The following is a 144,179-nucleotide window of genomic DNA, read 5'->3' on the forward strand; positions in this document are numbered from 1 at the left end:
CTGGCTTCTGTTTTTTTGGCTTGGCCCAGCCCCAGCCATTGCAGTCATTTGGGGAGTGAACAAGCAGATGGAAGATACTCTCTCCCCCTCTCTGTAATTGCCTATCAAGTAAATAAATGAATCATTAAAAAATAAAATAAAAAAAGAATGTACAATCAAGAGAACAAGATTTTTGTCTGTGATTCCAGATGTATCCCCAAAGACCAAAAGCAATGTCTAGCACACAATATGCATTCAATGTACATTGGTTTTACTAATGATATATCTTCTAGTGCTTAGCATTACTGAAAAGAAATAGAATGACAATTTGACTATTATTCTCTCTGTTTTTTTTTTTAATTTTTTATTTTTTGACAGGCAGAGTGGACAGTGAGAGAGAAGACAGAGAGAAAGGTCTTCCTTTGCCGTTGGTTCACCCTCCAATGGCCGCCGCGGCCGGCGCGCTGCAGCCAGCACACCGCGCTAATCCGATGGCAGGAGCCAGGTACTTCTCCTGGTCTCCCATGGGGTGCAGGGCCCAAGCACTTGGGCCATCCTCCACTGCACTCCCTGGCCACAGCAGAGAGCTGGCCTGGAAGAGGGGCAACAGGGACAGAATCCAGCACCCCGACCGGGACTAGAACCTGGTGTGCCAGCGCTGCAAGGTGGAGGATTAGCCTAGTGAGCCGTGGCGCTGGCCACCTTCTGTGCTTTAACTCCAGTCCCTCTTTTTTATTTTTTAAATATTTGTTTATTTATTTGAAAATCATGGTTACGGAGAGAGAGGGAGAGGTAGAGTAATCTCTTTTTTACAACATTTATTTATATGAAAGGCAGAATTATAGAGAAGGAGGAGGAGGAGGAGGAGGAGAGAGAGAGAGAGAGAGAGAGAGAGAGAGAGATATCTTCCATCTGCTGGTTTACTTCACAAATGGTTACAATGACCTGGGATAGGCCAGACCAAAGCCAGGAGTCTGGAACTCCATCTAGGTCTCCCACATGAGTGCAGGGGCCCAAGCCCTTAGGCCATCCTCCACTGCTTTCCCAGGTGCATTAGCAGGGAGCTGGATTGGAAGTGGAGCAGCTGGGACTCAAACTGGCACTCATAAGTGATGCTAGCCTTACAGGCAGCAGGTTAACCTGCTGTGTCACAATGCTAGCATCTGTTCTTTTTCTTTTTTATTTCCTAGAATTTTCTTCTTGCTCTTGTAATTCCAAATTTTCACCAGGATACTTAGACGTGTAAGGGTGTCTTTTTTTCATTTTTCTTAGTAATTGATGGAATTTTCAGTCATCTAAACATTCTTTAGTGCAAGGAAATTTTACTATTTGTTGAATTCTTGCTTTGCTCCATAATCCCCTATGCCTTCTAAAACCGCTTTTTAAAGTAGGTATGAGATTTCTCAGATTTAACTTCTGTGTGTCTTAATTTTCTCTTACATTTTTTGTTATTTTAACCTTTTTACTTTGGGACAGGCGCTGTGGCATAGTGGGTAAAACTGCTGCCTACAGTGCCAGCATCCCTTGTGGGCACTGGTTTGTAACCTAGCTGTTCCACTTCCAATCCAGTTCTCTGCGATGGCCTGGGAAAGCAGAAGATGGCCCAAGTCTTCGGGCCCCTGCACCTGCATGGGAGTCCTGGAAGAAGCGCCTGGCTCCTGGCTTCAGATTGGCACAGCTCCAGCCATTGCAGCCATTTAGGGAGTCAATCAGTGGGTGGAAGACTTCTCTTTCTGCCTCTGCCTCTCTGTAACTCTGCCTTTCAAATCAATAAATAAATCTTTAAAAAAAGGAGAAAAAGTGTATTTCTAAAAAAAAATCCTTTTACTTTATCTTCCAAATAACGAAATTGATTTTCAGTTGTGTCTACATTATCATTTACCAATCCCTTCAATATCTTTGTTTTCAGTTTTCAATAACTCTTTCAGGTTCTCTGATTGCTACTTTCCCCAGCAAACTGTAACTTTCTTAGGATTGTACTAGATTATAAATTCCTCTGATAAGCCTAATTAGCATTTTTTACTGCTATTATTTTAAACATCACCTTTCTTCAGATGGGCATTGTGGTGCAGTGAGTTGAGCTGCCACATATGACACCCCGATACCCTAGCAGAGTGTTGTCTGAAATCCAGGCTGCTCCACACTTCCACTCCAGCCTTCCCTGTGATACACCTAGGAGGCAGCAGATGACGGCTCAAGTACTTGGGTTCCGGCCACTTATGTGGGAGACCCAGACGGAGTTCCTGGCTCCTAACTTTAGTCTGGCATGGTACTGGCTGTTGTGTAAATTCGAGGAGTGAAATAGTAGATAGAAGATCCCTCTCTTTCTCTGTGACTTTGCCTTTCAGGTAAATACTAAATACATCTTTTAAAAAATAACTTCTCTCTCTCTCTCTCTCTTTTTTTTTTTTTTTTTTTTTTTTTTTTTGACAGGCAAAGTGGATAGTGAGAGAGAGAGACAGAGAGAAAGGTCTTCCTTCCATTGGTTCACCCTCCAATGGCCACTGCGGCCGGTGCACCACGCTGATCTGAAGCCAGGAGCCAGGTGCTTCTCCTGGTCTCCCATGGGGTGCAGGGCCCAAGCACTTGGGCCATCCTCCACTGCACTCCTGGGCCACAGCAGAGAGCTGGCCTGGAAGAGGGGCAACTGGGACAGAATCCGGCGCCCCGACCGGGACTAGAACCTGGTGTGCCGGCGCCGCAGGTAGAGGATTAGCCTATTGAGCCACGGCGCTGGCCAAAAAAAATAACTTCTTAATTGGTGTTAGGAATGTGATTGATTTGTGTGTGGTTGATCAGATTTAAAAAAAACTTCTCAGGGGGCCAGCATGATAGCATAGCCAGTAAAGCCACCACCTGCCATGCAGGCACTGGATAAATGTCCTAGCTTCTCCACTTCTGATCCAACTCCCTGCTAATGGCCTGGGGAAAGCAGCAGAATGTGGGCAAGTGTTTGGGTCCTTGCCATCCTTGTGAGAGACCCAGATAGAGAGCTCCAGTACCCTGGATTTGTCTTGACCCAGCCCTGACTGTTGCAGCCATTCGGGTAGTAAACTATCAGATGGAAGATCTCTCTCTCTCTCTCTCTCTCTCCATTTGTTTGTACCTCTGACTTTCAAATAAATAAAAAAATCTTAAAAAAAAAAATCTCAGAACTGGAGTTGTGTCCCAGTGGATTAAACTATAGCTTACAACGCAGGCATCCCATATGAGAGCAAAGGTTTGAGCCTGACTGCTCTGCTTCAGATTCAGCTGCTTGTTAATGTGCCTGAGCAGACTGCAAAAGATGGCCCAAGTACTTCAGATCCTACAACACAGGAGACCCAGAAAGAGTTCCTGGCTCCTTGCTTTGGCCTTATCCAGACCTGGCTGTTGCAACAAATGGAAGATCTTGCTCTCTGCCTTCCACCCTCCCTCCCTATCCCTCTGCTTTTCAAATAAATAATCCTTTAAAAATAAGTATAAAAATTCTCTTCCTCTGTTTGGATAACCTTTTTAAATATGGGGTCAGTTCTATTTGTATAAAGGTTTCACTTTTGTATTTTTTTCACAGGTCTTTTGTTCCTATTGTCCATTCATATGAATGAATTAAGAACTAAACACACTTTGCTTTAGTATAAGTAATGTGTGTGGGTTTTGTCTTCAACTGTTTATGTTTGCTTCTCCAGGAAGCTTTCTCCTTGGCTGGAATGACTGGCAGGATTTCTGTGTTAAGTAGGCGGGACTTGTGCACAGGAAGTCTTCCCTGTAGGATTTCCTGTGGGAAAGGAGTGGGCAAGCAGGCTGGGGAACCCCAAGGGTCCAGGTAGAGGGAGTGGAGATGGAGAGGCATTCTGAATTTTTTTGACTGTTTCCCTGTGAGCTCATTAGAAAGATTCAAGGTTTCTTCAAAATCTCCCCTTAGGCCACCAGCCCCTGTCTAGGAAGACTCTCTTGCTGTCTAAAAGCAGTGCCCTGAGTGGTAGCCGGAGGGCAAATGTCTCATTCTGTTTACACAGGTCACAGGAAGGGGGCCCAGCCTCCCAAGGCACTGAATCCTGATCTTTAATGAGACCACTGGTGATTGCCGGAGAGCCCTTCGTGGCCCTGTTGATGGAGTGTGGGGCTACCCTGGTCAGCGCTGTCTGCAGTACTTCCTCTTCAGGCCCTCCCTCAGCTCTGTGTCCTTCAGAAATGTCTCAAAACAGGTGGTGAGCCCACGGCCCCTTTCGTTTCCTATTGCTGTGCTGATCTCATTCTCCTTAAGGAGTCTTCTCTGTCGCTTTGGAATGTGACAGTAGGAGAGGCCAATGTGCATGCTCACCCATCAGTTTGTGGTCGTACAGTCCTAGGCACAAACACATATTTGAGAAGCAAACATACTAAGGGATCCGGCCCAGCCTTGGGGGAAGGTGGATTTCTATTAATCACCTGGAGATTGTCCGCATTTCTCAGTTGCCTAATTTATGCTTCTTTAAAAGATTAATGCTGAATAATGGTTGGGAGTAACAGTGATAAAGTTTGAGAAAATTTAAAGCGACATTTTTCAAATTGCTCTAGAGGATTATGTGAATCTGAAAAGACAGATTTGCTCACTGCTGCTTGTTGCTTTTCCAGCTCCTCCACCTCAGGATTTGGACTTGAGGACTCCAGTTCCACAGTAGCTGTGAGGGGCCGCTTGCCAAGCTGTTTTCTGTAAGAAGTGTTACACAATGCGTACAGTCTCCAGGCACATAAACGTCACTTCACTTCTACTTCTGATGTCTGTTCCTAGGAATTGCTTCAACAAGTACTCAGCTTAAAGACAAAACCAATGACAAACACTTTGAGTATATCAAACAGAGCCCAAGCTTCGTAATGAACAAAAGCAATGAACAGGGGGGCCAGCTGTGGCATAGTGGGTAAAGCTGCCACCTGCAGTGCCAGCATCCCATATGGGCACCAGTTAGAGTCCTGGCTACTCCACTTCCAATCCAGCTCTCTGTTGTGGCCTGGGAAAGCAGTAGAAGATGGCCCAAGTCCTTGGGTCCTGTACCTGCTTGGGAAACCTGGAGGAAACTCCTGGCTCCTGGCTTTGGATTGGCGCAGCTCTGGAAGACCTCTCTCTTTCTCTTCCTCTCCTTCTCTCTCTGTATAACTCTGACTTTCAAATAAATAAATAAATAAATCTTTAGGAAATAAAGAAAAGCAATGAATGGTGTGCTCTGCAGTTAGTAAACCCCAGGTCATGTCTGGCTGGGCCACTTACTAACCTGGTGGCCTTGGTCAAAACATTTGGATTTTCTAAACTTCTGTGTTCTGAGGCTTAAAATGATCATCATAATAGCGCCTCCCTCATAACGTGGTTTTGAAAATTAAAATAATGAATATGAATCTCCTGGCACAGTTCCTGGAAGACAGTGAGAGCCCAGGTAGCTGTTAGCACTTATTATTTACACTTGGAAATAATTCACATCTATATTACAGAACAGTTCTGGAGTAAACATCCAATTTTAATGCTATCTCACTAAAACATTGACAAAATACAGAGAAATATTCCTTGCTTCCTGGTCACCCCTAAATACTCTTTTTTTTTTTTGGGGGGGGGGGGACAGGCAGAGTTAGACAGTGAGAGAGACAGAGAGAAAGGTCTTCCTTTTCTGTTGGTTCACCCCCCAAATGGCCGCCATGGCCGGCACGCTGCGCCGATCTGAAGCCAGGAGCTGTTGTGGTTTTGTTTTTTAATTGTAGTACAATACACAAAACATAACACTTGCCGTGTTGGCCATTTTTAAGTGTCCAGTTCAGTGACATTAAGTGCATTCACACTGTTGTGCAACCATCACCGCTGTCCATATCCAGGATTCTTTTCCACTTGCAAAACTGCAACTCTGAACAGTGACTGCCCAGTCCCCTCCCCCAGCCTCTGACAACCACCTTCTACTTCCTGGCTCTGTGGATCTGCTGACTCCAGGTAGCTCATAGTGTTAGTCTTGTGACTGGCTTACTCCACCCAGTAGAATGTCTGTGAAGCCCTAGTAGCATGTGTCATCTTTTCATTGCTTTTAAAGACTGAATAATATCCCATTGTATTTATGTACTGGATTTTGCTCATCCTTTCACCTGTCCGTGGACTCTTGGGTTGCTTCCACCTTTGGGCTATTATGAACATGGGTGTGCAGATATCTGTTCGAGTCCCTGTTTTTATTTCTTTTGAGAATCTGCCCAAAAGGGGAATTGCCAGATCATAAGCCACCTGGTCTTAAAATTCTTATTCTTATCATTGGGAGTCCTATGCTAGTTTGCCATGCCTGTTTGAGGGATTTAGAAATCACACACCATATTTGTTTTCTTCTGTTGCACAGATAAATCTGCTGATGCATCTTTTCAAAGAGGGGAGGCAGAGTCCTTTTCCTCAACCTGGAACAGAGCCATCCTTTGCTGTATCCCTGTGATAACCTGGCAAGAGCCACTCTCAGGGTCCCAGGGCTGTTTGGGGACTGTTTATGTAAGATAGGTGCACCGTTTCTATTAGGCACTGGGAAGTTCTTCAAGAACATTCTCTCAACTACTCTACATAAGGAAAAAGGGAGACCTTCACTCTTCCGTGGAAACCCACTTCCGCTCCACAGCTCTGCAAATGCTCTGGAACACCTGAAGCGTGGTGCCAAGGGTGTGGTAGGCACAGGGGCACAAGACTGTGTGAGGTTCGGTCCCCTGGACTGAGGGACTTTGGTTTGGTGGCGCTCATAGGCATCCCCCAACACTTCCTTAAAACGTGGACTAGAATTAGGTCATCTGGCACCAAGATATTTTAGAAGTCATCAGTTTTTTGGTGTTTCGGCAATAGCAGATCTGAGTTTGGTACGATCTGAAGCTGGAAAATTTGTGGGCCACCTAAGAAAAATAATACAAAATTGTGAATTCAAAATTAGGCATAAAGTTTTGAAAGGGATCAGCACAAATGTGTGGAGTAGGAGTGGGGTAGGGGTGTGTGTGTGTTCCTAGAGTAAAATATTCACTTTCTGCATGGTAAATCCACTTTTGATTTGAGGAATAATAAAAAGATCCTTTATCCCGAAGCTCTCCCTGAAAAGCCCTAACATGTGCTTAGCGTTTCTATCATTGTTTTCCTTCCATTGTTACAAGATTAAAAGGCTAGGGGTGGGCATGGTGACACAGCAGGTTGAGCTGCCATTTGTGATGTCCACAACCCATAATGGAGTGCCTGTTCAAGATCTAGTTATTCTATTTCTGATCCAGCTTCATGCTAATGTGCCTTGGAAGGCAGCAGAAGATGGCCCAAGTGCTTGGATTCCTGCCACCCATGTGAGAGACCGGAATAAAGTTCTTGGCTCCTGCCTTCGGCCTGGCCCAGCGCTGGCTGTTGTGGGCAATTGAGACGTGAACCAGTGGATGGAAGAGCTCCCTGTCTGTGTCTCTCCCTCTCTGCCACTCTCCTTTTCAAATAAATAAAATTAACAAATCATTTTGCTAAAAATATACATATATATGTAAAAAGAGGTTAAAAGGCATGGTAATGGAACAATTTGGGTGCCAGATATTACTTAAGCCTATACTATCTTCAATTATCTAGGGACAAAGAACACTTCAATGGCAAAGATAAAGAATGGAGGATGAACAAGGTGTTTTATTTTTTTCCAAAAGTAACCTTTTATTTAAGGAGTACACATTTCATAAGTACAACTTTAGGAATACAGAGATTCTCCCCACCACACCCGCCCTCCCACCCCCACACTCACCACACCTCTTCCTCCCTTTCCTTTTCCCAGTCCCATTCTACATTAAGATTCATTTTAAATTAACTTTACACACAGAAGACCAACTCTATACTAAATAAAGTTTTCAACAATTTGCATGAATACACACACACACACACACATACAAACTGAGAACAAGTATCACAGTTAATTCTCATAATACAACTCATTGAGGACAGAGGTCCTGCATGAGAAGTTAGTGCCCAGTGACTCCTGTTGTCAATTTAACAATTAACACTCTTGTGTATTTGTCAGTGATCACCCAAGGCATTTGACGTGAGCTGTCAAGGATATGTAAGCCTTTTGAATCCACAGTCTCTGTCAGTATTTAGACAAGGCCACAAGCAAAGTATAAATTCTCTTCCCTCTTTGGAGAAAAGTACCTCCTTCTTAGATGGCCACTTCTTTCCACTGGGGTCTCACTTACAGAAATCCTTCCTGTAGGACATTTTTTTGTCACAGTGTCTTGGCTTTTCATGCCTGAAATGCTCTCATGGGCTTTCCAGCCAGACCAGAATGCCTAAAGGCTGATTTTGAGGTCAGAGTGTTACTTAAAGCGATTGTCATTCTATGAGTCTGCTGTGTGGACTGCTTCCCATGTTGGAACATTCTCTCCTTTTAAATTCTACCTATTATTAGAAGGTGTTTTAAGATACCCCTTTTATTGCAGAGAATTTGAAAAAGCACAGAAAGCAAAACAAATTCATTTGCTGATAATTGTTACCAGCATTTGGGCAAAATGTCATCACAATCTGTTTTATATTCCCTGAATTTGTAACTTGCTTGTGTTATGCCTAATAATACTCATGAACATTTCTGGGCCAAGTATTTTGTAAATATATATTAAGCAATTTTAAGGAACTTTTTCTTATGAGAAGGAAAAATAAGACAATAGTATCATTGATCTGATCACAAAGGCTGGATATTACAACAAAATGCAGTTGCTGCCATCTAAAGGAAAAATGTTAAAAACACTGAAATGACATTTTAAGATAAATGATCTATTAAACTGAGATACTAAATCTGTGTTTTTTTTCCTTCCTTTTACCCTGTTGCTTTTGTTCCTTTAAAAAGTTATCATTTCACTGAATAATCCATTCTTAAATGAAAACAATAAAGACACATTTGTTTGCCTGTAACAAGTATAAAAATATTATGAAAAGAGAGTAAAAAGATTCAATTTTGGAAAATTGAATGTGCGCAGGGAACAGCAAGCCTTCTTCAGGGTCACTCCCCACCTGACGACAATACCTCAGCCCTGGGCACCAGGCTGGAATGCTGCAGGCCGTGAGTATTACTCCTGCAGACAAACATGCATGGAAAGACTGTGTGGGTTTGGGAAGGACACCCTGACACTCTTCCCCGCCCCTCCCAGCCTTAAAAAGCGGGGTAGGCTCTAAGACCTACAATCATCTCACTGCAGTGTAGTGCATGCAGTGGGAGGAAAGAAGACAAAGCAAGCTAGGTCTCTAATCACATTTCCCAGGGACCACAGGTCTGGCTGCTCTTCAAACTGAGCTAGAAAGAGGGCAAAATGTTCAAGTTTTCACCCTGTTTCTGGCACACCCCGAGGCAAATGGCCAACCGCTTTCATGGTGATTTCTGTGCAGGCTTTGAATAAGGACTGGAATAAAAAATATCTCCGCCTTCCTTTCAGGGATTGAAGGACACTGTGAGGATGCCAGGGTAACCGCTTTGTTCTAAAGTGTGGTCATTTCTTTCCCCCTTTCTCAGTCTTCTACTTGTGAGTCACTTTCTGCTGCAGTGCTAGGAGAGGCAAATAGCAAAGGATTATTTTTGAAAACTTGAGATTTCAATCTGGGTCTTCGATTTCTGTTCCCTCCTTAGTTTTATTCTTAATTGTGACCTTCATATGATTAAAAGAATGAATCCCATTTTTGTCCTGAGGACGAATATAGCAAGTTGCACCAGGATTTCACAGCCTACTTCTTTCACATAGGGGTCATTTTCATTTGGTTTGTTCTCCGTCACTCTTAGATTTGTTGTCTCCTACTCCTGTCTGCACACAGATCTCTGGAAGTCTCGATCTTTCTTTATAGGTCATCTCCATTTTTGTGTGTTCTATTTTGTTACTTTCATACCTTCCTGTACTCCTCTTTCCATACTCATCCAACACCAGCTCGTTCTCCCGGTTGTTCTACAGTAACTTGCTTCTCCGTCTCAATGTTGGTTTTCTTTTCTGAAGGGAAAAGAGAGGAGCTAGTGATAAGGAAGCAGTGGGCACAGTGAGAAGAGGGAGGAATGGGCAGGCAGAGTTGTGGCTCTAGAGCAGAGATCTTGCACAATCTCTTTCTTTAGCATTTTACCTCTGGGGTAAGTGTTTGACATAGCAGTTAAGCCACCAGCTCCCACATTGGAGTACCTGGGTTCGATACCTGGCTCCAGCACCTTATTTCAGCTTCCTGCTGATGCAGACCCCAGGAGGCAGCAGGTGAAAGCTCAAGTAGTTGGGTCCTTGTTTTTCCTGTGGGAGGCCCGGATGGAGCTCCTGGTTCCTGGCTCCTGGCTTCAGCCTGGCCCAGTCTCAGCCGCTGTAGGCATTTGGGGAATGAGCCAGCAGACAGGAATTGTCTCTCTCTCAAATTAAAAACAATGAAAGGGGCCGGCCACTGCGGCTCAGCAGGTTAAGCCACCGCCTGCGGTGCTGCCATCTCATATGGGCGCTGGTTCAAGTCCCAGCTGCTCCACTTCCGATCCAACTCTCTGCTATGGCCTGGGAAAGCAGTAGAAGATGGCTCACGTCCGCAGGCCCCTGCACCCACATGGGAGACCTGGAAGAAGCTCCTGGCTCCTGGCTTCAGATTGGTGCAATTTTGGCTGTTGTGGCCATCTGGGGAGTGAACCAGCGGATTGAAGACCTCTCTCTCTGCCTCTGCCTCTTTGTATAACTCTGCCTTTCAAACAAAATAAATAGGTCTTTTAAAAAATGAAAAAGTTGATAAAAATATTTGAACCCAGAATCAGAAAGTACATTTATTTTGAGCAAGGGGGGGGGGTACCTGACGTGAACCAGGTCAGAGCAGTGACAGAAGTTAGCATCACCACCTTTCTTGCCTCTCCTTCTTTTTTCTTTGGCTTCCTTGTGACAGCCTTAGCACTAATGTGCTGTTCCTGGTTCACGAAATGTTTACTTGTTCCTGAAAGTTGCTTAAGTGAGAGAGGATTTCAGAATCCGAAAGAACTGGTTTCCAATCTTGGCTTGGCTCTGACCTTGGATAAATTATTCAGCTTCCTTACGCTTTAGCTTTCCCGCAGTGCATGTTTAACTCATGAGAGGTAAATGAGAAAATGGATACGAAAATCTTAGCATAGTGTCTGGCACTTCAAACAGCCTAGATTATCAATTAAGTCACTGAGTGAGTCCTGGCTGAGCATTTACTGAGTGTTGGGTTGTCTGCCAGATGCTAAGAAGGCTGTTGGGATGAACGTCGCCTAGAAGATTCCTGATCTGGTGGGGCTCACATTCTCTGGGGGAAAGACAAAAACAGTAAGCATGTCAACAAAATAAGAAAGTACCTACGCATGGTGAGAGGCCCAGGAAGGAAATGAACAGGGTGCATGGCGGGGCGCAGGGAGGAGGGCCTGTGGGAGCTGGGGGAGTCGCGAAGGCTTCCCCGCAGCCTTGAGGGTGAAAATGAGCCAGCAGCGCCAAGAGCAGTTCAAGGCAGCAAAAATTGGGTCAGTGGCTTAGGAGGAGATTGGGTTTTACTTGCTGTCAGAGGCCAGCAGTACCAGGTTCCACCTTGCCTTCTTAAGACCTGTGTCCTCTCGTAGCCCTAGCCAGCGAGAGCGTGCCCCGACAGTGACCCTGCCATCCGTCCTCATCAATCTCCTTCCCCGACTTACAGTCTCCTCTTGAAAGGACCGCAAGCTCCCTCGTCCAGCCCACAGCACTGACCCAGCCAAACCCCAGCCCCGGGTAAATCCAGCAGCCGCTCTTCTCCATGTCTGAGCCCGGAAGGTGTAGCGGAGGAACAGCCTGCAAGCTCACCGACCATTGCTGCGGTCTGTGTGTTGATGGTCCCCAGGGGGAGCGGCCCTTTAGCCTCTCCAATTCATCCTTAGCATGAAAAGCATGCAGAGGTGGGGGTTTGGGGATGTGATTACGTGACGAGAGACATCCATGAAGGAGAGGCCCTGATGGAAGAGATGGAAGAGGACAGGTTTGTCCCCTTTTTACCATGTGAAGACCAAGTAAGAGGTGCCATCTACAGGGAATGGGTCCTCGCCAGACAGCACGTCTGCTGGTGCCTTGACCTTGGCCTCCCCAGCCTCCAGAGCTGGAAGCAGTAAACTACTGTTGCTTCTCAGTTCCTCAGTGTAAGATCTAAGTCCACAGCAGCCTGAACAAACTAAGACAACTGATCTCGCTGGGCATTCATGGAAGTCCTTATGCGTCCCAGAAAGGAGTCCTCTGGGCCTTCTCCTACTCCAGGTTGGAGAGAGGGGAGACAGCATCATTATGTGGGGACCCTCCTATCAGGTGTATAGGAGAGAGGCAGCCCCATGAATGCAAGCCCACCTAGCCCCGGCTCCCACTCCTGCACACTCTCTACACCCATAGCATGACAGTCCACTCTGGGAAGCACAGCTTCGCTCTCTCAGGAAGTCAAACCCCCGAAACCTGTTCAAGGAATAGAGGGAGCAGTTGACCCTCAGCAGCTGTGAGAACTGTCATGAAGACACACATACTACAAAGTGATTTTTTTACTAGGTGATGGGCAAATCACCACATTTTCCCCTGAGATTTGCTCTGATGAAGATATGGGAGAACATTTTAAAAGTGATAGAAGGGTAAATGTTTAGCTTAGCAATTAAGACACCTGTTAAGCCACCTGCATTGCCTAGTAGCCTGGGTCTGATACCTGGCTACATGGCTACCTGGCTCCTGCTCCTGATTCCAGCTTCCTGCTAATGTAGACCCTGGTGGGCAGTGGTGATGTCTTAAGTAGTTGGGTTCCTGCCATCCATGTGAGAGACCTGGATGGAATTCTGGTTTCCTGCTTTGGCCTAGCCCAGCCTCAGCTGTTGCTGGCAGGTGGGGAGTGAATCAGCAGATGGGCATTCTCTTTGTCTCTCCACCTCTCAAAAAAGAAAAAAGAAAAAAGAAAAAGAAAAGAAAGAAAGAAAGAAAAGTGATGGAGCACTAAACACATCCATAAAGCAGAATTCAATGTATTTAATTCACTAAATTTTGTTAGCATCACAATGATCAATTTTTGCAGAAACTCTACTCCATGTGCCTGATTAGTAATCAGTTACAGGCATCTGGGGAATTATAAACCTTTATCTTTATGATTTCTCTTTCTCAAATACATACTGGTTTTCCATAAAACCATTATTAATGTTTATTTATAATCCGGAGCATCACAAAGCCACACTCAACCCTCCTTATTTGCTAAAGTTCAAAGTTTTGTACATTTGCAAAAAACAAACACTTGGGGTTCAGATGAAAATCCAATTTGTTGTTCTTTCTGTCGCTGTTGCTTCGCTCTGCTGTGTACTTTGTGAGTTTGTTTCATGTGCCTTCCCCTTCCCTCACTCCCACTGGCTGGGGAGAACTCTGGCGGGCTGCCCAGTGGGCTCAGGGTTTGGAAGCCACAGTGGATTCCCAGTTTAAATCTGCCTTTGGACCATGCTGCAACCTGCCCGATCGTTTCCTTTCTTCTCTGGCTCCATCTAGTGGATTAAAGTGGCCAGGGCTCTGCATGACGGCTCGGTGAGCATTCTGCAGATCCCGGATGGGGGGCGGGAGAGGAATCTGATATATCCTCCCTTAACATTGCTGTCTTCAGCTTGCAGGCTGTTAGAGCAAGATACTATAAACTGGGCCACCTATACACAACATTCTGGAGGTTCCGGCCGATTCAGCGCAGGGCGAGGGCACTCGTTCTGGCTTACAGCTGGCTCCTTCTAGCTGTGTCCTCACGTGGTGGAGGGAGCAGAGGAACTCCCTTGAGCCTGTTTTATGAAACAATCCAACTCACAGGTTCCGCCCCCATGACCTAGTCACCCCCAAAGCCCCCCCCCCATACCTTTGTCCAGGGGGTTAGGATTTCGAGATATGAATGGGAGTAGAGGCACAATCACTCAGTTGCTAATGGTCGTACCTATTTTTTTCGCCCCTTTCAAGCTCTCTGTTCTATTGTTGGACACAGCACGTTTAAATCATTTTTTAAAAAGACTTATTTATTTAATTTAAAGAGTGAAAGAGAGAGGGAGAGGCAGAGAAAGAGTGGGAAATTTTGAGATTTTTCCGTCTGTTGACTCACTCCCCAAAATGACGCAACAGCCAAGGCTAGGCCAGGCTGAAGCCAGGAGCCAGGAATTGCATTTGAGCCTTCTATATGGATCCCGAGTAATTAGGCCAGGATGTGCCATCTCCCAGGTGCATTACCAGGAAGCTGCTTGGGCAGAACAGACCTGGGACTGGGTGTATAAGAGGGCCTGGGCATTGTAAATCATTGCCTGATTCACTGCACCACAAGGCCTGCCCTTTAAAAGTTTTTTTTTTTTTTTTTTTTTTAGATTTATTTTTATTTATTTGAAAGTCAGAGCTAAAGAGAGAGATATTCCATCCTCTGGTTCACTCCCCACATGGCTGCAATGGCAAGGGCTGTCCCCAGCCGCAACACCAGTCCTCTGCCCTTGGCAAGATTGTTGATCTTACCTCTGCACACATTCTCTTCCTTGGAGCAAAGTTCCAACGTCCCTAATGGTATTGAACTTTCTTAGGCTGGTGGAGAATTTTGGAAGCTGGAACCTTCCCATTCAATACTCAACAGCAGTCTCTCTGAAAGACTTTGCTTAGATCGTGTTTACCTCTGGGAGCACAGGGACCGACCTGAAAGCGGGGAGCTAAGTGAACACATTTTGCTCCTACAGCTGTAACAATAACACTTACACAAACGTTATTATCATGCACCATATAAATATATAGATACAGTTTCTCTCTGGGACATCCGGCCCACCAGATAATCCACAAATCCCTGACACTTGGAACTGCTTTGCCGACTCTCATTTCACTTCTACTGTCGAGTTTGCGAGTGAGTTTCTTTAGTTCATTAATTCTCTCCTCTGATGTTTCTTGAATGCCGACTGTCTCTGATGTAGGCTTCAGGATAGACTGAAGTTGCCACCCTTCTGGGGCATGCATTCTGGGAGGAAGGGGGGGGAAGGGTTGATATGGGAACAGAAAACACCCAGATGAGTAAGTGCAATGCACGTGAGATGGCTGGTAATAGAGAACAGTGCAGCAAGGGTAGTAGGGAGAAGGGTGAGGGGCTGCTATCTTAGGGTGTGCAAAGGTCTCACCAATAAGTGACATTTGAGAAGGCACCTAAAGAAAGTGCAGGAGGGAAACATGTGACTCTCTGGAGGAAGCGCATTGTAGGCAAAAGGAAGAGCAAGTCAAAGGCCCTGAGGCAGAAGATTTTTAAGACTGGAAAGAAACAGGTGAAAGGTAGGGAATAAGATCAGAGAAGCAGGAAGAAGCAGATTGCATGGGGCTTTGTAAATAACTATAAGGCTTTTCCCTCTGCACTGCAAAGAGGGGATTGTTTATCGATTACTTTGAAGAGAGGAGTTCACTGCCCAGGAGCTGAGAATTCATTTCAGATCTCTGAAGTGATAACAGGGATGCAAATACTTGAGCCATCATCTTTTGCCTCCTAGATTCTCAGGAAGCTGGAATCTGGGACAGGAGTCAGGACATGAATCCAGGCACTCCAATATAGGATATGCATATACCGTGTGGCAGCTTAACCATTGCACCAAATGCCTACCCCAATAGGATTTGTTGATGGATTGGCTGTGGGATAAGAGATAATGAGAGGTTTCAAGTATTATTGCTAGGCTTCAGATCCAAGAAAACCAGAGAGGGGAGTTGCCATTTGTTGAGACAGAGCAGACTCGGGGAGGAGGACCAACTCTGCCCCATCCCCACAGGGATGATACAAAAACAGTATTTCCAGGGCGGACTGTGGCAAAGTGGGTTAAAGCCCTGGGCTGAACCGCCAGCATCCCATATGGGCTCCGGTTCTAGTCCCGGCTGCTCCTCTTCCAACCAGTTCTCTGCTGTGGCCTGGGGAAGCAGTGGAAGATGGCCCAAGTCCTTGGGCCCCTGAACCCACGTGGGAGACCTGGAGGAGGCTCCTGGCTCCTGGCTTTGGATCGGCGCAGCTCCGGCTGTTGCGGCCATCTGGGGAAGACCTCTCTCTCTCTCTGTCTCTCTGTCTCTGCTTCTCCTTTCTCTGTGTAACTCTGACTTTCAAATAAATAAATAAATCTTAAAAAAAAAAAAACAGTAATTCCGTTGTGCACATGTTAACATGAGATGGCTGTTGGACATCCAAGTTCAGACGTTGAGTAGGAAACTGGAAAATGAGATTTGGAATTTGGAGGAGTCCAGAAGTAAAGATACAAATTTGTTTCAGCACCATGTAAGCATACAGACTAATTTTAAAGTCCAGAGCCTGCATGGCAGTGCTCAACAGAAAGAAAGAAAATAATGAAGTTTGAGAAATGATACTTGGAGTATACCAGCATTCAGAGCTGGGGTTGTGAGGGAAAAACCAGCAAAGGAGACCAAGCAGCAGCAGCAGTCACCCTGACAGAGACGGAACCAAGAACTGAGTCCTGCAAGACCATGGCAAGAAAGGCAGGTGCACCCAGCACATGAGCTGAGACAGTCCTATGGTCTAGTTACAGTGACATCATGGTCATCTTATCATTGGAACACAACCTGTTTCTCACATCCTTGTGAAGCTGGTGTAAACAAACCTGCGGCACTGCCAGCTCTATAAAGGTATAGCACAAGCAAGTATGTGCTTGCCTAACACTTGATAATAAGAATAAAAAACCATGTTGCTGGATTATGCATTTGCCGTACTGTTTAGTGTTGGTTAAGAGTGTAGTTCTACTTATAAAAAATAATTCACTGAAAATAGCCTCAGATGGGTTCTTCCAGAAGGATCCAGAAAAAGATGTTGTTTGTTACTAAAGGAGATGGCAGCCCCGTGTGTGCTGGTGCCCGTGCCAGCCTTTCAGTCAGCCAAGATGTGCAGGGGCATACTGATAAGCCTGGCCCTATGTCAGCCTAAGCTAATGTGGGTGTTTGTGCCTTAACATAAAGTTTAAAAAGTAGACAAAATACCAAAAAGTTAAATGGGAAAAAACATAAATAAGGATATGAAAAGGGAAAATATTTTTGTACCATTGTACAGCATTTTTGTGGGTTTTTAAAAAATTTATTTGAACAAGAGAGAAAGAGAGAGAGAGAGAGAGATCTTCCATCTGCTGGTTCAATCCCCAAATGGCCACAATGGCCAGGCCTGGGCCAGGCTGGAGCCAGGGCCAGGAGCTTCAGCTGGGTCTACCATGTGAGTGCAGGGGCCCAAGCACTTGGACCACCTTCAGTTGCTCTCCCAGGTGCGTTAGCAGGGAGCTGGATGAGAAGTGGAACAGCCAGGACTTGAATGGGCACCCATATGGGATGCTAGAACTGCAGATAGTGGCTTAACCCACTATGTCACAGTGCTGGCCTCAGCATATGTGTGTGTTTTAACTGAAGTGTTATTACAAATAAGCCAAAAAGTAAAAAAAAAATTAAGTTTATAAGATCAAAGAGTTAGAGTAAGCTAAGGCTACTGTATTTTTAAAGAAAAAAATGCTTCTTTAAATTCAATGTAGACAAAGTATGCAGTGTTTATAAAGACCACAGTAGTGTGTAGTGGGATCCTAGATCTGCTCACTTACTCAGTGACTCACTGGGGCAACTGCCAGTCTTCAAGCTCCATTCATGGTAAGTGTGCTATACAGGTGAACCAATTTCTACCTTTTATACTGTATTTTTTACTGTACCTTCTCCATATGTAGGAATGTTTAGGTGAACAAATGCTCACCTTTGAGTTACTGCTGCCCACAGCACTCAGTGCAGTAAAATGCTATGTGGGATTGTTGCCTAGAAGCAGTGGCTATATCATGCAGTCTGCATATATAGTAACTATAAAATTGAGGTTTGGGTACATTCACTCTATAAGGTTCTCACACAATGAAATTGCTTAACAACACATTCTTCAGAATGTGTCCCACTGGTAAGTGGTGCCTGATAGTTCTCAGCAACATGGCAAATGCTGCTGGGCATCAAGTGAAACAAGAGCTGAACAGTGACCTTGACATTTAGCTACTTGGCAATCGCTGATGACCTCGACTGGGACAACTTTCGCAAAGAGGTGACATGAAAGTCTGAAGATAATGGTTAAAAGAGAGAATGGGAGGAGATAAGCAGAGGATGGATTATGTGTGACTTTTTAGAATAGAAATAACCATCCAAACTAGAAACAACTCGACTGTTCCATCAATAGGTAAATACATAATCAAATCATATAGGTTCATCCACAAATGAGCAATAAAAAAGAATGAGCTGAGAATAAGTCCCACAAGAACAGCCTAAAAAACCACAGTGCTGAGAAGCCAGATAGAGAATGAAGGGGGTCGGGGAATGCAAGGCAGAGTACATACAATTGTTCTGATTTTTTCTTTTTCTTTTTTTTCCCCAAAGAAACATTTTATTAAGAGAATAAAATTCATAAGTACAACTTTAGGAATATAGTGATTCTTTCCATCATACCCACCCTACCACCCTCAAACCCACCCAATTTCCTCCTCCCTCTCCCATTTCCAGTCCAATTCTCCATTAAGATTCATTTTCTTTTTTTAAAAGATTATTTATTTATATAAAACAGAGTTACAGACAGAGAGAAGGAGAGGCAGATAGAGAGAGAAGGAGAGAGAGGTCTTCCATCTGCTGGTTTTTGCCTCAATTGACCGCAATGGCCAGAGCTGGGCCAATGCAAAGCTGGGACCCAGAAGCTTCTTCTGGGTCTTCCCATGTGGGTACAGGGGCCCAAAGACTTTGACCATCTTGCGTTGCTTTCCCAGACCATAGCAGAGAGTTGGGTCGGAAGTGTAGCAGCCAGGACTGAAACTGGTGCCTATATAGAATGTCAGCACTGCAGGCAGCGGTTTAACCCGCTATGCCACAGTGCCGGCCCCAAGATTCATTTTCAATTGACTTTACACACAGAGACCAACTCTATACTAAGTAAAGATTTCAACAATTTGCACACACATACACATACACACACAAAACTGTTTGAGAACAAGTTTTACAGTTAATTCTCTTAATACAAGTCATTGAAGACAGAAGTCCTGCATGGGAAGTTAGTGCACAGTGACTCCTGTTGTCAATTTAACAATTAACACTCTTATATGATGTCAGTGATGACCCAAGGCTGTTGACATGAGCTGCCAAGGCTATGGAAGACTTTTGAGTCCACAATCTCCATTAGTATTTAGACAGGGTCATAAGCAAAGTATAAATTCTCTTCCCTCTTTGGAGAAAAGTACCTCCTTCTTAGATGGCCACTTCTTTCCACTGGGGTCTCACTTACAGAAATCCTTCCTGTAGGACATTTTTTTGTCACAGTGCCTTGGCTTTCCATGCCTGAAATGCTCTCATGGGCTTCTCAGCCAGACCAGGAAGACTTAAGGGCTGATTGTGAGGTCAGAATGTTATTTAAAGCGATTGTCATTCTATGAGTCTGCTGTGTGGACTGTTTCTCATGTTGGAACATTCTCTCCTTTTTAATTCTATCTATTATTGCTGCCAGTCACTTGATCTTATTTATATGATACCTTTAACACTTAATTCTATCAGTATTTTCATTTTTTTACATTAACATTACTTTAACATTTAATATGATCATTTTATTTTTTAAGATTTTATTTATTTGAGAGGTAGAGTTACAGACAATGAGAGGGAGAGGCAGAGAGAAAGGTCTTCCATCCACTGGTTCACTCCCCAAATAGCCACAACAGCAAGAGCTGTGCCAATCTGAAGCCAGGGGCCAGGAGCTTCTTCCAGGTCTCCCACATGGGTGCAGGAGCCCAAGTACTTGAGCTATCTTCTACTACTTTCCCAGGCCATAGCAGAGAGCTGGATAGGAAGTGGAGCAGCCAGGACTAGAACTGGCACCCATATAGGATGCCAGCACCACACGTGGAGAATTAACCTACTGCATAACAGTGATGGCCCTATATGATCACTTTAACACTTATTATGGCACTTTTACCAAGCAGCTTATTGGGATTTGGGGTACCATGGCAAGTTTTTAAACTGTACCCTTAGAAGTAAGTCTGTAGGAATGTATGCAGAACTATAGAGCTTTATAGTTATAAATTTCCTCCTCCCTCTCTTATTCCACTCTTATTTTTTTACTGAGATCCATTTCAATTGACTTTATACACATATGATTAACTCTATGTTAAGTAAAGAGTTCAATAAATAGTATGAAGAAGAAGAAGAAGAAAAAATAATTGTTCCTTGAAAGTAGAGACAAGGGCTGTTAAAGTCATTGCTTCTCAAAATGTCAATTTCACTTCTACAGATTTCCTTTTATGTGCTCTATTAGTTACCACAGATCAGGGAAAACATATGGTATTTGTCGTTTTGGGACTGGCTTATTTCACTAAATATGATGTTTTCCAGATTCATCCATTTTGTTGCAAATGACCAGATTTCATTTTTTTTTACTGCAGTGTAGTATTCCATACTGTACATATCTCACAATTTCTTTTTCCAGTATTTGGTTGACGGGTATTTAGGTTGATTCCATGTCTTAGCTATTGTGAATTGATCTGCAATAAACATGGGGGTGCAGATAACTCTTTTATTTACTGATTTACTTTCTGTTGGATAAATTCCCAGGAGTGGAATGGCTGGGTCATATAGTAGGTCTCTATTCAGATTCCTGAGGAATCTCCTTACTGACTTCCATAGTGGCTTTACCAGTTTACATTTCTACCAACAATGGATTGGGGTACCCTTTTCCCCACATCCTCTCCAGCATTTGTTGTTTGTTGGTTTTTGTATGAGGGCAATTCTAACTGGGATGAAGTGAAACCTCATTGTGGTTTTGGTTTGCGTTTCCCTGACAGCCAATGATCCTGAACATTTTTTCATGTATCTATTGGCCATTTGGATTTACTCCTTTGAAAAAAATCTGTTTAAGTCCTTTGTCCATTTCTTCACTGGGTTGTTTGTTTTGTGTTGTGGGGTTTCTTGATCTCTTTATATATTTTGGTCATTAATCCTTTATCAGTTGCATAGTTTGCAAATAATTTCTTCCATTCTGTTGGTTGTTCTTCACTTTCCTAAGTGTTTCTTTTGTAGTACAGAAGCTTCTCAACTTGATGTAATCCTATTTGTTAAATTTGACCTTTTTTAAAGATTTATTTATTTGAAAGACAGAGTTTCAAAGAGAGAGATAGAGACAGACAGAGAGAGAGAGAGAGGTCATCTATTTTGGAGTTCACTCCCAAATGACTGTAATGGCCAGAGCTGAGCTGATCCAAACCCAGGAGCCAAGAGCTTCCTCCAGGTGTCCCACATGGGTGCAGGGGCCCAAGGACCTGGGCCATCCTCCACTGCTTTCCCAGGCCATCAGCAGAGAGTTGTATTGGAAGTGGAGCAGCCGGGACTTGAACCAGCACCCATAGGGGATACAGGCACTGAAGGCCAAGACTTTAACCTGCTGCTCCACAGTACTGGCTCCAAATTTGGCTTTGATTGCCTGTGCCTACGTGGTCTTTTCCAAGAACTCTTTGCCTGTGCCAATGTCTTGCAGGGTTTCTTCAATGTTCTCTAATAATTTGATGGTGTCAGGTCATAGATTTAGGTCATTAATTCATTTTGAATGGATTTTTGTGTAAGGTGTAAGGTAGGAGTCCAGCTTCATACTTCTGCCTGTGGAAATCCAGTTTTCCCAGCACCATTTGTTGAAGAGACTGTCCTTGCTGCAGGGATTGGTTTTAGCTCCTTTGTCAAAGATAAGTTTGTTGTAGCTGCTTGGATTGATTTTTGGTGTTTCTATTCTGTTCTATTGGTCTATCAATCTGTTTTTGTACCAGTACCTGGCTGTTTTGATTATGACTGCCCTATAGTATGTCTTGAAATCTGGTATCATGATGCCTCTGGCTTTGTTTTTGTTGTATAAGATTGCTTTAGCTATTTGGGGTCTCTTGTGTTTCCATATGAATTTCAGCATTGTTTTCTCTATATCTGAGAAGAATGTCCTTGGTGTTTTGATTGGTATTGCATTGAATCATTAAACTGCTTTCAAAAGAATGGACATTTCCTTCCTTCCTTCTTTCCTTCCTTCCTTCCTTTTTTTTTTTTTTTTTTTTTTTTTTTTTTTTTTTTTTTGGACAGGATGAGTTAGACAGTGAGAGAGAGAGAGAGAGAGAGAGAGAGAAAGGTCTTCCTTCCATTGGTTTACCCCCCAAATGGCCGCTATGGCTGGTGCTCTGTGGCCGGCGCACCACGCTGATCTGAAGCCAGGAGCCAGGTGCTTCTCCTGGTCTCCCATGCAGGTGCAGGGCCCAAGGATCTGGGCCATCCTCCACTGCCTTCCCGGGCCACAGCAGAGAGCTGGACTGGAAGAGGAGCAACCGGGACAGAATCTGGTGCCCCAACCGGGACTAGAACCCAGAGTGCTGGTGCCGCAGGCAGAGGATTAGCCTAGTAGCTGCAGTGCTGGCCAAGAATGGACATTTTCATGATATTGATTCTTCCAATCCATGAACATGGAAGATTTTTCCATTTTTTTGTATCTTCTTCTATTTCTTTCTTTAATGTTTTGTAATTCTCTCCATGGAGATCTTTGACATCCTTGGTTAAATTTATTTCAAGGTATTTAATTTTTTACAGCTATTATGAATGGGATTGATCCTAGAAGTTTTATCTCAGCCATGTTATTATCTGTGTATATAAAGGCCGTTGATTTTTGTGTATTGATTTTATATCCTGCTACTTGACCAGGCTCTTCTGTGAGTTCCAATAGTCTCTTGGTGGAGTCTTTTGGATCTCCTATATATAGAATCATGTCATCTACAAATTAGGGATAGTTTGACTTCTTCCTTCCCAATTTGTATCCCTTTGATTTCTTTTTCTTGCCTAATGGGTGTGGCTAAAATTTGCAGGAATATATTGAATAGCAATGGTGAGAGTGGTCATCCTTGTTTGGTTTTGGATATCACTGGGAATGCTACCAAGTTTTCCCCATTCAGTAGGATGTGGGTCTTGGGTTTGTCATAAACAGCCTTGATTAGGTTGAGGAATGTTCCTTCTATACCCAATTTGCTTAGAGTTTTCATCATGAAAGGTGTTGTATTTTATCAATTGCTTTCTCGGCATATAATGAGATGAATCATATGGTTTTTGTTCTTCAATTTGTTAATGTGATATATCACATTGATTTGTGAATGCTGAAATCATCCCTGCATACCTGGGATTCAGTTGGTTAGTATTTGTTTGAGGATTTTTGTGCCTATGTTCATCAGGGAAATTGGTCTGCAGTTCTGTTTCTGTATTGTATCTTTTTCAGGTTTAGGAATTAAGGTGATGCTGGCTTCATAGAAGGAGTTTGGGAAGATTCCCTCCTTTTCATTTGTTTTGAATAGCTTGAAAAGAATTGGAATTATTTCTTTTTTAAATGTCTAGTAGAATTCAGCAGTGAAGCTGTCTAGTTCTGGGCTTTTCTTTGTTGGGAGGGTCTTTATTACTGATTCAATTTCCGTCTTGATAACGGGTCTGTTTAGGTTTTTTATGTCTTCATGCATCAATTTAGGTAGGTTGTATATGTCCAAGAATTTATTCGTTTCTTCTAGGTTTCCCAGTGTATTAGTATACAGCTCTTTGTAGTAATTTCTGATAATTCTTTTTATTTCTGCGATGTCTGTTACATTTCCTTTTTCATCTCTAATTTTATTGATTTTGGTCTTCTCTCTCATATATTGGTTAGTTGGGCCAGTGGTGTGTCAATTTTATTTATTTTTTCAAAAAACCACTTCTTCATTTTGTTGATCTTTTGTATTTTTTTGATTCAATTTCGTTGATTTATTCTCTACTTTTTATTATTATTTATTTTATTTGAAAGACAGAGTTTCAGAGAGAGGTAGAGACAGAGAGAGAGGTCTTCCATCTGCTGGTTCATTCCCCAAATGGCTGCAATGACTGGAGCTGAGCCAATCCAGCTTCTGGGTCTCCCATTTGGGTGCAAGGGCCCAAGGACTTGGACCATCTTCCACTGATTTCCCAGGCCATCACAGAGAGCTAGGTAGGAAGTGGAGCAGCTGGGAATCAAACCAGTGCTCATGTGGGATACTGGCACTGCAGGCAGCAGCTTTACCCACCATGCCACAGAGTAGGCCCCTTGACAGCCAGTTCTATATGAGTTAATACAAACGTGCAGTCTTTTCTGTCTGACTTATACTTAGCATAGTGTTGATGCGATTCAGTCCTGTTTCGTGTTTACTAGCAGCTCATGTCTTTCCATTGTTGACTTGTGTACTATTGTATGGATATGCATAATTTGACACATTCACCTCTTGATGGGATATTTGAATTGCTTACATTTTGGACTACAATTAATAAGGCCACTAGGAACAATTGGGAACACATCTTTGTAAGATAGCTTTTAACTTCTCTTGGATGTAGAATTCTGGATTACACAAAAACTATATATATTAAGTTATATTTTGTAAGACACTAGTAAAATATCTTCCCAACTGAACACATTTTACATTCCTGTCAGCGATATTCCGATTCTTTTATATCCCCTCCAGCACTTGAATTTGTTGGTCATTTTCATTTTAGTCATTCAAATAGATATACAGTAGTATATACTCGTGATGTTGAATTCCCTGATGAGTAACAACAGTGAGCATATTTCAGGTGCTTACTAGGGATTCTTATATATTTTTTGAGATGTTTGCCCCCCAATTTTTTTTATCTGTTTTTAAATTGAATTATTTGTCTTTTTTATTATGGAATAGTAAGAGTTCTTTATATTCCACATACCAGCTCTTTGTTAGCTTTTTTTTTTTTAAATACTTATTTTATTTATTTGAAAGACAGAGTTACAGAGAGGCAGAGAGAGAGAAAGAGACAGAGGTCTTCCATCCGCTGGTTCACTCCCCAGATGGTTGCAACGGCTGGAGCTGTGCTGATCTGAAGCCAGGAGCCAGGAGCTTCCTCTGGGTGTCCTACATGGGTGCAGGGGCCCAAGGGCCTGGGCCATCCTCCACTGCTTTCCCAGGCCATAGCAGAGAGCTGGATAGGAAGAGGAGCAACTAGGACTAGAACTGGCACCTGTATAGGATGCCGGTGCCTCAGGCCATGGCTTTAACCCACTGCACCACAGCGCCAGCCCCAGTTTTTTTTTTTTTTTAATATATTTATTTTATTTATTTGAAAGGCAGAGTTACAGAGAGAGGTAGAGACAGAGAGAGAGGTCTTCCATCTACTGGTTGGCTGGAGCTGTGCCGATCCAAAGCCAGGAACCAGGAGCTTCTTCCGGGTCTCCCATGTGGGTGCAGGGGCCCAAGGACTTGGGCCATCTTCTACTGCTTTACCAGACCACAGCAGAGAGCTGAATTGGAACCGGCACACATATGGGATGCTGGCGCTTCAGGCCAGGGCTTTAACCCATTGTGCCACAGTGCCAACCCCTCTTGTTGGATTTATGTCTGGTAAGAATTTTTCCAAGTCTCTGGCTTGCTTTTCTTAGCAGTATCTTTCAATGAGCAGTAGTTTTGATTTTTAGGAAGTCCTATTTAATAATATTTCTTTTATGGCTTCCATTTTGTGCTGTCTAGAATATCTTTGCCTATGTCTTAGTCACAAAGTGTTTTTACTTGTGTTTTCTCATAAAAGGTTTAACATTTATCTTTTCTGTTTAGGTCTGTATCTATTTAAGTCAATCATATGTGCTTTGAAGTAAGATTCAAGGTTAATGTTTCGCCCATGAAAGGATAAACAGTTATTCCAGTCCCATTAACAGAAGAGACTATCATGTCTTGGTTAAATTACTCTGGACACTTTGTCAAAAGTCAATTGATCACACATGTATGGCTCTGTTCTCACCCCTTCCTCTGCCCCTGCCCTCCATCCCTTTCTAGTTTTCTTCCTTCTTTCCTCCCTCCCTTCCTTTCTTCTCTTCCTTTCTTAACCAAAGTCCTTTCCTGTCCAGATTTCCCTAGTTTTTACCTCTTATCCTCTTTCAACCAAAGGATCCCATCCAGGATACAGCATTACGTTTCACAGTTGTGTCTCCTCAGGCTCTTCTCGGCTGTGTTAGTTCTTCAGACTTTGTGTGTTTTAAGGGCTGTGACAACTTTAAAGAATACTACTCAGGTGTTTCGTAGAATGTTCCTTAGTTGGGTATTGTTTGAGGACATTCTCCAAGGGTTCCCGTGCTGGAAGCCTGCCCTTTGGTGTGTTGATACGAGAGTGGTGGTACCTTTGAGAGGTGGAGCCAGGTGAAAGGTATTAGGTCGTTGTGAGTACCACCCTCCAAGGGGATTACTGCTCATCTCTCAGAGTGAGCTGCTTTAAGAGAGGAGGTTGCTGTAAGAAAAGCCCGCGGGGGCTTTCACCATGTGATCTCTTCCCCCTGTGTGTTTGTCTTGGTGACAACGTCCACCATGAGGACCTCACCAGAGATGGAGCAGATGAGGTCACCCAATCTTGGACTTCCAGGCTCCAAAAATGTGAGCTAAATAAACCTCTTTTCATGGTAAGTAACCAGCTCCAGGTCTTTTGTTACAGCAATAGGACACAGACTGATGCAGTTGGTGTGGGGTTATAGGTTTTGGGCAGAAAACACAGAAGCCATGTGCCACTCCCATTATTTCACATCAATGGTACACCTGGCTGAGGTAGTGTTTCTCAAGTCTAAGAAAAAGGTGTTCCTTTTTCCTCCTTTGCACTCTGTACTCTTTGGAGGAAGTCATTATGTAGAATCGTCATGTAGGAGCAGGGCTGAGGGTCTTCACAAAATTATTGGCAAATCTTTTGTTGGGGTGATTTGTCTATTTCCCACTATTTATGCAATCATTTATTTATATCAGCATGGATATTTATTTTACACTTTGGGTTATAATCAATTGTTACTTATTTGCTGCTGAAATTGTTCTATCTCTGATCATTGTGAACTCTGTTATGTGATTCCTATATCCCTTTGATATACTCCCATCATTGTGAGTGTATATGTGAATTTCCTTACTTTCTGGCACTAAGAGATGCTCATTTTGTATATTTTCTGCCCAGTGTTAGAATTTACCATTTGCTCAGGAATTCCTGTTTCTTTTATATATATATATATATATATATATATATATATATATATATATTTTTTTTTTTTTTTTGACAGGCAGAGTGGACTGTGAGAGAGAGAGACAGAGAGAAAGGTCTTCCTTTGCCATCGGTTCACCTTCCAATGGCCGCCGCAGCTGGTGTGCTGCAGCCGGCACACCGCGCTGATCCGATGGCAGGAGCCAGGTATTTATCCTGGTCTCCCAGGGGGTGCAGGGCCCAAGTACTTGGGCCATCCTCCACTGCACTCCTGGGCCACAGCAGAGAGCTGGCCTGGAAGAGGGGCAACCGGGACAGAATCCAGCGCCCTGACCAGGACTAGAGCCCGGTGTGCTGGCGCCACAAGGCAGAGGATTAGCCTAGTGAGCTGCGGCGCCGGCCTTTTTATATAACTTTTTTAAAGATTTATTTATGTATTTGAAAGTCAGAGTTACACAGAGAGGAGAGGGAGAGGGAGAAGAAGAGGGTCTTCCATCCGGTCTTCCATCCGATGGTTTACTCCCCAATTGGCCGCAACACCCAGAGCTGCTCCGATCCAAAGACAGGAGCCAGGAGCTTCCTCCGGGTCTCCCACACAGGTGCAGGGGCCCAAGGACTTGGGCCATCTTCTACTGATTTCCCAGGCCATAGCAGAGAGCCGGATCAAAAATGGAGCAGCCAGGTCTTGAACCAGTGCCCATATGGGATGCCGGCGCTTCAGGCCAGGGCATTAACCCGCTGCACCACAGCACTGGCCCCCTTTTTTTTGTTGTTGTTGTTATTAGAAAATGGTATTAGATGTCAAGGTCTATATAGTTAACTTTTTTTGGTATGAGTCATATTGCCCACATCAGGAATAAAAGAGAGGATATTATTATTGATCCAATAAACACTTAAATGATAATAAGGGAATATTATAAGCAACTGCCTGCCAATAAGTCTGATAACTTAGATAAATTGATTGATTCTCTAAAATAAACAAGTTTCCAAAACTGAGGAACAAACAGAAAATCTGAGTATGTAAACCTACATGCATATATAAATCTATATCTGTCTATATAACTGAATTATCAAAAACCTTCCCACAAAATTCCCGGCCTACATTATTTTACTGGTTAATTCTACCAAACATTTAAAGGAGCTAAAACATCACTATTACCAGCTCTTGGAGCAAATAAAGGAGGGGACCCTTACTAAAACATTTCTTGAGGTCTGCATAAAGTCTGATAACAAAACATGACAATGGAATTATTTATGTGTTGTTCTTATTTGAGAGCTGAGACGGAGAAGGGGAGGGTAGGCGGCAGTCTGTTGGTTCATTTCCTAACTGCCTGGACTAGGCAGAAGCCATGAGCTGGGAACTCAGTAGGGGTCTCCCAAGTGGGTCACACGGAGCTGTCACGTGCTGCCTCCCAGGGTCTGCATTTGTAGTATGATGGAATTGAGAGTCAGAGCTGTGATTCCTGACAAAGAAAATTATAAAGTAAACTCTCCTTAACATATGTATTAAAATATCCTCTTGAATATTGGCAAGTTAAACCCAAAAATACAAAAAAATCATGACCAAATAGGTATGATCATGGGGATACAAAATTCACTTGTATTAAAAACAATCGGTTTGTTCATGTATGATTTGTATGTGATATGGGCTCATCGTATGTGCTCTATTTTCTCTGGGACTACAGCCTTATCTCCTGTTGTTTAACATCTGAAAACAGTTCCCTCACAGAGCTTGTTCAGTTGTGTGGTGCTGGAATGTGAAAGAACTAGTTTGATATCATTTACTCTTTAATAGTCAGAAATGAAACTTAAGAAGATATATTCTTTGAACAAACAATAGGACTGTATGTTTGATGGAATGATTCGGTGCACAGTGAAAAATGGATGGTACTTCAAGTGTTGATTTCTTAACCCAGGCTTTCTGTGGCACCCATTCCCTTATGTGTTCTCTGAGCAATATGCCATTTCGAACTTTAGGCTACTAAGAAGTAGGGCCTTATCCTGTCTACTCTCCAGCCACCATGCTCTAACTTCTGTTGCCAGATTTTTATATTCCTGATTACCCAGTGCCTGTGGGACCCTCCCTCCTCTGGCTATAAGTGCATACTTTGCAGACCCTGCTAAACTAAATAAAGGGAGCAAAACACCCGAGCTGCAAGCAGTTATTTTTTTTGAGTGGGAATAAAACTTTAGAATAGAAAGTATCTTCTGATTTAGGCTCAGAATTCACAACATGAGGATTGAGCCTTTTATTTCTTTCTACTTGTGATTTATTTTCTTAGCCTTGAAATTGACCCATATTGCATCACCTCATGTGCTTCACCTTGCTCCTTTTGTCATCATGGGTGACTCTGGTTGTGGATTCTGCCTCTTTGCCTTAATAGATAATAATCTCTGATCCTATGTCAACCAAAACCTGCTTGGAGCTTTAGAATCTGCCAGAACTGATATCCTAGAATCTAGTTCTTTTCCGTTTAATCTGATAGCGACATGACAGTATAAATCATACTCCAAGGCTATTTCTGAACATTATACTCTGAAGTCAAAATGATTCTTGATGGGGCTGGCCCTGTGGGGTAGCGGGTAAAGCCTCTGCCTGTGATGCTGACACCCCATATGGGCATTGGTTTGAGTCCTGGTTGCTTGACTTATGATCCAGCTCCCTGCTAATGGCTTGGGAAAGCAGTGGAAGATGGCCAATGTGCTGGGCCCTTGCCACTCACATGGGAGACCTGGAAGAAGCTTCTGGCTCCTGGCTTCAGATTGCCATTTTGGGAGTGAACAAGCCAATGGAAGAATTCCATCTGTTTCTCCCTCTCTCTCTGTAACTGTTCTTCAAATAAATAAACAAATCTTAGAAAAAAATGATTCTGGATATCTTGGCTCCAGACTCCCGGTTACACATTCATTGTATATATGTTTATGTACCTTTCTTAATCTTAGGGTCTGAGATGTCACTGCCCAGGGATTGCATTTCTTTTTTATTAAAGACTTATTTTTCATTTATTTGAAAGGCAGAGTTATGGGGGGTGGGGAGAGAGAAAGAGAAAGAAAGAGAGAGATCCATCTTCTACCCATTGGTTTACTCCCCAAGTGTCCTCAATGGCCAGGGCTGGGCTAAGCTGAAGCCAAGAGCCCAGAGCTTCTTCCAGGTCTTCCATGTGGGTGCAGGTACCCAAGTACTTGGGCTATCTTCTGCTGCTTTCCTGTCCATTAGCAGGGAGCTGGATCAGAAGAAGAACAGCTGGGATTGGATGCCAGTGTCACTGGCGTAGTGTTAACCTGGTATGCCACAACATTGGCTCCACTATTCTTGCATCTCAATTGGGGGATGAAAGCCATAGCATTTGCCAGACCAGAAAATGCAACAGGATTTAGTGCGTCTAGGTCAGAGTGGCTTGCTGCTTCTATTGCTGAATACAGACAACTCTGTTATAAGATTTTTTTCATTGTACCTCACCAGGCAACCAAATTGTACCCTGTAATATGAATCATCCCCACCCCCACCTTGTTGTCAATGCTGCAGAAAGAAAGGTTTATAAATATCAGGATACACACATCAGGCAGGGATCAGCAACATAAGAACAAGACAAAAGAGCTCGGAGCATAGAGAGAAGATGAAACCCAATCACTTTTTCTAATAGTCATTTGAGAAGAAGCACAAGAGACATGAATAGTGTTGGCAAAATGAGGGCATTAAAAAGGCAAGACCTTGGAGGACAAAAAAGGAAATTACAGCTATGTGATACGTGTGACTATTATCTACATATAATATGTGAATGTTATGTCTCATAAAAATTATATATAATTACACACATAGAAATATGGTTATGGATATATATTTATTCAGTTAGTATTATCTGGATAAAATTGGTTTTTTTATATGAGGAAATTTTTTCATACTAGCAATTAGATGTCAGTTCAGATGTTAGTATACAGTGTCAGTAAGTGCAAAATAATAAATACTTGCTTATTGTAATCTGTTGGATTATGTGATGACAGCAAAAAGAAAATCTGATTGTATACAGGAGAGATTTTTTTCCTTTTCCTTCATCCAAATGTATCATGCCATTTTCTTTTCTGTATAAAGGCCCAAATTGACTGAATTGCAATCCAAAGTAGAAGAATTACTGCAATGAGTTAGAGGAAAATACACATATTATGTATACTTTTATATATGGAGAGAATATGATTTTTTAATATTCCAATCTTAGATGCATATTTTAATTATTTTTAAATATTTATTTTTATAAGTTCTAATTATAAAATTCCATTTATACAGATGAGAGATGTTAACAAACTTTATATAAAGCCAATTACAAAGAATGAAAGTAACACACAGACGGATACACACATATTGCCACCAACAATTATGAGATCATATGAGTGGAATGAATGGAAATTAAGAAGAAAAGCTATAAAATGGTTTGTAACAATGTTTTCTAAAATTATTTATAGGCTGGGGAATTTTTGTATGTTGTTTTTTTAACTTTTATTTAATGAATATAATTTCCAAAGTACAGCTTATGGATTACAATGGCTTTTCCCCCCCATAACTTCTCTCCCACCCCCCACTCCCTCTCCCCTTCCATTCACATCAAGATTCATTTTCGATTCTCTTTATATACAGAAGATCAGTTTAGTATATAGTAAGTAAAGATTTCAACAGTTTGCACCCACACAGAAACACAAAGTGAACAATACTGTTTGAGTACTAGTTATAGCATTAAATCACAATGTACAGCACATTAAGGACAGAGATCCTACATGAGGAGTAAGTGCACAGTGACTCCTATTGTTGACTTAACAAATCGACACTCTTGTTTATGGCATCAGTAATCACCCTAGGCTCTTGTCATGAGTTGCCAAGGCTATGGAAGCCTTTTGAGTTCACCGACTCTTATCTTATTTAGACAAGGCCATGGTCAAAGTGGAAGTTCTGTCCTCCCTTCAGAGAAAGGTACCTCCTTCTTTGAAGACCTGTTCTTTCCACTGGGATCTCACTCGCAGAGATCTTTCATTTAGGTGGTTGTGTTGTTTGTTTGTGTGTGTGTGTGTTTTTTTTTTTTTTCCAGAGTGTCTTGGCTTTCCATGCCTGAAATACTCTCATGGGCTTTTCAGCCAGATCTGAATGCCTTAAAGGCTGATTCTGAGGCCAGAGTGCTGTTTAAGACATCTGCTAGAGAATATGATTTTTTTATTTGACTTTTTATTTTAATTTCAAAGGTGTTCACACACACATACACACACACATACAGAGAGAGAGAAAGAGAGAGAGAGAGAGAGAAAATGAGATCTTCTGTCTGCTGGTTCTCTACCCGAATGGCTGCAAATACCAGAGCTGGGCCAGGCTGAAGCCAGGAAGCAGAAATTCCAACCTAGTCTCTCATGTGGGTGCCAAGGCCCAAGCACTTGAGCCATTATCTAATGCTTTTCTAGGTGCATTAGCAGGAAACTGAATCAGAAGTGGAGCAGCAGGGACTGGAACCAGTGCTCCAATATGATATGACAGAGTTATAAATGGTGGCTTAACCTGCTGTGCCACAACATCAGCCCCCGTCTCTGTCACTTTGTCTTGCATATGAGATTTTAAAATAAGAAAACATTTTAAAGTTTTATTTATTTGAAAGGAGAGAGACAGAGACAGCCAGACTGAGATCTCTAATCTGCTGGTTTACTCCCCAAATACCTATAACACCCAAGGTTAGGCCAGGCTGAAGCCAGGGGCCAGGAACTCAATCTGGGTTTCCCAAGGAGAGGGTGACAATCTAACTATTTGAGCCACCACCACAGCCTCCCAGAGTGGAATTGGGAGGAAGGAAGCTGGAATTGGGAGTAGAGCCAGAACCTCAATCCAGGCATCACAAGGTTGCAGGCATCATGCAAACAGTGGTTTAACTGCTGACCCCCAGTGCCTGCCCCATAGCTGAGTTCTTGAGTCACTACTTCTACACTGTGTGCCCTTGGGTAAGATATTAAACCATTCCACAAATCTCAGTTTTTCATCTATAAAACAAAAACAATGACAATAATAACACCCAGGGAACACATACTAGCTCCAGGCCAAGTCCTTTATGTGAAATACCTCATTTTGTCCTTACATGAACCCTTTGAGGTAGGTATTGTTCTATGCTCAGTTTATAGATGAGGAAACTAAGGTTTTTTAAAAATAAAATATTTGTTTGTTTGAAAGGTAGAGTAGAGAGGGAGAAAGAGAATCATCCATTGCTGGTTCACTCCCCAAATGTCCACAATGGTTAGGGCTGGGCCAGGCCAAAACCAGGATCCTGGAGCCCAGCACTCCATCTAGGTCTCCCACATGCTGTCTCCCAGGCATATGATCAGGTAGCTGAATCAGAAGTGGAGTAGCTCACATCTAACCTGGCACACTGACATGGGATGGGGGTGTCTGGAGCAGTGGCTTAACCCACTGCACCACAATGCCTGCCCTACCCAGCATCTCACCTACTGAAGACGTTAATGGGTATGATGATATTTCAAAAAGTTCATGGAAAGTTGAATGAAAATGTAACTTTATTTTGTGGCAAAATATTGTGAAATCCATACAGATGTATGATCTTCAAAAAGTTCATGAAGGATATATATTATGGAAAAATGATGTGGATTTTGAATTTTTTACCTAATTAAGCTTATGTTTTAATTCCATTTTCTATGAGCTTTTGAAGTACCCTCATATATGGACTATTTCAAGCTAAAAATATTTGAGGAAGTGCAGCTTTAGAAAGGGTCGTTTGACCTATCTTTTACTACAGGCAGCAAGCTGTCAAGATTCTTTTGGGAGGGATGTCCTTCATATACCAAGGCTGGAAAACAGCCTTGATCAGCAGAGACTGGTGTTTGGGACTACAGGGAACCTGAATAAACAGACTCCTTGGGGTAACCCTTATGGTCCCCCGGCTCTTACTTCCCACCCCAATCTGTCTCTTACAACATCCCCAGAAGTTACCGCTGTAGCCCAGGGATCTGTTTGTCTTGTTATTCCTCCACAGATTTGTTGTTCTTTGTCTAAAGACTATAAAAGCATCATGCTTTCATCATTTCTTCAGACTCCACCCTCTGGTAAAGATCCCCAATGTCCCTGTAAGATGAATAGAACCCTTGTACGTTTCTGTTGTTAATCAGCTCTTGTATTATTTGGGTTCCCAGATCCAGCCAGAGTCTACATCAAAGCTAAAGGGAGTAACAGGGGTCTCTCTCCTCTATATTCCTTATCATAATTACACTGTGATAATCAGAACAGACAATGTATGTGGAAGATGCTTAATGCACTTCCCATGTGTTGAATTATTTAACCTCTTTGGAGGGGCTATCATGAACCAGGAGAAGGGCATGAAGATAGAAAGAAATGAACATTGAGGTCATCAGTCCTGCTATGCAGAAGTGAGCCCAGTAGGACGGTGGTGAAGCATAATGCTTTGGGCCTCAGTTTGCTTAATCTGTAAAAATAATCAGGCATCATTTAGCCCCATATATCTAGAGAACTGTATCCTTTTGTTATTTTCTATTATTGTGATCTGGCTTTCTCTCACATGCTGGCTCTGAGCTTTTTCTTAGGAGACCGTTGCATCTCCCCACCTTATCTTGCCTTGCGGAGGGCCTTGAGTTCATGTAAAAGATGACCAAAAAGCTCAACATACATTTTTTTTTAATTTGAAAGACAGAGTGGCAGAGTGAGAGGGAGAGACAGAGAGAGAGATCTTCCATTTACTGGTTCGCCCTCCAAATGGCCATAACTGCAGGGCTTGGACCAGGCCAAAATCATGAACCTGGAACTTCGTCCATGTCTCCCTTCACGGGTCATCTTTTGCTGCTTTCCCAGCCACATTATCAGGGAGCTGGGTCAGAAGTAGAACAGCCTGGACTTCAATGGCTTAACCCACTATGGCACAGGGCCAGTTCCTATCATACTAAGAATAATCTGTGACAAAGGGAAGGTCTATTATTTTTGTTCTGTTTTGTTTTAAGTGGATAATGCATTTCCATTACCCAAAAAGCAGCTCCCTGTCACAAGTCATACTGAAAGAGCTCTTCCTGCCTGCCCCAGTCTGCTCCCATTTATTTTCTTAGTCACCTTCCAGTGTTCACCTATGCAAGTTTGAGCAATAGGAATATTACTGTTCTTAATTTCTCACCCCTTTTATACAAAAGGTAATCCACTATATTCACTGATGACATTTCACATTTTTCACTTAATAATACATCCTGGAAATTTCTGTATGTTAGTACATGAAAAGCTTCTGGGGTAGAGCCATGTTTTATTAGACTAATCTCCTAATGAAGGACACTTGAGATGTTTCTCTATTCCAGAAAATGCTGTAAGTAAGTACATCTATACAGATATTATTCTGTGGGATTTCTGGGTGAAAGGACAAAGAAATTCATAACTTTTAAAAAATACTATTGTGAGTGGGCATTTGGCCTAATGGTTAAGCTGCCACTTGGAACATCCATATTCCATTTCAGAGTGCCCAGGTTTGACTTCCAGCATCACTCCTGATTCCAGCTAAAACGTACCTGGCTAGGGAGCAGGTGATGGCTCAGGTGATAGGTCCATACCCACCCACACGGGAGAACTGCTTTAGGTCCCTAGCTCCTGGCTTCACCTGGTCCCAGACCTGGCCACTGTGGGTATTTGGGTGAGTGAACCAGCATATAGGAGAGCTTCTCCACTCTCTCTCTCTTCCCTTCAACACACACACACATATCATATTGTCATTCTATCTCTCAATAGAGGTCAGACCACTTTGCCTACCAACTAGCAGTGTTTCAGAGGACCTGCTCTCTTATGTTTTCATCAACACAATGTGTTATCAAATGTTAGACTTCTAAATATTCTGATAGGGAAATGATATACAGAGTGATTTTAATTTGAATGAAGCAGCTTCTATTTTTATTTTTTTGAAAAAGATTTATTTATTTATTTGAAAGTCAGAGTTATGTATAGAGAGGGAGAGATTAAGAGACAGATAACTTCCACCTACTTGTTCACTTCCCAAATGTCTGTAACAGTCCAGGCTGTGCCAGGCTGAAGCCAGGAACCAGGAGCTTCTTCTGGGTCTCTCACGTGGGTAGCAGGGGCCTGGGCACTTAGGACATCTTCCTCTGCTTTCCCAGGCACGTTAGCAGGGAGCTGGATAAGAAGTGGAGCAGCTGGGACCTGAACTTGCCACCATATGAGACGCTGGTGTCACGGCACCATCTTCACCTGCAATATCACAACGCTGGCCCTTGAAGACGATTTTAAGAAAGAGCTGGGAAGTTGAAATGCCCATCAAAATTGAAAGGAAGCTTTAAGAGAAATGTGTCCCCAAGCATCCCTAAAGTCTGGAGCTTTGCAGTTAGCTAATATTTAGAAACTCTCGAAAACAACACGTGGCACTGGAACAGAAGAAACTATTTTCCTGTAATCCAAAACTTTGTTAACCGGGTTCAAGGAAGCTTGGCAATTGCTCCAGTTACTCAATCTTTTTTTTTTTTTTTTAGTTACTTAATTTTAAAATGGAGAGATCGAATGCTGCATTCCTGAGGACTGAACTTGACTCATCCCACAGAATTATTAACCCAATCTTCTTTATTGTTGGGCTCTGATATGACCTGCATATTAATAACTCCAAATTAATAACTGAATATTAGTAAGCAGCAAAGGTAAAAATACATTATCTGGTGTTTTGAACCAATATCCTAAAGCAAAATGGAACAAACTAGATGAAAAAGAGAACTAGGGGAATTTCTTTTGATATTGAGCCAATTAAAGCCCCCTCATCTCTCTCTCTCTGTCTCATACTCACACAGAGACAGATACAGAGATGCACATACACAGCAGCAGAAACATTTCTTTCAGATAGAGATGGAATGTATATATTCCACCCTATTGTCCTCTCAGCTCTAAAGGTGTAGAAATCCACTTATTTTTTGTAGAATGCAGTATAGGGCCGGCGCTGTGGTGTAGCGGGTAAAGTTGCCACTAGCAGTGCCAGAATCCAATGGGGACACCAGTTCAAGACCTGGCTGCTCTGCTTCTGATACAGCTCTCTGCTATGGCCTGGGAAAGCAGTAGAAGATAGCCCAAGTCCTTGGGCCCCTGCACCCACATGGGAGACCTGGAGGAAGCTCCTGGCTCCTGGCTTTGGATTGGCACAGCTCCGGTCATCACGGCCAATTGGGGTGTGAACCAATAGATGGAGGATCTCTCTCTCTCCCCCCTCCCCTTCTCTCTGTGTAACTCTGACTTTCAAGTAAATAAATAAATCTTTAGAAAACAGAATACAATATAAAATAGACTTGTATCCACTGTATTTCTAAGTTATAAAGAGTGCTCTACCAAAAGCTATTGATTAGCTTTTCTTTTGGTAGCACTCAAAGCTCACTTAATTTAGGTCAGCGCCATGGCTCACTAGGCTAATCCTCCGCTTGTGGCGCTGGCACCCCGGGTTCTAGTCCCGGTTGGGGCACTGAACTCTGTCCTGGTTGCTCCTCTTCCAGTCCAGCTCTCTGCTATGGCCCGGGAGTGCAGTGGAGGATGTCCCAGGTCCTTGGGCCTGCACCCGCATGGGAGACCAGGAGGAAGCATCTGACTCCTGTCTTCGGATCAGTGCAGTGTGCCGGCCGCAGCGGCCGTAGCAGCCATTTGAGGGGTGAACCAACGGAAGGAAGACCTTTCTCTCTGTCTCTCTCTCTCACTGTCCACTCTGCCTGTCAAAAAAAAAAAAAAAAAACACTTAATTTAAATGTAGTTTATGCAACAGTAAAATGGTAATGAGGCTGATCCCCACCTTAGAGGATTTTTGTGTGAAGATTAGACAAATGAAAACATGTAAAGCTTCTAGAGGACTGTTTGGCACAAGGATTCCTGGGCTATTATTCTATTTACTCTTAGTAAGAAAGGTTTTTTTTTTTTTTTTTTTAAGATTTTATTTATTTGTTTGAGAGGTAGAGTTACAGACAGAGAAAGAGAGAAACAGAGAGAAAGGTCTTCTATCTGCTGGTTCACTCCTCAAATGGCTGCACCAGCCAGAGCTGAACTGATCCGAAGCCAGGAGCCAGGAGCTTCTTCTGGGTCTCCCACATGAATGCAGGGGTCCAAGCAAGTGGATTGTCTTCTACTGCTTTCCCAGGCCATAGCAGAGAGCTGCATCTGAAGAGGAGCAACCAGGACACGAACCAGCATCCCACATGGCGCCACAGGCAGAGGCTTAGCCTACTTCGACACAGTGCCAGCCCCAAGAAAAGTCGTATGACTACAAAATCTTTGGACATTGTACCCATGTTAGTTGCAATACATATTAATTCTCTGTGTTGAGGTAAGTCTGGAAAGCTTAATTAATGCAGGGTGATCCAAAAAGCTCAGAAACTAAGATTATAGAAAGGACCCTCTAATGGTTAGTGTTGGGCTGAATTTATATGAAACTGAAACCTAAGTGCAGGAGGCAAAAGAATGGCTCTCACAGATGCCCATGCCCTAATCCTGGAAATTTGTGACTCTGGTACTTGACATGGCCAAATGGATTTGCAGATGTAATTAGGGGTAGGGGCCTTGAGATGAGAGATAACCCTGGCTTATCAGGTTGAACCTCTACTATTCACCTGCGTCTTTAAAAGTAAAACAGCTTCCCTGCTGTGGTCAGAGATGTGATGATGGAAACAGGGTCAGAGAGATGCAAGGTGAGAAGCTGACCAGCCATTGTTGACACTGAAGATAGAGAAAGTGAGCCAGGAGTGAAAGCAGCCGCTAAAAGTCACAAAAGACAAGGTTGCTCCCAGCACCTCCAGAAAGGGCTGTGGCCCTGTTTGACCCCTCGAGTCCTGTCTCAGATTTCTGACCCATGGACTTGTAGAATAATAAATCATTGAGTCCTATCTCAGGCTTATGACCTATTGAACTGTAAAATAATAGGTTTGCTACAGCAACAACTTATAATGAATAAACCAAGGTAGCATTTTTTTATAAGGATATGGAACTCACATCCACTTACCACATGTCTTATACTAAAAAAAGAAACTATAAAGAAGCATGCCAGGTGAGCAAACAGCACCAAATACAGTATTTATTTACTGGCTTGAACCACAGATGAAATGTGCGATGTGCCGGTTTGTATCTCTACAAACATTTGCCATAAGTTGGTCCAGGCCTGAGGTGGAAGAAAATTGCTGTTGGTAAGAAAATTGAATAACTGCTGTCACGCAAAGGCAATGCTGACTCTGGTTTCGTGAGGCCTTTCACACATAGATGAATAATTACGCGAGGTGATTTTCACATTCCTGGTGAAATAATTTGGCTCAAATTCTGAAAATTAAAAATATAATAGCTTAAGAGTTAAGGTGCCTGTGTGTAACATTGGAATACCTACGTTCAGTTCTTGGCTCTGGCTTCTAACTCCAGCAGACCCTCGGTAGCAGCAGTGATGGCATAGATAATTGAGTTCCCGCCATCCATGTGAAACACCTGACTTGAGTTTCTGGCTGCTGGCTTTGGCCCTGCTCTAGCTGTGGAAGGTATTTGGGAAGTGAACCAGTGGATGGGAGCTCTTTCCCTCTCTGTCTCTGTCTCTTGAGTAAACAAAAAAATTAAAAAATAATCAAACTATGAGCCTGCAATTCATCTGTTAAGCAAACTGCCATTTATGATCCATAACCCATTTCCATTTTTAACTGAAAGACAAATATGTAAAGATCAATGCATTTTAATTTTCCAAATGTTCTCAGCAAGAATTATCATATGGATCCTCCAGTTCTGTAACCCAGAGGGACAACCCATTTATCCCACATGCACTGCTTGCTTGTGTTATGAGGTAGCAATCAAGGACCGTGCTCCTGAGGCCAGTGTTGTGATGCAAGGGTTAAAACTGCCAACTGTGGTGCTGGCATCCCCTATGGGCGCTGATTCAAGTCTCAACTGCTCCACTTCAGATCCAGCTCCTTGCTAATATGCCTGGGAAGGCAGTGGAAGATGGCCCAAGTGCTTGGGCCCCTGCCACCCCTGTGGGAGACCCAGAAGAAGTGCCTCACTCCTGGATTTGGCCTGGGCCAGTTCTGGCACTTGCAGCCATTTGGGGCGTAAGCTAGCAGATGGAAGATTCTCTCTCTCTCTCTCTCTCTCTCTCTCTCTCTCTCTCTCTCTCTGATTTCCAAATAAATAAATCTTATAAAAAAAAACCTCAATGAAAGAAAGGTACTATGATCTTCCATGGTGGTCAGACCCTCAATTCCCAGCCATTCTCTCTTCATATGAAGAATGTGGAGAAAAAAAGAAACAGAAAAGTCACCTTTCATTATCTCAAGAACTCTTCATGTTTTCATAGTATATTAAATGCCTGATTTCAATCTTAGAACAGCAAAATATACTTTTATTCTGAAAGTTATTATGTGTCCCAGTAGCAGATATTGACTTCCAATGCTGTCTCTAGGACTAATTTGCAGTTTTGAGAAAAAATATTTCCCAAAGTCTGTGCAAGATTTATTCTTATTCCATCATGAATTGCACTTGTTGCTTCAGGAACTTTAAATTCTCCTTTTGAAAACCTAAAGCTGCTTTGAAAGGTGTACTCTGGGATACAATGAGTACTTTGTATGGCAGCCCTGGGTGCAATGTCAGCATAGTCTTACAGGAACCCTTCGACATGCTAGAGCTGGTCTGCACGGATTCCTTATACCAACTCTGCCAATAGTCCCACTTGCTCTGCAGTGTCCCACAGTTTTGAAATTTTAAAATACGTGCTTTTTCAGTGCTGCTTTTCTTCTGCACTGTAAATGATGTATTTGCCAGGATTGTTGCTGAACAACACCCCAAACTAGTTAGAAATGTTGTTACAAAACTCCCAAACCAGAACTGCTAGCCTGGCACACAGAAAGCCAATCACTGACATCAGGGTGGTGGAAGGTAATCATTGCAAGGTGCAGAGCAAGGAGCTCGGCAGCTAGTGCGCATTTCCTGGGCTCCCTAAGATGTTAGGGGTAAAGGTTCTTGTAGGTTGAAATTGGGGCTGAAAGATGAGTGATCAGCTCATTTCCAGATTCCTTGTTGGTCAGTTATGTTCGTGAGCTTCCTTTGATTGGTTGGTGATGCTGTGCTCTTTAAGGAATTTATGATGGGTATGTAGGCTTCAGTTGGTCTTTTCCAGACCTGGAATTCACTAAACAAGCCCCTCTGGACAATATTGGCCAACAAGGTTCTATCTATTGGAGAAGCAGATGACTTATTGAGTCATTTGGCCCTTGTGGGGCCAGTGTACAGTTCTCACAATTCAGTGAATTCCTTTTGAGGCGAAGATGCTTTAACAAAGGGCTTTCCTACAAGTACCTTCACTAGGATAAATGTTTACTTCTGTCCCATGGGACATTCCAGAAAAATAGGCTGAGTGGTGGGGCCTATGCCTTTATCAGTGGCAGACAATTCTGCTATATGAGGTCATGCAGAAACTCTGGCTGGTAAATTGGTTCTGTCAGTTGCATCTTATTGCAACTGTATCTTGACAATTTACAGTTGTATATATTTATAGAGTACAGCATATTGTGAATTTTGAATGCAACATGGAAAGATTAATTCAAATATTTGACTTGTTCCCTGATAGGAACATTTGAAATTTATTCTCTTAGTAATACAATGTACCATTCTACTAGCTTTAACGTCTTAGTATCCCTATTTGGATCTCATCAGTTGTTATTTTCCAGCTGGTGAGAGGGAAAGTAGAGAGGAAAACAAATAACTTCCCTGCAAAGTGGTTCTCTGGTTGCATGTATCACCCTGTTTGAAACCAATTAGCAGACTCTTTTCTGGGGACACACCTGGCTACAAAAGAAGCCAAGACTCTGGTTGGTAAACCTTGGCTCAGCTAAAATTCAATGAATTCCACGATTAAAAGGACAAAAGGAAAAAGGATTCTGCCAAGAACACTCTGGCTTTTTTACTTTTTTCTTGTACTGGTGAGATCATAGTTGCTATTTTCCAATCAGTTGTTTAGATTTCTTCACATGCTTGCGAATTTTTTGCTTATCATTTCTTCTTGCTTCCTACCCCACCTTTTTGGACTCTGTGTCAGCATTCCTTTTTTTTTTTTTAAGATTTATTTTATTTTTTTAAAAGCAGAGTGACACAGAGAGTGGGAGATACACACACACACACACACAGAGAGAGAGAGAGAGAGAGAGAGAGAGAGACTCTTCCATCTGCTGATTCACTCTGCGATTGGTTACAACAGCCACGGCTGGCCCATGCTGAAGCCAGGAGCCTAGAACTCCATCTGTGTCTCTCACATGGGTGACAGGGGCTCAAACACTTGGATCGTTTTCTGCCGTGTTGCTCGTGCATTAGCAGGGAGCTGGGTCAGAAGGAAGCTCTGGGACTCCTGTCAGCACTCTGATAGGGGATGGAGAGATTAAATCACGGCACCACAATGCTGGCTCCTCATTGCTCTTGAAGATCATTGTGTTAGTTACTTGTTGCTGCTTAACAAATTGCTCTAAAAATTAATGGATTGAAATAAGGTTGATGCTGCCTGCTCTCCAGGGATTAGCATCTGGGCCTGCTCTCTGGGTCCGCTGCTTAGGGTCTCTCTCACAGGCTATAATTGTCAGCTGGGGATGTGGTCATCTCAAGGCTTGAATGAGGAGGGGTCTTCTTCCTACTCACCAAGGTGTTTGTTGGCTGGACGCAGTGCTTCACAGACAGGTGGACTGAGACCTGAGTTCCTGTGGATATTGGCCAGAGGCCACCCTAAATTCCTTGCCATGTGAGCCTCTTTAACATGGCGGCTAGCTTCAACCAAGCATGTAAGCCCAGAGGGCAAGAGAGAAGGCAGCTAGCACAAGAGAAATTGCGTATTTTATAACCTAATCACATAATTGCTGGCTCATCCCTTTTTGCTGTCTTTGAGCTAAATCACTAGGTCTAGCCCTCACTCTGGAGGGGATTACACACCTAGGCATGAACACCAGCAGGAGGAGATCACCAGGAGCCATGTCAAGGCTGCCCATTACAAATATCCTATATATAAAGTTTTCTCACCGGGAGTCTGATGACAATAGGCTCTATCAATTTGTGTTGGTTTATTTCAGCCTTATTCTTCTTTCCTTCTGGAATGCCAAATAGAAGTGTATTAGAACATCTGATAATGTTTCATAAATCAATAATACTACTTTATTTTCTTTCTCAGTCTTTTTTGTCTTTGTATATCATTTTGGAAAGTTTCTATTGCTATGTTTTCTAGTTTATTGGTCTTTTCTCCTGCAAAGTTTTTGTTGTTGTTGTACTTTTTTTACATCTTTTTTATACTTAGTGACTCACTGTCAAAGAATTAGCAAAGTGTAATTTGAAAATACTTAAATTGAACAGTAAATAAAATGTATTTCAAACTAATTGGACACAGCTAAACATACTACTTAGCAGAGATTTAAATATTTAGAGAAAAGAAACTTAAGTACTTCTTCCAAAAGACAAAATGAAAAAATGATGAGCCAAAGCATCTAACTAAAAGAAAAAGAACAAAAAAACAAATCCAAAAAAAGTAGAATGAAGAAAATTATAAAGATAAATGAAGGAGTTATAAAATTAGAAACCAAAAATGTAACATAAAAGATCAATTTCTAAAGTTGCTATTTGAGACTAATAAAATAAAATAAGCTTTTGGCAAGATTATTCTAGGAAAAAGAGGGAAGACTCAGGGCCAATGTTTGGTACCACAATTAAGACACTGCTTGGGATACAAGCATCCTATATTTGAGTGTCTGTGTTGTAGTCTTAGTTCTGATTCCAACCCAGTTTCCTGCTATAGTGCATGCCCTGGGAATCAATGGATGCTGGCTCAACTACTTGGATCCCTGACATCCATGAGGGAGATCCAGATTGACTTCAAGGGCTCCTGGCTTTGGCTAGGCCCAGCTTTGCCTGCTGTAGGGATTTTGGGGGTGTATACTGGCAAATGGACTCTCTCTCACTCTTGCTCTCCCTGTGTGTGTGTGTGTGTGTGTGTCTCTCTCTATCATTATGCCTTTCTAGTAAATAAAAAGAAGAAAGGAAAAAAAACAACAATAAACTAGAACCACACCTGTCTAAAAAAAGAGAGAAAGAGAAGATGCAGAAAATAAGACAAGAAACATAAAACACAATATAACTATAGATGCACTAGAGAGTTTTTAAAAAGGTAAGTAAATGAGAGGAAAAAATTTGTGTCGATAGTTTGAAAACTTATGTGGAACATACCATTTTCTAAAAATGACAACTTTCTAAATCAACTCTTGAATAAATAGAGGGACCAGTGCTGTGCCGTAGCAGGTAAAGCCACCGCCTGCAGTGCCAGCATCCCATATGGATGTTCGAGTTCTGGCTACTCCACTTCCCATCCAGCTCTCTGCTATGGCCTGGGAAAGCAGTAGAGATGGCCCAAGACCTTGGGCCCCTGCAACCACATCGGGAGACCCGGAGGAAGCTCCTGGCTCCTGGTTTGGGATTGGTGCAGCTCCGACACTTGTGGCCAATTGGGGAGTGAACCAGCAGATGGAAGACCTCTCTCTCTCTCTCTCTCTCTCTAACTCTGACTTTCAAATAAATAAATAAATCTTTAGAAAAAAAAATATGAACCCACCTGTAAAGAAAGCAGGTAAATTAAGGAAAGTACTTGAGCATTTTTCCAGCATTTCCTATACAAACTCTACATCAAGGTATCAGAATAGAAGACGAGAGCAAGTCTATCTTTATAGATGTGTTTTGGGCAATCAATGAGGAAAGGATGACGGAATTAGAACACCAGCATTTTGTACCCCAATTGGCTTGTTCATCAGAAGTTGCTAAGAACACTAAACAAGACCATCAGCTAGCTACTGTATTTGAGGAACATCACATCACCTACAAAGTAATTTTAACAAAGAAATAGGAAACTGAGTAAGCCACCTGATCCAACTTTGTATTTGCATATAATTGTTTGAATGTAAACCAAAACAGAGAGCTTTATGGTGTGTGTTGACACACAAGAGGTGTTTGTGCTGGAGGAGGATTCCTGCAAGGATTCTTGAGCCTGTGACTCTGGCTGTGAGTCAGCAGGTGAAGGTGGAGAAGTCCAGCACCAGAGGGAAGAAAGGCATGGGGCAGGACTGTGGCAATGAAAAGAGCTTGAGGGCTCTGTGTACTCAGATGAACAGTGTGTTTCATACCACAGGCAACAAAATATTCAAATATTTTCATCAAGATAATAATTCGATCATATCAAGATTTTGATATTTTCAATTTGCTGGCAATCCAGGGGCTGTGCTACAGTAACTCAAGATTATAGGCAGGGAGAGCAATAAAACTGACATGGTGATTTATTTAAATATCAGTTTAATTTTCAATTTAAATTTAGGAAACTCACCAATGTTACCATCTATATTTATGTATCACCTTGAAGTAGAGTGGTAATTTCTTGGAATGAAATCTATTTAGATATAATTACATACTTCTTTTTTTATTAGGTATTTTCTGACTTTATTTTTAAATAATATGAATCATGTGCAATCTTAGACATCAATTATTCAATACAGATTTGGAAAAAACATATATAATAGTAAAATGATAACCTCTTTAAAACCTGTATTTATGGCCAGTGCTGTGAGACAGTAGGTTAATCCTCCGCCCACATGAGCGCTGGCACTAGTCCCGGCTGCTCATCTTCTGATCCAGCTCTCTGCTATGGCCTGGGAAAGCAGCAGATGGCCCAAGTCCCTGGGCCCCTGCACAAGCATGGGAGACCTGGAAGGAGCTCCTGGCTCCCGGCTTTGGATTGGTGCAGCTCCAGCCATTGCGGCCGCTCGGGGAGTGAGCCAGCATATGGAAGACCTCTCTTTCTGTCTCTCCCTCTCACTGTCTGTAACTCTACCTCTCAAATAAATTAATTAAATAAAATTAAAACTATTTATTTATTTATTTGAAAATCACAGTTACAGAGAGAGAGGGAGAGCTCTTCCATTTGCTGGTTCATTCCCCAGAGGACTGAAACAGCCAGGGCTGCACCCCGTTGATGCCAGGAGCTTCTTCTGGGTCACCCACATAGGAAGCAGGGATCCAAGCACCTAGGCCATCTTCCACTGCTTTTTCCTGAGCCCACAGCAGACACTGACACTGCTGGTGTCTTGATCTTGGGCTTTGCAGCCTCCAGAACTGGGAGAAGAATAGATTTGTGTTCATTATGTATAACCCATTCTGTGGTATTTTCACTGCAACAGCACAAATATCCAAATACAAATGGATTTGCTAGGAGTGTAAAGGATGGAGGGGTTAGTTTTATAGACATACAGAAGTACTTGAGCAAATAGATAACCCTTAGTGCTTTCATGTTTACCTCATATGGTTACAAGTATATTTAGAAACTCCCTTCAGGATTCTGATGAGTTTTGGTGTTGGAATTAATTAATTAATTAATGAGTTTTGGTCTTTGGAATTAATCCTTGCCTGCCTTTGAAAACCCAGAAAACATCTCTCTTTTTAATCTTTTTTTTTCTCAAAAGTTTTAAATTTTTTTTGCCTTTTTACTTTTAAAAATATTTCAGGTAATACAGAAAAGTACAAAGAAGAGCTTAATGAGTGATATAGATTTATCAGTTTTTAACATTCTGCCACATTTACTTTGTAGGTGAATATTATCTATACATGTATACAATGTTTCTTGAAAGCAGGGATGGCTACATTACATAACATAGGATTCGTGACAAAGATCATAAAGTGAGGGAAAAGTATGTCATTATGTAAGGGTATAATTCAGAGAAGATAATATTTATAAATATTTATATGCCAAATAATACAGCATCTACACATTTTTATACTATATTAACTTCTACATATGAGAGAACATGTGGAATTTGTTGCTCTGTGTATGGCTTATTTTACTTAGCATCATGATCTCCAATTCCAACCATTTTGTAGCGAATGTCAGGATTTCATTCTTGTGGCCAAGTAAAACTCCATTGTGTGTACCCATCTCATTTTCTTTATCCAGCTATCCACTGGTGGACACCTAGGTTGATTCAATACATACGAGAGTGCAGGTATCTCTTGCATGTATGTGCTGACTTCATTTTCTTTGGATGTATTCTCAGAAGTAGGATAGCTGGGCCTCATGGTAGATCTATTTTTAGTTTTTTGAGGAATCTCCATTCGGTTTTCCATAATAACTATATTAATTTTCATTTCCACAACTGTGTACTATAGTTTCCCTTTTCCACATCTTCACCAGCATTTGTTATTTTTTGACTTCTGGATAGCAGCCTTCCTAACTGGAGTAAGACGATATCCCACTGTGGTTTGTATTTGCAGTTCCCTGATGGTGAGTGATCCTGAGCATTTTTTCCATATTTGTTGGCCATTTGTAATTCTTTTGAAAAATGTCTGTTCAGATCTTTCACCTATTTCTTAACTGGATTGTTTGCTTTGTTGTAAAATTCTTGAGCTCCTTATATATTCTGGATATTAATGCTTTATCAGATGCATGGTTTGCAAATATTTCTTTCATTCAGTTGGACGTCTCGTCACTCTGTTTTCTTTGCTGTCCGGAGCTATTTAGTTTGATATAACCCCATTTTTCTATTTTTGCTTTCATTGTCCATGATTTTAGGGTTTTATTAAAAAACTCATTGTCTGTGCCAATGTTTTGGAGTGCTTCCCCTATGTTTTCCCATAGTAGTTTCACAGTTTCAGGTCTTCCACTTAGAGAGCTGATCTATTTCGAATTGATTTTTGTGTAGGATGTATGGTTCTAAACTTGCTTATGTGGAAATCCAATTTTCCAAACATCCTTTATTGAGGAAATTGTCCTCTCCCCAGGGAATATCTTTGCACATTTGTCAAAGCTAATTTCCTTGTAGATGTGTGGATTTATTTCTGGGGTTTTTATTCTGTTCCATTAAACTATGTGTCTACTTAATGCCAGTATCACGTGTTTTGGCTGAAACAGCCTTGTGGTATTTCTTCAGATCTGCTTTCGTTCATTTTTATTGTGTCAGATTGTTTAGACTATTTGGGGTATTCTGTATTTCCATATACATTTTATGTAAATATTTGCCCATTGTTTCATATAAATTGTTTTTTTCTAATTCTGTGAAGAATATCATTGGTATTTTAATGAAGATTGTGTTGAATCTGTAAATTGTTTTGGGTAGTTCAGCCACTTCGATAATATTAATTTTCTGAGCCTTTTTTCCACCTTTTTTTAAAAAAAATTTATTTATTTATTTGAAAGAGTTAAACAGAGAGAGAGGGAGAGGCAGAGACAGAGAAGTCTTCCATTCACTGGTTCACTCCCCAAGTAGCCGCAATGGCTGGAGCTGATCTGAAGCCAGGAGCCAGGAGCTAGGAGCTTCCTCCAGGTCTTCCATGTGGTTGCAGGGGCCCAAGGACTTAGGTAATCTTCCACTACTTTCCCAGGCCACAGCAGAAAGCTGGATCGGAAGTGGAGCAACCAGGACTTGAGCCGGCGCACATATGGGATACCGGCACTGCAGGCGGTGGCTTTACCCACTATGCCACAGCTCAGCCCCCCTTTTTCTCATCCTTGCCCTTCCTCTGCAACTGTAATGAATTCTGATGATTTAATGAAAGTTACATGCGAATTTTAATTTATCCACCAATATTTATTGAGTACTTGACGTGTTCAAGAGCCTGTATCTGGGACTTCCAGGAAAGATGACCTACATAAATATTATGCCATGCATACAAAAGACAACTCCACAGGGCAGAAAAGCTCTGCTACAGCCAAGTTAAGTCTGGATTTTCTATGAATGGGTCAGGGAAGAAGGAGCCTCTGAGTTTAATTAATTCATCTGACTTCAGAGATTTGATCTCATAAAAAAAAAGTTAGCTGTTCTCTTACCATTTCCTTTCCAGGAGTATTTACCAGGTTTTGTTTGTTTCTGTGCCATTTCCAACTTGAATGTTTCTTTATCTAAAGATTGTGGCAGTTAAGAGCCTAGAGGCTGCCTTCTCCCAGCCTCTGTGAGACAATCGGGAGAGATTTGGCTTAGGTCTATACCCTTTTGTTCCAAATATTCTTTTTATTTTTTCCATTGTGTTTAGCACATTTGCACCATCCCCTTGACTCTGAACTTTAGCTGCTTTGCAAGTACCCTCACCGGGAGGCCCAGGAAGGGCTATTGCTCATGGTCTGTGACGCACTTCTTGATGTGCTTGTTAGTTTGTCTAACCCTCAGGACGGCCCTGAAGCCTGGGCTATCTTATCTGTGAGTTATGGAAACTCTGATCCTCTGTGAGAATAATTTATTCAAGGCCTGAGAGCTCATAAGTGGTAGACCTTGGATTTGAACATTGCCATTTCTGACCTCAAAGCCCATGTTCTAATCGACAGCATACTAACCGTAATAAACTAGATTTATTTATTTATTTAGCTTTTAAAGATTTATTTATTTATTTGAAAGTCAGAGAGAGGGGTGTCTTCCATCTGCTGTTTCACTCCCCAATTGGCTGCAACAGTCAGAGCTGTGCCTATCCGAAGCCAGGAGCCAGGAGCTTCTTCCGGGTCTCCCACCTGCGTGCAGGGGTCCAAGCACTTGGGCCATCCTCTACTGCTTTCCCAGGCCACAGCAGAGAGCTTGATAGAAGTGGAGCAGCCAGGACTTGAACCGGTGCCCATATGGGATGCCGGAACTGCAGGTGGCAGCTTTACCCACGATGCCAGAATGCCGGCCCCCAATAAACTAGATTTAAAAAGTCAGCTTTTTGGCGCCTTTTAGAAATCTTAGTTCACTCAAAAGTCGTCCCTAAGTCTCATGGATTTCATGCAAATTGCAGTTAACTGCCAGTCAAGGTCTGGGATTATTACTACTTTCTCCAGCAGCCCTAAATGTCTTCATTATTGGGACGACCTATAATTTTATAGTCATAAGTAGTTCTCTGTGTACAATGTCTGCTGACATTCCAAAATTTCCTACTCCCTTCTATGACAACGTCCAGAATTCTTCTGCCTTTTGCCCTAATTTTAACTGCAAGATGACAAACCTACCACTTTTTTTTTTTTTTTAAATTGGGAAACGGAGAACAGAACAAAGTGGTTTAGACACGGGAGGTTGTTTTATCTGCCAGATGTTCAGCTTTTAAATTTATTGTTCCTGCGTAGCAATTCCAGGAGCTCGAAGACAGGACACCTGTTTAGTAGGTAAAGCAACGAATTAGTCAGCCCCGCCCCTTGTAAAACCCACCCCGCTCCGAGGGCGTAGGAATGGGCAGGGGGTGGGGCCGCGCTCGCGGCGCTCCCGGGTTTATAAGTCACCCGGAAGGCTCGCTCGTCCTCGACGCGCCGCTGCAGCACGCAGTCGCCGGCCCTCGGCCCCTCGCGACCCTCGGCCGCCGCCCGCCCGCTCGCCCGCGCTCGCCCAGCCCCTCGCGGCCTGCGTCCTATCCGGTAGTTACCGGCCCGCGGGCTATGGCCGCCGCGGGGTGCGCTCGGCTGCTGCGCGCTGCCTCCGCGGCCCTCGGCTGCCCGGCCCGCCGGTGGCTGCTGCTCGCCGGAACTCGCGCGGGAGCCGGCGGCCAGCCGGGGAGCTGGGGGCCGAGCGGCAGGGCCGAGCCCGGCCGGGGCGGAGGCGCGGGAGCGGGCCGGCCCCTGAGCCTGTGGGCGCCGGCGCGGAGCAGGTGAGGCGCGGGGCGCGGCGCGCGCGCGGGCTGGTGTGGGGCCCCTGCGCGGCGGCGGCGGCCGAGACTGCCCTCGCTGGGCCCGGCGTCTCGTTCCAGCGGGCTCGCCCCGTGCGTGCCGGGGCCGGGCCCGTTCCCCGGAGCGCCCGCCTCTCGCTCCGCCTTCTCCCGGAGCTCTGCCGCTGAGCCCGGCCGCTGGGTGGCGTCGTCCCCTCCTCGGCCTCGCCCCGCGGCCCCGAGCTCGCGTTCCCAGCTCTCCCGCCGAGCCGCGCGGGAAGCCGGCGCTGGGCTGTCGCGGGCTCTCGGGGAGCTCTGGCTGCGTCTAACCTTTGCTCTGCCTGGAACATGCAGTGACCTTCCTGAGATGCTCCGTTTGAAGGCCCGGCCAGCCCTTGATTTCCGGTCCTTTGGCCGTGACTGGACGTGGTGTGTCTGGTTATTTGTCAGCGAAGTGTCCTTGTAGAATACACCCACTCTGTGCCCTGGAGTGGAAGAACAGGACTCCGTATGCTCTCTTTAGTGGGCAAAGGGTTAAAAAGATCCTTTATTACAATGGTGAGGCAGAGTTTGGTCTGACTTCTTTAATCCCTGTGAAACTCATTTTCCCTATTTCTCAACGGAGGGGAACGGCGTATGGTCTTCGTAAGGATTTTTTTTTTTCCAAGGAAATAAATGAGATCAAAGGCGATACCGGGGTTCTTGTGCCTTGCACATCGTGAGGGCTCAGTAGCACCTATTAGTAACAGCTTCTGAAGCTTGGCATGTTGAGTTTTTGGTTCAGTGTTCAAAGAGGTGTGAAAAGGAAACTCCCCAAAATGTGTTGAAGTTTTATATTCTCTGGCATATTGTTTTTTCAAGGCATGGGGCTCTCACCTGAGACAGCTGAGGGGAGATAAAAATTGCTGACTAGTTTCAGAGTGTAGCAGCGTGGTGATTACTGTAGTGCAAATCTTTGAACCACTCTTTGACCCCAAGTGTAGTGTAGCAGGAAGCAGGACCTAGAGGGCCAGTTGGTGAGATTCAGATGCTACCCTTTCTTAATGACTCCAAGAATAGAGCTTAGGACTCACTCATCTTTTACCTCTTAATCCTGTTAGGTAGTGGTGCTTAGTAGATTTTTTTAAAAATTTATTTGAAAGGCAGAGTTACAGAGAAAGATCTCCCAGCCACTGGTTCACTCCCCAGATGGTCCCAGCACCCAGGGCGGGGCCAGGCTGAAGACAAGAGCTTCCCACTGGGTCTCCTATGTGGATCAGAGATTTGGGCCACCCTCCACTGTTTTCCCAGGTGCATTAGCAGGGAGCTAGATAGGAAGGGGAGCAGCTGGAACTCAAACTGGGGCCCATATGGGATGCCAGCATCGCAGGCTGCGGCTTAACCTGCTAAGCCACAGCATTAGCCCCCTCAATAGATTTTTTTCAAGATTTATTTATTTATTTGAAAGAGTTACACAGAGAGAGAGAGAGGTGTCTTCCATCCACTGGTTCACTCCCCAATTAGCTGCAATGACCGGAGCTGCACCGATCTGAAACCAGGAGCCAGGAGCTTCTTCCAGGTCTTCCCATGCTGGTGCAGGGGCCCAACGACTTGGAGCATCTTCTACTGCTTTCCCAGGCCATAGCAGAGAGCTGGATCGGAAGTGGAACAACTGGGACTTGAACCAGCGTGCATGTGGGATGCCAGCACTGCAGGTGGCGGCTTTACCCAGTATGCCACAGCACCGGCCCCAACTCAATAGATTTTTGTTGCACGGTTTGTAAAGGAGATCATGGAGAAGGCAAACTGGATTTACTTGTTTCTATTTTCTTTGCACGTCCCTGGCTTTTATCTCTATGTGGGTTTCTTGCTTTCCACACTGGATGCATTCTTGAAAAGTTGTGTAAGTTGGGAAGTATATTGATCATATTTGTATTCCTAGTATTTGAGGGAATATGAAGGCTTTTGTAGGTGAGATGTATGTCCCATGTCCCTCAAAGTTGTTTGGATTTGAATATGTCTGTCTTTTTTTTTTTTTTTTTTTAAGATTTATTTATTTCAAAGGCAGAGTTACAGAGAGAGAGAGAGAGAGAGGTCTTCCATCCTCTGGTTCACTCCCCAGATGGCCGCAAGGGCTGGAGCTGAGGTGATCTGAAGCCAGGAGCCAGGAACTTTTTCCAGGTCTCCCAAGTGGGTGTGGGCAGCCTAAGGGCTTGGACCATCCTCTGCTCTTTCCCCAGGTGCATTAGCAGGGAGCTGGATTGGAAATGAAGCAGCTGGAACTCGAACTGGCACCCGTATGGGTGGGATGTGCTGCAGGCAGGGCTTTAACGCACTGCGCAACAGCGCTGGCCCCTGTCAAGTTTTAAAGGGGAGCACATCTGTTCTCAGAGTCCTGCTTTCCCCTCGTTGACGTGATTGCTAGTGACAGCCTTGTACTTTCTGTTACAGACCTTAGAGCTACAGATAGATTTTCTAGATGTTATTATCTGAGATCCGTACTGTCCAGCACAGTAGCTACTAATGACATGTAGTTGTTGAAGTTTAAGATAAGCATAGTTAAAGAAAATGAAAGTTTCAGTCTCCCAGTTACACTAGCTGCGTGGTAGCTGCGTGTGACTAGTTTAGCTGCTGTTTTGGACATTGCATGTATAGAATAGCTCCCTTAGTGTACAATGGTTGATCAGACACAGCAGTGCTACAAGCTGTGGTTCTGATTTTGGAGTTTAATGTTTAGATAAGGTGTCAGTAATTAATCTTGAAAAAATTCCTTTTACTCTAAAATACCGTGATACATTTTGCAATGATCTAAGCTTCAAAAAGCTTTGAAATACATATTTCACTTGACTCTTGAGCCAGTCCTATGGATTAGGAAGGATAGATACATGGGAATAAAACTTGTATTAAGTAGCTACAAAACTAGGACTAGAACTCAAATGGTTTTTGTTTTGGGACACCATAATACTTGATAATTCTTTAGTTTATGATTAGATGAGTTATCAGAAAGAGTTCTGGTGACTGTGGAAGTAGGGGAGACCTAGACAGGGCCCTTTTGGGCCTAGTGTCACAGATCATGCTGTATAGTTAGTGAAAGGGTGGGCATCAGCAAGTGTCCTTGCTTATTAGAAGCCTGCTAAGCCGGCGCCGTGGCTCACTAGGCTAATCCTCCGCCTTGCGGCCCCGGGCTCTAGTCCTGGTTGGGGTGCCGGATTCTGTCCCGGTTGCCCCTCTTCCAGGCCAGCTCTCTGCTGTGGCCAGGGAGTGCAGTGGAGGATGGCCCAAGTACTTGGGCCCTGCACCCCATGGGAGGCCAGAAGCACCTGGCTCCTGCATTCAGATCGGTGTGGCGCACCAGCTGCGGCAGCCATTGGAGGGCAAACCAACGGCAAAGGAAGACCTTTCTGTCTGTTTCTCTCACTGTCCACTCTGCCTGTCAAAAAAAAAAAAAAAAAAAAAACAGCAAAAGCTGGCTGGAAATAATATGACCTTTTTTTTTTTTTTTGACTTTTTTTTTGACTTTTATTTAATGAATATAAATTTCCAAAGTAGAGCTTATGGATTACAATGGCTTCCCCCCCCCCCCCATAACTTCCCTCCCACCCGCAACCCTCCCCTTTCCCGCTCCCTCTACCCTTCCATTCACATCAAGATTCATTTTCAATTCTCTTTATATACAGAGATCAATTTAGCATATATTAAGTAAAGCTTTCAACAGTTTGCTCCCACACAGAAACACAAAGTGAACAATACTGTTTGAGTACTAGTTATAGCATTAAATCACAATGTACAGCACATTAAGGACAGAGATCCTACATGAGGAGTAAGTGCACAGTGACTCCTGTTGTTGACTTAACAAATTGACACTCTTTTTTATGGTGTCAGTAATCTCCCTAGGCTCTAGTCATGAGCTGCCAAGGCTATGGAAGCCTTTTGAGTTCACTGACTGATCATATTTAGACAAGGTCATAGTCAAAGTGGAAGTTCTCTCCTCCCTTCAGAGAAAGGTACCTCCTTTGATGACCTGTTCTTTCCACTGGGATCTCACTCGCGGAGATCTTTCATTTAGGTGTTTTTTTTTTTTTTTTTTTTTTTTTTTTTTCCAGAGTGTCTTGGCTTTCCATGCCTGAAATACTCTCAGGTGCTTTTCAGCTGGATCCGAATGCCTTAAGGGCTGATTCTGAGGCCAGAGTGCTGTTTAGGACATCCGCCATTCTGGGTCTGCTGTGTATCCCGCTTCCCATGTTGGATCGTTCTCTCCCTTTTTTGTTCTATCAGTTAGTATTTACAGACACTAGTCTTGTTTATGTGATCCCTTTGACTCTTAGTCCTATCATTATGATCAACTGTGAACAGAAATTGATCAAATGGACGAGTGAGATGGCACTGCTACATGCTACCTTGATGGGATTGCATTGGAATCCCCTGGTATGTTTCTAACTCTACCGTTTGGGGCAAGTCAGCTTGAGCATGTCCCAAATTGTACATCTCTTCCCTCTCTTATTCCCACTCTTATATTTAACAATGATCACTTTTCAGTTAAGTTTCAACACTTAAGAATAACTGTTTATTAATTACAGAATTAAACCAATAGTATTAAGTAGAACAGGCAAAAAAAAATACTAAGAGGGATAATGTATTAAGTTGTTCATCAACAGTCAGGGCAAGGGCTGTTCAAGTCACTGTTTCTCATAGTGTCCATTTCACTTTAACAGGTTTCCTTTTTGGTGCTCAGTTAGTTGTCACCGATCAGGGAGAACATATGATATTTGTCCCTTTGGGACTGGCTTATTTCACTCAGCATAATGTTTTCCAGATTCCTCCATTTTGTTGCAAATGACCGGATTTCATTGTTTTTTACTGCTGTGTAGTATTCTATAGAGTACCTATCCCATAATTTCTTTATCCAGTCTGCTGTTGATGGGCATTTAGGTTGATTCCAGGTCTTAACTATTGTGAATTGAGCAGCAATATACATTAAGGTGCAGACAACTTGTTTGTTTGCCAATTTAATTTCCTTTGGGTAAATTCCAAGGAGTGGGATGGCTGGGTCGAACGGTAGGGTTATCTTCAGGTTTCTGAGGGATCTCCAGACTGACTTCCATAGTGGCTTAACCAGTTTGCATTCCCACCAACAGTGGGTTAGTGTCCCTTTTCCCCACATCCTCGCCAGCATCTGTTGTTGGTGGATTTCTGAATGTGAGCCATTCTCACCAGGGTGAGGTGAAACCTCATTGTAGTTTTGATTTGCAGGGAAATAATATGACCCTTCTAAACATTCCATCATCTCCTATCAATTAGGCATCATCGCAACTATATCGTTCACTAATTTTTATTTACTTACCTTTACCATTTTCCTTTACCAACCATTCCCACTTATTCCGCAGGCAGCAGACATTTCAACAGAGCTGCCAGGGGTTGCTCCACCACAGTTCTTAGCAGGCTTCTTTCTTTCTTTTTTTTTTTTTTTTTTTACAGGAAGAGTGGACAGTGAGAGAGAGAGACAGAGAAAGGTCTTCCTTTTGCCGTTGGTTCACCCTCCAATGGCCGCCGTGGCTGGCGCGCTGCGGCCGGCCCACCGCGCTGATCCGATGGCAGGAGCCATGCGCTTCTCCTGGTCTCCCATGGGGTGCAGGACCCAAGTACTTTGGTCATCCTCCACTGCACTCCCTGGCCACAGCAGAGAGCTGGTCTGGAAGGGGGGCAACTGGGACAGAATCCGGCGCCCTGACAGGGACTAGAACCCATTGTGCCAGCTCCGCTAGGTGGAGGATTAGCCTATTGGGCCACGGCGCTGGCCCACAGCTAGTTATGATACATTTAATAAATAGAAGGACAGTATCCAGTAGAGGACTTCAGTTGTCTCATTTGTGAAGTGAGGTCATTCAATTTGATTCTTTCAGCATATTTATAACTCTGAAATTATTTAATTGTGGATTTCACTTATATTGAACAAAGTGTTTTTTGATTGGCTACCATCTGTTGGTAGTACTAAAAATTACAACTAATTATTTTAAGTTGAAGTACAGCTTTTCAGTTGTGAGGTAAAACAAGCATGACTGGTTGTGGAGGGTAAGGGTCTGAGTGCTAATATCGTTTCTTTTCCCACATGTTAGAATGATGTCTGTGAGAAGGGAAGGAAATTTAAGTCAGCTGGCTGATAGATAATATAAGATAATATAATAAAATATGTAAGGGGGGATTTTGTCTTTCCACAGATTCAAATAAACAAAGAAAAAACCTTTTCTAGCCCCACTTTTTTTTTTTTTAATCCTATTGTGGGCTGAAATGACTTGTTTGAACATTCAAAACTATCAAACTGCTGCTTACAGTGTCCTGTCAGGCACCTGTTCAGTTACCCTGTGGATAGCAGAAAGATTTACTTTCTCATTTTATTTTTTATTTATTTGAAAGGGGGAGGAGGGAGGGAGGGAAGGAGGAAGAGAGTGAGAGTGAGAGTGAGAGTGCAATTTCCACCTGCTGGTTCCACCTGTTGGTTCACTTCCTAAGTGCCTGCAACAGCCAGGACTAGCCTGGAACTCAGTCTGTGTCTCCCACATGGGTGCAAGGACCCATCACTTGCTGCACATTAGCAGAAGGCTAGAATTGGAAGCAGAGCTGGAACTCAAACCTAGGTGCTCTGAAATGGGTTGCAGGTCTTACAAGTGGTGTCTTAGACAACTGCTCACACTTCTAAATGCCCATTCCAAGGTTTGCTTTCTTCCTTTCTTTTTTTTTTTAGATTGATTTATTTGAAAGACAAGAGTTATAGAGGGAGGGAGAGACAGAGAGAGATCTTTGATCTACTGGTTCAGTCCTCAAATGGCCACAATGTCTGGGGCTGGACTAAGCTGGGCCAGGCTGAAGCCAGCAGCCTGGAACTCCATCCAGTCTCTCATGTGAGTGGCAGGGGCCCAAATGCATGGGCATCTTCTGCTGTGTTCCCAGGCACATGACCAGAGAGCTGGGTCACAAGTGGAGCTGCAGGGACTATGGGTGTCAGCTTTGAAGATGGCAGCGATCTGCTGTGCCAGGAAACTGGTCCCAAGATTTGCTTTCTTGAAGCTCAACACAACCTGGCTGTAGTCTTTTGGGAATGTTATCATAGAAGCATTGTTTTTTTCAGAGAGCTTTGTGAGAGCAAAATAGACTTCAAGAATGATAGCAATTGTAGATGTTTTCACGTATCTGTAACTATAGGGAGACACATACTGCAGACCACCAGGTGGCCTTGACCAGGTTCTATTTGGTGTTTCTTTAAGGCTATAGAATTTGTCACCTGGTAGGTAGGTAGATTGATATGGCTTTGATTTGTGGAGTCTTCTTCCCAAATAAACTTTGGAATAAAAAAGTATTGTAAAACAGCATACTCACACACATTCCTATGTTGTTTCTTTGACCTTAAGGTTAAAACTATTTAGTTATGTTTTGAAATTACTAAAAATACTAAATGATTGTTTCCTTTTGCAGCTCAGAAGATAAAGTAACAGTACATTTTATAAACCGTGATGGTGAAACATTAACAGCCAAAGGAAAAGTTGGTGACTCTCTGCTAGATGTTGTGGTTGAAAATAATCTAGATATTGATGGTTTTGGTGAGTATGGAACATTCTTTAGAATTCGTTTGAAACTATTGAATATATTTGAACTGTGTTTTTTCTATAGTTGCTAGGTAGAATATTAACATTCAGAATGTTTTAGTGTCAGAGTCTCACTTATACAGAATAATAGAGTGACACTGTTTTTCTCTTCTTGGTGCATTTATTTTCTTTTTTAAATTTTTTTTTTTTTTTTTGACAGGCAGAGTGGACAGTGAGAGAGACAGAGAGAAAGGTCTTCCTTTGCCGTTGGTTCACCCTCCAATGGCTGCCGCAGCTGGTGCGATGCAGCCGGCGCACCGAGCTAATCCGATGGCAGGAGCCAGGTACTTTTCCTGGTCTCCCATGGGGTGCAGGGCCCAAGCGCTTGGGCCATCCTCCACTGCATTCCCTGGCCACAGCAGAGAGCTGGCCTGGAAGAGGGACAACCGGGACAGAATCCGGGGCCCCGACCGGGACTAGAACCTGGTGTGCCGGCGCCGCAAGGCAGAGGATTAGCCTAGTGAGCCGTGGTGCCGGCCGGTACATTTATTTTTATTAATTTATTTGAGAAAAAAATGTGCATAGGGCTGGCGCTGTGGCATAGCGGGTACAGCCACCGTCTGCATCCCATATGGGCGCCGGTTCGAGTCCTGGCTGCTCCACTTCCGATCTAGCTCTCTGCTATGGCCTGGGAAAGCAGTAGAAGATGGTCCATGTCGTTGGGCCCCTGCACTCACGTGGGAGACCCAGAAGAAGCTCCTGGGTTTGGATTGGTGCAGCTCTGGCTGTTGCAGCCAATTAGGGAGTGAACCAGTGGATGGAAGACCCCCCCCCCCCGCCTCTATTTCTCTCTCTGTGTAACTCTGACTTTCAAATAAATAAATCTTTAAAAAACAAAAAAACCTGTATAACATGGAATACAAAGTGTTATTACAATTAAAAAAAAAAAGAATGTGCATACTCTAATTTGCTGGTTCACTCCCTAAATGCCCACAAGGGCCAGTGGGCCCAACCTGAGAGCCAGGAACCCAATTAGCCCTCCCATGTGGGTGGCAGGAACTTGACTACTTGAGCCATCATTGCTGCTTCCTAGGGTCTGCATTAGCAGGAAGTTGGAGTCAAGTAGCTAGGTAGAAGTGCCTGCTCAGGCACTCCGGCATGGAACGTGAGCATCTTAACCACCTGCCTCTTTGTACATTTAAATAGCTGTGTGGCCAGAAATCTGTGGCCTCATTACCTTCCTCTTGTCCTGGATGATGCAAAACAGGATAGGAATGAAGTTGAAAAATACCAGGTTAGATATAACATATGCCATGTCACAGAGGGATATTTCATCTTGAATGTTAGCTCACTTTCCTAGCAGGGAAGGATAACTTACCCTAAAATGTGTATTATTGAGAAACTTGTCATTTCTAGACTTCCAACCATATTCCTTAGAAGTACAGAATCCATGTTTTATCATCAGCCCTCTTAACAGCTCCTTAGGCATACTCTGTTAGCACCCGTGAGTTTCGCTCAAGCTCTGTCTTGAAAGGTAGTTTTCAAAGAGGGTTTCTTGACCATTAGCATCAGCTATCACCTGGAAAATGCAGATCCTTAGCTCCTCTCCAGATGAGTGTTGTAACAAGCTATCCCTGTGGTTTTGAAGATAAATGTGCCAAGTTTGAGTACCAGCTGTCTAGAGTAAGTTCCCCAGAGCATACCTGATGAAGCTTTGTTGGCACAGTTCACATTGCACTTTTAAGACTTTTCTTTTTTTTTTAATAGAAAGCTTTTATTTAATAAATATAAATTTTGTAAGTATAACTTGGATTTTAGGGGTTCTTCTCCCCATACCCAGACTCCCACCCCCAAACCATCCCACCTCCTACTCCCTCTCCCATCCCATTCTTCATTAAGATTCATTTTTAATTATATTTATATACAGAAGATTAACTCTATACTAAGTAAAGATTTCAACAGTTTGCACCCACACAGACACGCAAAGTATAAAGTGCTGTTTGAAGACTAGTTTTACTGTTAATTCTCATAGTATAACACATTAAGGACAGAGGTCCTACATGGGGAGCAAGTACACAGTGACTCCTGTTGTTGATTTAGCAATTGGCACACTTATTTATGATGTCAGTGATCACCCGAGGCTCTTGTCATGAGCTGCCAAGGCTATGGAGGCCTCTTAAGTTCACAAACTACAATATTATTTAGACAAAGCCATAATCAAAGTGGAATTTCTCTCCTCCCTTCAGAGAAAGGTACCTCCTTCATTGATGGCCCCTTCTTTCCACTGGGATCTCTCACAGAGATCTTTCATTTAGGTCATTTTTTTGCTACAGTGTCTTGCCTTTTCATATTAAGGACTATTTCTAGATCAGAATTAATTTCTCTGTCCTCCATTTTCCCATGATACATTAAGACTGCTTCTCGGGGCTGGTGATGTGGTATAGTGGGTAAAGCCGCCACCTGCAGTGCCGGCATCCCATATGGGTGCCAGTTCAAGTATAGGCTACTCCACTTCTGATCCAGCTGTCTGCTATGGCCTGGGATAGCAGTAGAATACAGCTCAAGTCCTTGGGCCCCTGCACTTGTGTGGGAGACCCAGAGGAAGCTCCTGGCTTCAGATCAGTGCAGCTCTGGCCGTTGTGACCATTTGGGGAGTGAACCAGTGGATGGAAGATGTTTCTCTCTCTCTCTCCCCCCCCTTCCTCCCTCTCCCCCCCCCTTCCTCCCTCTCTCCCTCCCTCCCTGCCTCTCCTTCTCTTTTTTTATAAGTCTGACTTTCAAATAAATAAATCTTTAAAAAAAATTTTAAAAGGACTGCTTCTCTGTATTGTGTACCATATTTTTTCTTTTTCTTTTTTTTTTTGAAAGATTTATTTACTTATTTGAAAGAGTTACAGAGAGTCAGAGATCTTCCATCTGCTGGTTCACTCTCCAAATGGCCGCAATGGCTGGAGCTGGGCCGATCTGAAGCCAGGAACCAGGAGATTCTCCCAGGTCTCCCATGTGGGTGTAGGGGCCCAAGGACTTGGGCTATCTTCTGCTGCCTTCCTAGGCTATAGCAGAGAGCTGGATCAGAAGTGGAGCAGCCAGCTCTTGAACCAGTGCCCATATGGGATGCTGGCACTGCCAGTATCAGCCTTACCTGCTATGCCACAGCACTGGCCCCCATATTTTTTCTTTTTAGAGAGAATGCTCCCATCCTTTATTAGATTAGGAGTTCTTAGGTAACCTAATAGAGTGACTATAACCATAGTTGGCACTCAATAACATTTACTGAATTTCTAAATATAATATTTTGCGGTCAGTTTCAAGGTTATAATAAACAACTGCATTTGAGTAAATACTACATCCTATATGTTATTGCAGAGAGAGGAGAGATGGAGGCGAGATAGAGATCTTCCATTTGCTGGTATCCCTGGATGGGATGCTGACATCTGCTTAACCCCCTGTGCCACAACACTGGCCTGGAAAACCTTGGTTTTGAAAGCTATTGGTTGCAGTGGTTAAGAATGGAGTATTCCTGGGGCTGGTGTTGTGGTGTAGCAGATTAAGTCTCCTCCTGTGACGCTGACATCCCATATGTGCACTGGTTTGAGACCTAGCTGTTTCATTTCTGATCCAGCTCCCTGCTGATGCACCTGGGAAAGCAGCAGAGGCTGGTTCAAGTGCTTGGGACCCTGCACCCGTGTAGGAGACCCCAAGGAAGCTCCAGGCTCCTGGCTTTGACCTGGTCTAGCCCTGGCCATTGTGGCCATTTGGGGAGTGAGTCAGTGAATGGACGATACTCCCTGTCTCTCCTCCTCTCTCTGTAACTCTGCCTTTCAAATAAACAAAAAATAAATCATTAAAGACAAAAATGGAGTTTTCCTGCCTGAGGTCATCTATAAAATGGGGGTAATGTTACCTCATAAAGTTGCTTTGAGAGTGAAATGAGTTAATCTAAGCAAGTGGTAAGTACATTATTAGCTATTAGCAGATATTAATACAGATTCATTGTTAATTACAGCAAATTTTAAAGTACATTAAAAAAGAAAACTCATCTTTCTATATCCCAGAAATATAGAAAATTTAATGCTAGCACAATCTTTACTTTGATGAAAATTCTCTTGGTGCCATAAATTCAAGTAAGACTTAAAAGCTTAGAAGATCAGAGATCCTAACACATCTAGAAATCTTAGCTTGAGATAAGCTAAGTAGGTTCGCAAAAGGTAGAGTTAAGCCTAAGCTTTTTTCTAGAATTAAGATGACAGCAATGAAATACAGAAGTCTTTATAAAGAAGAGGTTGTTAGAACAGCATTATAGGGCAACTATATCATTAATATTTGAAGGCAAAAATAGGAGACCCTTTATGTACTGCCCCTGTCTTAAATCATACCCAGATAAACACTACTGCTACAGATGGGGCTGACCAAGTACTTCCTCATCTCCTTACAGCTTCTCCCCAGGTGATCTCATTCATTCTGTAAACCTTAAATCCTTTTTAGATGCTAATTTATTTACCCTGCTAGCTCTGGACTTACAGATTGAACCTTCCTACTTTACATGTCATCTTGGAAATCTCACAGGTATTTTAAACTCAAGATATTTAAAACAGTACCTTCTACCTTCTTCCCTCTGCCATGAAAGCAGTCCTTGCTGGAATCATTTCTGTGTCAGTGATGAGCACTCTGCAGCTGCTGCAGCCTGAAGCTGAGTGGAGACGTCTTTTATTCCTTCTTCTCCCCCGTCCCCCACCTTTCATCCATCAGGCACTCCTGTCAGTTGTGCCTCCAAGGTGGGCCTCCAGCATGTCCTCTTGCCTCTATCTTTAGTGTCACCACTGGGAGCTGGCCCGTCACTGCATCCCTGGCACTGTGCTAACCTGCTTCTGCTGTGGAGCCCAGCAGCCAGGGTGATTTGTCCTATACAAAACTGTCAGTCCCTGATGGAAACCCTGAGTGACTTCTCTGCACTGAGGATCACGTCCACCTTGCCCTAGCCTCAAAGGCTGTGTATCATCTGTCTCATCTGCCATTCATCCTCTCCCCTGTGTCTCCTCGTGGCTTCTCTCTCTGACCTCACTGGCCTTTCTTTGAGAGCTTGAACTCAGTCCAGATTTCTACTTTGGAGACTTTGTACATACTTTACTCTCTGCTGGGAAGTGTCCTTCTATCCCTCATCCCCCAAACTCCTAATTGCTGCTTCTCATGGTTGAGACTCAGTTTGTAGGATACTTCCTTAGCGAGGCTTTGCCCAGCCTCCTGATTCAAATTAGGATTTCTCATTAACCTGAACCTGCTATCTCCCATCACAGGATCCTGTTCAAACATTTATTTATTTATTTATTTATTTTTTGACAGGCAGAGTGGATAGTGAGAGAGAGAGACGGAGAGAAAGGTCTTCCTTTGCCGTTGGTTCACCCTCCAGTGGCCGCTGCGGCCGGCGCACTGCGCTGATCCGATGGCAGGAGCCAGGTGCTTCTCCTGGTCTCCCATGGGGTGCAGGGCCCAAGCACTTATTTGAACTCTTTGCTTAGTATAGTGTTATAGGCCCAAACATTTATTTTTTAAGATTTATTTATTTGGGGCCGGCGCCGTGGCTCACTAGGCTAATCCCCCGTCTGCGGCGCCGGCACCCCAGGTGCTAGTCCCGGTCGGAGCCCCGGATTCTGTCCCGGTTGCCCTCTTCCAGGCCAGCTCTCTGCTATGGCCTGGGAGTGCAGTGGAGGATGGCCCAAGTGCTTGGGCCCTGCACCCCATGGGAGACCAGGAGAAGCACCTGGCTCCTGGCTTCGGATCAGCGCGATGCGCCGGCCGCAGCGCGCTGGCCGCGGCGGCCATTGGAGGGTGAACCAACGGCAAAAGGAAGACCTTTCTCTCTGTCTCTCTCACTGTCCACTCTGCCTGTCAAAAAAAAAAAAAAAAGATTTATTTATTTGAAAGGCAGAATTAGAGAGGGAGAGACAAAGAAAGAGGAATCTTCATGCTGGTTCACTCCCCCAAATGCCCGCATCGACTGTGGCTGGGACAGGGTAAAGTCAGGAGCTTCTTCCTGGTCTCCTACGTGGTGCAGGGCCCCAAGTCCTTGGGCCATTCTCCGTTGCTGCTTTCCCAGGCACATTAGCAGTGGGCTGGATTGGAAGTGGAACAGCTTGAACTCAAATCTACGCTCATGGGATGTTGGCAGCAGCTTAACCCACTACACCACAACGCCAGCGCCAACCTGCTCATTTTCATTTTGGTAGCATTTGTCACAATCTAGTGAATTGTGTATTTCTTTGTTTACTTATATGTCTCTGCCCAGTCTATGATGAATGATAAAATAATCCCCATTTAATTCCTCATTGTGTGTGAAGTGAAGAAATGAGTGAAAAATGAAACACAAGGACAATTGTAACGTACATTTGTAAACATTCTTATTGAAAACTTAGGAAGATCTTTTGGGTGACACAGTATTTTTGTTTGCAGCATGTATTATAATGTTCTGTCACTAGGGGGCAGTTATACCACATCATCTCTGATTAAATTTGCCTGGTTTATGATCTCAGACTTCTGTATCTTTTTCAAGGGAAGCTGTTCAAATTGGGAGATCTTGATAATGTTTATATAAATCTATAGTCTTAGCATGCTTATTGACTTATTGGTATAATGTATTTCTGACTATGCTAGATCAATCTTAAGAAAATACATTTATATATAAACACATTTTTCTTAATATTCATATGCAGATTTTTGGGAAAGGAGGTTGTGGGGGTGGGCAGTCTGTCTTGTCAGCATCATAGTAGATTCACAAAATGATGTTACGACACACACAAAACTGTCTTTTCCTGTTGTAAACAATCAGATTACATGAACAGAAAGGAGCAGTAGTTGGCAAATATGTAATTTTTACTGAGATTTTATGACAAGAGTTTCTGAGGGTTTGTTCAAACATGTAATATTATTATTATTATTATTATTATTTTTATTAAGGATTTATTTTATTTATTTTAAAGAGTTAGAGGCAGAGAGAGAAAGGTCTTCCATCCATTGATTCACTCCTCAGGTGACTGCAATGGCCAGAGCTGAGCTGATCTGAAGCCAGGAGCCAGGAGCTTCTTCCAGGTCTCCTGCATGGATGCAGGGGCCCAAGGACTTGGGCCATCTTCTGCTTTCCCAGATCATAGCAGAGTGCTGGGTCAGAAGTGGAGCAGCTGAGACTTGAACCGGTGCCCATATGGGATGCCAGGGCTTTAACGCACTGCACCACAGTGTCAGCCCCCTCGTTATTCTGTTTTTTTTTTTTTTTTTTTTTTTAATCCAAGAGAACTCCCCCTTCCCTCTGAAACTTTTTATTTAAGGAATACAAACTTCATGCATTTCACAAATACAACTTCAGGAATATAGTGATTCTTCCCACCGTATCCACCCTCCCACCCTTACTCCCACCCCTCTTCCTCCTTCCTCTCCTATTCCCATTCTTATCTTTTATTAAGACCTATTTTTAATTAACTTCATACACATGATTAACACTATACTAAGCAAAGAGTTCAATAAATCACATTAAAAAAAAAAAAACTCAGTAATCGAGACAAAGGGGTGTTCAAAGTTATTGCATCTCTTTTTTTTTTTTTTATTTGACAGGTAGAGTTATAGACAGTGAGAGAGAGACAGAGAGAAAGATCTTCCATTGATTCACTCCCCCAGTGGCCGCCATGGCTGGTGCTGCGCCGATCCGAAGCCAGGAGCTGGGTGCTTCCTCCCAGTCTCCCATGTGGGTGCAGGGACCCAAGGACTTGGGTCATCCTCTGCTGCCCTCCCGGGCCACAGCAGAGAGCTGGACTGGATGAGGAGCAACCAGGACTAGAACCCGGCGCCCCAACCGGGACTAGAACTCAGGGTGCCGGTGCCGCAGGCGGAGGATTAGCCAAGTGAGCCACGGCGCCGGACAGTTATTGCATCTTGAAGTGTTAGTTTTACTTCTCTAGATTACCTTTTAGGTGCTCTATTATCACAGATCGGGGAGAACATACGGTATTTGTCCTTTTGGGATTGCCTTATTTCACTAAGTAGAATGGTTTCCATTTGCATCCATTTTACTGCAAATGACAAGATTTCATTTTTTTATTGCTGTGTAGTATTCCATAGTGTACCTGTCCCATAATTTCTTTATCTAGTCTTCAGTTGACAGACATTTGGGTTGATTCCATATCTTAGCATTTGTGATTTGAGCTGCAGTAAACATAGGGGTACAGATAACTCTTTCCTATGCTGATTTCGTTTCCCTTAGGTAAATTCCCAAGAGTGGGATGTCTGGGTCATATTGTAGGTCTCTAATCAGATTTCTGAAGTATCTCCATACTCTCTTCCACAGTGGCTGTACCAGTTTACATTCCCACCAACAGTCAATTAAGGTACCTTTTTCCCTATATCCTTGCCAGCATTTGTTGTTTGTTGATTTATTTATTTTCCCAAAGAAACTGCTTAATGAGTGGAAATTTTGGGGGCCGCACTGAGGCATAGCAGGTAAAGTCATCTCCTGCAGTGCTGGCATCCCAAATGGTGCCAGTTCGAGTCCTGGCTGCTCCGCGTCCCATCCAGCTCTCTGCTATGGGTTGGGAAAGCAGTAGAAGATGGACCCCTACACCTGTGTGGGAGACTCCGAGGAAGATCCTGGCTCCTGGCTTTGGATTGGCACAGCTCCAGCCATTGAGGCCATCTGGAGAGTGAACCAACTGATGGAAGACTTCTATTTCTCTCTCTGCCTCTCTGTAACTGCTTTTCAAATAAATAAAATACATCTTAAAAAAAAGGAAATTTCATAAGTACAGCATTAGGCATATAGTGATTATTCCCGTCATACCCACCATCCCACCCCAGTGTTGATTTCTCTATGAACTAACTGGGGTGAGGTGAAACCTCATTGTGGTTTTTGATTTGCATTTCCCTGAGGGTTAGTGATCCTGAGCATTTTTTCATGTGTCTTTTGGCCATTTGGATTTCCTCTTTTGAAAAGTGCCTGTTTAAATCTTTTGCCCATTGCTTAGTTGGGATGTTTGTTTTGTTATTGTGAAGTTTCTTGATCTCCTTATATATTTGGGTTATTAATCCTTTATCAATTGCATAGTTTGCAAATAATTTCTCCCATTCTGTTGAGTGTTTCTTTTGCATTGTAGAATCTTCTCAATTTGATGTAATCCCTTTTGTCAATTTTGACTGATTGCTTTGCCTTTCCTTTATCTGAGAAGAATGTCCTTGGTCTTTTCTAAGAACTCTGCCTATGCAAATCTCTTGCAGGGTTCCCTAATATTCTAATAATTTGATGGTATTGGGTCATAGGTTTTGGTCTTTTATCAATATTGAGTGGATTTTTGTATAAAGTATAAGGTAGGGGTCCAGCTTTATTTATTTATTTATTTATTTATTTATTTATTTATTTAAGACAGAGCTACAGACAGAGAGAGAGGTCTTCCATCTGCTGGTTCACTCCCCAGATGGCTGCAACTGCCAGAGCTGTGCTGATCCGAAGCCAGGAGCCAGGAGCTTCTTCCGGGTCTCCCATGTGGGTGCAGGGGCCCAAGGACTTGGGCCATCTTCTGCTGCCTTCCCAGGCCACAGTAGAGCTGGATTGGAAAAGGAGCAGCCGGGACTAGAACCGGTTCCCATATGGGATGCTGGCACTTCAGGCCAGGGCTTTAACCCGCTGCACCACAGTGCTTCTGCATGTGTAAGTCCAGTTTTCCCAGCACCATTTGTTGAAGAGACTATCCTTGCTTCAGGGGTTGATTTTAGCTCCTTTGTCAAAGATAAGTTGGTTGTAGGTGCTTGGATTGATTTCTGTCCTTTCTGTTCTGTTATGCTGGTCTTTTTTTTTTTTTTTTTTTTTTTTTTTTTGTACCAGTACCAGGTTGTTTTGATTATAACTGCCCTGTAGTATGTCTTGAAATCTGGTATTGTGGTGCCTCTGGCTTTTTGTTGTATAAGATTGCTTTAGCTATTTGGGCTCTCCTGTGTTTCCATATGAATTTCAGCATTGTTTTCTCTGTATCTGAGAAGAATGTCCTCGGTGTTTTGATTGGTATTGCATTAATCATTAAATTGCTTTCAAAAGAATGGACATTTTCATGATATTGATTCTTCCAATCCATGAACATGGAAGATTTTTCCATTTTTTTCTGTCTTCTATTTCTTTCTTTAATGTTGTGTAATTCTCATTGTAGAGATCTTTGACATCTTTTGTTAAATTTATTCCAAGGTATTTGATTTTTTTTGTAGTTGTTCTAAATGGGATTGATATTAGAAGTCTTTCTCAGCTGTGGCATTGTCTGTGTATATAAAGGCTGTTGATTTTTGTGCATTGATTTTATATCCTAACAGTTTACCAAAGTCTTCTGTGATTTCTGATAGTCTCTTCGTGGAGTCTTTTGGATCCCCTATATATAGAATCATGTTATCTGTAAATAGGTATAGTTTGACTTCCTCTTTCCCAATTTGTATCCCTTTGATTTGATTTCCTTTTCTTGCCTAATAGCTCTGGCTAAAACTTCCCTGACTATATTAAAAAGCAGTGTTGAGAGTGGGCATCCTTATCAGGTTCTGGATCTCAATGAGAATGCTTCCAGCTTTTCCCCATTCAATAGCATGCAAGTCCTGGGTTTGTCATAAATTGCCTTGATTGTGTTGAGGAATGTTCCTTTTATACCCAATTTGCTTAAAGTTGTTATCATGAAAGGGTGTTGTATTTTATCCAGTGCTTTCTCTGCATCTCTTGCGATAATCATATGGTTTTGTTCTTCAGTTTGTTAATGTGATGTATCACATTCATTTGTGAATGTTGAAATCATCCCTGCATACCTGGGATAAATCCCAGTTGGTTTGGGTGAATGATCTTTATGATGTGTTGTGGGATTTGGTTGGCTAGAATTTTGTTGAGGATTTTTGTGTTTATGTTCATCAGGCAAATTGGTCTGCAGTTCTGTTTCTGTGTTGTATCTTTTTTTTTTTTTTTGACAGGCAGAGTGGACAGTGAGAGAGAGAGACAGAGAGAAAGGTCTTCCTTTTACCCTTGGTTCACCCTGCAATGTCCGCTGCGGTTGGCGCGCTGCGGCCGGTGCACTGCGCTGATCCAAAGCCAGGAGCCAGGTGCTTCTCCTGGTCTCCCATGCGGGTGCAGGGCTCAAGGACTTGGGCTATCCTCCGCTGCACTCCCGGGCCATAGCAGAGAGCTGGCCTGGAAGAGGGGCAACTGGGACTAGAACCCGGTGTGCTGGCGCCGCAGGTGAAGGTTTAGCCTATTGAGCCGCGGTGCCTGCCAAGTATTGTATCTTTTTCAGGTTATGAATTAAGGTGATGCTGGCTTCATAGAAGGAGTTTGGGAGGATTCTCTCCCTTTCAGTTGTTTTGAATAGCTTTTGAAAAATTGGGATTAGTTCTTTTTTTTTTTTTTTTTTTTGACAGGTAGAGTGGACAGTGAGAGAGAGAGAAAGGTCTTCCTTTGCTGTTGGTTCACCCTCCAATGGCCGCCACGGCTGGCGCACTACGGCCGGCGCACTGCGCTGATCCGATGGCAGGAGCCAGGTGCTTCTCCTGGTCTCCCATGGGGTGCAGGGCCCAAGTACTTGGGCCATCCTCCACTGCACTCCCTGGCCACAGCAGAGAGCTGGCCTGGAAGAGGGGCAACCGGGACAGAATCCAGCACCCGACCGGGACTGGAACCCCGTGTGCCGGCGCCGCAGGTGGAGGATTAGCCTAGTGAGCCGCGGCGCCGGCCCGGGATTAGTTGTTTAAATGTCCGGTAGAATTCAGCAGTGAAGCCATCCAGTCCTGGGATTTTCTTTGCTGGGTAGATCTTTATTACTGATTCAGTTTCTGTCTTGGTTATTTGTCTGTTTAGGTTTCTATGTCTTCATGGTTTAATTTAGGTAGGTTGTATGTGTCCAGGAATCCATCCGTTTCTCTTAGGTTTCCCAATTTGTTGGCATATAGCGCCCTTATGCGATGCCAGAATTGTAGGCGGCAGCTATACCCACTGCACTATAATGCCAGCCCCCAGAGCAACAATTTTAAGATTATTACTCTAGCCATAAGAGAAGTGTTGTGAAACCAAAACTGTTATCAGGAATCTTGTAATTTCAAGCTGGCAGGCTGTCTGAATTGTAAATTTTAGGTTTGTTACAAATACCTGCCATCCATGGTCATTGTCATACAAACCACGTTGTTTCAGACATCTGAATAACAGCTATGTGTATGATTTTGTTGACTGTGGTGCTGATATATTTAGAATCATTTTCAGCTAAACATTAAGTAGTAATGAGTTATTTTATAACAGAGGTTGGATATGATGATAATGCTATGAATAAAGCCAAAAAACTGTCATGATACTTATTTATCTTAATTTAGGAGAGGAATTTTATTAGAATTATTACAAAATAAAGGGATTAAAGTGAATATATGTTTAAGTTCATGAAAATTGTTGTGTATCCAAGCACGGATGATGGGTAAAATGCTAGCATTGGGGGCTAATATCAGCATGGCTGTAGTGTGTCTCTGAGTCAGATGATCATCTAAGCTAAGACAGGAAATGGTTTTATTAATTATTTAATTATATGTTTTTGTTGGAGTATACAGTGTATTTTGATAAATGGCAATCAAAATGAGTAAGACAAGCTAATTAATGTTTTCAGTTTTTTGTAATGAGATATCTGAAATTTACTGTTAGCAATTTTGAAATATGTTGTTTTTTTTTTTTCGACAGGCAGAGTTAGAGACAGAGAGAAAGGTCCTCCTTTTTCCGTTGGTTCACCCCCCAAGTGCGTCCATTCGAAGCCAGGAGCCAGGTGCTTCCTCCTGGTCTCCCATGTGGGTGCAGGGCCCAAGGACCTGGGCCATCCTCCACTGCACTCCTGGGCCACAGCAGAGAGTTGGACTGGAAGAGGAGCAACCGGGACAGAATCTGGCGCCCCAACTGGGACTAGAACCTGGGGTGCCAGCACCGCAGGCGTAGGATTAGCCTAGTGAGCCATGGCACCGGCCGAAATATGTTATTCTTAAAATATTTATTTATTTGAAAGAGTGACAGAGAGAGTGATTTTGTATCTGTTCACTCTCCAAATGTCTGTAACAGCTGAGGCTAGGGCCAGGCCAAAGTCAGAAACCAAGAACTCCATCTGGGTCTCCTGCATGGTGGCAGGAACCCAAGTATTTGGGCCATCATCTGCTGCCTCCCAGGTGCATTAGCAGGGAGCTGAATCAGAAGCAGAGTAGCCAGACTTGAACTGGCACTGCAGTATGAGACACAGGCTTTCCAAGTGACAACTTTAAGTGCTACAGTGCCTAACCTTACACTACACTATTATTAAACTCTAGTTGCCATGCTGTGTGGTGGACCTCAGAAACTTATTTGCCTAACAGAAACTTTGAACAACGTTTCCTTCCTGCTCCTCCCCTCCATCCTCTGGTAATTACTGTTCTCTTGGAGAGGAAGTATGAGATGATACTTTAAAAAGTTTATGAAAAAATTAAAGGATAAGTATTTTGATGCAAAAAAAATTGGAATCCATGCAATTTTTTAAAAAAGATTTATTTTATTTATTTGAAAGACAGAGTTATGGAGAGAGGTAGAGACAGAGAGAGAGGTCTTCCATCCACTGGCTCACTCCCCAGATGGCTGCAACAGCTGAAGCTGTGCCTATCCGCCTATCCGTAGCCAGGAGCTTCCTGTGAGTCTCCCACATGGGTGCAGGGGCCCAAGGACTTGGGCCATCCTCTACTGCTTTCCCAGGCCATAGCAGAGAGCTGGACTGGAAGAGAAGCAGCTGGGACTAGAACCGGCGCCCATATGGGATGCCAGTGCTTTAGACCAGGGCTTTAACCCGCTGTGCCAATTTTTTCATAATAAACATTTTCCACCAACTTTATGAAGATTCCTTGTTTTTTGATTATTTGAAAGATATAATAATTAAAAAGTACATCAATTGTTTGTATATATTTTAAAGTAAAATATAGAATTATAGAGTTATGAACCATGAATAACCCATCTCTATGTTTGACATTCTGTTTCATTGAGACAGTAACTTTTGAAATATGAGACTTCTAGAATTTTCAAAATCTTTGAGAGTGCATCTTTCACAAAATGTAATCACTTTCTGTGTGTCTATCTGCATGGGATGTGTATGGCTAGGAAGTTTACTTTCGCCACTCCTATTTCTTGTCGTGCTGGAAATCTAGCCGATGTGTGAGTGCCAAAGAAAGAGCGAAAGAAATTAAAAGGTACGAAGATAGAAAAAGGAAGAAATAAAACCTGTTTTTAAATAACATATTTACATAGAAAAATCACAAGAAATCTATAAAACAATTCTTATAAGTGAGTTTAGCAAGGCCCTAGGATAAAGGTAAATCAGTTTTTTTTATATATTAACAATGAACAACTGGAAACCAAAGTTTAAAATATGGCTTTTTTTTTTGGTTAACAGTTGTATTGAGATATAATTCATGTACCATACTGTTCATCCGTTTAAGGCATACCGTGTTTTTTAAAGTATTGTGAATATACTCAATGTTGAAACATTTTCATCATTCCACTCCAAACAAATCCAGTAACCATTGGCTATCACTACTGAACCTTCCATTTCCCTAGCCTGGTGCAACCTCTGAGTTACTTCCTGTATCAATAGATTTGCCTCTTCTGGACACATCGAAATCAGACAATATGTAGTCTTCTGTGACTGACTTCTTTCACTTAGAATGCTTTCAAAATTTATGTAAGTGTAACAACTGTCAGTACTTCATGCTTTTCCTGAAGCCACATAAAATCCATTTTATGGATGTGCCGCATTATGTTTATCCATTCATCACTTGATGGGTGTGTTGGTTGTTTCCACTTCTTGGCTATCACTGACTGGTTTTTGACAAAGGACGGTTAATGAAGAAATGATCTGCTTTTCAGTAAATGAAGTTGGAACAACTGGATATTCACAGGGGGAAAAGAAAAAGAAAAGCATTCGTACCATAAACCTCACACCTTATAAAAATTGACTCCATTTATTAAAAGTGGATACCTAGGGGCCGGTACCGTGGTGCAGTGGGTTAATCCTCTGCCGTCATCCCATATGGGCGCCAGTTATAGTCCCGGCTGCTCCTCTTATAATCCAGCTCTCTGCTATGGCCTGGGAAAGCAGTAGAGGATGGCCCAAGTCCTTGGGCTCCTGTACCTATGTGGGAGACCAGGAGGAAGTGCCTGGCTCCTGGCTTCAGATCAGTGCAGCTCTGGCCATTGCGGCCATTTGGGGAGTGAGCCAACAGAAGGAAGATCTTTCTCTCTGTCTCTCCCTCTCACTGTCTGTAACTCTAACTTTCAAATAAAATAAATAAAATCTTTAAAAAAAAGTGGATACCTATAGAAATAGATGATTCTAGAAGGCATTATTCTGAGTGAAAGAAACCAGATTAGGGGCTGGTGCTGTGGCGCAGTAGGCTAAGTCTTCGTTTGTGGTGCTGGCATCCCCTATGGGCGCCAGTTTGAGTCCTGGCTGCTCCACTTCCCATCCAGCTTCTAGTCCCGGCTGCTCCTCTTCCAGTCCAGCTCTCTGCTATGGCCTGGGAAAGCAGTAGAAGATGGCCCAATTCCTTGGGCCCCTGTACTTGTGTGGCAGACCTGGAAGAAGCTCCTGGCTCCTGGTTTCAGATCAGCCTAGCTCTGGCCATTTCGGGAGTGAACCAGCAGATGAAAGACTTTTCTCTGTCTCTCAAATAAATAAATTAAATCTTAAAAAGACCAGATTTAGAAAGTCTGTGCTGTATAATTTGGTTGATATGAATATTTTAAAAAAGACTGAACTATGGTGATAGAAAACAGTTCAGTGGTGGTTAGGGATGAGGGAGAGTGATGACAAAGTTACGGCCAAAGGGACTTTTGTAGGGTGATGGGAACTGTATGCTTATTATGGTACAGGTTACACAAATCTATACCTGTGATAAATTTGTAGAACAGCACACCAAGAAAGACAAAAGTCATTTGCTGAATTAATTGGATACTACTTTTAACTGCAAAACAAGGAAACTAATAAATTGAGAGTACAACCATTATGAAATCAGCAGTAATTGATGAGATGAAAGAGCAGAAAAATATTAACTCTTCTGTTCCTAAATAGCATCGTCACATGGTTTTAGGCTTTTTTTATACCCAAATCTTTATTTCATTGATTTTTTTCTTCCAAATACCCTTTTTAGATAACATGTTCCACTACGTGGTAAGGGCCTTCCACTTTTGATAAAACACAGGTCAGATATCAAATTGTAAAGCTCATATTGTCTACTTAGGACAAAATTTTCCAGAATTGAATATTTATGAGAACAAGTGCTATTCGTCTTTTCATTGTACTCATGTGAAGAAAATTGATCCTGAAGAGGCATGTGCAGTACACAGCAAACCCTGGTGTGATGAGTTCATGGAGAGCCCAGAGCCCTGGCTGTAAGGTCAGACTGCATCAGATGTAGCAAGCCTTTCTCCTCCTCCTACTTTTAAAAATATTGTAAATCTTTCCTACAGATTTACTTCTGTAGTAGAAATTGTAACATAATCCAAGCAGTGTTTTTCTGGTTCAGCATTTGCCCTTTCACACGGTTGGAGTTGACTTCATTCTGAGTCTTAACAGTTTGCTGCATTTGAGTTTCTCTCTAGGACAAAAAATAAGGAAACTAATTTCTTGACAACTTTTTGTGATAGAAAAAGTTCAAAAGGGACCATAAAATAAGGAACCATAAAGTGTCATGCGTTCATTTACACAGTAAATATGGGACTAGAGTATATAATAGGAATGTAGTGTGTAGGACCCTAAAGTTTATCTCTATTTGTCTTTTGTCAAATGCTTTTTAGAATACTGTCTTCACCTATGGGCGTGGCAGCTTAAGCAAGATCTGGAAATAATTGACAGGATTTGAGAAAAGCAGTGCAAACTATTAGAGAATAGAAATAGTGAAGCTTTCTAGGGAGGAGAGAGTGGGGAATTTGAAGCCAATGAAGAGTAGAACAGGAGTGGTGACTTCATTCGCGTGGCCAGGAGGTAAATGAATGAAGGTCCTGCATTTTTCTGGAGAGGTTTCTGAACCCTTTCTCTCCATACCAAGGTGGCTGAAACCATACTGTGTCCCTGAGTTTTTCTCCCTTGTGCTTCCCTGATCTGTCTCTGCTGTTGGGATCATTTTACCTTTGACTCACCTTCTCAGAGTATTGTCTCCTTTTCTTTCCTCTCTTTTCCCTTTCCCATTGGTGGTGCCTCATGACTTTTGCTTCTGTCTTGTTCACCACAAATCTATCCTTCATACACATTGACTATTGAGATTTCTCCAAAGAAAAGTGTCACTTACCTGCTTAAATCCTTTTATCAGTATCAACTTCTCATACCTATAGCAGACACTCAAAACCACCATTGCTCCAGGGGCTGGATCCTGAAGGCGGGGTGGAGTGACAGGTTTCCTAACCACCTGGTGAGTGACTCATTTGTGGCAACTCACTGTGAAAGACTGGAACCTGAGCATGTGGGTTGGGAAGCAAGGTGTAGAATAATGTGCTTAACGGACAAGTTCAAACTCCTTAACGTGGAGACCCTCCAAGCTCAGCCCGTTGTTTGCCTCTGCAGCCCCTACACACATCATCCTAGCTTGAGCTGTGAGATTACTTGTCCTTTCATTTCTGTTCAACAGAGCATACAGCTCTCTGGACTTGTTTATTTAATAATTAGAAAACTTGGGAAATGGAAGCTTTTTAAATGAGGAAAGTTGCTAGGATTGTTGTGCTAGAATTGTTGTACTACATTATAAGGACAAAAGAGACTAGATTTCCTGATTTTTGTCCCACACTATCTCTGGAGGGATTTGCCATTTCCGTTTGGATTTATCTGGCTTGGGTATTGATGAGATAAAATAGAGATCAGGGCATGTAGATTTTTACTGAATATTAACAAATCTATTAAGAACTGTTCTTCCTTGTGGAGCCACAAAATATCAGAGCCAGCAGGGCCTTAGAGATTGTCCACCTCAGTCTTTTCATTGTACTCATGTGAAGAAAATTGATCCTGAAGAGGCATGTGCCCTGATGTGGTGAGTTCATGGAGAGCCCAGAGCCCTGGCTGTAAGGTCAGGCTGCATCAGATGTAGCAAGCCTTCCTCCTCCCTCTACTTTTTTTTTTTTGACAAGCCGATCTAAAGCCAGGAGCCAGGTGCTTCCTCCTGGTCTCCCATGTGGGTGCAGGGCCCAAGCACTTGGGCCATCCTCCACTGTCTTCCTGGGCCACAGCAGAGAGCTGGACTGGAAGAGGAGCAACCGGGACAGAACCGGCGCCCCAACCGAGACTAGAACCTGGAGTACCGGCGCTGCAGGCAGAGGATTAGCCTAGTGAGCCGTGGTGCCGGCCTCCCTCCAGTTTTAAAAATATTTTATTTGCATATTTGAAAGGCAGAATGACAGATCGAGAGATATCTTCCATCTGCTTGTTCACTCCCAGATGTCTGCAGTAGCCAGAATCAGGAACTCCATCCAGGTCTCCCACGTGGGTGGTAGGAACCCAAGTATCTGGGCCATCATCTACTGCTTTCCAGGCACATTAGCAAGAAGCCAGATAGGAAACATGGAGTGGTTGGGATTCGAACCAGGCACACTGATGCAAGGTGTAGGTATCCTAAGCAGTGGCCCAATCCACTGTCTCACAGTACCTGTCATTTAAGTAAAATATATTCATTAGCCTTTTTGTGTGAAATATTTCACATTTATACAAAAGTAGAAAAGCTGTTTGTACCAATAACTGATTAGGGTATGTATTTGCATGTGTCTGCCATGCTTGTGTATGTTTATATATATGTATTTTGATTTTTCAGTGAGGTGACTTGTATTATATGGCAGGAATTAGTTGTCTTCAGTATTGGGAAGTTTAGCTGAAGTCATAATGATCTCTTTTTTTTTTAAATTAATTAATTAATTTATTTGAAAGTCAGAGTTACACAGAGAGAGGAGAGGCAGAGAGAGAGAGAGAGAGTTCTTCCATTCGATGGTTCACTCCCCAGATGGCCGCAACGGGTGGAGCTGTGCCGATCCAAAGCCAGGAGCCAGGAGCTTCTTCTAGGTCTCCCATGTGGGTGCAGTGACCCAGGACTTGGGCCATCTTCTACTGCTTTCCCAGGCCATAGCAGAGAGCTGGACAGGAAGCAGAGCAGCTGGGTCTCAAACCGGCGCCCATATGGGATGCCAGCGCCCATATGGGATGTCGGCGCTTTAGGCCAGGGTATTAACCCACTGCGCCACTGCACCAGCCCCATCATAAACATCTCTAACTAGAAATATGACCTTGGTTTCTTTCTTTAACTTCTTGGGTTTCATTCATTTAATGTATAACAAGAAAGTTTATTATCTAAGATTTTTTTATAACTTCCAAATAATAATTAGCAACACTTATATAGTGCTTACTATCTGTAAGTCGTGATTGCCATATGTATATTTATACATACAAAGTACACACACATGTAATTCTGGTATGGTTGCTATTGAAGAAACTGAGGCAGTGGAAGGTAAAGTGTGGGGAGCAACTGGGAGCAACTCGGACTAGACTAAGTTACTGGAATTAAGACTTATTTTATGCACCTGCTCTCCCACAATATGGCGCTGGGAGAGGAGGAAACAGCTTCTACACAGCTGCCTCCAGTTCAACCAATAAACTGTAGGACCTGCTCCTGATTGGAGGAGAGCAGCGTACTCGGCATGTGGGTAGCAGAGTTGGGATTGGTGGAAGAGGACTATAAAGGAGGAGAGAGACAACATGCACCAGGAACATCTAAGGGAACATCTATCTGAAGGAACACCTGTGCAGCCCCCGAGAGAGCCGGCCGGTGGTGTGCCGCTCCCCCGCGGAAGTGGGGAAAAGTGGCAGGGGGAACCGCCCTTCCACGGAGGTGGAAGGGACGGTAGCCAACCCGGGAAGAACCAGCAGCAAACCTGGGGAGGGCCGAGCAGACGAAAGAACAGCGCAGGGTCCTGTGTCGTTCCTCCACGAAGAGGGGGAGCGACAGTAAAGTAGCCTGCCAAGACTTGCTCAATGAAGTTGAGCTGGGGTTGAAACCAGGAAGTCTGGCCCCAGAGGCCCCTGTTAACCCACTGTTCCTATCTGGGCTGTCCATCATGTAATCGTATTATTACTTTGATGATTTGGGTTGAACAGCAACAAGATCTAGGAAATCTCTCTTAATTTTTTAGATGATCTAATATGAATAATTGTTAAAATTATGAAGCAGTAATAATATGTTAAAATGGTTGAGTTAGGGGAAAATTAACATGCTAATAGTACTATAATATTTCATAAATAATAGTATTTGTAAATCAAAAGAGAATCTAAATCAAACTGAAGTTACTGCTAGAAGTCTACAGTCTTTAAAGGTAGGCATTGGCTTTTAAAAAAAGATTAAAAACCAAGCCAAGACAACATTTTTTGAAATCACATTTAATCAGAACTTGATTCCTTGTGACTCTATTGTTCCTCTCCTGAAATACAAAAGCTCATGGAAAATGTGTTTTATGAAAAAGCTATGTTTTGATTTCAGATTTTTATTGGCACCAAAATAGATTTTTAATTCCATTTTTCATGGACTTTTTGAAGTACCCTCATACAATAAGTTCTGGATGTCATTTTTTTTTTTTTTTACTATCTGTTTTTTAAAAGATTGATTTATTTATTCAAATGGCAGAGTTACAGAGAGGCAGAGGGAGAGATAGATCTTCCTTTACTGGTTCATTCCCCAAATGGCTGTAACATCCGGAGCTGTGCCAATCTGAAGCCAGGGGCCTGGAGTTTCCTCTGGGTCTCCCATGTGTGCGTGTGGGCCCAAAGGCTTGGGCCATCTTCTGCTGCTCTCTCAGGCCATAGCAGAGAGCTGGATCAGAAGTGGAGCAGCTGGGACTCGAACTGGTACCCATATGGGATGTTGGCACTGCAGATGGTGGCTTTATCCACGAGGTCATAATGCCAGCCCCTGGATGTTGTATTTTAAGAAAAGCCCAGCCAGCCTGAGGGAAATGATTTGAAGCTGTTTTACGTAAGAAAAATTTGAAGGCTTCTGGGCATGCTCAACCTGGAAAAAGAACAATAGTGTCAAATACACACGAAACTGTTACTGAGTAGAGGGGTTGCACTCTGTGAGATGAGAGTTGGACCAGTACGCGGAAGTTAGAGGGCGGCAGACCTCAGCTCTGTTACTGGCAACATTGACTGGCTTATTCACCATAGCTGCCTTTGTAGTAAGATTCTGAAGCAAACACTGGGTAGTCTGGGGAGGAGAGCTTGTAGAGCACATTCCGTCCTGATTTGCTTCGATGGGATGAATTTTTAGGAACCTTTTATCACCATGCTCAGCACATAATAGGTGCTCAGTAAATAATGACTTAAAAAAGGAAGATGAAAAAAATGTTCTTAATATGTAAACCAAAATTAATCATAAGGTGACTTACTAGATTCTGTGTCCTCATCACAAGGGGTGATTGAGAGGGAACAATATTTAACTTTAGGTAGGTGTAAGTTTTATTGCTTTCTAGTTCTCTTGTATAACACAAGTCTTCATAAATCGTGTCATACTTTCCAGGGAAAGGTAAAAGAAGGAAATAACTAGCTTTTACATAAAAGATTGCTATGTAAGTTTTAAAATATACACAGTTCTGTATGTGCATACATCTCAGCTTATTAACTAATCAGCGTTTTGGTATTAGGCCTATGTATTTGCATTTTTGCCTTCATAGCATCTAGCCCAGAATCTTTGTGAAATAAGTGAGTGCTTTCAAACTCTGTGTGGTGTTGGGAGTGGAGTAGTTGTTCCTAATTCTCATCATTAGACAGAAATAAACTCCCTTTGTTTCACTTCAGTGAACCGAGTTTGAATTGTGGTTAGTGTAAAGGAGAGCATACTTAATGGTTGCTGCTTTATAGGTGCTTGTGAGGGAACCCTGGCCTGCTCTACCTGCCACCTCATCTTTGAAGAACACATATATGACAAGTTACAGCCAGTCACTGACGAGGAGAATGACATGCTTGACCTGGCGTATGGACTCACAGACAGGTACGAGGGAGGACTGCCTCAGTGGTATTTATGGCCTGAGAAGGTAAATGTTTTATTACTTTGTCAATTTAAGACTGGACTGAACGAATGTGGAAAACAACTTGGGTAACATCACAAATTTTGAATGGCAAATATGCAGCATTTCTGTTTGTTTTCACTGTTTCACAGTTTAGCCCTTATGAAATTTTCCCTTTTACAAAAAAGTAAAAAAAAATTAATTGGAGGTATTATAAGTGTAAGTTCTAGATCTTAATAAATCTTTAGTCTATTTTTACTCCAGGAATTAACATTTATTACAATTTAATGAGATGGAATTAAATGTAATGCTTTTTATAGTGTTTCTGAAGGATAGATTTGATAATTGAACAAAATTATAGTGGAAAATTTTACCTACTTGAGAGAACAGAATTTTTAAAGAAACTGAATATAGAATAGTAATCATGTTAAAATGAATATTTCTTTTTCTAAGTATATGTTAAAATTAATCAGAGCCTATTGTTGTTAATTAATAGGTAGAGTTACAAATAGGTAGATTTTATAGTAGAAAGTAACATCAAGTGATCCCTAGTCTGGGTGGAGTCAATGAAGATAGCTAATTGGCTTACTGTTTCAAGCAGTAAGATAATTGAGGGTGTGTTACTTAATTCAGGGTGCCTTTGCTTAACTGAAATTTGGTGACCCTAAAGAAAAATAATATTTAAAAATTAAAGATAATCATAGGAATAGCCTTATTCATTTTATGTTTATTATATAATCACAGTTTTATTAGCTACAACATCATGTTATCCTCACAAAAATATTTAGGTCATTTGTATTTATTTACAGATGAAGAATCATACTGTCCCCTTGTAGCTCATTTCCCTCTTGGTGAGGTGAGTCTGGTACCCTGGAAGACACACCAGGAAATAGTATTCTTTAAGACACCAAAGCAGAGCCGATTGTGGCTCCCATGTGCTTGTCCCCTGCTCACATCTTCAGGGCTACAGTTTCTGTTTTTCCCTAAAGATTAACACAGAAAGACTTCTGGTGACTGTATTCATTTGGTTTTGAGAATTTTGTCTCTTAGTAAGAGGATTAAATCTGACTGCCCTGTTGTTATGATAAACTTTGTAGGTACACATACATACTAAATGAAAAGAGAAAGGAAATAAAGGAAAAGGGAGCGCTCCAGGTAGAAAAGGTACAGGATGTAAAAAGATACAGAGGGGGCAGCTGCTGTTGCATAGGGTACAGCCACCATTTGTAGCTCCGGCATCCCATGAGGGTGTTGGTTCCAGTCCCGACGGCTCCAGTTCCAATCCACCTCCCTGGATGGCCCAAGTGCTTGGGTCCCTGCACCCAGGTGGAGTCCTGGAAGAAGCTCCTGGCTTTGGCCTGGCCCAGCCCAGTTATTGCAGCCATTTGGGGAGTGAACCAGCGGATGGAAGATCTTGCTCACTCTGTCTCTCCTTCTCTGTGTCTCTAACTCTTCCTTTCAAGTAAATTAAAAAAAAAAATATAAAAGGTCTGTAATAAATGTAAAGTAGCCAGGAGTATTGGTAATAAAATTTTTAATTTTTAGAAAGACCTGTGGTTTTATTTTTTACTAAATATTACATGCTACCTATCTTTCAGGCCCCTTTTAGCACCATCACCACTGGCCAGTAGTGGTTCTTTTTCCTCAGACCTCTCATAGCCATTTGACTTTCTGTCTCTTATCTTTTGTTATGGTCTGACATGTCAGTTATGTCTGCCTGTGTCCCTTCTCTTTATTTGATTGAAAGTTCACACAGAGTGCTGGTGCTGTGGCTGTGGCGCAGCAGGTTAAAGCGCCAGTCTGCAGCGCTGGCATCCCATACGGGCGCCAGTTTGAGTCCCGGCTGCTCCACTTCTAATCCAGCTCCCTGCTGATGTACTTGGGAAAGCAGCAGAGGATGGCCCCTTGGGCCCCTGCACCCATGTGGGAGACCCAGAAGAAGCTCCTGAATTCAGATCAGCTCAGCTCTGGCTGTTGCGGCCATTTGGGAAGTGGACCAGTGGATGGAAGACTGATCTCTCTGTCTGTACCTCTCTCTCTGTAACTGTCTTTCAAGTAAAATAAAATAAATCTTTTTTTTTTTTTAAAGAGCTCATACAGACATTAGCAGCTAATCCTCACAGCATTCCTGTGAGGAGCCTTCTTGTTACCCATGTTGTGAATTAGTTTAGTAGACTTACAGAAAGTTGCCTGTAAACACACTGCGTTAAGCGCAGGATTCTGGACCACTGGTATGTTTGGTTCTAACCACGGTGCTGTCTCTTTAATGTGTCCCTGGTGCTTACCTAGCTCATAAGAGGTGTTCTAATACAACTATTGAATTGAGTGGCTTCTCTTTGTATGCCTACTGGCATTTGGTACTGTACCTTTTGGTGCTTGGTGAATGCTTATTAGTGAGCACATTAATGAAACCAAGACTCAGGGGCCGGCATTGTGGCGCAGTGGGTTAACGCCCTGGCCTAAAGTGCTGGCATCCCATATGGGCGCCCGTTCGAGTCCAGCTGCTCCACTTCTGATCCAGCTCTCTGCTATGGCCTGGGAAAGCAGAAGATGGCCCTAGTCCTTGGGCCCTTGCACCCATGTGGGAGACCCGGAAGAAGCTCCTGGCTCCTGGCTTCCGATTGGCGCAGCTCCGGCTTTTGCGGCCAATTGGGAAGTGAACCATCAGGTGGAAGTCTCTCTATATCTCTGCTCCGTTCTCTGTGTAGCTCTGACTTTCAAATCAATAAATAAATCTTTAAAAAAAAAAAAAAAGAAACCAAGACTCACATACCACATTTCATTAAATCAAAGACAACTTGATTATAAAATGAACATTTATTTTTATGTGAAATTAAGAAAAACATTGCTGGTTAAAACATGACACAGTGTCATCACTTAATATTTGTGCATAATGAAAGAGTTATTTAGACTTAATTAAACAAAGTTTTAAATTACAACTGTTTAAAAAAGAAAAATATAAATAGATAATTTTGCAAAAAATAAAAAAGGAAATGAAATACAGTCATTGTTCCAGTGACAAAAGTTTGCTTCACTAATCTTGAGCTTACACCTGCTGTGTTTCTGTGTTGATTTTTGTTCTGTGATCTATTTGGACTTACATTGAAAAGTTTTTAAATTCACCTGTGGTAGTGACAGTTCTCATAACTGAGTTGAAGAGATGCCTGTACGAATGTTGTAACCGAATTTGCAGCTCTCACATTGTTCCCACAGTGTAGCAGTGACTACAGGATGCCACTGATAGAAAGATTGTCTTGGCTTCAGAAAGTATGAAAAATATGCTCTTGGCTGGCGCCGCGGCTCACTAGGCTAATCCTCCGCCTAGCGGCGCTGGCACACCGGGTTCTAGTCCTGGTCGGGGCGCCGGATTCTGTCCTGGTTGCCCCTTTTCCAGGCCAGCCCTCTGCTGTGGCCAGGGAGTGCAGTGGAGGATGGCCCAGGTGCTTGGGCCCTGCACCCCATGGGAGACCAGGAAAAGCACCTGGCTCCTGGCTCCTGCCATCGGATCAGCGCGGTGCGCCGGCCGCGGCGGCCATTGGAGGGTGAACCAACGGCAAAGGAAGACCTTTCTCTCTGTCTCTCTCTCTCACTGTCCACTCTGCCTGTCAAAAAAAAAAAAAAAAAAAAAAATATGCTCTTACCATGGATGACTTAAAGCTAGGTGTTCCAACTTTCTTGTTTTAAAGGCTTAAATATAGTGTAGCCTTTTTTTGGTGTGTGGTCTGTATAATAGTAATTATCTGGAAATTGATTAATCATTTTCTTGATCTACTAATAATCTCAGTTCTCTTTTTCACCCAAGATGTGCCTTCTGAGGATTTCGTTGCTTGTCACCCCCTTTTTTTTTTTTTTTTTTAAGATGTATTTATTTATTTGAAAGAGTTACAGAGGGAGAGGCAGAGCCAGAGAGAGAGCTTCCCTCTACTGCTGCTTCACTCTCCAAGTGGTTACAATGGCTAGGGCTGGACCAGGCTGAGATTAGGAACGAGGAGCGTCTTCTGGTCTCCCACATGGATTCAGGGGCCCAAGCACTCGAGCCATCTTCTGCCGCTTTCCCAGGCACATTAACAGGGAGCTGGATGGGAAGTGGAGCAGCCGGGTCTCAAATTGGCCGATGTTGCAGGCGGTGGCTTTATCCACTGTGCCGCAGTGCTGGCCTTGCTCAGCAGCTCTTCCATCGAAGTTATTAGTTCTAGTAAAACAGTTATCAGTAGGAGATAGAAACCAAAGGCTAACATGGAACCTTGGCACACTAGATTTCATTACATCTGTTTAGACAAGGAAACAAAAAGGTTTATAAATTCTGTAACTGCTTTGGATAGGAAAACGTGAGTAGTATATACTTAATTCTAAACTATTCTTTCCCCCTTTTTGTACAGATCACGGTTGGGCTGCCAAATCTGTTTGACAAAATCTATGGACAATATGACTGTTCGAGTACCTGATGCAGTGTCCGATGCCAGACAATCTGTTGATGTGGGCAAGAACTCCTAAGCTAGAATAAATAGAAACATTTTACACAATTGTACCTATTTTTATAATTATTATGTCTTTAATAATGGATGAGTGGATTTATTATTATGACTAGCTTTGCTGCTTTAATTTGCCTTATGACTACTGAAATTCATAATTCTGAATATAAGCAGTTTTTATTTTAAACTACAAAAATGTCTGTGAAAAATGAGAAAATAGCCAGTAGGATAGAAACTTGACCTATTTTCCTTCTGTATGTGTTGATCTATGTCTGCTTACCTAGGAGGAGGGTTGATGAAGGGTTACCCTTGTTTGGTGTGAGTGAAGGCAGGGACCCAGAGTGGCTTGTCTAGAACTGTACAGCTGATGATGGAGTGCATGCTGGAATCTGGATCTTGTTCCTGCAACTCGTGTTCACCCTGAAAGGGGGAAGTTACAGATGTCCTATTTATACAGTAATTAACAATAAGTGTATATGGAAAATATTTAACTGCTCAGTAAGCTGCCTGATTTAAAAGATAGTTATTAACTTTATAAATAAGGATTTCAAAATTTTGATTTGGTGAGCAGTCTAATTTTGAAGATAGGCATTATAATACTGTCAAAACTTGATCTCCATTCTGACTAAACTAGAGGAATGAACTAAAATTAGACGACTTTATTCTCTTCTAAGCAGAATTGTCTGTCTTTGTAATCTTTAAAAAATAATGCCAATATATAAATCTCTGCCTATGACAATAGAAATCTTGTGAATTGGGTTTCTCTGTCCTGACCTGCAGAAGAGAGTGAGCTGCTGGCCACACAGCACATCCCCAAGAGATACCATTCTGTCACCCAGGACCAGAGCTGGGTGTGCACTGTGATGCTGTCTGAACACTGTTGGTTACCAGTTATGTATGGAAGGCATTTGTATACTTATTTTTTCATAAACGATAATATGGGTATACACAGTATCCTCTTTGGAAATGCTATAAAACATTAGTTAACTTGAATTAATTGTGAGAGAGTGCAGGACAAATTAGTAAAAGTAACTTAGAATTCAGTTAGCTTAAAATACGTCATGACAGTTTAATCATTTGAATAAATCCTCATCAGGTGTGTATTTGATATGCAGCATTGTGTTGTCCCCTTGGGAATGGAGATGAATGAGGCAAGGGGTGCCCACCAGGAGCTCACCTGCAGTAGGAGAAGGTAAAACAGGTGTGCACAGGTAATAATGCACCAGACTGACCAATTTGCCAAATACAATTTCAGGTGAATCAGTGTGTGACAAGAGAATAGAAAGAACTCGAGACATACAATGTTCATTTGATACTTAATAACTGTTGAATGCTTTCTGGTGAAAAAAAAATTTTCTCAGACTTAAAATTAGGAAAGTTCAAATTAATGAAGTTCAATTGTACTACCTAAATAAAACCTTCTAAATTTGTTATTAAATGGGGGATATATTTACAACTGATTTATATAAAGGTTATTTTCCAGTTTGAAAAAAAAATCCTATATGGTGAATGTACATTCTAGGTGATTGTGTTGGTTTATTGTTACAAAATAAATTATTCCAAAACTTTAAAAGTTAAAGACTTAAATTACTCCAAGAATTTAAAAAAACGACAACAGGAGTCCTTTATCACCTCACAGTTTCCTTGGGTAAGAAATTCAGAGAATGCAGAGCAGGCACGGGTTGTCTCTGCCCCAGTGTCTGGGACTGAAAGACCAGTTGCTGAGGTTGTCTGCTGGCTGGTCCCTCATGTACCTAGCCCCTATTGGCATCCAGTGGGGGTCGAGCAGGGGCTGTTGGTTAGATACCCACCTGTGGCCCCTCCACATGCCTGGGCTTTAAGAAGGCAAGTGCCTTAGGAGAGGTCACACATGTGTCCGTCTTTGACCAGGTTGCAGAAGCCACACAGTATCATGAGGAATTAGGGAGCTGGTGTTGTGGCACAGTGGGTTAAATTGACCTCCCATATCAGAGTGCTGGTTTGAGTCCTGTCTGCTCCACTTCCAATCCAGCTTCCTGCTAATACATCTTGGGAAAGCAGCAGATAATGGCCCAAGTGCAACCCACATGGGAGACCTAGATGGGAAGTGAATTATCAAATTGGAGATACCTTTTTTTGTCTCTTTCTCTCTCTTTCTGTTACTCTGCCTTTCAAATAGTAAACTCCCTCCCCCTTTTTAAAGAAGGTATTATGTTTGCACCATTATTTAAAGGGGAGTTATCAAAGAATTTAATGATATGTTTTAAAGCTGTAAAGATTATGTGTTGTCTTTATTTTGATGGCTCATTTATTTTATTGTGTAACTCCTAATGTTTTCCCTCTTGAAAGGAAAAAATGGGGGGAGCTCCTGTTCAGTGCTGTGTAATTTGAGTTTACTCTGTTGTTTTGGCATCAAGAAAGGCATCTTCCTGTGGCTCGCAATATTTTGTGTGATTGTTGGTTATGTGCTAATATTTAATATTGCATTTGACTTTCACAGATAAAGCCAACCTAGCATTACATAAGTAATTTAGAACCACTGAATTATTTTTAAGTGAGCCAGTCTAAGAATTTCTAAAATCTTTTGTCTTTCACTGTGGAAATTTCTCATTTTTCTATCTTAAAGGACAGCTTTCCTGTTAATACCTATTTAAGAATCATAATGATCTGTGTGGTCTGTATGGTAGGCAGTGAGCATTTATTAGAACAGTTACATTTCTCTTGAAAAGCTGTCTTCTGGAGCTGGTATTGTGGTACAGCAAGTTAAAGCCATTGCCTCCAATGCCTGCATCCCATATCAGAGTGCTGGTTTGAGTTCTGGCTTCTCTGCTTCCAATCCAGCTCCTTGATTATGTGCCTAAGAAAGCAGAGGAAGATGGCCCAAGTATGTGGGCCACTGCCACCCATTTTGGAGACCTGGATGGAGCTCTGGGCTCCTGGCTTCAGCCTGCCCAACTCTGACTCTTGTGGCTGTTTGGGAAGTGAACCAGTGGATGGGAGATTTCTCTCTCCCTCTCTGTCACTTTGCCTTTCAAATAAATAAAGCTTTCTTGAGAAAGTGTAAGGGAAATTTAGTCTCTTCATATATTTTTCCATATTTTCTTTGTATTTATACCTCCTTTAATTGCTTTTCCTTCCATGAACTAGCTCAGATTTTGTGATGAACTAGATTTTGGATCAGAATTTGTTAGGTGTCTTTCTTATTTATGGGAGAACTTACCATTCTGCAAATAAAAATAGAAATAATGTTTTGTGTGAGCATTCCTAAAAATAAAGAATGACGCTAAATATAAATCCTAGTAAGATATTCAAAAATTATGTATAATCTTTGTTTCCTATTAGAGAAATATTGAATAGAAATATGATCTTAGTTGAGCAACAAGAATCCTTTAATGTGTCAACACATCACATGATATCAAGTTATTTTTATCAGATCTTTTGTTTATAACTTCCTAAAAAATGAAAAATTAGACAACCAGCTGGCAGGAGGAAGGCATGATCACTAGCAGACACAATAAATTGTCACCACAGAACAGTGTTGGGGAGTTAAAAGATAAGCACATTTTGAGAGGAGCTGATAGGAAAGACGTTTGCAGTGAGAGACATCACTTCTGCAGTAACTGTTAGTAATAACTCACCATTATCTCCTTTTCTTTTTGACTCTTATTGGCTGATATATATTATTTAATTTTTAAACTTTTTAAAAAGATTTTATGTATTTATTGAAGAGGTAGAGCTACAGAGAGATATGGGGAGAGACAGAGGTCTTCAGTCTGCTGGTTCATTCCTCAAATGGCCACAACAGCTGGAGCTACGCCAATCAGAAGCCAGGAGCCAGAAGCTTTTTCTGGGTCTCCCACAAGGGTGCAGGGATCCAAGCACTTGGGTCAATTTCTGCTACTTTCCCAGGCTATAGCAGAGAGCTGGATTGGAAGAGGAGCAGCTGGGTGATGAACTTGTACCCATATGCCAGTGCTACAGGCAGGGGCTTATCCTACAATGCCACTGTGCTGGCCCCTGATTTTTAGACTTGATTTGAAAATATAAAATTAAGCAGAGCCAGTGAGCCATTCTGGCTCCCCTTTTGTACCAGCCATTTCTTAAGTCAACAGCGTGATTGCCTCAGTCGTTGCTATGGCATGGATGTATCTCCAATGTTTATGTGTTGAAAACTTAAGATGCGGTGCAGCCGTGGCGAAAGGACCTGTAAGAGGTGTTTAGGGCAGGAGGGCTCTGCCATGGTGGATGGGTTAATGTCTATCACAGTAGCAGGTTCTTGATAAACGGATGTTTGACTCCTCCCCCCTTCCTGCCCTCATACTCTCTCAACCTTCCCCTCGCACTGTGTGTGATGCAATATGAAGGCCCTTGCCAAGCGGCCTCTCCATCTTGGACTTCCCAGCTTTCAAAAGTCTGAGCTGAATAAACTTGTGTTTATGCTCAGTCTGTGGTGTTGTGGTAGAGCAGGACAGACTGGAGTAAGGCAGTAATTTCCATCACATTCTCACCTATCCTGTGCTGCCTCAAACCACCCCTTCCACGCTTTTCTACATAACAGCAGTTAGCACTCGCTACATCGCCCCTGTTCTCTGATGGAATAGCACTTCACTTTTTTGAGAATAAGAACTTCCATGTCAGTTTTCTAACTGCAGTGTCTATCACAGTATTTAACTTCCAGGAGATACATAATAAATGTTTAGATTACTGAAACCTATAAGAAGTATACCTGTAGCCTGTATCTCTATAGCAGTTACATGTTAAATGAGCTCACTGTGGACCAATATACTGAGTCTGTGTTCTATTTCCAACTTAAAGGAGTCAAGATACATGAGATTGTTTTCTTGAGGTACCATGTAAATTCCTCTGGCTCAAGGAGGACTCTCTTCAACGCATTACTCCCTCCTCCCTTGGCAGTTGTACCTTGGATCCATTAGCTTTTGAATGATCTTAATGAAGATCACTCTGCCTTTTTTTTTTTTTTTAAAGATTTATTTATTTATTTGAAAGATGGAGTGACAGAGATACACCTTCCATCAGCTGGTTCACTCCCCAAATGGCTGCAGTGGGCAGAGCTGGGCCAATGCTAAGGCAGGAGCCAGGAGCTTCTTCCAGGTCTCACAGGTGGGTGCAGGGGCCCAAGCACTTGGGTCATCCTCCACTGCTTTCCCAGGCTGTAGGAGAGAGAGCAGCTGGGACTCAAACCAGCAGCCATATGGGATGCCAGCACTGCCAGCGGTGGCTTTACCCACTACGCCACACCACCAGCCCCTCTGCTGGTTTTTGACCTTGTGGCTTAGCTGTCACCTTAGCCTCTTGAATCATGAGAATTAATGCCTCCAGACGAGAGCCCCACATCAGGAAGTGTCTTTCATTGTGCTTTCTGACGTCCTCAATGTTTTCTCATCCACACTGGGCCTCCCATTGTTTCTGGTGAGGATTCCTTAGACCAGTAGAGAAGGGATAGGTTCTCACCGAATATTTTCCTCAAGCAAGCAGGCTCAAGATGGAAACACTGAGAAATGGTTTTCTTTTTGTATATTTTCTGTTTTAATTTTCTTTAATAGAGCCTTTCTTGTTTATTATCTGAGCTCCAAAACTTGAATGAGCCTCAGAAAAACAGCAAAGCTCTCTCACTTGATGGTAGAAGAATATGAGATTTATCATTTGGAGACCTGGGTACTGTTTGAAAAATTACCTAAAACTTGCAGGCAAAGCAAAAGCATTGAACAAGTCCCTATAGAGGTATACAGAGAGAAATGTCCAGTTGAGTTCCCCGAGGATCATCAGTTATTCTAGGATAGAGAGGTTGGCAAACTGTTTTGTGGGTCAAATCCAGCTCACCTTACGTATTTTTTTTCAAAGTAAGGTTTGTGGGAACACAGCCATGTTCATTCATTACTTACTGCTGATAACTGCTCTCATCCTGAAACAGTGGAGTTGAATTGTGACAGAGACCATATGGCCTATAAAGTCTAAAATACTTAGTCTCTGGCCCTGTGCCCTGTGTTTGCTGCCTCCTGATCCAGAGGGAGGTGACTTGAGTAGAACTTGGACCTTATAAAGTTAGACATTAACTTAGAAAGGAGTGGTAAGTTGCAAAAGTTTATTTGGTAGAAAAGATAACTGAGAGTTAAGGGTTTCTTGCCTTGTAGGGAGGGCATTACCCAGTTTTGCATATGCATGAACAGTCAGTATTACTACAGCATTCTCCCACTGCCCCCTACTATGTATGTGTGTATCAGTTTCTCATGTCCTTTGAACCAGTTTTGTCGTTTGTATGAAATATAAATTGTTTACTTTTTAGAGTAACATGGGTTCTTTCAAACCACACAGTTCCTTCTAATATTCCAAAAATTTTGCTACATGGAAGCCTGTTGCAAAAGGGCCAACAACACTCTACCAGGTTCTGCCATGTTCTCAGTATTCCTTACCCACTAAACTGAATCATGTCAGTTTCAACATTTTAAAAAACCAAGCTCATTTTTTCTTCTCTCATGTCTTCATAGCTCAGTCTCATTTTCAAAGCATGAGCATTGGGTTGATCTTGTCTGATAGGTAAGCCGTTCTTTGAGCATAGCTAGACCCACTTTGAGAAAACTTTGAAAAATCCCAGAAAGTATCCATTTAACATAATTCTGTTACAGAGAAGCTAACAAGTTTGGGCTGCTCAGAGAGAAGAGCTATATCCTGTATGACCAAGTGAAATTGCCAGAAAGATTCCCACATATACAGTAATGTCAGATGATTAGATCTACCCAATGTCAGGTTTGAAATACAAAGTCAAAATTGAAAGTGCAATCTCTTAGTCATTATTGCATTCCAAATACCTTGAGTCGCTGACACACAGTAGGTGGTGAATACACACTGGTTGAATTCGTTGAATGACTCTCCTATAAAAAGATCTTCCTTTGCCTACCACTGTGCCCCAGAAGGCATCTGCAGGCAAAATAGCAGGAGATTGAGGAGGAGAAAATCTTGGCTTAGAGCTTTTGATTAATAAGTATGATTATGTTAAATGAGTCAGCTAAACCAGAAAAAGAAAAGCCAAAAGGTTACATCACCAACAGCTCTTGGGTTTAAAATCTTGGGTTGTAGCTCTTATCAAGATGATGAGACAAAATTTCAATTGCTTTAAAATCTGTGTTACTTTTGCCAGCTAGCCGAAGCCTTCAAGAGAACAAATTATTTTAAGAATGTTGCCAGAATTTACAATACTAAAAATCAAGTGTTTGTATACATGCAAAGTGGCTGGACACACTTTGATCAGGCATTCAGCTGTCCTGGTGCCCAGGTGTGTCCTGTGATGTGCTACTCAGGTGGCCCATTCTTTTCCATACAGAAGTTTCTTGTAGAGGCCAGAGTGGCCCCTGCAAGCTTTCTTGGCTTTTCCTTCCTCCATCAGGAACTAAACCCTTTGTCCGACCACTTCAGCCACACTCAGTCAACTTGTACAACACTTTGGCACCAAAGTGACTTGAACAAAGGGTCTGGGAGCTCTTCAACAGCCCCTGGGATGCCCCATCCTTTGGGGAACAAAGTCTCATCTTGAGTAGTTAATGTGCACACCTCAAGATCTTCATCCTGAGCCCAGAAGTCATGCTGAGCAGAATGATAACAGAATTAATCGCAAGGTATTAGATTATGAAACCACCTGTTGGCATGCCTATCTCTCAATTATTACCCAACATTTTTATGCCATAAGTCCAATTTTGTGGACTGACTACAGCCTTCCAAGCCAAAAACTATTTGGAAAGAGAGCAAAGGAAAAGCTAAACAGGAAACAAGTAAGCCAGCAGTCATCACCTAATGCAACTGCATAGAAAAGTTGAAAAATATTTTAAGTGTTTTCAAAATGTTTGTAGATATCAAAGAGCCAAACCATCTGGGTGAAACATTCCATTACTCTTTATTTTGTAGGAGCATTAATTTTGAATTGGAAAAGCTCACGCCTGCCCACGTCAACATACTTTGCGCTTAACATCTCATTCAAAACTTCCAAGCATGTTCAGTTCTAATTAGTAATAAAATGGAGAAGTGCATAGCTATTAATGCTTTTTTAAAAAAATTTGTCCATGAGGCTTGAAAAGGAGAAGAATCCTTCCCTATCATCTGTTGTTGTTGGTATTCTATGCAGCATCCTCAAGCCTTTGAATTTGATTCTCTAGGATATTCTATTCTACCTGCCTGCACCTCTCACCTGACCATTTTTTTTTTTTTCCCCTGTCTTCTCCTTTGTATCATGCCCATGTCTTCCTTTTCCAAGGGATCTCCCATGGCTAGGCAAATAAAGGTCATCAAGTAATTTGCTGGGGACAGAGTACTGGTAGAACTCATTCATTTTTAAAGAATTTTTGAATTTATAATCCCATCAAGGTGGCATGTACCAATGCCATCTTACTTGTTAAAGTGATCAGTTTAAGTTCATAATCGATCAAAAAGATAGGATCAAGTGTCAAAGGGATTACATAAATAAGACCAGTATTGGCAAATAATAATTGATAGAATTAAAAAGGAGAGAATGATCCAACATGGGAAGCAGGATACACAGCAGACTCATAGAATGGCTGATGTCCTAAACAGCACTCTTGCCTCAGAATCAGCCCTTAAGGCATTCGGATCTGGCTAAAAAGCCCATGAGAGTTTCAAAGGCACAGAAAGCCAAGACACTGGCAAAAAAAAAAAACTAAATGAAAGATCTCTGTGAGTGAGATCCCAGTGGAAAGAATGGGCCATCAAAGAAGGAGGTACCTTTCTCTGAAGGGAGGAGAGAACTTCCACTTTGAATACGGCCTTGTCTAAATAAGATTGGAGTTGGTGAACTCAAGAGACTTCCGTAGCTTTGGCAGCTCATGACAAGAGCCTTGGGTGATTACTGACGTTGTAAATAAGAGTGTCAATTGTTAAATCATCACGGAGTCACTGTGCACCAGCTCCCCATGTAGGATCTCTGTCCTTAATGTGTTGTACTATGCAAATTAACGGTGAAAGTACCACTCAAACGGTACTCTGTGCTTTGTGTGTCTGTGTGGGTGCAGTCTGTTGAAATCTTTACTTAGTATATACTAAGTTGATCTTCTGTATATAAAGATGATTGAAAATGAAGCTTGTTGAAGGATGGGATGGGAGAGGGAGAGGGAGTGGGAGATGGGATGGTTGCAGGTGGGAGGGAGGTTATGGGGGGGAAAAGCCGCTATAATTCAAAAGTTGTACTTTGGAAATTTATTAAATAAAAGTTAAAATAATTTTTGAATTTAGTCACCTGATAAAACCAGACTCAACAAGCTTTGTGTGTGAGTGTGAGAGTGTGAGGTTGGGAGAGGGGCATCCAAGAATGTTTGGGGTCAGTTTCTGAAGATGGGTTGCCATATGAGGACAGGTAAATGAGGTTATGGCCCCCTTGGGAAGAGGTGGGTGGCGGGGTAGTAGCAGCTATCACTTCACTCTAGCTGGCTGCTGTCGCCAAACACAGAAGCAGGACACCATTTTCAGATTTTTTTTTTTTCAAAAGAAGCTGGAACCCGACATTTCCTGTGAAATCTGATTTTTATATGTTTGCAAGGGTTTCAGGTTTTGTTTGTTTCTAATTTACGGGGAATAAAACAGTGATAGATACAGTGGCTGCCCACTTGCAGCAGACTATGGTTTAGAGATTCCCTGATAAGTTGGCCATATTCAGAAGGTTCTGCACTGTCTGCAGGATCTCCCAGTGAATTTCATCTTCAAGGAACCTCAAAATTGACGACTTGCTAAAGAGCTTCTCTGGTCTTTGGAGCCTGGCAGACGTGGGATGAACCTGTAGGTTAACCATGGACTGGGATAACCTGGCCCCCGAGGGAATATGCCTGATTCCAAAGTGGCCTCTGGGCTCCATGGGCTTCCGAAGGGTTTAGATCCTCTCCTGTCACCATGTGGAAAGAGCCAGGTATGTCACCTAAGCTTAAGGAGCCAGGGAATTCCCTCTTGCTCAAAAGCATTTTAAGTCATCTCCACACATCTTGCTTTGATAGAACCTCCACATCTTTAATAAGCTTGGATTCAGACCATTCCCCATTAAGATGATCAATCTGAAAACAAGCCGGGTCAATTGACTTTATACAAGTCCAGCCTTTGTGGAGCACATTAAGAGATGGTGAGCCTCCTTTCTTAGGTTCTAGTAACAACTCATAGTCCCCTGAATAGATCACAGTGTTTTGTAACCCTGTATTTGCCCCTGCGGAGCCCTGCCTGGAGCCCTCTCCTGCCCCTTCTTGGCCTTACTAACTCTTGGTTATCTTTCAAAATGTCTTTGGGAAGCCTCTGAACTTCCAGTGGGGGTTAAATGCCCCCTTATTTGGAACTCACCAGATGTGGCCCCATTTTGGTAGTTAACATTGTAGTATTTTGAGATTGGTTGGTGGTTGTTTGCCTTCCACTAAGCTGTTAATATACCGTGTCCTGCGGCACATAGAGCATGAAGCCTGACACAGTAGTCAGGCAGTGAATATAGTACTAAATATTGGAAGGTAGCAGCAAGTGGTTCCTTGAGTGCTAGGGGGACAGAAAAAAAGGAAATATATAATGTCCTAGACATCTCAAACCTAGGAAGGGGTTGTAATGTGGATGAAGAGGCCACAGCAGCATTATGCATCCCTGGTCTGGACTTGTTCTTTGTCTTGGAGCCCTGGTAATGTGTTTCAAAGTGCTGACAGTTCCAGTTCTTCTCTTTTGTTCTTTGGAAGTGTAGGGACTTATGTTCTAATAAGAGGCTTAGGACCTTGGAGAAGGAGGAAGGGAAGGAAAGGGAGAAAGAAGATAATAGCCACGTATTCATGTAGCAGTTTGTTGAGCATCTGCCAATTGTTGAGGATTCAGAGAGGAAAAAATGCAAACTGATAAGCCTCCATCCTCACAGCTCTCTTTTCTGTGTGTATGGGGAATAAAAAGTAAAAAAAAAAAAAAAAAAAAGGGAGGGCATATTAGATGGTGCTAAGTGCTGTGGAGATCAGCAAAGCAGTGGGGAGGGATGAAAGTGCTGGGAGAGGGAGAAGCTGCCATTTTCAACATGGTGATCTTTGCGGTGGATGTCATGGGAATCCAGGCCAGGGTAGGCAGGGCCCAGGATGGGAGGGAGGAGAGATGGAAAGGTCAAGAGTGGGGAGGAAGTTTCCAGATGGTGAAGGCCCTTTATGTCACAGCAAGGACTTGACTTGTACTTCCATGAGATAGAAGCTTGCTGGAAGGCTTTGGGAAAAAGAATGGATGCTTTGATTTGCCATATGCCAATGGAAACTGCCTCACTGAATCTTGTAGAGCACCCTGCAAGGTGCATGGGGTTGTCCTCATCTCACAAGTAAAGATTCACATGGACCTTCTCCAGGATCAAATGTGCAGTAAGTGGGGGATCCAGGAAGGCTTGGAGCCTCTCCAGGTCCCAGCATCTTTTGTCTGTAAAACAGGAAGAATACCAATAAACCCTATGCAATTGTGACAAACAATAATATAAGGTAAAGGGCCTAGCAAAGTGCTTGGGGAACTTAGTAAATGTTAATTTCCTTTTTTGTTCCAAAGCCACACACACAAAGCCAATTCTAGGTCTCTGCTTTGACCAACCCAAAGTAGGCACATCAGGCTCTGGTTTCAGATTCCTTCTCTGTATATTGAGCCGGCTGGGCAGCTCTCCTGGGCAATTCCAAAGTTCTTTATTGATTCTGCATCATCTTAGATGTGTGTTACCTGCTTTTCTTAACCACTTGTGGAGGATTATATCCACGGTGAGAACTAGATCAGTCCTTGATGCAGGATTGGAGAGGTGTGACCACACATTAGATGCCAGTGTCCTGCCCAACTTTGATTAAGTCAGTGGTCTTGCCAAAGGGGCGTGGCTAAGTGCCCCAAGGAAGATCTTAGAGTTTCTGACACCGAATGCAAAATTCGAAATGTCACGGCTTTCCTAGTGATGCCGCAGTGATCCTGCCTCTTGCATGTCATCCTCATTACTTTATAATTACCTTCTGACCTTACTGACTCTGACAGTTGTGAGTCTTCAAAAAAAGGATTTGAGAATATTACCATTATGCAGTTGCCTAGAAACAGGGCCTAAAATACATCTGGCTTTAATAGAAAAGCTAAAATGAGTTTCCATTTTTTGGCATTGTCTCTTTTTCCCCTTTCTCCTCTCTCTCCTCAATTTTTTTTTTTTTTTTTTTTTTTTTTTGGTATCAACCATGGATTGCAATAGAATTTCACACTAATCCTTTCTGAACACTCTGAAACCAAGGGGGCCAACAGAGAGAGCATTTTTCCATCACAGGAAGCTTTAGCAACACTAACCTGGTATTAGGAAACCTAATCCCCAGCCCCCAAACACACTGCGTGTATAGAATCTGTATTGTCAGCCAAAAGCACTCTTTCAGGATGCTAGCGGGAAGAGACCCTATATGTCTCTGTCGAGGCATATCCTACGAGAGTTTGCCAAATGGCTACGGACACGATTGTCTTCACCACCCCATTCCTTTTTCCCAGATGTGTCTTCTCACTTCCTTCTTTCCCGTTTGTCATTTTAGTGTTCGGCCCATCCATGGCTGGCACGTGGCGAATGCAAACCCTTAAAACCTAATCAAAAGAAAAAGGAAAAAAAAAGCGAACAGGAAGAAGAAAACCAGTATATCCCATTTCTTCCAGGTGTGCTGTTTGGTTTCTGTCTGTGGAAATATACTGGTCAGCAGAGATGCTCTCAGCGGCAAAGGTCTTGCACAGGCACTAGGCCCTGAGGCCCGCAGGTCTGCAGGCTAGGTCAGAGGGCTGACCCCTACCTCCTGCAGAGTGACGCTGGCAGGGCTCAGGGCCTGAGATCTGTGAGGCAAGGAGCTGCCTCGAGGGCTCCAGACACTCTCAGTTAAGAACTGGTCTGGAATTAGTTCCTATTGTTCGGCTTCATTCCCAGGCTTTTTCCAAACTTGCTGAAGGGAAGAACCACCTGAGGGCTTGTTAAAACTACGGATTCAAAGCCTCCGCTGCAGGTTCTGCCGCAGGAGATCTAGCATGGAGCCTGGGAAAGGGCTGCAAACGTACTCTGGTGATCCTTGTCGAGCAAGTTTAGGAAACACACAGGCCAAGAGAGCAGAGGCTGAGCCTCTCTCAAGTGTGGCCTTGTTGCAGACTCTCTTGCGAGCTGCCGACGTCTCCCAGTTTATACCAGCCTGGCGCCTCAGTCCAGGCCTTTGCTCATTGCTCTGCACTCATGCCCTCTTCACTAGGCGCTCCTGTGCCTTCAGACACAGCTCAGCTATCTTGTGTTTTGGAACATCCTGCTCTTGCTTCTAACAAAATTCATTACAATTTTCAATTTACCTGCTATTTCATTTCCTGCTTACTATTTATTTTATTTATTTGACAGGTAGAGTTATAGACAGTGAGAGAGAGAGAGAGAGAGACAGACAGTCAGAGAGAAAGGTCTTCCCTCCGTTGGTTCATTTCCCAAATGGCTGCCACGGCTGGCACGCTGCGCCAATCTGAAGCCAGGAGCCAGGTGCTTCCTCCTGGTCTCCCATGGGGTGCAGAGACCCAAGCACTTGGGCCATCCTCCACTGCCCTCCCAGGCCACAGCAGAGAGCTGGACTGGAAGAGGAGCAACCAGGACTAGAACCCGGCACCTCTATGGGATGCCGGCGGCGCCACAGGCGGAGGATTAACCAAGTGAGCCACAGCACCGGCTCTGCTTACTATTTTTTTAAACAAGACTTTTACTACTTCATACTCCTCAGTTTTTTTTTTGTTTGTTTTTGTTTGTTTGTTTGTTTGTTTGTTTTTTTGACAGGCAGAGTGGACAGTGAGAGAGAGAGACAGAGAGAAAGGTCTTCCTTTGCCGTTGGTTCACACTCCAATGGCCGCCGCAGCCGGCACGCTGTGGCCGGCGCACTGCGCTGATCCGAAGGCAGGAGCCAGGTGTTTCTCCTGGTCTCCCATGGGGTGCAGGGCCCAAGTACTTGGGCCATCCTCCATTGCACTCCCTGGCCACAGCAGAGAGCTGGCCTGGAAGAGGGGCAACCGGGACAGAATCCGGCGCCCCGACCAGGACTAGAACCCGGTGTGCTGGCGCTGCAAGGTGGAGGATTAGCCTAGTGAGCCGCGGCGCTGGCCCTCAGTTTGTTTTTGTGTTTAGATTTATTTTATTTATTTGAAAGGCAGAGTTACAGAGAGAGGGAGAAGAGATAAAGATTTCCCACCCACTGGTTCACTCCCTAGATGGTCGCAATGGCCATGGCTGGGCCAATCTGAAGCAAGAGCCTGGACATCCATATGGGTCTTCCACATGGGTGGCAGGGATCCAAGCACGTGGGCCATCTTCATCTGCTTTCCTAGGAGCATTAGCAGGGAGCTAGATTGGAAGTGGAGCAGCTGGGACTTGAACCAGCATTCAGATGAGATACCCTCTGTGATGGGCAGTGGCTTAACCACTTAAACTCTTCTCCATGTACCCATTACCCAATTTCAGTAAGTTTCAATGTCAGCCTCCATAGTCTTCAGTTTAGTGAAAGCTCTGCGGAAAGGCTGTGTGTTGAGTTCATGTATGCTCCATTCCAAACTCCTCCAGGAGGCCCTGGCACATCTGAGCAGTGAGTGACTAATAGATACCCGTCAATAAACCTCTGTTGCAACACTAGACTGGGAGCACCTTGCTCAGTGCCAACCATGCAAAGAGTAGGTGATGGGCCACTGCAACATTAGACTTTACAACCAGGCCATGGTCCACTCAGGGCTCTTAGTGTGGTGGGGAGAGGAATCAGGCAAAGGCAACCTTGAAAGAGAAAAAAGGAGCCAAATAAGGGGAACTGTAGAAACCTGTGAAAGGGTGGAGGCAAGAAACCAAGAGAGAGGAGAATGGTGGGAATCATAAGTTGTCCTAGTAATGGGTAGGACAAGTATGAGCAGGGGAGAAATGCTGATGGTTTGTAAGCAGCTCCACTTTTTTTGGTAGTTTGCAAAGACGGCCCCGGAGTGACCTGGAGCCAGTCCACCACTGTCTTGCCATTGACGTGGCTCTGCAACCAGCCTGGCATAGAGAGCGTGCTAACACTTAGCACCGTGTGCAGGAGGGCAGGTGCTAGAGTCGGCACCAGGGCTCCGTTCCTAGCCCGCCACACTGATATTTTTCTTGGGCAGACTATTTAAATCCTCAGTATTTAGGCTCCTTATCTATAAGTGGCCCTCCGAATAGTACCTGCATCTGGGGCCGTGGTGATTGTGAGCTACGTAAGACACACGGCGCCTGCTAAGTGCTGAGCTGTGACACGGCCAGGCAGTCGCTTGGCCACACTCTGGGTGGAGACTGAACAGAAGAGTAACTAACGGCCCCAGATTCCCAGAATGAACAGCCTGGAGATTAGAGATGGGTCTATCACTTTCTCTTTCTGTGACCTCAGAAAGTTACTTGCCTTCTCTGAGCCTCCTGTCGAGTGTAAAAGGTGGGTAATAGTTACAACTTACTGAGCGCCTACTAACTGCTGAGTACCTGTGCCCGTTAGTGTGAATGGTGCACCCAACTGTTATATCAGAATCTCTCCTCCATGTAGGCACTTCCTGGTTTCAACAAGTTTCAATTCCTAGTGATCAGTTTCACTTATGACCTCTTCCTGCCCCTGATTCCTTGGCTATTTTCAAGCAGACCCCAGACAGAATGGCAGTTCATCTGTCAATATATTCAACAACATCTTGGCAGCTGTGCCACGTCTGAATGACTTACAATGTGTGTAAACACCCCTGGTTCGGGGCACGGCGCACGGCGCACGGCGCACGGTTGAGTACCTGCCTTGTTGTTGCAGTCTTACCTTCTAGGTTCTTGAATGGCATTTCTGAGCCCACTGCTAAGCCCATGTTGCCCTGGCTGCAGGCAGTAGTGAAATGAGAGGGAAAAGGACAGCTATGCTTCCCACTCCCTAGCGAGGTCAGCTGAGAGTGTGTCAGGCCTTTGTCTCCGGCCTCCGCCTCCTATGGATAAACCCAATAAACGATGCCTGGGGTGCCTCCTGCAGACCTCAAGGACTGCTTGTCCCAGACCCGAGCCCTGCACATGCAGCACACTGTGACTGCCTAGCAGACATTGGAGCGCTCCTCAGGCACTGTTCTGAGGCACCAGGGTCTGCTTTAAGTGACAACTTAGCGGCGGCATGGGCAGCACGGTGGAAAGGAAAGCCCATTTTGACAACACTGTCACTCAGTCCCATCCTATCAGGCTATCATTTGGGCTGACTTGTCCAAAGTTCTTAGCATTCCAAGCTGAAAGAATCTTGTAACACCTGGGCTCCAAGGTGAGCAGAAAACAATGCTGTGATTTTGTCCTCCTTCTCCATCCAGATGTCTCTGCCATTGTGACACTGATGCACTATTTATAAGTCCCTGTTGAAGGTTGGGCATTTGGTGCAGCAGTTAAGTTCCCACTTTAGGTGTCTGCATCCCATATCAGAGTGCCTGAGTTTGAGTCCTGGCTCTGCTCCCAATTCCAGCTTCCTGCTACTGTGCATGCTGGGTGGCAGCAGATGACAGCTCAGAAACTCGAGTGCCTGCCACCCACGTGGGAGACCTGGATTGAATTCCAGGTTCCTGGCTTTGACCTGGCCCAGCCCTGGTTGTGCAGGTGTTTGAAGAGTGAACCAGTGGATGGAAGCTCTCTGCTTTTCAAATAAATTAAAAATAAATAAATTAAAAAAATTTTGAAGTTCCTTTTTTTCTTTCCTCCCAGAGCTCACTGTGCTACTTAAGCTATTAGCTCTAACTAGATTGGTTCAGTACTGCACAAAAAGCAACAAAACATAAAAAACAACCCAAAAAAAACCAGTCAACCAACCAAAAATAGTCTTCATGCAAAAGGAAATAAGGCTAAGCTTCCACTTCCTAGTTCTCTCTGTACATAGTATTTGTTCCTCTTAAAGGGGACTCTAGCCCTGATGCAGTCACGTGGAACACTCCGTGTGATTGCTGTAAGGCCAATCTCAGGTGAGCTTGGAGTCAGAGAGAGCTTTGTTGGTGAATTCACGTGGGCATCGGGCTGCCGGTGTTCCTGTGTGATTACCATATGTTTTATGTTGCACAGATTGTTATTCAACCAGTGCATCAGGTAAAACCACCTGCATTGTTCCAGGGGTTGCCTCTCTCCCCTCCATCAGCAAGCTGCAGACCATGATGAGCAGGCAAGTACTTCTTGGCCTACAGTGTTGAGTCTACTTGGCATGAATGGGAATCCAGTACACCTCCAAAGGAAAGCCTGCTGATCGGGGCTGTGCCTCAAGGCAGGCAGAGCTGTCTACACCTGCAGTCTGCAGCCCAAAGCACTGTAAGGCCACAGATGATAAAATTCTTGTTTAGACAGGTTGCTGCGTTTCCTCTTTCGAGACGTCTGTCCCTTTACGTCATCTCAGGCTGCCCCCTGTCTTTGATCAGAGTGCTCTGGGAAGTGTCTGTAAGCTCAGTTTAAGTGTGTTAAGAGAAATCTAAGCCCAAGGGGAAGCCTTGGTGGCCCCTCCACTTTTGCTGACAGCCCTCGTGGCTGAAAGTGCTAATCATCCAACATGGTGGCCGCCTCCTAGCTGCATGACAACCTTTGGCCATGTTCATTGACATAATGAACAGTGACTGCCCTAACAGACAAAACTAAGCCTCAGTGACTTCACACAAAGGCTCACTTCTCATTTCCATAAAGTCCAACCTCTATTCTATGACAGAGCCATTTGGGACACAGGCCTCCTAAGTCTCTGCTGGAGGGGAAACAAAATGCAAGGGACACTTGGCTCATAGCCTATTGGCCAAAACTAGTCACATGACTCCAACCTTACTTCAAAGGAGGCTGAAAAATATGACGTATCAGTGAAACTGACTTCTCTGCCAAATTAACTGTCATAATTCTACAGTTTTTGTGTCTTCTAGCAAGTCACTGATAAAAATGTTGGATAGGTAAAAGCTCCTGGAAAAGAGCCCTGAGTACCCCATGAAGGACCCTCCTTCAGGTCTGTTGATGCAGAGTGAACCACTATGCACACTTCAGTTGTCCACCTCCCCTGTGGGGGCTGGGATATGTTCTGGGTCCTGGTAGAGCTGTCACAGAATGGCAGTGCCCTTGTCCTAAAGGAGACTTTTTTTTTTCCTAAGATTTTTTTTTTTTTATTTATTTGAGTTGCGGAGTTATAGACAGAGGGAGTGAGGGGGAGTGAATCAGAGAGAGAGAGAGAGAGAGTTTGAGAATGAATCTATTGATTTACTACCCAAATGGCCACAACCACTGGGGCTGGGCCAGGCTGAAGCCAGAAGTTTGGAACTCCATCCAGGTCTTCCACATGGGTGCTGGGACCCAAGCACTTGGGCCATCTTCTGCTGCTTTCCCAGGCGCATTGACAGAGAGCTGGATCAGGATTGGAGCAGCTGGGACTGAAACTAGTGCTCATGTGTGGCTTAACCTGCTGTACTACAATATCAGCCCCAAGGAGGTTGTTCTGACAGCATCTAGAATAAGAGGAAGGATTTTCTGTTATAAGTAACTGGAACCATTCCTAGAAGCAAGGGCCATGAAAATAACAGTTCTCCCTTTTTCCTTTTTTTTTTTTTTGGTTGCTCTAGTTTAGTTTTTCAATTAATTCCTCTGTTGAAAACAGTTCAAGTCCTAGCAGAAGGATGCATTTTGTTAACCTATTACTCACTTCCTAGTGGAAACAAGGAAGACAATAGTATACAAAGTTCCTCAAGTTGCAAAGAAGCTACTGAAAAAATAATTCTTATCATGTGGACAATTCCAACTCCTCTCTTGGATGATCCAGAGATTATGAGATTGAATCCTTTCACATAAAAATAGTACAAACAGGGAAAAATTTAGCAATCTTCAGAAACCAATAGTTTTTTTTTTTACCTCTTGGGAAGCAAGTAGAGATAGGTGGACTTTCAACCTTGTGCACTGTCATGAAGTGAGGTGAGAGGGGCACACCCTTCAAAGGCATATCAGAACCTTGGAGTGAGGAAGAGGATTTACATTTAAGAAGGACAGGAAAACAGAGGGAATGGGAGAGGCAGGGAAGAAGGGAAAGAGGAAGAGAGATAAAGGCAGGCAGAAAGAAAAAAGAAGAATAGAGACAGGAAGAAAGAGAAAAAGAGGAAAGAGAAGGGGAGGGAGAGAAAGACTTTCCTAATGCACACTTGGCAACCTTCCAAACTGTGTGATTATAAGGTGATTGGGTGCATGTGGATTATTAATTGCTAGAAAAATGAGTTGCAATCCAAAGCCATACAGCCTGGTATCATGTGGAGTATGATTAACAGCTTATTGAACTGCTATGGCTGGACTTTTATTTTGATCACACTAAAAGGAAGGGGGCAGATCCAAGGTGGCACAGGGAGAAGATTTCTGTCTCTCAGAAGGAACTTTCAATTTATGACCCAGATTAACCAGAAACCCTTTTAGCCACTGATATCTAGATACTATCTTTCCTGAACCATGAATTCCACTGCCAAAGCTCTACTAAATTCTTCAGGGCTCATTTTCCCACAAAAGCCCTCTGCTCTTGGTTCCACACAGGTTGCAGTGGAACTTACCATGTTGATTGAAATATGAAATTTGGGGGCCAGCATATGGTATTAGCAGATAAAGCCACCACTTGTGACACCAGCATCCATATGGGCACCAACTCGAGTCCCAGCTACTCCATTTTCTATCCAGCTCCTTGCTCCCGTGCCTGGTAAAGCAGAGAAAGATGGCCCAAGTGCTTGGGCCACTGCACCCATGTGGGAGACCTGGATGATGCTCCTGGCTTTGGCCTGGCCCAGCTCTAACCATTGTGATGGCCATTTGGGTAGTGAACCAGCAGATGCAAGACCTCTCTTGCTCTATCCCCCCTATATAAAAAATAAAAACGAAATATGAAATTTGGCATTTTCTGTAGCTTTCAGACAGAAACACAACCACAAGATGCTGTGAGCATGCACTTATGACTTCATGACTGCTGAGGAACTAGGACTGAAGTCAGCACACACCAGATCACATTTTAAAAATCCATTTTATGGGGAGATTTACCAATGTTGTGGATTGGGAGACAATATTGTTAAAATGACAGTTGTCCCTCAGTTTATTCATGGATTCAACATCCTCCCACTCAAAATTCCAGACTTCTTTGTAGCTTTGACAAATTGAGTCTAGCTTTCACGTGGAAAGTCAAAGGATTCAGGGTAACCAAAACAATTTGAAGAATAAAGTTTGAGGACTTTTAGCATCCTAGTTGAAGATTTCCTGTGAATCAATATAATCAATATAATCTGGGAACTGGTGTTGTGGTACAGTAGGTTAAGCCGCTGCCTCTGATGCCAGCATCCTTTATGGCTACTGGTTCAAGTCCCAGCTACTCTTCTTTTGATCCAGCTCCCTGCTAATGTGTTTGAGAAGGCAGTGGAAGATGGCTCAAGTATTGGGCCCCGCCACCTAGGTGGGAGAACCAAGTGAAACTCCTGGCTCTTGGCCAGCCCAGACCATTTGAGGGGGTGAACCAATGGATGAAAGATCTTTCTCTGTCTTTCCCTGTCTCTCTCTTTGCATTTCATATAGAAAAACAAAAGTTCAGAGGTAGACTCAGACAGAAATAGTCAATGGATTTTGACAAAGTTACAAAGGCAATTGAATTAAAGTAGAGTAGTTTTTCAACAAGTGGTGCTGGGACAGTTGTAACCCATGTGCAAAAACATAACCTTTGACCTATTGTTAGCTGATTACAAAAATGTAGTAAAGCCTGCATCATAGATCTAAATGTAAAATCTAGAAGTATACAACCAGAAGGAAAAAAAAAAGGAGAAACTATCGTTTAGCCCTTGAGTTAGGTCAAGATTTTTTAACTATGTCACAAAAAACACAATCCAAACAATTGATGTTGGACTCCATCAACTGTAATAACTTCTTTTGAACGGTCACTGATGAAAGACTAAAATGTCAGACAACAGAATGAAAGGAAATATTTGCATATCACATACCTAACTTGTATCTAAATATGTAAACTCTTAAAACATAATAAGAAAAATGTGAAACAGATTTTCATGAAGACCTTCAAGAAAGGCATAAGGATGGTCAATAATCACACGAGGAGATGCTCAACATCATTCATCACTAGGAACATGCAAATTAAAAATCACAGTGAGAGGCTGCTAAAAATCTTTAGGATGTCCAAAATTAAAAAGACTGAGAATACCAAGTGTTGGTGAGAACATGGAAGAGTTGAATTCTCATGTGTTGCTAGGGTAAACCATTCTGGAAGACAATTTATTAAAAAATTAAACATAAGAGTGGTCGTTTGGCATATAGGCTAAGATGCCTACGGCCCATGTCAGGGAATCTGGGTTCTGTGTCTTCTGTAGGTCACCACTCTGGTTTCCTGTGAATGCAGACCCTAGGAGGCAGTGATAATGGCTCAAGTGACTGGGCTCCTGCCACCCACTTGGGAGACTTAGATTAAGTTCCTGTTTCCTGTGTCTGGCTGGGTCTCTCAAATAGATAATTTTTATGTGCATATATATATATTTAAATTTGCATATTTTTTCCTAAAGAAACCTTTTATTTAATGAGTACAAATTTCATAAGTACAACTTTAGGATATAGTGATTCTTTCCACCATACCCGCCCTCCAACCACCACTCCCACCCCACCTCCTCCTCTATCTCCCATTCCCAGTCCCATTCTCCATTAAGATTCATTTTCAATTAACCTTGTACTTAGAAGACCAACTCTATACTAAGGAAAGAGTTCATCAATTTGCACACACACACACACACAAATTGAGAACAAGTTTTACAATTAATTCTCATAATACAACTCATTGAGGACAGAAGTCCTGCATGGGAAATAAGTGCACAGTGACTCCTGTTGTTAATTTAACAATTAATAATCTTTTGTATGATGTCAGTGATCACCTGAGGCTCTTGACATGATCTGCCAAGGCTATGGAAGCCTTTTTTTAAAAATTTATTTATTTATTTATTTTTTGACAGGCAGAGTGGACAGTGAGTGAGAGAGACAGAGAAAAAGGTCTTCCTTTGCTGTTGGTTCACCCTGCAATGGCTGCTGCAGCCAGCGTGCTGCAGCCAGCGCACTGTGCTGATCCAAAGGCAGGAGCCAGGTGCTTCTCCTGGTCTCCCATGGGGTGCAGGCCCAAGCACTTGGGCCATCCTCCACTGCCTTCCTGGATCACAGCAGAGAGCTGGCCTGGAAGAGGGGCAACCGGGACAGAATCCGGGGCCTCAACCGGGACTAGAACCTGGTATGCTGGTGCCAAAGGTAGAGGATTAGCCTATTGAGCCACGGCACCGGCTAATGGAAGCCTTTTGAATCCACAGTCTCCATCCGTATTTACACAAGGCCATAAGCAAAGTAAAAGTTCTCTCCTCCCTTCAGAGAAAAGTACATTCTTCTTTGATGGCTACTTCTTTCCACTGGTGTCTCTCTCACATAGATCGTTCATGTAGGACTTTTTTTTTTGCCACAATGTCTTTTTTTTAAAAAAACTTTTATTTAATGAATATAAATTTCCAAAGTACAGCTTATGGATTACAATGGTTTTTTTCCCCCCATAACTTCCCTGCCACCCACAATCCATCCCTCTCTCTCTCCCTCTCCCCTTCATTCACATCAAGATTCATTTTCAATTCTCTTTATATACAGAAGATCAGTTTAGCGTATATTAAGTAAAGCTTTCAACAGTTTGCACCCACACAAACACAAAGTGAACAATACTGTTTGAGTACTAGTTATAGCATTAAATCACAATGTACAGCACACTAAGGACAGAGATCCTACATGAGGAGTAAGTGCACGGTGACTCCTGTTGTTGACTTAACAAATTGACACTCTTGTTTATGGCATCAGTAATCACCCGAGGCTCTTGTCATGAGTTGCCAAGGCTATGGAAGCCTTTTGAGTTCATCGACTCTGATCATATTTAGACAAGGTAATAGTCAAAGTATAAGTTCTGTCCTCCCTTCAGAGAAAGGTACCTCCTTCTTTGATGACCTGTTCTTTCCACTGGGATCTCACTCGTGGAGATCTTTCATTTGGGTAATTTTTTTTTTTGCCAGAGTGTTTTGGCTTCCCATGCCTGAAATACTCTCATGGGCTTTTCAGCTGGATCTGGATGCCTTAAGGGCTGATTCTGAGGCCAGAGTGCTGTTTAGGACATCTGCCATTCTATGAGTCTGTGCCACAGTGTCTTGACTTACCATGCCTGAAATGCTCTCATGGGCTTTTCAGCTAAACCTAAAGGCTGATTGTGAGGTCAGAGTGTTATTTAAAGTGATTGTCATTCTATGAGTCTGCTGTGTGGACTGCTTCCCATGTTGGAACATTCTTTCCTTTTTAATATTTTTTAATATTTATTTTATTTGAAAGAGTGACAGAGAGAGAAGGAGAGGCAGTGAGGGAAAGGTCTTCCATCTGCTAGTTCACTCCCCGAATGGTTGCAATGGCTGGAGCTGTGCTGATCCAAAGCTAGGAGCCAGGAGCTTCCTCTGGGTCTTCCCATGTGGGTGCAGGGGCCCAAGGACTTGGACCCACTTTCTCTGCTTTCCCAGGCTGTAGCAGAGAGCTGGATTGGAAGTGGAGCAGCGAGGAGTCGAACTGGCACCCATATGGGATGCCAGGGCTGCAGGCAGTGGCCTTACTTGCTACGGCACAGCTCCAGCTCCTTGTTTTTAATTCTATTATTATTACCATATATTTGTTCCTATTTATATGGTCACTTTAACACTTGAGATGGCATTTTACTACCCAACTTAATGGGATTTGGGGCCCAATGGCAGGTTTTTAACCTGTACCATTAGAAGTAGGTACATAGTAATATATGCAGAACTATATAGCTTTACAGTTACAAACTTCATCTTCCCTCTCTTATTCCCACTCTTATTTTTTACTGAGATTTATTTTCAATTGACTTTATAAACATATGATTAACTCTGTTAAGAGTTCAACAAATAGTATGAAGAGGAGAAAAACAAAAACTGTTCCTCAACAGTCAAGACAAAGACTGTTCAAGTCATTGCTTCTCAAAGTGTCAATTTCACTTCTACAGATTTCCTTTTAGGTGTTCTATTAGTTATCTCAGAACAGGGAGAACATAGGATATTTGTCCCTTTGGGACTGGCTTATTTCACTAAGTATGATGTTTTCCAAATTTTGTTGCAACTGACTGGATTTCTTTTTTTAACCACTGTGTAGTATTCCATAGAGTACATATCCTATAATTTCTTTATTTAGTCTTCTGTTGACGGGCATTTAGGTTGATTCCATGTCTTAGCATTTGTGATTTGAGCTGCAATAAACATAGGGGTACACTCTTTTATTTGCTGATTTCATTTCCCTTGGGTAAATTCCCAGGAGTGGAATGGCTGGGTCATATGGTAAGTTTGTATTCAGATTTCTGAAGTATCTCCAAACTGACTTCCATAGTGTTTTTACCAGTTTACATTCCTACCAACAATGGATTAGTGTACCTTTTCCCCCACATCCTTGACAGTATTTATTGTTTGTTGATATCTGTATGAAAGCCATTCTAACTGGGGTGAGATGGAACCTCATTGTGGTTTTGATTTGCAATTCCCTGACGGGAGTGATCCTTAACATTTTTTTCATGTGTATGTAGGCCTTTGGATTTCTTCTTTTGAAAAATGTTTGTTTAAGTCCTTTGCCCATTTCTTAACTGGGCTGTTTGTTTTGTTGTTTTTGAGTTTCTTGATCTCTTTACATATTCTGGTTATTAATCCTTAGTCAATTGCATAGTTTGCAAATAATTTCTTCCATTCTGTCAGTTGCCTCTTCACTTTCCTGAGTGTTTCTTTTGCAGTACAGAAGCTTCAAAACTTGATATAATTCCATTTGTTAATGTTGGCTTTGATTGTCTGTGCCTCTGACGTCTTTTCTGGGAACTCTTTGCCTGTGCCAATATCTTGCAGGGTTTCCCCAATGTTCTCTAATAATTTGATGGTGTTATGTCATAGATTTAGGCCTTTAATCCATTTTGAATGTTTTTTTGTATAAGGTAGGTGTCGCTCCCCCTCTTCGTGGAGGAACGACACAGGACCCTGCGCTGTTCTTTCGTCTGCTCGGCCCTCCCCGGGTTTTCTGCTGGTTCTTCCCGGGTTGGCTACTATCCCTTCCACCTCCGTGGAAGGGCAGTTCCCCCTGGCCGCATTCCCCACTTCCGCAGGGGAGTGGCACACCGCCGGCCGGCTTTCTCGGGGGCTGCACGGGTTCCCTTAGATGTTCCCCATAGATGTTCCTCATAGATGTTCCTGGTGCATGCCGTCTCTCTCCTCCTTTATAGTCCTCCTCCGCCAATCCTAACTCGGCTGCCCACACGCCGAGTACGCTGCTCTCCAATCAGGAGCAAGTCCTACAGTTTATTGGTTGAACTGGAGGCAGCTGTGCGGAAGCTGTTTACTTCTCTCCCAACGCCACATTGTGGGAGAGCAGATGCATAGAATAAGTCCTAATTCGAGTAACTTAGTCTAGTCCGGATTGCTCCCCACAGATCCCCCTTTCTTTTTATTTTTTAGCGTTGATACGCGCCTGTCTTCGGTGTCCCGCGGCACACACTCTGCTCTACTTGCTAGAGTTGCCACAGGCTCTTACAAGTCCTATCAGGCAAACCGAATCCGGGTCCTCTCTTCGCCATGTTGTGAGGAGGTTTTTAGGCGCTGATGCGTGCCTGTGTTCGGTGCCCTGCAGCGCATGCTCTGCTCTGCTAGAACTGCCTGCAGGTGTTTACAAGCTCTATCAGGCAAACCGAATCCAAGCCTTCTCATTGCCTTTTTGTGGGGAGGCCTTACTGATGTTAATTCGTGCCTGTCTTCGGTGACCTGCGGCGCATAAGCTGCTAGCCGCCCAGGTGCTCATCGCCTCACTTAATCAGGCAGACCGAATCCAAGCTTTCTCATTGCCATGTTGAGGGGAGGCCTTATTTTTCTCTATTTCTCTATCTCCGGGCATTCCTATTTCTCCCATTTTACTTCTGTCTGCCAACGTTCCTATTTCTCTCACTTTACTTCTAAAACTTCTGTTTCTCTTATCCCTGCGGCTTTCCGGCACCTCGCCCCGCCGGCGGGTTCCCGGCTCTGCGCCGCTTCAGCCCGCGCGCCTCTCTCATCTGCGCAGCTTCCCGGCTTTGCGCTGCTCGGCTTCGCGCGCTCCGCGGTCTCCACGCTTAACCCTTTCGCGTCTGAACCACGGCCTACGCCAGCCCCGTTCCCTATCTATTCACGCCCCGTGCTCTCTCTGCACGCGGCGGCTTCCGCGAGCAACACAGCGTAGCCTACGTGTCCGCCACTAGCATTCAATCTAAGTTCCCCGGGCTAGCCTGGCGAATTCAACCCAGCGTATGTCTCCGCCCCACGGTTTGGCTTCCCGTCCTTTGCTCCCCGGGCTAATCAGACGGATCCCAACCAGGCTCACGTTTCAGCTTCTAGTTTCAACTTTTCGCCCCCTATTCCCGGGCTAACTTGAGAACCCCAAAGTGGCTTTCGTTTCCGCCTTGGCCTGCCCCCCGCGGCTTCAATTTCCCTAACATTTTTCTCTACCCGGTATGTTTCCCCAAGCTTTCCTCCAACGATATTCCTCCCTCATTTCTCCTGGCCTCTCCCCACAGTCCGCGTCCGAGTCTAAGTTTCTTCTAGGTTTCACTTTCACTTTCAACCTGCAGTCCGTATCTAAGTCTAAGTTTCTTCTTGCTTTCACTTTAAATCCTAACTTCTTTCCCACAGTCCATATCCGAGTCCAAGCCTCCTCCAGGTTTCACTTTCGCTTTCAGTCTCCTAGCTTCCCCACCATAGTCCGCATCCGAGTCTATGAAAGCTTTCACTTTCGCTTTCAATCCTAACTTCTTTCCCACAGTCCATATCCGAGTCTATGCCTAGGCTTTCAATAGCTTCTTCCAGCACCTTTCTCGTCCGGCTTTCCCCTAGGCTCTTCGCTAGTCTCTCTCTCCAGTATTTTCCTGCTTCTTCCCGTTTCTTCCCTCCTAAGTTTCCTATCCGAGTCAGGTTTCCTATCCGAGCTAGGTTTCCTATCCGAGTCACGGCACCATTATGTCGCTCCCCCTCTTCGTGGAGGAACGACACAGGACCCTGCGCTGTTCTTTCGTCTGCTCGGCCCTCCCCGGGTTTTCTGCTGGTTCTTCCCGGGTTGGCTACTATCCCTTCCACCTCCGTGGAAGGGCAGTTCCCCCTGGCCGCATTCCCCACTTCCGCAGGGGAGCGGCACACCGCCGGCCAGCTTTCTCGGGGGCTGCACGGGTTCCCTTAGATGTTCCCCATAGATGTTCCTCATAGATGTTCCTGGTGCATGCCGTCTCTCTCCTCCTTTATAGTCCTCCTCCGCCAATCCTAATTCGGCTGCCCACACGCCGAGTACGCTGCTCTCCAATCAGGAGCAAGTCCTACAGTTTATTGGTTGAACTGGAGGCAGCTGTGCGGAAGCTGTTTACTTCTCTCCCAACGCCACATTGTGGGAGAGCAGATGCATAGAATAAGTCCTAATTCGAGTAACTTAGTCTAGTCCGGATTGCTCCCCACAGTAGGGGTGTAAGGTAGGGGTCCTGATTCATACTTCTGCATGTGGAAATCCAGTTTTCCCAGCACCATTTGTTAAAGAGACTGTCCTTGCTGCAGGGATTCATTTTAGCTCCTTGGTAAAATATAAGTTGGTTGTAGATGCTTTGATTAATTTCTTTTGTTTTTATTCTGTTCCATTGGTCTAGCCATCAATTTTTGTACCAGTACCAGGCTGTTTTGATTATAACTGCTCTGTAGCATGTCTTGAAATCTGGTATTGTGATGCCTCTGGCTTTGTTTTTGTTGTATAAGATTGCTTTAGCTATTTGGGGTCTCCTGTGCTTCCATATGAATTTCAGCATCATTTTTTTTTCTAGATCTGAGAAGAATGTCTTTGGTATTTTGATTTGTATCACATTGAATCTAAATTGCTTTTGGAAAAATGGACATTATGATGATATTGATTCTTCCAATCCATGAACATTGAGATTTTTCCATTTTTTTCTATCTTCTTCTATTTGTTTATTTAATGTTTTGTAATTCTCATTGTAGAGATTTTTGACAACCTTGGTTAAATTTATTCCAAGGTATTTGATTTCTTTTGTAGCTATTTTGAATGGTATTGATCTTAGAAGTTCTTTCTCAGCTGAGACATTGTCTGTGTATACAAAGGCTGCTTATTTTTGTGTATTGATTTTATATCTTGCTACTTTACCAAAGTCTTCTATGAGTTCCAGTAGTCTCTCAGTGGAGTTTTTTTGATCCCCTATATATAGAATCATGCCATTTACAAATAGGGATAGTTTGACTTCCTCTTTACCAATTTGTATCCTCAGATTCCTCAGCACTGTCCCTGCCAGGGAACCGGGGAGCCCTGATCGTGTGGAGCCTCCCACAGTGACTTCCCAGCCACACCCTGAGCCCTCCCACGCAGCCTCAGAGTTTTCACAGTCCTGGCACACAAGCCTCCCACAGTCACAAGCACCCAGCCCCCGTCTATTCTCACTACTAGATTCAGGAGTCTCCGCTTGACTGGTTGCTGGGCACAGATACAAGCTGCCGCTGCTGTTATATATGTCCAATTGGCACTTGTTGTCTATCAGCTTGTTACAGGAAGCAGTTAAAGGGTGATCTGGGAGAGAGAAAACATGTCCCCCTTTTGTTTTTTTCTCCTCTAGTTTTGCAGGTACACTATCCCCCATGGGGCTCCAAGCCAGATTCCCTCTAGGCTCCTCCTGCAGCCTTTTCACCATTGGCTTGGGCTGCTGCAGTGTGGTCTCACCTCGCTCTCCAACGCGGGTACTTAGGCTCTCAGCTGCTGGGGTCCTGAGTTGTGCATATCCTGTCTTCCATATAGGTCCACTATGTCCCTCCAATTTACTTAGATATTCCCCTGCTGTTTTCTCCCTAACTCTTCCCTGGGATTGCACTGTTTCTACTTTTGTGAAACTATCTTCTCTTAGACTAGAGCAGCGAGCTCCTTCCCTACTCTGCCATCTGAATCCTCTCCTCAAATATATAATTTTTTAAAACGTTAAACATAAGCATAAAATTGGAGCATACTTCAAAAAAGTTTGCAGAAAATGGAATTAAAGAACTAGTGTATTCGGAAGAGAAAACAATTGAAGTTGGTGCTGAAGTCCAGGACAGGGGACACCTTGACCGAATTTCAGTAGATCCGGGCTACTGGGGAGACCATGGGATCTGGCCAATCCTGAGGGTGGGACTCAAAATGCCCCCTGGCCTGCCTGCTAAAGAACTTGAAGAAACTGGGACTGGCCCAGGACCTACGGAATAAACGCCTAATCTTCTACTCCACCCAGGCATGGCCTAAGTACCTTGAGAATTTCTGCTGCAGGGAGAGAAAATGGTCAGAGGTCCCATATCTCCAGGCTTTCTGAGACCCCCACTCCCATCCTACTCCCTTCTCCCCTACTTTCCTCTCTGCCTGCTCCACGGCCCAGGTCTTGCTGGCCAAGATCGGGCCACCACCTCCTAAGGACGCCTCTTCTGTGTTACTGCCGAACTCTCCACCCTCCACCTTTTTGGACCCTCCTGAGTTCCTGGGGACCCCACAGCTAGCCAGGAACCTCCCGCCCCCATATGCACATTCTTCTGCCCTGCCCTACCCCATGTCCTAGCTCTCCTCGTGGCCATTGCTGGAAGCCAGGTAGCCACGTGTCCCAACCACCGTTGTCAAGCTCCACCCCCATCCTAATGGGATTTGCTGCTCCTGCTTCCCTGCCTGCCCTCCGGCAAAATTTTAAAAGGACCTGTTCCTGAACATGTGGCTCTCTAGCCTCCTCCTCAGGTTTCCTTTCTTTGAATCTATGAAGATCACTACCTTTGAAAATATTGCTTTGTAACTTGCTGAGCTTATTTTTGCAATTTATTTTAACAGGTTTCCAGGTAATCAGTACTCAATGAAACAGCAATGGGTAATTAGTACTTGTTTTAGATGAATGCAATTTTAATTTTAATTGAATTCAAGTAGAGATATATCAGCATCTTAAGTCATTTAGGTGTAACTGCTAATTTATTGTGAACTCTTGTATACTCAGCATGTTAAATTTGTGTTAAAAATGTTATAGAAATGTGCATTTGGTAAGGAAGGTTAAAAGGAAAGAGTTATTTTGAATAAAGAAAGAACAAAGTTTGTAAGATTGACTTCATCCTGATGGCTAGTTTACTCTAGACTGGAATGGAAATGATGGAATGTTTCAAGTAAGTTGAAGAGGGTGTGTGGAAGTCCCAGAAGGTTATGAAAGAAAGAAATCTTGGATCTTAATGCGAAAGCCACAGAGGCCTAAAGAGTTAAATGTTCTGTAAAATCCTACAGGTGCTTTCAAAAATGCTATGTGAAGTTAGCATGTGCCTCTTGTTGAGTTTATAATAAGTTTATAATTTTAAACGTGGCAACTTAAAGTCTTTTGTCATCCACAGATTTATATATCATATTTGCTGCTCATAAAACTAAAGCGTTGTTGGTTCTGTGCTTAGCTGTCCTCCTACAGGTTCTGATGGACTTTTTCCAGCCACATTTATTGTATTCAGTACTTTGGGATGGTACTGTAAACAGATGAAGCCAATAATGTATTATAGGTTCCAACTGAGAGAGAGTATGGTTAGCTGAGGTTACTAAGAGCAGAAACTAATTCTATTCTGAAGGACTCTCCAACCTGCACAATTTGATTTTTAGATTAGAGATGGGACTTGAGCACCACCTTGACTTGCATCCTCTTGTCTGCTTTAACAAAAATCAGGAGGAAAAGAAAGCTGGGCATCAGAAATGGAAAGATAGGTGGCAGCCTATTAATGGCTGTTCTGTACAGTGATCTGCCCTCAATGAGACCCAACAGGCCAGTCCACTGCAGTGGCTTTCAATGTGGTAAGCCTGGGCTTCAGCAGAAATCAGCTTGTGAAGAGCCCTGGCAACTCCGCCAGCCAAGAGTTGGATCACTGGAAATGGACCTGCCCTGGAGTTGAAGGACTTCAGGTTGGAGCCACAGATCTTATTGGCTCTAAGCTGAAAAGCCCTTCACTCAGCCCAGCTTCCAAAGTGACCACCGCAGCTGAGGGGATGGCCAAGTAGGGTCAGCAACATTGCAGGCAGAACTGTAAATTTCCTGTTAGAGATGCCACCTGCATTTACCTGGCCAGCTCTCCTCCCAGGCCTGCTAGGTAATGGAAGTCAACAGGGTGCCTTCCCCAAGGAGGTTCACACCTCCCTTAGGATGTACCCTATGTGAAGAGACAGACAGATCTGGGCCTCTTAACTTACAAGGCCTAAAGCCCACCAGATTATTATCAAGCCCCTTCTGTCAGGTTCTATTTGCCTCTCAATCAGCAAACTTAGTTGTGGCTGAGACAGCACCTTTCTTGGGTCCTCTAATAATGACTCTGTCCTTTGTTCTAGACACTGTCTAGCCCACTTGGGTCTCATTCCTTTGTAATCATAGCCTCTACTCTAACATCAGTGGCTCTACTCCCAACTTGTGTGTACTGATGGTCCTTTCCGCCACTTAATGTTGTATGATTATTCAGAATTTCTCTACAGACAAACCCCTCTACCTACAAAAGTTGAGTGGCCTTTCTCCCGGTGTTGGCTGGGATCAGATTTAAACCATGTCCATCAAACAATTCTCACAAGGGTTCAGAGCCCCCCCCCCCCCCATTTCCTCTCCTCTATGAAATCCTTTCATTACCTGGTTAGTGCCACTCTTAGGATCATTGGTTGCTATTCTCACCCTGACTTGTATACTACAGTGTCTGTTTAAGTGTTTACAGCAGGTGATAATGGAATGAACCAAGGCCTTCAGCAACCAGGCAGTCAACGAGGTGCTTCTCCATCCATACATGCCTGTCCCTGCGGAGCCCCAAGATACCCCCAGCGGGCCCCTGTAGACGATGTCCCCAGTCAGCAGGAAGTAGCCAGAGAGACTCATCGTCGCCCCCTTTCCTATCATCAAAAGGTCGGGATGGTAGCTTTGGGATCAGCAAGGAGGAAGGCCTACACTTCCGGGAATGGAGAGTCCCTACCTGTACTTCTTAGGAAGGAAAGTCCTTGTCAAGGTCCCTGCGGGTGCCTAAAGGTCAACCAGTGAGGATCAGACCTGCCTCAACCTTTAACCCCCATGCCCTGAATCTATAAAAGGAGTTCTCCCAATATCTGACGCGCGACTTCCCCAGCCCCCGCTCTGTTGCTCTGTGGGGGCCATGGAACCTCGCCCGGGAGCGGAACCTCAATAAAAGCCTGTGAATTAATTGATTTGTCTGCCTGGGAAGATTTGTTACGCACTGGACACCTTGCAAATACATGTTAGCTATTATTATTATTTTTATGACTTCAAAAAAATTTTTTTAAAAATGTATGCTGGGTGAATGCTCTTTTGTTTTTTAAGAGTTTATTTTATTTGAAAGTCAGAAATACAGACAGAAAAGGAGAGGGAGAAACGGAGGGAGAGAGAGGTCTTCCATCCACTGGTTCACTCCCCAAATGGTCGCACTGGCAAGGGCTGGACCAGGCTGAAGTCAGGAGCCGGTAGCTTCTTCCAGGTCTCCCTGGAACATGGGTTCAGAGGCCCAAGTACTTGGGCCATCTTCTGCTGCTTTCCCAGGTGCATTAGCAGGGAGCTGGATTGGAAGTGGAACAGCTGGGACTTGAACCAGTGCCCGTATGGGGTGCCAGCACTGTAGGTGGAGGCTTAACCTACTATGCCACAGAACTGGCCCACTAAAAAAGCATTTTTTTTCTGTGTTCAGACAATTCTTTCTGAGAATGACTTAAGACAATGGAGAAGGAATTAAGTGAATTTTATGGCCCATCAACTGAACATAATATGTATACCTTAAAAACTGATCCTTCCTATGTGTCTATAATATTTTGGGGAAATGCTTGTTAATTGAAATAAAACAGGCTCTAATACCACATTTGATGCCCTCTGAACTATCCTCAAAATCCCCCACAAAAAACAACACACCAAGTAAAGACTGAAAGGAACTACACTGAAATGGTATATTTGTGTATTTATTTGAAAGGCAGAGTTCAGAGAGAGAGGTATTGGGGGCAGGGAGAGAGCTAGAGATTAATCTTCCCTCTGCTGGTTCATGCCCTAGATGGCTGCAATTGTCAGGGCTGAGCCAGGCCAAGGCCAGGAACCTGGACCTCCATCTGGTTCTCCCACATGGATGCAGGGGCCCAAACACTTGGGCCATCCTCTGCTGCTTTCCCAGGCAAATTAGTGGGGAGCTTGATTGAAAGTGGAGCAACTGCAACTCAGACCAGCACCTATATGGGTGTCTGTGTCCCAGGCAATGGGTTAATCCATTGTGCCACAATGCCTGCCCCCTTACTGTTATCTTTCATAATGGAAAATAATGTGTTTTCATACAAAGAAACTTCTAATTCCCAGCAAATTCCTCTGCAGAAGAGCTGTGGTCTAGTTAACCTCTTATCTGCTCTAGCCTTTAGCAAGAAACAACACAATCCAGGGTGGAGAAGTGTGTTGGAAGGGGAGAAGAGATGAAAGAAGAGATACATGAAAGAGGAGGAGGATGCTGTTGGGAAGATGGGAAGTGCCAAGCAAAGTGCTGCTTTCTCATGGCGCCCAGAGCCAGGCTCACTCACACTCTTGCCCCAGCCCTCTGTAGCCCTCTGCTGGAAATCACTGTGGTGCCACTTCACGCAGTGACCCCAAAGGTCACACAGTTCACTCTGGTTGGAGGCCTGTGCCTCCATTGCAAAGATCGTGATTAAATTCCTATGTGCTGCACAAATCATTTCCTGATCTTCCGTCTCAAGCAGAAATTCAGCTTTTGTCACACTGACAAAATTTTCATACTGGTTTACGCCTTATGTACATGTATTTAGTTGCAAGGGAAAGAAACCTTTCCTCTTTTCTCCTTTCTTGATGTCATACTCTGTGCCTTCGGTGGTGAGTAATTTATTTTGCTGGTCACATGCAGCTCATGAGATGAAGCAGTACAAGGAGATGTCTTGGCTCCTGGGCACTTGATTCCTGTCAGCTGACACGTGGTTGTCTGGAGGGACTGGTTATTGTAGTTGGACATCTCTTAGTCATCCAAATTTGATCCTCAGCCCTGTGGATGGAGCACAGAGCCACACTGACACCAGTTCTGCCAGGGACTGCAAATCAATCTTCTGTACCTCCAAGGCTAGGAAACTGGAGACTACCCCACTTTCTGTGGTCCTCTCTTCACTTTTTCTCAAGAAATCAAGAAAATGGAGCTAACAGTATATAGGCTGCAAGGTTGGAAATGTGGGCCTCACTTTTCTAGGAGATCAGAACATCTTGCCAAGGCGGTTTGCCGGGAAACCACTCGAGACACACTGACAGCCTGCCTGGGATGATCCTGCCTATTTGCCTATGGCAGCTCAGACCCCACTGGAGAGAGAGGGTGTTCACAGGCACCATGCAATGCCTGGCCAAAGAGATGTCATCACTGTGGGCCAACTGAGACTGTATGCTCTTCTTTTTCCTTTTTAAGATTTATTTATTTGTTTGAAAGGCAGAGTTATAGACAGACAGGGAGGAAGAGAGAGAGAGAGAGCGCGAGCTTTTATCTGATGGTTCATTCTCCAAATGGCTGCAACAGCTGGGGGCTGGGCCAGGCTGAAACCAGGAGCCAGGAACTCCATTTGGGTGTCCTACTTGGGTAGCAGGTGCCCAAGCACTTGGGTCACCTTCCTCTGCTTTCCCAGGTGCATTATCAGGGAGGTAGATCAGAAGTGGAGCTGCTGGTGCTTGAACTAGCCTTGATATGGGATGCTGGTGTTGCAGGCAGCCGCTTAACCCACTCTGACACAATAATTATTTTGGGGCCGATGCTGTGGCGCAGTGGGTTAAAGCACCGGCCTGCAGTTCCGGCATCCCATGTAGGTGACAGTACAAGTCCTGGCTGCTCCTCTTCCAGTCCAGCTCTCTGCTGTGACCCGGGAGGGCAGTGGAGGATGACCCAAGTGCTTGGGCCCCTGCACCCACATGGGAGACCAGGAGGAAGCACCTGGCTCCTGGCTTTGGATCAGCGCAGCTCACCAGCTGTAGCAGTCGTTTGGGGAATGAACCAGCAGGTGGAAGAACTCTCTCTCTTTGGTTCTACCTCTATCTGTAACTCTGTCTTCCAAATAAATAAAATAAATCTTAAAAAAGGAATAATTATTTTAATTTTTCTAAGTACTAAAACACACAAGCTCATTGTTGAATAGGAAATTGCAGAAAGAAAGAAAGAAAGGAAAAATTGTAGAACTTAATATTGTGGGGTTTTTCCTTTTAAAGTCATCTCATTTTTATGCATAGCTGAGCAATACAATGTACAAGATTTTTATATCCTGCTTTCATTACTTTATATAATGGAATATTTTTCTATAGTGTTAAGAATAGCTTGTAATCATCAGTTTTAATGGCTTCTTAATATTGCTCCCCACTACACTTTCTTTATCCATTGTTTTATGGTTGAACGTTTTAAAATAGTATGAATGCTTACAGCAATAAACACTTTTGATCATAAAACTTTTTCATATTTCAGGTTATTTCCTTATCCTGGAGGACCAACAGAGGAATTTATGAGTGAAGTTAATTTAAAAAAAGGCTATCATTTATTAAACAGTATGTGCCAGTTACTTTACATACATTTTGTAAGTTAATTCTTACAAGAATCCTGCAAGATTTGTATTATTATTTATATTTTCTCGATGAAGAAAAGCCCAGTGAGGTACACAGCCATTGACTGACAAAACTGAGATTCAAATACAGGTTGGTTCAGTTCCAAAATACATTTGTGGTGGTTGCTTTTTATGTCTCAACTTGGCTGGGCCATAGTGGCCAAATATATGACCAAACATTATTAATGTTTCTGTTTCATTTTCAGATGGAACATAAATTGAAATCAGTGGACTTTAAGTAAAACAAACTATTCTCCATAATGTAGATGGCATTCATCCAATCAGGTGATAGCCTGGGTAGAGAAAAAGGTGGGCCTTTTCCCAGTAGGAGGGAGTTCTGTAGCAGATAGCTCTGGGGCTGGAGCTAAAGCCCCAGCTCTTTGCTCTGTCACTAACATGACTCCAGTCTGCAGATCTGGGTTTTGCCAGCCTCCATTACAGTAGAAGCGAATTCCTTCAAATAAGTCTTCTACACAGATATGCCTCCTATTGTCTGTGTTTCTCTGGAGAGCCCTGAGTAGAATATTCTCTGATGAGAGTCTTTTCTAAGTTTATGATAGGTATTTTCAAATGGCTTCCCAAAAGGCTTAATGGTGAATATTCTTAGGAATGTATATGAGGTCATGAACAGCCAGTCACGAGGGAAAGAAGCACAGTGTATGAGTGGCCATGTCACCCACAGCATTCGGCACTCATGTCTTTTCTTTTAAAGATTTATTTTATTTATTTGAAAGTCAGAGTTACACAGAGAGAGGAGAGGAGAGGCCGCAACAGCTGGAACTGTGCAGATCTGAAGCCAGGAGCCAGGAGCTTCTTCCAGGTCTCCCACGTGGGTGCAGGGGCCCAAGGACTTGGGCCATCTTCTACTGCTTTCCCAGGCCACAGCAGAGAGCTGGATCAGAAGTGGAGCAGCCGGGTCTTGAACTGGCGCCCAAATGGGATGCTGGCCCTTCAGTGCCACAGTGCTGGCCCCCAGCATTCATGTCTTAAAACCGCATTTGTATGCTGTATGGAAAAGGATATTTCAGTGTTGCTTGGATTTACATTTCTTTTTCTTTTTTTTTCCTGGTGTAGTAACTTTCTTTTCTTTTCTTTTCTTTTTTTTTTTTTTTTTTTTTTTTACTTTTATTTAGTAAATATAAATTTCCAAAGCACAGTTTATGGATTACAATGGCTTTCCCCCCCATAATTTCCCTCCCACTCACACCCCTCCCATCTCCTGCTCCCTCTCCCATTCCATTCACAGCAAGATTCATTTTCAATTATCTTTATATACAGAAGATTGATTCAGTATATATTAAGTAAAGATTTCATCTGTTTGCACCCACACAGAAACACAAAGTGTAAAATACTGTTTCAGTACTAGTTATAGCATCACTTCACATTGGACAGATCCCACATGAGAAGTAAGTACACAGTGACTCCTGTTGTTGACTTAACAATTTGACACTCTTGTTTATGGCGTCAGTAATCTCCGTAGGCTCTAGTCATGAATTGCCAAGGCTATGGAAGCCTTTTGAGTTCACCGACTTTGATCTTACTCCGACAGGGTCTTAGTCAAAGTGGAGGTTCTCTCCTCCCTTCAGAGAAAGGTACCTCCTTCTTTGATGGCCCCGTTCTTTCCACTGGGATCTCACTCGCAGAGATCTTTCATTTAAGTCCTTTTTTTTTTTTTTTTTCCAGAGTGTCTTGGCTTTCCATGCCTGAAATACTCTCATGGGCTCTTCAGCCATATCCGAATGCCTCAAGGGCCGATTCCGAGGCCAGAGTGCTATTTAAGACATCTGCCATTCAATGGTGGAGTTAGAAATGAGCCATGGGATTCCAATACAATCCCATCAAGGTGGCATGTACCCATGCCATCTCACTAGTCCAAGTGATCAATTTCAGTTCACAATTGATCACACTGATAGGTCTAAGAGTCAAAGGGATCACACAAACAAGACTAGTGTCTGCTAATACTGATAGAATCAAAAAGGGAGAGAACGATCCAACATGGGAAGTGGGATACACAGCAGACTCATACATTTCTTTTTCTAACCAAGGATATTGGACATTTCTCTATATGTTTTAACAAATAAATATTCACTTTTTTTAAACTATTTTACTTTTTTTTTAAGGATTGAGGTTTAGGCCTCTGGAATTTATTTTAGTTTATGTTGCCTGTTGAGGATTTGATTTGATTTCATCCAACATGTCCAATATGCTGGCCTAATGTCTTCTATTGTCTGATCCACTGGACGTGAGAGGCTCAGATTGGAAGTGGTTCTCAGTTCTTGTCACTTAGAATTACCTGGGACAATTAAATGAAAGTAGTTGCTTGGGCTTCACTTCAGAGATTTTGTTTCAGTTGGTCTAGAGTTGGACTGGGAAATTTATTTTTCTCATTTCTTTTCTTTAAAAAGTTAATATGGGGCCGGTGTTGTGGCATAGAGAGTTAAGCTACTATCTGCAGTGTCTTTATCCCAAAGGGGTGCCTGTGTGAGTCCTGACTGCTCCATTTCCAATCCAGCTATCCAGCTCCCTGCTTCTGTGCCTGGGAAAGCAGCAGAGGACAGCCCAAGTGCTTGGCCCTTGCACCCACATGGGAGATCCAGAGAAGCTATTGGCTTTGGCCTGGCCCAGCCTTGGCCATTGCAGCCATTGGGGAATGAGCCAGTGGATGGGAGACCTCTCTCTCTCCCCTCTATAACTGCTTTCAAATAAATAAAATAAACCTTAAAAGTTTTTTCAATGTGCTGCGAGGTTTGAGAATGATGGAGCTACAAGATTGCTGAGGTCATTGCATCTGTACAGTCCAGATGTGGAACAAAGCCACTTATGACATCTGTGATTCTGTTGCTCTCCAGAGAACTTGGGAAATTTGGGATTCTTTTTGTCCTTCCCCACTACTTGTATGTACCTTCCATATCACAGGGGACGGTGCTGTCTGCCTGCTGGGACTGGTAGGAACTCAGTGATCTTACTTTGTACCGCTGGTGTAGAATGCTGCGGTTATACTTTGAAGTGCTAAAATAGAATGGAAGGATTCCTCAGACTTGGATTTTTACAAAAACTTGGCCAAAAACGAAAGCAGTAGCAGGACAAAGCAGTGTAAGTCTCTTCCATGGAATTCGGCTGTGGTTTCGACTGTGCTGGCCGATTGCTGGCCTCATGCCTGTTCTGAAGCCACCGTCATATCTGGGTTCGTCCTCCTGCTCTTGGCCTTCACTCACCTCAGCTGACATCCAGGTTCCCTAGGAAGTGGCTCTCCAGCCTGGCTGCATGTAAGATGCCCTGTGAACTCTGAAAAAAAATTCTGATGGTTGTTGAGCCTTGCCCTCAGTGACTCTGAATGGTCTGGGTAGGGTGAAAGCATCCTATGGGTTATAATATTCCCCAGGGGATTCCAGTGTGTAGCTGGATTTGCGATTTATTGTCCTGGGAGATGGGGGTACAGACTTAAGTTGCATTTAGAGAGTGAAACTTGTTGAGGAAAACAATCCTAGACAAATTAATGATTCTTTTTCAATAATCAAGGGTAAAGAAAAAAGAGATGGCTAGTTTGGTACGAATAAACCATATGTAAGGGCCAGAACTATTTTTATTATAACTTAGCTGGGCCTTTGCTTAAATACAGACAGGCAGAAACTAAAACGCCAAATCAGTCAAGTGGCATCCAGGTGGGCCTAGGGACTTGGAAAACTTGGGGGGAAGTAAAGCCAGTGTTGGCACTCTGGATAGTTTACCCAGCGAGAAGGTGTCAATTAGATGGGCAGTGGCTTCCTGGCGGTGGACGAACAGTGTCCTCAAGGCAATGGCCCAGATGGTTTCTAGGTACAGGAAGATCCCTCATAAATTGACAGAGGAGAGCATGATATGACGGCTCTGTGCACAGAGAGGAGAGGGATTGAGAACTGGGGTTGGTACGTGGTCATGCCTGGGGAATATTATCCTTTCTGGTTTCTCTGGAGGGTAAGCTCAATGACAGCAGACACAGTTTCATTGTTAACCACTCTTATCTTCAAAACAGAATACAGTGGCTGTTGCATAATAGTAGGGTCCCAAATATTTTGTAATTGGTAGCAATACCTGGTCTCCTTTGGTTTATAGTAGAGGAATAGGGATTGAAAGGCTCAGGGAGATTGGAAAGCTGAGTTATGTTAAATGCACTCCATCATGCTGGGAAGTTCCAGAAGACACATCTTTCACTAGTATTTTGAGAAATAGATCTGTGAGTCCCACCATCTCTCCATGGTTGCTCTTTGTAGGTTGGCCCTTACAATGGGAATCCTGTCATTCAATTGGAAAACTCAAATGCAATAGGAATAATTGGATCTAGGTGTGGCACAGGCTGAGTGGCAGTACTCAACTCTCTAAGGCAGGATAGATATGGTTACCACAACAGACAAGAGAGGCAAAGCGACAATCAAAAGAATTTGACTCAGGTAGAGTTATGGCATTGACTAGTTAATCCTGATGTTCCTAGAAGTAGAATAGGTAGGGAGTATACTTAATTCTTACTTGATCTGTCTAGACAAGTTTCAGGTCAAGCGAACAAAAGTCTAACTTGAATCACAAAAACAGGCAATCACTGTCTCTCAATCTGTTCTCAGACTTGACCCGTTTATAGATCCAACACCCCTTGAGGAAGGGCCCCAGTATACTACTGGAAAGTTGTGCTATTAACTTTTCACCCACCCTTCCCCAAAGAAACCTGTGGCCCTTTAGCAGGGTAACTGCATTGGAAAGAAGGAAATAATCATATCTTTCTGGGACTACTGAAACTGGCTGTGAACTGACAGATCCCAAAAGCATCCTCGTGGCCCTCCAGTTACGTTAGGGCTTTATGGAGGTTGGGCGATTTATGGAGATTGAGCTCAGATGTAACTCACTGTGAGTGCAGTGGCTCCCCAGTTCTAGAATGCATAATTGGAATGGCTGTACTGAGCAGCTTGCACCCTAGAACCAATGGTGTAAAAGACCAAATGAGAGCCAATAGAGCTGCCTTTGCCTAGGACAAAGTGAATAACAAGCCGGATTGTATTCTTGGTGAGATTGCAGAGATTAATGCCAGTGTTGAGAACTTGAAAGATACAGGGGTGGTGATTTCTACCAGGCCCCACTTAACTGTCCTATGTGGTCTGTGCAGAGGACAGCTAGACCCTGGAGAATGACATTGGGTTATTGTAAGCCTAGCCCAGTGGTGGCTCCAACTGCAGCTGCTGTTCCGTATGTGGTTTCATTACTTGAATCAATTAACACATGTCCCAGTAACTCATATGCAGCTATTGATCTGGCAAATAAATGCCTTTTCCTTTGTGTCTGTCATAAAGCCCACCAAAGGCAGTTTGCTTTCAGCTGGCAAAGCCAGCAGTATATCTTTACTGTCCTGCCTCAGGTGTATATCAGCTCACCAGCCCTATGTCACAGCTTAGTTCGCAGGGATCTTAATCCCCTTTTCCTTCCACAAGACAGCATGCTGGTCCATTTCATAGGTGACACTGTGCTGATTGGATTTCTTGGTAAAACATTTGCATGTCAGAGGGTAGAAAATACACTTGACAGAGTTTCAGGAGCCTTCTAGTTCAGTGAAATTCCTAGGAGTACAGAGGTGTGGGGTGTGTGGAGATGTCCTTCCCAAGGCAAAGGGTAAGTTTTACAGCTGGTCCCTTCTACAGTCAGGAAAGACCCACGAAGCCTACTGGGCCTATTAGAATTTTGGAGGCAGCACATTCCTCATCTGGGTGTGATACTCCAGCCCATCTACTGAGTGGATGAAAGAGCTGCCTGCCAGCCTTGAGTGGGGCCCAGAGCAGGAGAAGGCTCTGCCACAGGTCCAGGTGGCCATGCATACTGTTCTGCATCTTGGACCATATGACCCAGCAGATAGCTGAGATCCTGGCAGTTGCTCATGAATAATCGACAGAATAATGAATTGTAAAAACTGAACTCATTGCTAAGCACTCTTTCTCCATCAACGCCATGCATTTACTTCACTTGAGGAAAATTTCTTTAACTTTGGACTCATGCACTGGATTCTAGGACCTACATGGGCAGCTCCTCCCCAGATTCTCAGGCTTTCAGCCTGGGACTGAGAGTTCTGCCAGCAGCTTCCTGGTTCTGAAGCCTTTGCCCTTGGACTGAGCCATGCTGCTGGCATCACAGCATCTACAGCTTGCAGCCAGCCTGTTATGGGACTTCTCAGCCACCTTTGTTTTGTTGTTGTTGAGTTTCTTGATCTCTTTATATATTCTGGTTATTAATCCTATATCAGTTGCATAGTTTAGAAATAATCTCTCCCATTCTACCAGTTGCCTGTTCACTTTGCTAAGTGTTTCTTTTGCAGTACAAAAGCTTCTCAGTTGGATGTAATCCCACTGGTCAATTTTGGCTGACTTCTCAGCCACCTGAATCATGTGAGCCCATTCCCTAATTAAGTCCCTTCTCATATAGCTCTCTCTCTCTCTCTGTCTCTCTGTCTCTCTCTCTCTCTCTCTCTCTCTCTCTCTATATATATATATATATATATATATATATATCCTGTTGCTTCTCTCTTTGGAGAACCCGACTGACCCAGTGGTGGCCTGCTGTTAGGACATCTTAGGTCTGCAAGCAGCAAGGCTTGGGTGTGGGCCCTTCTAGCTGGTAAGAGGCAGGTGCTAATGGCCCCTCCACTCTGGGAAACAGCAGGCTAGGTCTAAGCAGGTGACTGCACTGTGGGGAGAAGGTGGAAATGGCAGGATGATTTCTTCCAGTCGCCTCCTCTAATCCATGGGGCCAGCAGACATTCTCAGTCACTCCTGGATGCCCCCAGCCCCTCAGCATCTACCTGTGAGCTGAGGCCTCTGAAGAGAGTTCCTGAAAGGGAAATGCCAGGGGACACCTGTTTTGGCTTCAGAAGAAGTTAGCGAACCTTAAAAGGACAGGTTTTCACTTCACACACACATTTAAAGCTTTCCTGGTGCCTCTGTAGCAGTTTGTGTCTTAGTAAAAACACTTCAAAGATTGTTTTTCCAACTTGGCAGAGAGTTTCCTCAACGTTAGAAAAGCCGGAAAGAGCTATTGCCAAGGCAACCAATAGAATCCATAATATTTGGCCTCATCCTCTTTAACCATGCCCAAGTCAATTGGAGGGGTCAGAGCGGGGCGGGGTCAGCCTGTTTAAGTAGCTAATCTCCGCTCCCAGCCAGCTCCCTCCCTCTGCTCTTCAGGTCAATGCCGTTTATTGTGTCTGACAGCTGGCTCTGCAGCTGGGGCGCACACAGGCCGCTCCTTCTTTCATCTCAGAGTCTGAGACTGCTCCCTTATTAAAGAGACCTACTGATTCAGAGAGACGGAGTTTTCAAATAGGCTTTCAGGGAAGTCCCGAGAAATCAGCCTTTCCCATCAGTCCTGCCGGAGAGTGGCCATCACTTCCTCACTGGCCGCCCCTGTTGCAGCCAGGCTCTTCACAGCTCAGCCAGAGGGATCTTTTTCAAAGCTTAATCCTGTCATGCTTCTCCCCCCCCTTAATTTCCTTAAGTGGTTCTTTTCATTTCAATGAGGATAAAATCCAAGCTCCCTATGAGGGAGGCAGAGGGGGCCCGAAGCTCAGCTCCCAGCTTTCTCACCCCTCCCCCACTGGCCTGCCACCATGCTCCTTTACGGCTCCTGTATCCTTGGCTCCATCATGGTCATTTCATCCAGTCCTTCCCAGCCCCAGCTATCTGAGTTCTTGTCCTGTGTTAGGAGCTTATACTTTCCTCCAGATGGGCTAACTCTCAAGCAAATTTTGTTACTTTCTCGGGAAAATCCAATGTTAACAAATATGCTCAGGCCTGAAATTTGGAATTAAAGCTTGGACTCTTCTAGCATTGGAAAGATGGGGAAAAGGAATGGGGAGAGAAAATGGGAGACCTGGGAGAGAGACCGGAGAGGCTGTGGCACAAATGCAAGGGGGAGAGTTACTGAAGTAATCCAGCTGCGAGATTTATGCATCACAGGGAGTGGAATGATGCTATTCTGAGCTGATGATGATAAACAGAGGGGCTGTATTGTAATCTCTATAGCAATCACTTAGATATACTAGTATTCAACAGCGACATTCATAAAAGCAGAGGAAATCATATAAAATACGAAAGAACTCTGTTAATTAAAAATTTATTGATTTTTTAACTAAAAATTTAAAAAGCCAGGAATGCAGGAAAGAGAAACAAAAGACACACGGGAAATACAGAAACAAGAAGCAAGATGGTGTATGTGTGTTAGAGTCCTGCAGAGAACAGAACCAATGGTACACGCACGCGCACACACACACATACACACACACACACCCTCACTAGGATATGCACCACGGGACCAGCTCACACAGTTATGGAGTCTGAGACGTCCCATGATCTGCTGTCTGCAGGCTGGAGAAACCGAAGCCCAGTGGCGTGATTCAGTCTGAGAACAAAGTCTTGAGAACCAGGGTGGAGGCGGTAGGGAAGTAAGCCCTAGTGTCAGAAGTTCTGAGAACCAAGAACTCCACCGGCAAGGCCCCAGCAAAATCGGGTGTCCCAGTCCAAGAGGAGAGTGAGGTCGCCCTTCCTCCTCTTTGCTCTGTGCAGCAGGCCCTCAGTCGGTGGGATGGTGCCCACCCTGGCCAGGACAATGTTCTTTGCCCAGGCTCCTGATTCGAATGCTCATCTTTTCAGGAACCACCCTCACAGACACACCAGCAAGGAGGGTTTTTCAACTCTCTGGGCATCCCTTAGCCCTGTCAAATATCACACAAAAAGTTAACTATTACAGGAGGCACAGACTTAATCATACCCAGGATTACAGTAAGTGTAACTAACATAATAAAATTACAAAAATTAAGTGTCTTTAAACAACTAGACTTATTCTTTAATAGTTCAAGTGGGCCGGCGCCAGGCTCAATAGGCTAATCCTCTGCCTGTGGCGCCGGCACACCGGGTTCTAGTCCTGGTCGGGGCGCCGGATTCTGTCTCGGTTGCCCCTCTTCCAGGCCAGCTCTCTGCTGTGGCCCGGGAGTGCAGTGGAGGATGGCCCAAGTCCTTGGGCCCTGCACCTCATGGGAGACCAGGAGAAGCACCTGGCTCCTGCCTTCGGATCAGTGCAGTGCGCCGGCCGCGGTGGCCATTGGAGGGTGAACCAACGGCAAAGGAAGACCTTTCTCTCTGTCTCTCTCTCTCACTGTCCGCTCTGCCTGTCAAAAAAAAAAAAAAAAATAGTTCAAGTGGTCACGATACAAAATCAAGGTATCAGCCAGCATTGGCTCCTTCCCAGCTCTGCAAGAGAGCAACATTCCCCTACTCTCTCCTAGCGTCTGCTGATTGCCAGCCACTCTTGGCATTCCCTGGCAGGCAGCTTCATTAGTCCAGTCTCCATCTTTGTCTCATGTGGCCTTCCCTCCGTGTCTCTGTGTGTGTGTCCTCTCCACTTCTGGAAGGGACATCAGTCATTAGATTTGGGGGTCTGTCCTGTTCCAGTGTGACTTCATCTTAACAAATCACCACTTGCAAAGACCCAGTTTTTCAAAGACAATTGTCATCCTCTAAGTTTCTGGGAGGATGTGAATTTTGAGGAGTCATTATTCAACCCACTACATATTCAAGATTAAATACTCTAATTTTTTTTTTTTTTTGGACAGGCAGAGTGGACAGTGAGAGAGAGAGACAGAGAGAAAGGTCTTCCTTTGCCGTTGGTTCACCCTCCAATGGCCGCCGCGCTGCGGCCGGTGCACCGCGCTGATCCGATGGCAGGAGCCAGGTACTTATCCTGGTCTCCCATGGGGTGCAGGGCCCAAGAACTCAGGCCGTCCTCCACTACACTCCCTGGCCACAGCAGAGAGCTGGCCTGGAAGAGGGGCAACCGGGACAGAATCCGGCGCCCCGACCGGGACTAGAACCCGGTGTGCCGGCGCCGCAAGGCGGAGGATTAGCCCAGTGAGCCGCGGCGCTGGCCTAAATACTCTAATTAAAAGCCAGAGATCATTAGGATTTTAAAAAAGCAAGACAAATATTTTCATGGTCTCCAACTTACAAACTACTCAAATTATGATGGTGCAAAAATATGCATTCAGTAGAAACTATACTCTTCAATTTTGATCTTTTTCCAGGCTGGTGATATGCAGCACAATATTCTCTTATGATGCTGGGCAGCAGCAGAGAGTTGCAGCGCCCAAACAGCCACACAATCACCAGGGTAAGCTACCAATGTGTCAAATACCATGTGATTTACAGTATTTTCAACTTAAAATGGGTTTATCGGTACATAACCTCATTGTAACACAAGGAGTACCTGTGAGCTGTTCATATGACTTATTTATTTATTTATTTTGAAAGAATTACAGAGTGAGAGGGAGAGACAGATACAGAAAGAGATCTTCTATCCACTGGCTCACTCCCCAGATGGCTGCAATGGCCAGCACTGGACCAGGCCAAACCCAGGAGCCAGGAGCTTCATCAGGATCTCCCATGGGGGTGACAGGGAACCCAACATTTGTGCCATCCTCTGCGGCTTTTCCCAGGTCTTTAACAGGGAGCTGGATTAGAAGTGGAGCAGCTGGGACACAACCAGCACCCGTATGGGACACCAGTGTTGCAGGCAGTGCCTTTACCCTCTGCAGCCCCTAGTTGTATCTCTTTTGATTTTATATCTCTTGGACCTTTGTTGTTAGGAATATACACTCTTCATTATGGAACATCTCTCTCTCTCTTTTTTATTTTGATTCTTTAAAAGGATTTTGTTTATTTGAGAGGCAGAGTTTCAGAGAGAGGGAGAGACAGAGAGGTCTTCCATCGAAACTGCTTGACTTGCCAAACAGCCACAACAGCTGGGGTTGGGCTGTTCTGAAGCCATGAGCCAGGAGCTTCTTCCGGGTCTCCTACATGGATGTAGGAGCCCAAGCACTTGGGTCATTTGTCACTGCTTTCAGGCCAGAGCAGATAGCTGGATTGGAAGTGGAACAGCTGGGTCATGAATTGATTTCCATGTGGGATGCTGGTGCCACAGGCAGAAGCTTAGCCTACCACGCCACAGCGCCAGCCTGGAACATCTCTCTTTAGTCATATTTCTTATCTTGAAAGCTGAGTTTTTGTGTTATATAGCCACATCATTTTCATGGTATATTTTTTCCCATAATTTTGATCAGTATCTTTGTGTAAAATATATGACATATATGGACTGGCCTTGTGGTACATCAGAATGACAATTTGAGTTGCAACTACTTCATATCTTTCTTCTTCTTTTTTTAAATAAAGATTTATTTATTTATTTATCTGAAAGAGTTACAGAGAGAGGGAGAGACTGAGATTTCAAAAAAATTTGTACCACAATAAATGTGTCTTTTTTTGGCTTTTTTCTTTTTTTTTCTAACTTTTATTTAATAAATATACATTTCCAAAGTACAGCTTTTGAATTACAGTGCCCCCCCCATAACCTCCCTCCCACCCGCAACCATCCCATCTCCCGCTCCCTCTCCCATCCCATTCACTAAATGTGTCTTTTTATTCTGTATACATCGAAAACACTTTTACACTACAGAGTAAAAACATGAGTGCTTTGGTTGTTACTTTATTTTTCTAACCACAATATGGTTAGGAAGACATTGAAATGTTTCCTATGCCTCCATAAAATCATCCCCAGGGTGGCCCTGCCTTATATTACTGATTTTTTTTGAGATAAGGATTTTATTTAAGAATAATAACAAACAAAATTCATTATGATTCCCAGTTCATTAAGTGAACCACTCATCGAACAGGGCCCTGTAGGAGCCAGGTTCTTAAGTCATGATGGAGGTTAGCAGAGACAGGAAGGTGGGAGATCGCAGTGAGGACCCAGGTGACGACTGAGGCGATGCCAAGGTCCTGTGCTGGCATCTGGTTGGATAGCACGAAGAAGACAGAGTCTTTATCCTTAAAAACCAGTAACCTCCACTGCAACCTCCACTCAGAATGCAAGCTTGATAAAGGCGGGGAACCGGACAGAATGGGGATAAGGAGGGTGGGTGGGTGTCGGCACTATGGCATAGCAGGTAAAGCCGCAACCCACAGCATGGGCATTCCATATGGCTGCTGGCTCAAATTCTGGCTGTTCCTCTTCTGCTCCAGCTTTTTGCTGTGGCCTGGGAAGGCAGTAGAAGATGGCCCAAGTCCTTGGGCCCCTGCACTCGTGTGGGAGACCCAGAAGAAGCTCCTGGCTCTTGGCTTTGGATTGGCCCAGCTCCTGTCATTGCAGCCGTTCGAGGAGTGAAACAGTGGATGAAAGATCTCTCTCTCTCTGCCTCTGCCTCTCTGCAGCTCTGCCTTTTAAATAAATAAATAATCTTTTTTTTTTTTTTAAAGATAGAATCTGGTGTATCAGCATCTTCCCAGCCCAAAGCACAGTGCCTGGCACAGGCAGGATTTGAGGCGTCATTTAACAGCCTCCACTCCAGGTGTCGTTCAGATTTAGAATTCCCATGGAGTGTCGATGTGGAGATCTTCATAGAGGAGAGACTAACCTAGGCTTCCGGCGTGGTGGGAGTTTGAAGGATGGAGGGCCGATGAAAAGACTTGGAGCAGATGTGTGGGGAGTGTTAGCGATGCTGGGAAGTGCAGTGGGCAGTCCCTCAGTCTTGGGAGATAAGACGAGGAAGTGGTTCTCTGGGCAGGCTGAATGTCCTGAACAGCACAAAGCATCCTAGGCACAGTGTCTGAGGGTAGGTTTGGAACACAAGCAGTGGAAAATAAGAGAAAACTGTGACATGAGACTTTCGTTATTATGCAACATTGTTGGCCTGGGCCCACTGTTGTCAGCCTTGATGAAGTTTTTCCTGAATCCGAGTGTTCAGCCTCCCACACACACAGCCCATGGTCTGCAGGGACTTCCTCATTTTGCACAGACATGATGAAATCTCTGAGGAGTTTGGTCTTAAACTCTTGGCTCAAGCATATTTTCTGTGTTCAGTTCAATTAGGTAAATCTACTTACTCTATAGCAAGAAATCACACCAAATTCAAAACCGTCCAAACGGGGACTTGGCATAAGATCTTGAGACCTCTGCATGGAACAACAGGAAGAGACAGAGCTTGCATTAGCATGTTTAAGCGTGCTCTAGCCATGAAGTGTCTGAATTTAGTAGGGATCCAAAATCAGCAATGCCTCATTTTCACTAAGTGGAGAATACTGGGTGGGCCCAAGTGAAAATACAGACTGAAGCAGAGGATTTAATGTGAATTCAACCAACCAACCTTCCTTCCTTCCTCCCTTTCTTTCTTTCTTTCTCTATCTCTCTCTTTCTTTCTCTCTCTCTCTCTCTCTCTCTCTCTCTCTCTCTTTCTTTCTTTCTTTCAGACTCATTTATTTATTTGAAAGGCATAGTTAAACGGAGAGAGAAAGAGCTTCCATCCACTGGTTCTCTCCCCAGATGGCTACAATGGGTGGGGCTAGGCCAGACCAAAGCCAGGAGTCAGGAGTTTTATCTGGGTCTTCCACGTGGCTCCAGGACATGGGCCATCTTCCACTGCTTTCCCAGGCAGGAGCAGCCGAGACTCAAACCGGCGCCGTATGGGATGCCAGCACCACAGGTGGTGGTTTTTCCTGCCATGCCAGGGTGCCGGCCCTGCATATGAACATTTCTGCTCCACTCTTTACATCCTAACAGCATCTATGGATTTTGGGTAAGACAGACCAGACGTGAGCCCCAGTCAACTTGTGACAAGTGGTGTAATAGATTAGCTCATCAATGAGCCAGTGATTCAAACCAAACAAGCCCTGGACTTTGGTGCAGTGGTTGAAGGGTAGACTGGGGGTGTGGGTATTGCGCTGGACACTATTGCAGCTGTTTTGATGTGATGAAGAGAGTCATCCAAAGGTGAGGCCAATGATCAGAAAGGGCAGAATTAAAAGAATTGAGGATAAACAGAGAACTAGATCAAGCCTTATGTAAAGTCTACCCTATCTTTAACATTCACAGATATATGAGCCAATAGTTTTCATCTATTAAACTGATTTATCTTGTTTCCTTATTTATTCCAGAAAACTAGGTTATCTTGAGTTTTCTCTCTTTTATTTTAAGATTTATTTTTTTGAAAGGCAGCGTTAGAAGGGAAAAGGGAGGGAGGGTCTGGGCCAGGCCAAAGCCAGCAGCCAGGAGCTTCTTCCAGGTCTCCTACATGGGTGCATGGGCCCAAGCATTTGGGCCATCTTCCGTTGCTTTCTGATGCATGCTAGCAGGAGCTGGATTGGAAGCAGAGCAGCCAGGACATGAACCAGTGCCCATATCACGTGCTGGCACTGCAGGCAAAGGCTTAACCTTCTATGCCACGGCTCTGGCCCCTGCTTGTATTTTTGAAGATTTATTTATTTATTTGAAAGACAGAGTGATGGGGGGAAGGGGGGAGAGAGAGAGAGAGGGAGAAAGAGAGAGAGAGAGAGAGAGAGAGAGAGAGAGAGAGAGAGAGAGAGAGAGAAAGAGTTCTGTCTGCTGATTCACTTTCCAAATACCCACAACATCTAAAGCCAGGATCCAGGAACTCCTGTGGGTCTCCCACGTGGGTGACAGAGGCCCAAGTACTTGGTCCATCTTCTGTTGCCTCCCAGGTGCATTAGCAGGAAGCAGCATCAAAAGACTAACTGTTTGGGATGCGGGTGTCCCACCGTGCCACAATGTCATTCCCCTTTTTGCTTGTCTTACATTAAGTAAATAGAATTGGAAGTGAAATTTGAAGTCTTTTCCTGTCTGTCAGTCTCACTTTCCTCCCCAGAGTTAACAACTGACAGCTGGTTCCTATGTAGTTCTATCAGTTTCCTATGCATTTGTATTACTCGGTATTATAAATTATACCCTCCCTATATTTCAGAAATTTCAGTACATCCTTCTTCCTCCACAATTTATGTTAATGCAAGGGTATTCATTGCTTATGATCCCAACTATTTCTACCTCTTTCCATCCAAGATTTCTAATCTGTTGGTGGTACATTCCTGGGCTTTCCCAAAGCTTCCAAGTGAAAAAATAAATTCTTCTAAAAGTTCTCATGCAAAAGGGATGGGTCTGTTATTAAGCAGGAGGTTTTTGTTTGTTTGTTTGTTTAATTACACCAAAAAAAAAGTGAACATCTGGTCCAGATAATCAGTCTTTCTGGAAAATTACAGACCCAAACTATCTTTAAAAGCTTGTTCCTTTTTAGGATCACGCACTGGACAAGGAAATAAATTCCCAGAGCTTCAGTTGCACCAGAGAGAACTTCCTAGCCTCAAGACCCAGGTTGACTGTAAGAGGGTGTCAGAGGATGAGGTGTTGGGGAATTATATTCAGTTAGGCTTCTCTCAAAAGTTGTCAGCTGCCTCTGTATCCATCTTGGGAAGAACTACTGTAACATTATCTTTAAATTATTCAGTGTGGATGGAGTTCCAGGCTCCTGGCTTCAGCCTGGCTCATCTGTGGTTGTTGTGGCTCTGTGGGGAGTGAACCAGTGGATGGAAGATGTCTTTCTGTCTCTGCCTTTCTCTCTGTCACCCTGCCTTTCCAATAAATAAAACAAATATTTTCAAAATAAATTATTCAGTGTGGGTCTCTGCATGTCCCTACTTGGAGTTTCTAACTGCAGGGTTAAAACAATTGTAGATGATTTAATTTTTTGACAAATGCTCAAGGGATCAGACTCTTTGCCGAGAGAGATATCTCCCTGAGCTCAGCTAAAGAACATCCCTGAGAATGGACCTTCATAGGGACCTGCACGACGAGTGAAACAGTGGCAGTTTTCTGGGAACAGAGCTTTCAGGCTGTTCCTCTCTGCCTCCTCAGATGGCCGCTTTATATTATGGTGAAGGTTGCAAGGCTTTTGGTTTTGAAGGCTGCTGGGTATGTGGGAAGCAGAGACTGGGAACAGAGGAAGTTGTGGTGCCACAGAACTCCTGTTGTGCTGAGAGCTCACTTTCCCCTCGATTATACACTCAGAACGTTTCCAGGCGCTGACTAATTTCCGAGTCCTGATGATTCGGGTTGATAATGTTTGTCAGTGTTGCTTTTGCTTTGGTGGAAGAGCAGATGTTCAGAGGCCTCACTCTCTAATTTTGCAAGTGCTTCAGCTCCTTAAATTTTGAGCTTTACTGCAAGCCCAGTTGAGGAAAGTCATCAGGAAACAATTCCAAGATGCTTCCAGGAGAAGGAAGTTTTGAACCAATGATATGGTCTCAACCCCAAGATGCCTCTGACGCTCAGATGCCTCCGGGCCATACACATACACATATATGTGTATGCCCATGTGTGGGGCCGTAAGGAAGGACCCGTGACCCTGGGATCCCCACACAACTTTGGAAAACAGTAACTGATACTTGATAGTGATCACAAGGGTTATCTGTTTGGCTCCAGCCATGACAGGTGAGCACCCGAGAGAAGAGAGAGTTATTTCGGCTCACAGTTCTGGAGGTCCACGGCTGAAGGGCTGTATCTGATGGTGAGGCAGTGCAGGCATTGCATGGCGGGAGGCAGGGAGCATGCATGCGTGTGCCTCCTCTGCTGTCTGTCTCTCCTCTCATGAAGTCACCAGTGTTCAGTCTGCCCCGATGATCTATTCCTTCCTAATTCCCTCCCAAAGGTCCTGCCTCCATCACCATAGTTGGGTGAAGTTTCCTCTCTCTATTGTTTATTTTTTTTAATCGAAAGGCAGAGTTATAGACAGAGGGGATAGAGAGAGGGAGAGACAAACCACGTGCACGCACACCCGAGAGATGGGGGGGGTCTTCCATCAGCTGGTTCACTCCCCAAATGGCTGCAATGGGTGGGGCTGGGCCATGCCAAAGCCAGAAGCCCAGAGTTTTTTCTGGGTCTCCCATGTGGATTCAGGGGCCCAAGCACTTGGGCCATCTTCTTCTGTTTTCCCAGGTGCATTAACAGGGAGTTGGACTAGTAGTGGAACAGCTGCGTCTTGAACTGGCACCCATATGGGATGCTAGTTCTGCTGGCTGCAGCTTTACTCACTACTCCACAACACCAGCCTCTCTTTCTCTCTTTTAAAGATTTATTTATTTGCTTGAAAGGATTTACTTGAAAGGCAGAATTAGAGAAGGGGGGGAGACACACACACACACACGTACACACACACAGAGGGGAGAGAGAGAGAGAGAGAGAGAGATCTTCTATCTGCTAGTTCATTCCCTAAATGGCCCCAGTGTTTAGGGCTGGGCCAGGCTGAAGCCCAGAGCCTGAAACTCCATCCAGGGGTGATCTCCCACATATGGGTGCAGGGGCCCAGCTACTTGAGCCACCTTCCACTGGTTTCCCAGGTGCATTAGCAGAGAGCTGGATTGAAAGTGGATGCTGGTACTACAGGTGTTGGCTTAACTTAATGCACCACTGTGCTGTCACCCTACTCTCATTTTTAAAAAATGCTATTTATTTTTTTGGAAGGCAGAGTGAGGAAAAAGGAGAGAGATGGGGGTAGGGGAATTTTTATTTGTTGGTTCACTTCCCAAATGCCTGCCTGCCTTAGGCCAGGCTGAAGCTAAGAGCCAGAAACTCCATCTGTGTCTCTCACATGGGTGGTGGCAACCCATGTACTTAAGCCATCATCTGCTACCTTTCAGGATGTGTATCAGCAGGAAGCTGGATAGGAAGTAGAGGTGGGATTTGATTCTAGGTGCTCTGATATGGATTGTGACATCACAAGCAGTGCCATAATGCCTGCTCTAGTTTTCATTCTCTAGTTTTCACTCACAATGAATGTTAAATTTCAGCACATGAATCTTTAGAGCACACACTCAAACCATGTGCAAGCCTTAATAGTGAATTTCGACACTGATATGTGACTTTCTTTTAAATCATAAACTAGTGAGCTAGCACATTTTATTTACAGAAAATTTTTTTTGACAGGCAGAGTGGACAGTGAGAGAGAGAAAGAGAGAGAGAGAGAGAAAGGTCTTCCTTTACCGTTGGTTCACCCTCCAATGGCCGCTGCGGCCCGTGTGCTGTGGCCGGCGCACCTCGCTGATCCGAAACCAGGAGCCAGGTGTTTCTCTTGGTCTTCCATGCAGGTGCAGGGCCCAAGCACTTGGGCCATCCTCCACTGCACTCCTGGGCCACAGCAGAGAGCTGGACTGGAAGAGGAGCAACCGGGACAGAATCCGGCACCCTGACTGGGACTAGAACCCGTAGTGCCAGTGCCACAGGCGGAGGATTAGCCTAGCGATCCACGGCGCCGGCCTACAGAAATATTGATAATATAATATTTGATGAACAGGACAATAGGCATTCAGGGATCAAATGTATGTTCATCTTATTAAGCATTAGATCTGTGAAACATACACTCTAGTGAGTAAAAATGTGTACTATAGATGTAATAATGGATTACAAAAAGACATCTTTAATGAGTGTTTACTCTTTGCCACATGTTGCATAAGTTACTTTATCTGAGTATACTTCAGATTTTCACTGAAATTATGACATATCATAATCCCTACTTGACAATCAAGGAACTATTTTTTTTAAAAGATTTACTTTATTTATTTGAAAGAGTTACAGAGAGAGGTAGAGACAAAGAGAGAGGCCTTCCATCCGCTGGTTCACTCTCCAGATGGCCGCAACAGCTGGAGCTGTGCTGACCCGAAGCCAGGAGCCAGGAGCTTTTTCTGGGTCTCCCACATGTGTGCAGGGGCCCAAGGACTTGGACCATCTTCTACTGCTATTCCAGGCCATAGCAGAGAACTGGATGGGAAGAGGAGCAGCCTGGACTAGAACCGGTACCCATATGGGATGCTGGCACTGCAGGCCAGGGCTTTAACCCGCTGCACCACAGCGCTGACCCCAGAGACTATTTCAGTCTACAAACCCAATGTAGTAATATGTATAAGAGAACAACATCTAGCATTGAAGGATGAGTTGACAAGGTCATTTAGCACATAAGATGCCTGGCTCTCAGGCTTAAATGAAGGAAAGCCTGTGCTGTACGATTCTCCCCTGTTACCCTTCTTCTCTGATGTATTAAAGCCAGAAGAAGTGGGTGGAAAGGGAGTCACTGAAGCTCATCCTACCGCGTTTTCCACTGGGTAGGACAGTCGGGAGACTGATCGCAATAAACAAGCGGCTATGTGGCAAGTACCTGGGACCTATGCAGCATCACCCGACACAAGGCCAAGTCCCTCCCTGCCTCGGATCCATGCATGACCCCCAGCACCTGTAGGATGAAGTGGAAGCTCAACATGTGGCAAGACATGGAACATTCGTCATGTCTTGCCCCTCAATGGAACAGGACCCTGCTTCTTCTGAGACACGAGGTTATGGTCCAGGCGATCAAACTGCCATCTATTCCCACCCCTCCACACTTTCCCTTCCCTCCCCAGCCCCGACAGGGTGGATCTCAGCCTTCTGTCTGCATGAAGACCTGCTGGACTCTGTTGCCGTACTAATCACACCCAATGGCCTTGATGTGTTGGCATTTGTCTCCCTTATCGAACGGCGGGCTTCTCTTACTTAGCATGACCAAGTCAGATTTACCTTTGTGTTTCCAGTGCGGAGCGCCTCAGGGTGTACATTCAGAGCTGCTTGTTGAAAAGCAAATAAGTAAATGAAGCACTGGAATAGGCTGGATCCCTAGATGCCTGGGTCTGGAGCTCGAATCACCACCTGTAGACAGGAGGGATGACGAGAATAACAATGACAGTGACAATTAATTGTCTTTAGCTTGGCACTGTGTTACCTGCATCATGTGCACTAAATCATGCAGTCTCCATGACAACCGCGTGAGGTGACTGTTAAACCCACTCAGGAAACTGAGGCTGGGAAAGTGCATGAGGTGCGCTCATAGCTGCATGGTCAGTAGGACAGAGAGCAGGTTTCAGACTTCCAATCCCCTCCTTGCAGTAGGAAGGTGCAACCAGCAGAGTTCCCATCTGTCACAGCGGTACTCAGGATGAGCCTGCCTGTCACTGTCCTACATACCACGTGCTGAAGTTCTGAGGGTGGAAAGTCGGACATCCTCAGTGTGGGGGAGGTCCTGGGCTTTCAGGGCCGATCAAAGGAAAGGATATGACCACAAGGTGGCAGTAACACCTACAGGCTTTATTCGGATGGCGCTTCCACCAGTTTGCACGTCGGGGGGCTGTCCCTCACAACATGAAACTGTGGTGCAGGCACCACTGTCCAGAAGGGAACTCCCAGGGACAGGGGCTTCAGACAGGGGGCTCATACATCAGGGCCGTGTCTCTCAGCAGCACGGCAGTCTTTGGGCTTTGGGTCTTTATAGCTACAGGATCTGTCTTATCTGTGTCTTGTGGATGTGGGGTGAAGCCTCATGGGGATACAAAGCAGGCAGGCTGTACATGGCTAACAGTCTGCCCACTTGGGCTAAGTTGAATTGGCCATGTGAACGTCTGAGTCTGGTGCCAGTGCCCGTTTGAGCTAATGGGTCTCAGGCTGCTGTGAGAAGTGAGCAGCCTGGGGGAGGGGGTGCGGAGGCTGTCTCCGGTGCATTCATACAGCATGCAGGGAGCTTGGAATCTCCAGGAGAGAATCGGGCCAACATAACTGCTCACTGGGCCCTGCCGCCTGCTGGATCAGCCTTGTCAGCCAGGGTCCTCGGGAAAGGAAGCGGGTCTCCCTAAGAGACTACTGAAAATGTTGAAATTACACGGTTCTGAACAGCAATGCCAATAATTGTAAGGCGTAGATTTTAGTGGAGCCCTGCCTGTTGAAAAATAAATGAATACTGACCTTGTTTGGAAGATGATTTCTCTCTCGTCCTGTGTGTCTGCCTCATGGGCTCCACAAGACCCAGAAGCTTCCCTCAAGCGTGACCGATGCTGTATGCATGCCCAGGGACTCCTACTAACCCTGGCAGCTAATGCCTTCTCACCCCTGCCCTGGCTGGGTGCTGTGCTGTGCAAAGTGGGAACTGTGGGTCGCTGCTGGGCCAGGATCTGCTTGTTAATGGTGCATGACAGTAGGTACACACATCCACATTAAGCATCTGAACACTTTTTTTTTTTTTTTTTTTTTTTTTTTTACAGGCAGAGTTACAGATTGAGAGAGAGATCTTCCATCTTCTGGTTCGTTCTCCAAATGGCCACAATGGCTGCAGCTTGGCCAGACTGAAGCCAAAAGCCTGGAGCCAGGAGCTTCTTCCGGGTCTCCCACATGGGTGCAGGGGCCCAAGCACTTGGGCCATCCTCTGTTGCTTTCCCAGGTGCATTAGCAGGGAGCTGGATTGGAAGTAGAACAGCTGGATCTCGAACCAGCGCCCATATGGGATGCTGACATTGTGGGCGGTGGCTTAACCTGCTATGCCACTGCCCTGGCCCCTATCTGAATACTTTTATAGCAATTTGACGTTGCTGCAACTTCCAAGCATTTTGGTATTTTATTCATTGTCCTTTACAAAACTAGCAGCCCAAGTTTGAAAAACAAACAATAAACAAGAATTGGTCCCGCAGTTCGGAAAGTTTGAAAAGAACTGTTGTCTAGTATTTCCATTTTACAGATGAGCAGATGGAAGCTCTGAGCGATTGCCTACTTGCCCCAGGCTGCGCTGTTTGAACCCTGGTGATCTGACTTTAGGTCTCTGCTCTCCAGGCCCTGCGGTGAGCTCTAAGGTTGTACTCCACCCCCTTTGAAAGACATTGGCCATCTGGTCGTGGCTGTGGCAGCTTTTGGTAGAGCCCTTTCTTGAACTTGAACTGACCTATCATTGGGCAGGAGGCAAGCAGAGGTGGCTGACGGGGCCTGGCCATGATGGTGGAAGACTGGGGCACTTGGATTTTTGTGAATAATCACTTGTGGCCAGAAAGCCAGGGGTTCCAGCCACAGAAACGAGGGTTTCAGCACACTGCACTAATTACCATGGTTTCACAGCTGTGATCAATTCACGTTTTCTCACTTCACGCTCAGGCCTGGTCTATGGGGACTCATGTGAAGAGGTGTAAAAACAAGTTCTGTTTCCAGCCAGATTAATTATGGGCTCTGCTGAGGCCCCAGTGCAGACTGCCTGGGCTGCAAGATTGATTGGCTCGGGCTCCAGGTCCAGCTGAAGGAAGGCCATGTTGGCTGACCCAGAGCTGCCTGAGGGGCTGCAGCTGAAGCTAGGGAGGCAGCGCAGCCCTGCCCATGCCCAGCCTTGGCTCACATGCAGCTGGCCCTCCAGCTCAGGGAGGTGCCAGGAAGATGGAAATGAGGCAATGTCTCTCACATGCCCAGGACAGGATGCAGAATGTAGCAGGTACTCAACAGAAGGGGTTGCAGTATTGTTGTTAGCATTATAGATGTGGTCAACAGTTTGTCAGATATGTGTCAAACATATATATTTGATATATATATCAAATTGTATATATACCTATATACACATCTGTCTTGTCCCACTTAGCTCTGAGTTCTTTGAGAGCAGGGACATTTCGACCCTGGGACCTACATAGCATTGTGCTAAGCACACCATGGAAGTTCCTTAACTGCTTGTTGAATGAATATAAATCAAGTGATTGAGCTGACTCGTGTTAGCATCATTCCACTCTTATATCTAATGCATTTCACTTGTTACTGGCTTGCCTCACTGTAATACTCATCGTTTGTGGGGGAGTGATTCATTTCCAGGTGGGCTTGCTCCTCTGCTCCTGGGAACTCAGCCTCAAGTCCTCTGGGGGAAGCAAAGCCATCTCTTAGCTCAGTCATACCCATCCTACGCTGTGCCTTCATTCGCACACCTTAATGCAATCAACAATTATTGGGCGCCTATATGGATCAGGTGCTGAGGCAGCAGTTGGAGATACAGCCCAAAGGAGACATTCAGGTTGGGTTTTGACTGCAGCGAGCACACAGGAGCCGCGCAGACCTGGTCTTGAAAAGTTTGGAGGAGGCTCTGTTGAGCAGTGGCACTGCTGGAGGAACTGGCGGGGGTGGTGAGGGAGGAGACTGAGGACAGGGCCAGTGCCCTGTGCCAAAGGCCTTTGGAAGGCGTGACAAGGGGTTTGAGCTTCATGCTGGGGCAACAGGGAAGGCCAGGCTGTACAGGGGTGGGTGAGTGGGTGGAGTTGAGAGGTTGACACTAAGTGATTGTAAGGTGGATAGCTCACTGTCATCGCAGGGTTCGGGGTGGACTGGGAAGCACAAAGCCTGCAGGATGGGGATGTGTTTTATGAGGTGAGATTTGGGGAGACTGGGTCTGCCTAAAATCCCAGGCTCCTCTTTGTTGGCAAGGCCGGAATGAAGACAGGCTCTTTGGAACCATACTCACAGCTGTACAACCCTGACCCCATTCAGGGTGAAATAAGTGATAGACGTGGTGTTCTAAAGACAGGCTACACTGCACAGTGTATTCACAACGTGGTGAGTGAAAGGAAGTGGTTGGCATCACACACTGTGTGCACGCGCGTGTGAACGTTTAAAGGGAGGTGACAAGGCCTCCTTTTATGCAGGACAGCAGTAAAATGTTCTTGGAGACTGGAATTTGCTGCTTGAGATTTGGGTAGTGGGCAGGCAGGGAGGGAGAGGCATTGAGAGCTCGATGGAGACCAGTGCTTTTTGAGAGTTGAGTGCAAACTGGAGGGTAGATGTCTCGACGGAGGCCCTGGGAGCAGGCAGGCACCGTGTGTGTGCGTGCGTGTGCGCGCGCGCACGCATGCACGTGCCTGTGCTGAGGGCAGGGCCTATGTCAGTGTGTGCTCCTTGGATTCTTGACTTTCCAAGCTGCGAAATGAGTTACGAAGTTAAGCAATGACACCTCTGAGAAACAGCTAAGGAGATTTGCCTGGCGACAGTGGAAGTCACAGGTGGTGGGGCAGGGCGGGCCTGCAGTCTCCTGTGTGTGCAGAGTGCCAGACATAAGTCATAGTTTCTGTTCTGCTGACAAGAGGGGATCAATATACTTAAAATGCCTCAGCTGGGGCGAAGTGGTTTTTTTTTTTTTTTGCTG

At 43.9% G+C, this 144,179-nt stretch overlaps 1 protein-coding gene, 1 long non-coding RNA gene and 1 pseudogene across 3 annotated transcripts in view; 2 read left to right on the plus strand and 1 right to left on the minus strand.

Moving 5' to 3' along the window:
* The window catches only part of LOC138850578 (uncharacterized), a 20,170-nt gene extending 14,664 nt beyond the window's left edge, over positions 1-5,506 (plus strand). The window contains exons 2-3 of the long non-coding RNA XR_011390524.1: positions 3,978-4,166; positions 4,576-5,506. This is a non-coding gene — a long non-coding RNA (uncharacterized lncRNA). The remainder of the gene's footprint in view (positions 1-3,977; positions 4,167-4,575) is intronic.
* Positions 5,507-39,131: 33,625 nt separating this feature from the next.
* LOC108178196 (ubiquitin-fold modifier 1 pseudogene) lies at positions 39,132-40,573 on the minus strand (annotated as a pseudogene).
* Positions 40,574-50,129: 9,556 nt separating this feature from the next.
* On the plus strand, positions 50,130-86,218 carry FDX1 (ferredoxin 1). 2 transcript variants are annotated; one of them, XM_051849655.2, is made up of 5 exons: positions 50,130-50,557; positions 58,001-58,125; positions 80,028-80,157; positions 80,983-81,029; positions 84,553-86,218. In XM_051849655.2, exons 1-4 carry the CDS (start codon positions 50,145-50,147, stop codon positions 80,984-80,986), a joined length of 672 nt encoding a protein of 223 aa, XP_051705615.2. In that variant the 5' UTR covers positions 50,130-50,144; the 3' UTR covers positions 80,987-81,029; positions 84,553-86,218. The 2 variants fall into 2 exon arrangements, with proteins under 2 accessions (XP_051705615.2, XP_051705609.2); XM_051849649.2 differs by lacking the exon at positions 80,983-81,029.
* The last annotated feature ends 57,961 nt before the right edge of the window (positions 86,219-144,179 follow it).

Source organism: Oryctolagus cuniculus, chromosome 1 (assembly GCF_964237555.1).
Source record: "Oryctolagus cuniculus chromosome 1, mOryCun1.1, whole genome shotgun sequence".
NCBI classification, from domain to species: domain Eukaryota; kingdom Metazoa; phylum Chordata; class Mammalia; order Lagomorpha; family Leporidae; genus Oryctolagus; species Oryctolagus cuniculus.

What these genes read in the sequence shown, in the direction of transcription:
- FDX1 (XM_051849649.2), top strand. Translation starts at nt 50,145, where the DNA reads ATGGGCAGGGGGTGGGGCCGCGCTCGCGGCGCTCCCGGGTTTATAAGT. An exon ending in TGGGCGCCGGCGCGGAGCAG is followed by an intron (nt 50,558 to 58,000) that starts GTGAGGCGCGGG and finishes TTCCTTTTGCAG; the next exon opens with CTCAGAAGATAAAGTAACAG. An exon ending in GCGTATGGACTCACAGACAG is followed by an intron (nt 80,158 to 84,552) that starts GTACGAGGGAGG and finishes CTTTTTGTACAG; the next exon opens with ATCACGGTTGGGCTGCCAAA.